The sequence below is a fragment of the Aythya ferina genome (assembly GCF_964211825.1).
Source record: "Aythya ferina genome assembly, chromosome: 17".
Lineage (NCBI taxonomy): Eukaryota > Metazoa > Chordata > Aves > Anseriformes > Anatidae > Aythya > Aythya ferina.
The window spans coordinates 10,326,466-10,457,989 of NC_140316.1; the positions used below are offsets into that span (position 1 = coordinate 10,326,466).

Sequence of the window (131,524 nt, forward strand, 5' to 3'; positions counted from 1 at the left end):
AAGGGGTTGGAGAAGGAAGGGGAGGGGGGGGAAAATCATGAACCCGCCGCGATTTTCTTCCCCGTCACCTACCATAAGGCCCCCGCCACTGCTTTCCGACGGGCGTTTTGGCAGATGGATGGTGGCCCCCCGGTAAAACAGCGTGGGAGAAGCGAGCAAACAGAGCAGCAGATGCACGGCGCCCCCAGCGCTCCATCATGGGGCTCAGCCGTCCCGGGGGGGCCCTGGCTGGAGACGAGCACCCCCGGCAGCACCCGGCACAGCCCGGCTGAGATTTATTCTCCTGCTTGCTCTACCCTTTACCCATCTCCCCGTGCTCCCCTCCCAGGTATTCACCGTGAATTATCGGCCCTAATCACAAGCCCCAGGTCAGCGGGATGTTGGTGAGGATGAGGAGGGTCTGGGGGGGGTGTTAGATGCGGTGTGTGTCCCCCCCGAGCACCAAAGGTGGGCACACGGGGCGCGCTGGTTTTCCAAGTGTTTTTTTTTATTGGCATAAATAATTCATACACTGTCACCTCACCAAACACTGCACGACAAACCACGGGAACGAAGGGCTAACCAGTTCTGCAGGTCACGGAGATTCGCACTCAGTCAGACAGCGGAAATTATAAATACTTTCTTAAAGTGTAGAAAACGTTATAAATGTTACTGTACAAATTTACATCGGGGAGATCCATCGTGCCTTTCTCAGCTTTTTTTTTTTTTTTTGTGTGTGTGTGTGTGTGTTTTTTTCTTTTTTATTTTTTTGCACCAGAAACAATTGTTCTTTTCCAGTGACGAGAGTCTTGCAACGACAACAACAAAATATATATATATATATTTATGTATATATTTATAAAAAGAAAACAGAAAGAGGAAAAACGGGAAATTAAAACCAGCTCATTCTGCAACGGTCAGAACTAACACGGAGAAAACAAAGCAGCCATCGAGTTCAGTTTGAAACTGTACAGGATTCAGAGCTTGTTATATATGTATATATCTATATACATACATATAGAGATATGTATATATATTTATATATACCTTATGTACAAGGAAATGTAACAGCGTACTTTACAGGGAACGGAAATCAAGAAGGCTGACAAAGCTTCCCGAGAAATCACTTATTTGCAAACCAAGTTAAATTAAAATAAATTAAAGGGAAGGGAGGCAAAGTGTGCCCGCTGCCCCGTCGGATCCCACCCTGCGCCACCCCACAGCATGGCATAGTTTGGGGGGCTGGTGGTCCCCGGGGGATGGGAGGTGCCCAGTGGGGTGGGGACACGTGTCCCACTGTCCCCAGACATCGAGACTGAGCTGTTTGCACCGAGCCTGCAGCAGCATCTGTCAAACCCAAAGGCTGAGCAGCTCCAAGCCACAGGCACCCGACCCAGCTCTAATTCAGCCACCCAAGAAGGGCGCTGAGTTTGGGGACGTCCCCTGGGTTTGGGGACGGTTCCCTACACATCGAGTTGTTGCTTAAAACACCACTGGAACCATCTTGGCTCCCACCCAGAGCATCCCCAAATAAATCCCTGCCTCCCCTCTGGCTCGTGCCGCTCGATGGAGCGGGCGGAGGAAGCTCCTCGCGCCGTCGGATGTCCTATTAGGGGGCATTGTGGAGAGCGGCTCCCACATCCCCTCCATGCTGAAGGGCTGGATATTTTTAAACCAGAGGAAAAATAAAAAAACCCACGCACAAAGCTGGAGTCAAAAAAAAAAAAAAAAACCAATAAATAAATAAATAAGATTTGCTTCTTTTTTTTTTTTTTTTTTAAATAATTAAGACTTTCAGAAATAAGAAGGCATGATGCAAATAACGCGGCTGCACAAACAGCCGCTGCTGCGCTGAATGGAAGGGAGGGAGCTGCTCTTCTGGGCTCGCTTATGGTAAGTAGAGGGCAGCTATTTTTTTTGTTGGTGCCACTGTGCGACAGCTCCCTCTGCTCGTGGCCTGGGGGAGATGCCCCCAGGAAGAAAAAATGGGGCAGAAAGAGCAGAGCTGGGTTGGGTGAGACCTGTTGGCTGCAGCATCCCTCAGCTCCCTTCAGACTCCCAAAGCACAGCAGGTCTTCAGAAAGTCTTTCAAGTGCCTCCACCACAAATCTGCACGGTGCCCACCAGGCCAGAGGACCTTGCTACCCCTGATGCTGAGCATCAGCCACGGCATCACCTCCTTGAGCTTTCCAACACGGAGACAAAGTGCCCGTGCTGTGGATTCCCCCTCGTGCCCATCCCAGGGCGCACAGAGCTGTGGGTGCTCAGCCTGCCAGCATGAGCAACAGGGACGGGACCGGTGGGGACAGGACGTGGGGACCAGTCCCCATCCCCAGAGCCCCACAGTCCCCGGGGCTGCTGCAAGCAAAGGCATTGGTGAGAACTCAGAGAGGCTCCGAGCTTTAGTGCAACACTTATGGCACGCGCACAGAGGATGGGGAGTGCAAGAGGAGGCTTTGGGAGGGGAGGGCAGGCAGCAGAGGACACCGTCGTGGTGGCTCAGGGTGAGATGAAGCTGGTTTGTATGAGTGAGGGAAGAGGAGGGACGTGGAGGAGGCAGAGAGCGAGCAGATGTTGAGCATCCTACATCAGCAGGACGGGGAGATGCTCACCAGCTGCACCAAGCTCTGCTGCATCGTGCAGAGGGACCACAAAGGGCCGGTGCTGCCGGGTGCAGGGGGAATTGGCACAGCCTGGTGTGCACCCTACGCTCACCTAGGCTCACCCCGTGCATGGCCAAACACAGACCTGGGCCCACTGCCTCCTCCTCGCTTTGTGCAAAGCAGCAGGGATGTGACAGCACGGCACAGGACGTGCCCCAGAAGCACCAGCCTGAGCCCCGTCCAGAACAGCCTTTTCCCAGGACCTTCTTAAGGAAGGAGCCTCCGGGACCTCTCCGTTCCCACGGCTCTTCCCACCTCCAGCGCTCAGCAGAGGCTTCTGATCCTCATCGATTTCAGCCACAGCAGCAGAAAACACCAGCAAGAGCCGGTCGGAGGAGCAGCAAACACCACAGGGCCGGTTAGTTTGCAGAGCTGTGTAACAGCTCCGAATTAAAACCAACTCACACCACGACTGAATTATTCAGGGCAGCTCCTGTCAAGCAATTACTCTTGGTTAGAGCCTGAGCACGCAATTTGCTCTCTGCTGTCACTTGACAGCTCATCTAATGGGCTCGGGGACCCAGCCGAGCCGGCAGGGAGAGGGAAACACCGGCACAAGACGGGGCACCGGCCCCAAGATTCTGCCCCAAGAGCAGCGAGCTCGGGGCTTTGGCTGATGGATGGTGGATGTCCGGGGTGCTGGGACAGCTATGGGGCCGGGAAGGGGATGCGAGCTCTGTACAACCAGAGCCTGCTCCCGCTGCTCTATAGACAAGCCCAAAAAAATAACCCACAAGCTTGCCCAGCCCTCGAGCATCCGAATAACAGCCCTTGGCACGGCGCAGCTATTTCTGGAGAGAGCCCGAAGCAAAGGGGAGAGGCGAGGCGGAGAGGTCGGCTGATTAGCTCCGCGCTGGGGCCAAGGGCTAATTTAGCGGGGCCGTGGAGCTGTGCCCTGCTGAGAGGGAGAGCCGGGGGGAGCCTAAGTGGGCACGGCCGGGAGCGGAGAAGCCACTTGTGAAAGGTCACCGCTGCCCACCACGGGGTGCCGAGGAGCGGGACGCTGCGGATGCATTTCTCGGCGGGGGGCAGCTAATAGCAGCGGCACGGAACTCGTGAATCAGCAGCGCTTCCCCCCTTATCCCCCCCCACCCCCCGATTATTATTTTTTTTTTTCATGAAAAAGAAAATTAAATAAAATCCCTAAGAACCAAAAAGCGAGCCGGCCCCGAAGGAGCGACGTGAGCACTGACCATGCTGATTGGGATCAGAGAAGCCCTGGTGTTAAATTGCAGCCGCCCAGCCCTGCTCGGCAGGGTGCTGGCCACGCAGCCACCGTGCACGCGGCCACTGTCACCCCCCTGTCGTGGCGGTGTCCCCACAGGTCCCTGGCCACCGGCCCCTCTCCGTCGGGGAGGAAGGCTGCGGGGAGCAGGCAGCGCTCCCATCCTGCAGCGCCCGCTGCTCTGCCACGGCGCCCGGAGGATAAGCGGTGAGGACGAGGAGAAGCGCAGGGGGAGGAAGGCACCGTCCCTCAGCTCCTCCGGTCACAGCCTGGAAAGGGGACAAAATGGCAGAGTCAGGGTGGTTTTGCAGAAACCTCCCCCAAAACCCTCCGCACCCATCCTGCTGACGTGTTACCAGTTAGGTTCCCAAGGGGAAAAGGGCTTGCAGCAACAGTAGGACCCCCCAGGGGCTTTTTGTCCCTTGTCCCCACAACCTTTGTGCAGGGATGCTCCTGCACCAGAGAGGTCCTAGGACCCATCTGTGGCCCCCAGCACCAGGCACTAGGGTGGGAGCCAGCTGTGAGCAGGTTATGGGGCCGGGAATGAAGGGGAAGCTGCCGGGCAGCCCGAGTGTGGCTCGGTGATTGCAAAACCTGCTCAGAGCTGACAGAGCAATTGCACAGCCTGCTGCTTTGGGGTTCATCAACCTTCAGCTTTCCTTGCCCAGCTGCCGGAGCCGTCCTGGTGCCTGCTCGGAGCATGGGCTGGCAATTAACTTCCATCCTGATTAATGGCTTAAAGTCTGGGTGATGTTGGGGCCGTCTGACTGCTGGCTTCGTGCTGCTCCCGGGAGCACCGAGCACACGGGGACACGCAGGTGGCACAGGGGACACTCAAGCCCCCAGCTTTGGGGCACAGGGAAGGAAGGGAGGTTTGGTTATCAGGGGCAGGAGGAAAAATCTGTGCCTCAGAGCCCTCGGTGGGGCACAAGCAGGACCTGCAGCAGCCAGAATTGCCCTCGCTGCTCTCCCTTAGCTCACCCTAGGGGACCCCCACACCTCTCCCCTAGGTCCTGGGGGGCGCGGGCAGGGACTTACTCCGCCGACTTCCAGAAGTGCCCCGGGTGGGAAAGGCGGCGGTTGCGCTTTGGCAGTTTCTCCAGCATGTCCATGAGCTTGGTGAAGGTGGGGCGCTCCTCCTGCTCGTAGGCCCAGCAGAAGAGCAGGATGTCCTGCAGCCACACGGGGCGAGCACGTGAACACCCGGAGCCATTCCCTCGCCCACCACCCACCCGTGCACCCCATATCCACCCCGCATCCCCTGCAAGGAGCCCCGTCCCCGTCCCCACATCCTTGTGCAGGGCTGAGGTGCAAGCTGGCACAGTGACAGCAGGACCAAACCTCACCCGAGGGACCCTTTGATTATTTTTTTCGCTTGCAGGTAGCACAGAGCATTTCCCGAAGCACATCCTCCCTCCGCGCACACATGCAGGGATCCGCCTGCCCCACGGCACGTACCGAGATCTCCTTGCCCATCCCGATCTGGCTGAGGTTGGGCTTCATCCCCCGTCCCACCTGCCATATGATCGCCTCCGCCGGCTGCGTCTTGAAGGGCCACTCCCGCGCGTGCAGCTCGTACCAGATGGTGCTGGTGGGAGACAGGAGGATCAGGGGCAGCAAGGAGCCACCCCGAGGGGGCACGGCTCAATATCCCACACCTGCAACCACCTCTCCCTGCCCCAAACCCATCCACAGCCTGTCCTTACAGCCAGAGATGCTCGGTGCTCGTCACAAAGACATCAGTGCTCCCCTCCATCCCTGCACGCAGGAGCACGAGCAGGGGAAAGGCAAACATCCCCACCCGGGGGAATCATCCCCAGACCCGAAACAGCTCCACCACATGGGATTCTCCAGCCACTTCCCCCTCACTTCGAAGCAGCATCAATCTCGTGCGGCGATGCTACAGGCAGGCAGCCCTGTCCGTGCCTATTGTTTTGCTCCACGTTTATAAAATTTGCTGCGAAGGGACTCAAGAGAGATAAAATATCTGCGTGTGCTGTGCTCGGCAGCACAAGGCAGGCAGCAGGGACAAGATGCTCGGTGGGCACAGGGAGAACCCACTGCAGGATTTTGGTGGTGCCTGGATGCATTAAATGCTGCAAAATTCAGGTTTCTATCTGGGAGCTTGAGCGCTGACTTTTCGCCTTCCCCAGAGTCTCTAAAAGCTCTTTCCCTGTTACTGTCCCCAAATCACAGGAGGGGAATTATCTCCAAGGGGAGCTGTGACAGTGACAGCCCACAGGGACCATCCGGCATCCTGCCCAGCTCGCAGGAGGGCACAGAAACATGAAAGAGTGAAATTAGGAGAAAATATTTAAAGGAAACTGCTGGCTCCTTTACTGAATTGCTCATTCTCGAATTAAAAAGACAAAGTAACCAGCTTTCACTTAGCCTGACCAGATCCCTTAATTACTTCTTTTTTCTCTTTCTTTTTTTTTTTTTTTTTCTTTGTGCTCAAGTTCTACCTTGGGGGGGAGGAGAGCTCCAAACCCTTTCAGCTTTAATTACGGCGGTTTTGATGGAAATATTGCCTCAGATAAGAGCTTCACGTAAAGTAACCGCCGTGGCCCGCAGTCTTCAAGGTGTGCACGAGAAAATTAATCCTCCAGATAAAACCTCCCGCCTATCTCGGGAAAGGTTTTATTGGGGCGTGATGGGGCTCCTGCCATAAAGGATGCTTTCTTCTAGACAAATAGCCGGAGCGATGAGCCGGTCGGCTGAACGCTCCCACTGAAGGAGACTCATCAATTCTCCTCTGCTCAGCCTCTTGGCATCTCCTCCCCCTGCGCGTTCAGCCCCCGCGGCAGCCCCCGCCGCTCAGACCAGCAGGCATCCAGCCGGGAGAATGGGGGGGGGTTGGTGGCTTTGGGATCTGTGGTCCCTTCCCACGGCATTCCCATCCCACCGCCTCATCCCACCACAACCCATCACATCCCCTTCCTGTGCCATCCTCATCCCACTTCATCCCCATCCCATTCCAGGAGCTTCCTCATCGGTACCCATACCAGGAAGAGGCAATTTCCCCAAGTCACCCTTGTCTACACGTGAAACAGGAGGACTTGGTGATCGAGGGGGTTGAACCCAAGCTCTCTGGAAGCAGGATGATGCCCTGAGCCCAGTGATGGTCTCAGACCACGCCGCAGGGACTCACCCCAGTGCAAAAACATCCGAGTGCTTGGAGAAGGGCAGCTTGTCCTCCTCGGTGTCGGGTGAGAGCTGGCGGATGATCTCGGGGGCGAGGTGGCACAACCACCCGTTCTGGATCCGCAGCTTGTTCTCCCTCCTGCCAAAACACGGAGACAAGACCATGGGTACCGCAGGGCAGGCATCGCCACCAGCAGCCCCCAGCCCCTGCTCCTTCTGCCCATTTATGCCTGGTTTTCCCCAGGGCATCCTTGCAAGGCTGGGCTTTAACCCCCCTGGGATCAATGCCAGCAGGCGTGGTGGCTTTGTGCCTGTCCCTGCCAGGTGGTGGAGCACAACTGGGGCTGGCACCTTGCTCTGTCATGGTCCTCACTGTGACCATTGTGCCAAAATGCCTTGGAAGAGCAGCGTAAAGCGTTATCTTGGGTAAACCCCAACAGCACGAACACCTGCGCTGGTCCTGCTTTGATCTGAGCAGGGGCTAGGGACCTCCAAGGGTCTCTTCCAACCCAAATCACCCTATAGCAGTCCAGAAATTAGTGTTTTCAGGTGTTTGACCCCAAAGAGCCCCTCCAGGCCATCATTTCCCTACCTCCTCAAGATTCCTCCCAGCCAGTACAGATACATTTGGCCAACAGCTGAGGATGATGCTGGTGGCTTCCTCCCACAGCACCTAGGATACACCAGAGGCACAACTCGTGCCTCTCTCTGCTTGCTCCTGCTCCTTCTGGAGCTGCTTCACCAAATTAATGCTTCTCCCCTGACAGCAGCAAGGAGGTGGCCACGGTGGGGACATGTTCCTGACCACGGTGGTGGGACACAGGAGGGCTGGAAAGGAGCCGGTGTCGCCTTGGCGCTACAGCGGGCAGGGAGCACAGAGCAGCCAGTGGGTGGTAAGATGTTAAGCAGCTTCACTGCATGTCAGTGAAGAATTTGGCAGCGTCATTCTTCAGGAGGTAACAGAACTGCCCCGTGAGAAGGAAGAGCTCGCTGTCTCCCATGGAGGAAGTTTTCCCAGTTTGTGCCTTGACGCCTTCCCAAGGATGTGTGGGGACGCACACAGAGCGCACGACCGCTGAAGGAGCCCTGGGACTCGATGGCTGCTCTCCTTGGTGCCCCACCATGCGGACAGTGCAATCCCAAATTTGGTGAAATTATGACAATTTAAGGTTTTGTAACAAAAGCTCGCCTGCCTTCATAACTGCCCTGCCCACTTTGACTACCAGAGGAGCACCACCAGCTGAGTGCCGAGCACCACTGCTAAACGGCAGAGCAAGAGTGAGAGCAGAAGAGCTCTTCAGCCTACTCCAAGCCACCCCACGCCTCTCCTAATTACAGAGCAGCCCTACCGAGCCCTGCGATGTTTAAATACAGGAAAAAATAAAGACAAGATAACCAGGATAAGATAGTTTCAATAGGCTTCTCACATCTAGCAGGGTGAGCGCCTCGCTGTGCCGGGTGCTCGCATGAACTCCAGGCAGCCTTGTGCTGGGTGGGTCAGGAGGAATTGGAAACCCCAGCAATTTTTAGCCCTTGGGAAAACAGGCCAGGCTGTAGCCCTCAGTCACATAAAGTGACATCCCCAACCTTCACCTGACCTGCAAACATTTGCTCACACACATGTGGGGAGCCTCCAGGGAACCCAGGTTGGGCTCGATTCCTGTTCCTCATCTGCCAGAGAGCGTAGCCAGCCGTAAGGAGCCACCCTGAGCAGGGAAACCAGACCTGCAGGCACTTTCTGCTTCAGAACCTGTGGTGAATGATGAGTGCAGATCCCAGCCTTCCCCTAGCTCTTCACCAGCAGAAGACACGTTGGGGGGCCAGCAGTCCAGGGCAGCCATCCCCAAAGCTCCTCCCGAAGGATTTCCATTTTCCTAGCAAAATGCTGCTTGTTCCTGTTAGACCTCGTATTTCTGCCCAGCCCCGTGTGCCTTCCTTCCTCTCCTGAGCAGTCTTCGTGGCTTCATCCCCCAATGTCATCCCGATCTTGGGCAGAGACAGCCGTGCATCACCCACAGCACCAGGTTCCCATTTCCCCAGTGCCTCACCTTGCTTTTTATCTCCAGAGCATTGCTGATGATAACAACGTGGAAATATCGTAGGCTCTGACCAACTGTGGGACACATCCACAACACATTCATTCCTGAAAAATCTTTGCCCCCTGGCAAAATCTGCCCATTTTTACCCAAAGCCTATTGCTGCTGCTGCAGTGAGCTGCAGCCTCATACAGGCAGGAGCAAAGTCCCCCCAGCCACAACCTCTCCAGCAGCACCATGTGCAGTGGGTGAGGCCAAAAGCAGCCCCAGAAGGCCAGCTGGGCACCACACAACCAGCAATGGTTTTTGTTCAGTATTACCCAAACCAGAAAATAAAACCTCTACTCTTTTTCCCCTCATTTCCTTTCCCCCACCCAGCTTTGCTTTTCTTCCTTTGAACGACTGCTGAAACTCTCTGCGCTGCCATGCATACAGCTTGCAAACCTTCCCAAACACTTTAAAAAATAAAAAAAATTAATAGAGGACATTTACGAAATATGCTTGACTTCAAACCGAAAGAGATAACGAAACGTTGTAATGCTGTAAATGTCCTGAGCTTGGCTCTCTGCTTGCTGTGCTCTGCTCCATGCCCTGGCTTGGTGCAGACACCACGGCCAGATGTCTGTAGCATCCAAAAGGTCACCAGCACGGCATCATTCAGCAGCCAAGGAGCAGGGAATGGAGCAGATGCCATCGGATTATAGCAATATCACTGGGGAAAGGACAAGGAATTAAGGCAGCTTTCCTGGCCCTGGTGAAATGGACACCCAAAGGCCCCCTTGTCCTGGTGCCCACCAAGGCTGCAGACCCAGGCAGCCACATGCAGATTAGCTTTTGGGGCCCCGCCCCATGTCCCCAGCTCAAAGGGGAGCTCCAGGACTGGGGACAAACCCAGGATTGCCATTGCGCCGTGTCCTACCTGCCTGCTTGGAGAACACCCGAGATGCTGAAGAGGCCGAAGTCCGTGATCACCACCTTCCCGTTGTCATAGAAAACATTTTTGGACTTGAGGTCCTTGTGAAGGATCCCCTTGGCATGCAGGTACCCCATCCCCTAGGGCAGAAGGGAGAGAGAAAAAAAAAAAAAAAAAAAAAAAAGAACTGAACAAGAAGCACAAACGAAGAGGATAACACCAGAAAAGGGGCAACCCCATGACTGCTCCCTGATTAATTGATTACACAGAGGAAGAAACGGCAAAGCAAAGCAGCATCCCTGAAATCCTCCGCTGGGAAATTGATGGTGATGTTTTCGCCTTCCTTCTCTTTTGGGGTTGGGAGCAGAGGGGGAACAAGGCAACGCTCTCCATCCCACTATCACATCCCCTGCCGGAGCCATTAGGGCTTCCCACGTGCGCACCGGCACGGTTAGACTTGGAACAAGAGCCTCGCAGGAGTCCTGCCTTAATTCCCTTCCCCTAGGAAAAACTACTTGCCGGTTAATTAAAATTATTGCTAATGAGGCAAAAAAAAAGGCCGCGGGTGGGAAATCCAAACTCGGCTGCACCGGGCTTGTTACGCGGCATCTGATGGAGCAGCCTGCGGGCGGACACGTAGCTCAACGGGACGGCGCTGGGGACATTTATCCTGGCTGCAAGGCTCGTGGTGCTGCCCCACTTTTCATCCTCCTAAGCAGACTGGGGAAACTTGTTCCAGATGGAAGGACCCAAGGATTAATGCCGAAGGGGCTACTGAACTGTTGCTTGAGAGCAATTATCAGTTCACCACTGGCACGGGAGGGTTGAAGTGGGTTTCCACAAGGCACCATCTGAGCTCTGATCATTTCATGTATGGCCATGGACCACGTGGGAACCCGCCCTGGGTAACTAGGGAGGCTGCAGATGCCCAAGGTGCCACAGCCGGAGCTGGATTTGTTAGGGATCTGCAAGTCCCAGCACATGGAGCAAGGATAAGGTTTAAAAATCTGCTCTAAGACACCACCAGTGCCTTTGTGCCTCGTGTTCTTCATGCGGTAGCTATACGGTGCTGCATCTACTGTGCAATTATTTCCTGGCATTTTGGGGCTGTTAATCACCCTGCAATCAGCTCGTGAATGCTGCCCATCCTGAGGCCAAGCACCACACCAAAATCCGGGTGCGCACCCAGACCCTGCACCCCGGGAAGAGGGTGCAGCCTCCACGACCTCCTGCTGAGGGTCTTGGGAAGAGACCGGGTTTGGGGGCTGAGTTTCAGAGCTGGGATGCAGTGGTTAGAATGGGGAAGGATGCTTCCTGAAGGGGCTGTGGGTGCCAAGGTCCAGGTTGGGGCACCCTCCAGCCGTGCCACCGAGCCTCCTGCGAGCTGATGACTGCCACGATGGCTCTGCTCCACGATGCATTTAGAGACCAGGGAGCACGGGAAAAACTTTGCTGCAGGCATTCCTGGAGGAGCAATCAGCCCCTCTGACGAAGCCGGTGACTCCGCGGGGGATACCACAGATCCCACAGCAAATTCCATCTGAGACAAGGCACGGCAGCGCCGTCATTTGCTCCGATGCCCCGCGTGAGCGAAAAGCCAGCTCCCTCTGCCGGCTTCGCTCCTTAAACAAATTAACTTTCGGCTCCCGAGGATCGCAGCGGAACAAGAGCCCTTGCACCCGGTAATCCAATAAGCTTAAAGGATCTCTTGTCTCATGCGGAGAATCAAAAGATAAAGTCACTCCAGTGCTGGGCTGGGCGGCGGAGCCAAAGCTCCCCGCGTCACCCGACCCGCACCTCCTCGGGGCGCTGCTCCCCAGCCCTGCCAAAGCCCACCCCGTGCAATTAGACCTCTGCTAATTGCAGCTCCACCACCTCCTCAGGGCAGAGCCAGCATCCCCTGCCCGGTGCGGGTTTCAGGGGGCACCCAACCGAGCCCTGTCATAGAGGAGAGGGTGCAGGAGTTTGCCATTGGGGATGAAGCTGGGTCGACGGCATTTTTGCTGATTTGCTTTGGCAGATGTCACGGGTGAATTTTTCACAGTGATGCTCCCTTCTCACGGGTCCAGCCCTGCTGAGATCTCCTGTGCTGGTGTTTCCCTGCAAAGCCATGAAGGGCTTCAGGTCCCCAACCCACGCCAAATACAGGGCAGCCGCAGGAGACAGCAGCCTCCCAGCCCGCTCCTTGAAACCCCAACCAGTAGGAGGAAACAACTGGCACAGAGAGAGGGGCCGGCCCGAGCCATCAACTCCTGCTGTGAGCATTTGGGAGGCAAGAACATATTTGATGCTTGAGATGTTTGCTCAGCAGGAAAAATCCTTCTTTTAAAAATAGAAAATACAGATCAGGAAAAAAAGAAAAAAAAAAAGGAAGAAGAAAAAAAGCGGACACCCCAACTTCAATCCAGAGCTTTGCAAGAAGGTGCCACCACCCAGGCTGGGGCACGCGTGGGGTGGATGGTGTAACCCAAGGGGCTGGGAGCACCCATGGGATGGGCATGGAGCCCCATGGGGTGGGCCAGGAGCACCCATGACCAGCCAGGTGCCCCAGCAAAGACACGGGGTTCACTTCTTGTTGCTTCTCTCCATCACCACGACACAGGGCTCAGCCACATCTGCCCAATGCCCCTTGCACCTCCCTGGCCTCTGCTCCCCGTTTCTCCCAGCCCCATGAACCCATGGCAACCTTCCCCCAACTATCTTTTTCGTGGTGCCAGGAGGAGAGGAATGCCCAACTGTGGAAGAGCTGGACCTAAAACTCCTTCACCTCTAAGGGGAAGAGGAGTTGGCACCAGGCTGGGCCAGCCGTGGTGCTCTTGGATCCCCTGGGAGCTGCAGGGATCTCTGCCAGCGCCGTGTTTTGGACCCAGAAGGTGCTGTGGGTGCTGGGCCAGCTCAGCTGGGTGCTGACATGCACACGGGGGGGTCCTGCCCTGGCCCAGCGGTGCCACCATCTCCCCCCAGCACGCCGTACCTTCACGATCTCTTGCGCTATCTGCCTCGTCTTGTTGACGTCCAGGACGATTTTGGCATCTCTCACCACCGAGTAGAGAGTCCGTCCTTTGCACAGGCTGGAAGGACAGGAGAAGGGAGAAGATAACAGCACGGCTGATAAATCCCCTGCCCAGCAACATCCCCCAGTGACAAGGGCAGGGGTGGCAGACAGCCACCGGGGGTGGCGCACCTTGGGGTGCACTGGGGGCTCAGCAGCAATACTGGGGGCACTGGGAGGGATGGAGCCAGCTCTGCCACCTCCAGTGCCATCCCTGGGGCTTATCCCCGTCTTGTCCCCATGTCCCGGCCAGCAGCAGCCCAGCTGGCCCTCTCACCAGCAAGCATCTTTTTTATTTATTTTTTATTTTTTTTTGGTGCAAAACTGTCCGCGTCTCCTCCCCGCCTCTTCCCCTGTGGGATACAATGCTCACAGATGTAACATGAGTCAAAAGAGGAAAGACAGGGAGAAAAAAAAAATAAAAAACACACAAAAAAACCCAATGCACTGTACAATGTCCTCCAATTTTCTTTCTCGTACCAATTACAGTAAAATCTATTTACAGAGCCTTAATTACCAAAGGCAGCTGTAGGGGGAGGGGGGGCATATAAACCAATTAAAAATATATTGACATTTGAATATCATAATGGAGTACGTGGGTGGATGCTGCCTCGACTCCCGCCCACAAAAAAGGGGCTTTTTTTTGCTTTTCTACATCCACCCACGCTCATTACAGGCAACTTTGGAAGGATGGGACTGGGTACCTGTGCCTGAGAAACAAAGCGCCAGGCAGGCGCGCGTCTCGTTAAAGAGGCTTCAGGAAGCGCAGACGTTAATTGATCTTGTCCTCGTTAACGAACACGAAGTTGCAGGATTTAACTCCTGTCCACGCTCCCCTCCTCCTGCCTGCTGCCATCCCCTGGGATGCAAAGCAAAGGCAGGTGTGGATGTCCCCAAATTTCCACCCAACTGCAGGGACTCACCTCCAGAAAGAAGGGGAATGCTGAGCTCCCGGCAGCACTTTTGGGGATTAAATCGGTTGGGTTGGGATAAATCATTGCTTGGTCCCCTCAAATGGGCTTGCAGCACCTCGTGCCCCAAAGCCCAAATCTCCATGTGTCTAATGAGCACCATTCCCAAATTGTACTAACGAGCACCATGCCCAGGTCGAGCAGCGAAGCAGGAACAAGAGCGAGACAAAATTTCACATCTTTTGGGAAGATGACAGCACCTTTCAAAGCACATTCCTGCAGATCATGTTGGGAATAGCCTTGCCCCATGCACTTGAGCCAGGAAGACACCGCAGGGCTCGGGGCACCCTCGCACCCCTTCATGCAGCTGCCTGCTCGCCCCTGCCCAACCGCCAGCACCTGCAGGAGCCACACTTGTGACCGCACGAGCTGCAGCATCCGCAGTCACAAACGTCAGCTTTCTCTAGCTAAACCAGCTGCTTTATCTGCTGGAATAGTTTGACTGCAGTCGGGGACAAATATGAGTTTTTCTGAAGATTAGGATGCCAGTGCTCTCAATATTGCTTGGGAATGAGTGATAAAGGCAATCCGTGCCCCTGGCTTTCTGCAGCTGGAATTGAAGGGGGCAGAATAATAACGGACACGAATTCTGTCTCCACCATGAAGTTTTCTGCATTGATTTGCTAAATAGACTTGTAGAGCTTAAGCCCCACGAGGCAACAGGTTAACAGCTTCAGCCCCAGCTCGCTGTCCCTGGCTGCACACACACACACACACATTATGCACACACACACACGTTATCACAACTCTCCCCAACCCCCAGCAAATGCTGATTTCCCTCTGGAGCAAACTGTTACCAGAAGTTGCTTATGGGCTGGATTAGTTATGAATCAACAGTACAAATTCAACTTAAGAGCTTAGCTTTGATTTCAGCCCCAAAGTGAGTTAACATCAGCTATTTTCCTGGAATAAAAAGGACTGGTTTAGGAGGAGAAAAGAAAAAAAAACAACCACCGATTGCTGCTTCTCCAAAGTGCAGTGATAAATCCTTTCCGATGAGATTCCCATCTCTGCTGCCTTCCCAGCCATGGGGGCTCCACGAAGGGAGGCAGCGGCCACAGGAGCCCCGATGCTTGGGGACATGCAGCCACTGCTGGTCTGTCCCCGGGGACGCAGCCCCGTGACTCGCTCCCTGCTGATGAATAGCTCCTCGGTGTGAATTCACCCAGCCGCACCGGGTGTTTGCTAGCGATTTGTCGCTGGATAAGGAGCTGCCAACGCAGCCACAAAGCCCTGTTTGCACCTATTATGCAGCACCTGAGTCTATTTAGCAAGCACCTGTGGAACCTTTTCATGGCAGCCCCCGGCAATTTGGGTCCCTCTCGCTCCTCGCCCGCTGTGAATAGTCCCCATCCGGGCGGGAGGAGCGGGCACGGAGCGCTCAAAGCGCACAAAGCGAGGTGCCGGGGGCGCACGCACGCATCCCTGCCTCGAGCGGTCGGTGCTGGGAGGTGGCACCCACCCCGCTTCGGATCACGCGGCGTGACACCTGAAACGAAGGCGAAATAAACCTCTCTGCACCCGGGCAAGGTGGTGACACGAGACCAAACCCAACCAAAGCAACAGGGAGATGCTCAAATCCCTCCAAAGCCGGGGTCCCCTGGTCCTCACATCGACCCCAAATGTTCCCTCGCCGCCTCCCCAGCCCCAGGACAGCCCCGGCCCCATCCCACTGCAGATGCTTGCTATTCAAGATGAGTTTTTGAAGTGTTCAGCCAAGCAAGCCAAATCCCAAATTGCTTTATAAACACTCTGCATTTCACCAGCGTGGGCTGGAGACATCAGCAACGGGAGCAAAGCCAAAGTGACTTGCAGAGGAACAATTCGGGAGGGATGAGTTAGGAAGAGCAGGAGCACTGCCTCTTGATATTTCTGCCATTTGATGGGGGGAGCAGCCTCGTCCTCGTTGCAGTACCGATGGCCACCACCTCGATAGGGTTTAAGACCTCAGCCTGGCTCCTGCTCACTCGTGCTGGAACAAATTCTGCACCCGATGGCACCTCGGCGGCCGTGCTCAGCTCGTGAGGCTGTCACTTCAGCAGGTTTTGTGCGCTTTTCTTCGCCCTGCCCAACCATCCATACAAATGTGACGGTGGGCCATTAAATAGGATCTAAATAGGATCGTTGTGAACACCCCAAAGTGATAAATGCCAGACTTCGGGCAGCTCATCGCTTGCTGCTGAATTGATGTATGGGGAACGGGCTCAGATGCCATGGTGATAGCCGGCATCATCCGCCCAGGGGAGAGACAGGAGGAGAGAGTGGGAATTACTAATAAGTGCTTTAATATAAAGCTACCCCTGCCAGCAGGTCACATCTGAGCTCGGGCAAAGCCGGAGCAAAGGAAGGGCTCTGCAGAGGCTGCTTGGATGCTTCCAGATCCACCATCAGTCTACTGCTTATTAGCATTATGCCAAAAAGGAGCGATTAGGGGGCAATATTAAGAAAGATGCCGTCACAGCAAGCAGAGGCACATCGCTGGGACTCGCTGTTTGGCAGGCAGGACCAGCACAGGCACAGCTGGCACATGTCGGGTGCCGTGCAGGAACCCAGAGCTGCATGATCCCCAGCTGGGATGCCAGCAGCACCCGCTGTGATCGGGGGCTGAGAAATCCCAGCCCTGCCAGGGCTGGTTTCAGCGGGATGCTCCACTGCTGAAATATCTGCATGAAGCCCAGCAGCTCTTCCCTTAGCCACCTAACACCCTGAGACCAAGTGGGGGAACATCCCAGCCCCGGGAACTTCAGCTTTAACTTCATTTTCCACCTCATCGCTACGCCCTCTGGCAGGCAGGGAGCTGCCTTCCCTCCTCACTCAGCGCTGGTGACAAGCGCCTCGTGGGGTTTCCTTCCTCCTGGGCACTGGGGGAACACAATCCTTCCTTGCTGGGCCACAAATACAAAAGCAACGAGTGCATCAGCCCAAGGCACTGCCGAGTAGCAGCAGCAGCAAGCCCGGACCTTCCTGGAGCATCCCTGGGGAGGTAAAACACTTCCCAGGACAAACTCCACCTCCCACCCGAAGCCAGGCTCTCCCTGGCTTTATCAAGCAGCAAACACTTGTTTCCATACAGAAATCTCCCAAAGCTCCAGCAGCAAGGGAAGGAGGGTGCTCAGCACCCTCCAGAAGCGAGCTGTTCAGTCCCAGAGCCTGCTGTGTGCTGAGCAAAACCAGCACGGGGCACAGGAGGCACAAAGACACGTTGCTGTGCTCAGCCCTCGCTTGCTGCCCCATGGAAACATCCTCAGACAGGAGGCAGGCAGCTGGATTTTCCTCCCTGATAGCACAGAGCCAGCAGGGCTGGGGAAGGAGGAGGAGGAGAAGGAGGAGGAGGAGGAGGAGGAGGAGGGCAATCAGTCCCCGCAAACAGCAGCCACAGCCCCGGCACGGCTTTGGAAGAAAATAGTTATTTGGAAAAAGCCAACTCTATGCATTTTTATTTCAAGGAGATAGTGGCGGAGGAGGCGAGCTCTTCTACGGCTGCTTTGAAAACAGCCACGAGACAGGTGAATGCAAAGCAGCCATGGTCCCCAGAGGCTTATCTAAAGCCCTGGTGGCAAACAAGTCGCCCCAGAATATTTGATACGTGGTGCCTTTGGAAAGGGTGCGCTCATAATCGGCTCGGGGAGGGCTGGCTGGGTGCACAGGGACATGCAAGGATGCTTTCACCCCTTCTGGTAGCCTAATGTGTTCCCTGCTCCCTGACCCCCTCTGCTACTCTCAACTTCAGGATGCCAAAGAAATAGAGAAACCCCTGCTTTTGAAGAAGCAGCAAGCCTTGTGATCGAGACGGCAGCTTCCCTCGAACCCGACTGTCCTCTGGAATAGCCATCGTAATAATTGTTAACAAAAAACAAAACAAAACAAAACAACACTTGTGTTCGCTCCCTTAATGTGCTGCCCACGGGGATGGATCAGATGCTGCCAGCCGGGACGTGGACTCCAGACTCAGCCCCAAGCTCTCTCTCGGGCACAAAGCACACCCCAAAGGACCGTGCTGATGCCTTTCCCCATCCCCAAACCTTCTCACCCCGAATATTTCGGTCTCCTCCCCTCCCGTCCCGCTCCTCCCGCTGCCATGAGCAGCGCTGTCTCCAGGCGGAAGATATATGCCCGCTTAATGTATATATTAATACACGTATTGACTTTCCCGTTGTCAGTCGTTATCAAGATTTATCCAGCCTGATGGCCTCCTATTGATTGGAAAGAAGTGTATTCCCACGGGTCAATCAATTCTGATCCAGCCCGTGGCAAGAAGTCAATACCTATTTATTATGTGATCTATGGGCTTCATTACTTTAAATGCTATGGAAGGAGAAGTGCAGCAGAAGCTGGAGGAGAAAAACAACCGAAAAGGTAGGAAAGGAGCCCGCTCCTTCAGCCCCAAAGCAGGTGCTGGAGGACTCCAGTGCACGAGGAGGTTCACGGGAGGCAAAACCCCGCTGATTCTGCTCTCCGACAAAGCACCCGAGGGAGAGAACCCCCTGTCCTTTGAATCCCATAAATATTCATCCCCCAGCTCCCTAAGCAATAAGGTCTACAAGCCCCAAATCCTGCGCAGCTGAGCTGGGACGCTGTAAATGTCAGGAGGAGAGGAGCTCCCCTAACTGCAGAAACAGGGGGCCAGAGCTCCCAGGCACTGCAGCGCCATCCCTTTACCCCAACAGCCTGCTGTTCGGGTCATTTAAACCTCAAAGTTTTGGGTGTTTTCCTCCTTCCACTCCTTTTCCAGTTTGACCACGGATGGAGTGAGAGGAGCACATCCCTGCAGCTTCCCCAACCCCAGGGGCTCACTGGGACAGGAGGTGATGCAGGGAACGCGGGGAGGACCAACAGCACCCACCCTGCATTTAAAAACACCGTGATAAAGCAGCTAAAAATGGGACCTTTGAGTTAGATGTCACCAAAAGGACACTTTTTGTCCTCGATGTCTGGCTCGCGAGCAGCCTCGCTGGGCGGTGCGGATGTCTTGCTATGCCAAGCCGGCTGCCAGCCCTCTGCCAAGTGGCTGCTTTGCACAGAGATGCCTTCAAATCTCACATCTCAAACGCCTTATTGCCCAGAGCAGAGGTGGGAATATTTTCCCTTGGTTTATGCTCATCACCAGCACTCAGCTCCCCCCCATCCATGGGCCGGCCGTGGGGAGCCGCTGGGAGCTGCTCCCTCTCCGGCACAAGAACCCAACGTTCCCCTGCTGAAAGGCACCTTCAGCAAATTAATCCTCCTTACGTGGACCTGGCCTTGTCAAGCTTAATTCTTTATGTTCTTCACCGTTCTCCTTGGTCTTCCTAGAGGGTTACACCGGGGACATCAATCAGAGCACTCCCGGCGGCTCCTCTGCCCAGGCAGGAGGCTCACAGCGATGGACCTGGCTCCTGGTTGCACCCCGGTAAATTTGGGGTCCCTCCAGCACTGCACCATGAGGAGCAAGAGCCCAAAACTCAGCCAGGAGCATCCCAGACTGCTGGGTGCACAGCCCCTGCTAAGCTTTCCCATCCTTTTTTCCTGCTTGCAAGCAACTTTCCCATCCCACAAGGGCCTTCCGCAAAAAGCCCCAAGCTGCTGAGCCCCTCTCCCAGACCTCAGAGTGCCAGAAAGGAAAGATAAGCACTAAAATTTGGGTCCTTTTTTTTTTTTTTTCCCCCAGGAAGGAGCACGTAGACTCCCAGAAACTTGCAGATTCTGCACCCCGGGGGTGGCTCAAGCCTTTTTGACAGCACTGTAAAACTCTGATACTCTGTCCTGGCCGAGTCCCCCCGGGTGGCCAAGGTGTCACCTCCCTCCTGGTGGCTGTGGATGGGGACGGCAGCAGCGTGAGCTCACCCGGACCCGGCTTCATCTCATTCATCGCCAGCAAAAGCCACTTCTGGCTCCCCCCCCCGTGCCGCACAAACCGCAATTTCTCACTCCCTCCTCTCCACCCGGCCGAGGACTTGGGAGCCGCTCCCCGCGCTGTCCATTAAGCACTACTCGCGGCACCACGGCTCCCACCCGCTCTTGCTCGAGACTAATTAAGATGAATGCTAACTGTCCCCACCGCTCATTACCCAGGAGAAAATCCATTAGCGACTCCGGCGGAGCCGCCACCGTGCAAACCACCGCTGCATTCCTACGAGCAGCTGAATTTCTCCCCCTTTTCCCGACTTGTGGGCTCATGCTGGGAGGAGACACCTCGGGATGCTCGGGCTGGAGCAATGGTTATCGCCCAAGAAGGCAAAAGGCAGCCCTGCCTCAGTTTCCCCTCGGCTGTGATGATGTTTCCACATCAGGAAGCTGCACGCGGGCTGCGGGGTTTGGAGGGGGAGATCGCTGCCTGCTGATGAGCGGCCTGGAATAACACGATTGAGCAGGAAGGAAGACGTGGGGATGTGAAAAAGCAAAAATAAACCCTCCTATAAATAACCCCTCCGGGCTGCACGGCGCGGTGAAGCCCCTTGCAGGCAGAGGCAGCTGCTTGGAGCTTGCCGCAGGAAGCCGGGGGGGCTGCAATAGCTGCCAGGGGTTTCGCTCCCCTCGGTGGGGAAAATTCTCCGTGTCCTTGCGTGGGCATCTCTGGGCACCCCCAAGGAGCAGGGCCCCTCCTGGGAGAGCCAGCAGCTCCTGTCTGTGCATCCTCAGCATCCCAGTGCCTTGGACCATCCCCAGACACCAGCTGCTGCCTGTGCCATGGCAGGAGGGGCTCCAAGATGTGGCAGGGACCCCAGGCACCGGGGAGCATCCCTGCACCCTGCCCAGGCAGCACCACGAGAGCCCCAGTGGTGCTGCTGAGGATGCAGCAGCAGAATAAAGCCCCCCAGAAAGCCCCAAAGGGAATAAAATGTGCCTGGAAATCACCTCGGGGCTAAGGGCTGTGCAGTCTGGGGCTTCCCAAAAATCCGCTGAGCCTGCTCTCTGCTTCTCCATCCACCACCCTCCTCCTCCTCAGCTCTCCAGCACCCTCGTAGCCAGCCCAGCACCAGCACCGGCCACGAGCAGATCGTGCAGAGAGCACAAGCACAGCAGGAGGAGGCTGAACAGCCCCCGGCTGAAACCGAAAAACTACAGCAATGCTGCTCCAGCCTTTGAAGAACAGGGATAAAAGTGAGTTCGCGGCTGTAGGCGAAGAGCACGCAACGCTCAGCGATGCTGTGAGTGCAGATTGTTTTTCCAGCAATCCCGTAATGCCGTATTTTGACCTTAAAAAGGACCGGGTGCAGCTGGGGAGGAAAAGAAAGCGGAGCGGCGTGCTTGGCAGCCCCATTAATGCATCAAGCGGCTGCGGTGCACGTATTTATTTTGTCAAAGCTGTCAAGAGCAGCACCTGAGCGGTTTTATATAAAGAGGCGTTAGAATAGGAAATACTTCAGAGCTAAATAAAATAAAATCAAATAAATTGCTCCGCTCCTGGGGTTGAATAGGACTGGAGAGGCGAGCAGACCCGCGCCGCAAAGGGCTCGTGGCTCTGCGTCCCGAAACGCTGCCGGGAGAGGGATGGAAATTCAGCCTCACCTCGGGGAAACTCGGCTGCACTCATCACCTGAAGGTGGGGGAGCAGCTGAATATTCAGGGATAGATGGATTTTACATGATGGCAGGTCAAGGCTCGGTGATCAGGGCAGACACGGGGGGATTCAACACGTCTCTGCAGCATGGTGCCTCCGCTTCTGTGCCCGGAGGCCACGTCTCCCTCCCCTGGCCCTGGCCCATGCACAATTTTGGGGGTACCACAGGGACAAATACTTTGGGAAAGGATAAGGAACGCTCCAGGAGACCGTGACTCATCTTGTAGGGTCTTGGGAGTGAGGAGCCCCCATGGACAAGCCCCTTGGAGCACCAGCCCTCCTTGAGCACACCCAGATTCCCACATCTCCGCTGCCCTTCTGGCTGTACCGAGGACAATTTGACACTGCACTCACGCCCTGCTAAGCCTGCAGACAGATGCCTGAGCCATTACCACACCACCAGGCCACTTGTGGGGCCTGCTGCCCCACTGCTTCACACCCTCCAGACCCCATCACTCATCCAAGCACTGAGGAAGGGACCACACAAAAACCCCTCTGGGCCAGAAGCTGCTGAGACAGCACCGTGCTGCGCTCCTCCTGGTTAAAACAAACCTTCAGGCTCTGCGTTTCCAGGAGATGAAACTGCCTGGCCCCACGTAGGAGGGTTTTGCTGTCCCACAGCATGTGTCAGAGGAGATGGAGGACATCCCTCCACTAGGGCAAGGAGGACTGGCCTCCTGGCACCTTATCAAGAGGTATCGTTGGCCTTCAGGAGGACTTTTTGGTGAGAAAACCACGCACGCGAGATGCCGGGCCCTACCTGGTGATGATGGCGAGGTGCGGGGGGCTCATGCAGGCCCCCATGAAGAGCACCACGTTCTCGTGCCGCGTCTGCCGGTAGGCCATCACCTCCCTCTTGAAGGCCTTCAGCTGGTCCTCGTTGTCCCGCTCGATGTCGATGAGGCGGATGGCCACCTCCCCGTGCCAGCGGCCGTGGAAGACCTGCCCGAAGCGGCCCTTGCCGATGAGCTCGCCGATCTCCAGCTGCTCGAAGGGGATGTCCCACTCCTGGAGGAAGATGCTGGTCTGGCTGGCCTTGCGGGGGAAGTTGCGGGCGGAGAGGAGCGAGAGGTTCATCTCCTCGAAGTCGTCCTCCGACTCCTGCGCCTCCTCGGCGCCTTCCTCGTTCTGCAGGAGAGGGGACGGGGAGGTGATCGTGTGTGGGTACCGGCACCCACCTGCCACCCTTGGGTGCTCAACGGGGCTGCGCCACGCAATGCGACACAGATTGGGGAACTGCTGCTGAGGGGATCCTCGCCCTGTGCCAAATTTTCTGTGCATCTCATCCAATTTCACTGTATATAAAGCTGAGGGCAGACACGAAGCTCATGAGGGACCCGCACAGAGCCAGCTGGGTTGGGAAGGTCCTCCAAAATCACCGAGTCCAGCCATCAACATGCCCAGCCCCATCACCAAACCACGTCCCTCAGTGCCTGGGCAGGATCAGGCCTGGCTGTTAACTCATTTATCTGCAGCTTTGCTGCAGAGATGCTGATCTCACCGGGTGCCTTGAAACACGCCTTGAAGTGTCCGTGACTTGGGTGCCCACAGAGCCCCACACTGACCCAGACAGTTCTGTGCAATCGTTTCTGGAGATGCACAGACAATGAAGGCATCAAACGCCCAAATCCCCAAACCCTGGCTTAACCAACTTCAGTTTGGGGACTTTCCCTTTCACCCCACAAACAAAACCCACAGCAGCTCACCTCTGACGTGGGCTCCACTTCAATTTGAAGTAATGGATTTCCTTCCAGGCTGTTTAAAAAAAAAAAAAAAAAAAAAAAAAACCACGGTGTGAAAACAATGCTAGGTACGTCACTCACCCAGGGGATGAGTGAGGAGAAGTGCTGGCTAATTAGCCTTGCTGCTAATTGGGGAGAGGCGCCCCTTCCCCACAAGTCGCAGCCACCCGAGGGGCTGAATGAGCACAGGAGGGGGATGGATGGGATCCATTGCTGAGGTCCCAGGAGGGGTTGGTGACAAGAAGCCCCTTGGGACCTCACAGCTTTGACCGTGTTACAAGTCTGGCCAGGTGCTCGTGGCACATTGAGGTGGTTTCTCAGGTTTGATTTGTTTCTGACATCAGGACCTGGGGGGTCAAATTGTCCCCATCTCAGAGCCAGGGCTGCATCAGCAGGAAGAAAATGATGTAAAAATATCTCCATCTACCTTCTTACAACTACTTTTGGTTCCCACATGCTGCTATAGCACATAAACCTCTCACTGCCACCAGCATCCCAAAAGGGCTTTTCCATAGGGCCCGGCACTCACATGGGGTTGGAGGTCACAGGGTGCAGGACCACCTGCGGGGCTCGGGTTGGCGTCTCGGGTACCACATCTGGGGAGGAGAGAGCACAGTGAGAGACAGTGGGGAGCCCCCGGGGAGCCCAGCCCTTCCTCCTGCCCCCAAAACCCTTGGATCAGAGCCGGGTGCAATTCTGGGGATAATTTGGGGCTGCCCAGCCCTGTAGTATCTTCATGGCACATGCGGTCCTAGAGCAATGTATGGGTTTAGGGGAACATATATGGGTTTGAGGGACCCAGCTCCACCTCCCTGCACGAATCCAGCCACTCATCCAACCCTAGAGGGACCCTGCCCCTCTCCAAGGGGTGCAGCTCAGCACCCGGCCTCGCAGGAGAGCCTTACCTGGGAAAATGAACTGCTGCTTGTACTTGTAGTAATGGGAGGCTGCAAAAGAGAGAGGGGGGTAAGTGCCAGCCAGGTAGGGTCCCCCCATGAAACTCCAGCCCCGAGCCTGGTCCCTGCCCCACATCCCAGGGAGGACCCGATCCATCACACACACGCTCCCTCCTTGGCTCCCTAAGCCCATTTGATGTGTGCAGAGGTATTTTCCCTCCCGTGCTTCCAGCATAGCCTCCGTACACACTTTTATTGTAAGCTCTATGTTGCTCGAGGGACAAGAGCCACCGCAGTTGGGTTGGCTGCACATCAGGCCTTAAAACTTCACTCCTCTTTTTGCTGGCATCAGCAACCCCTTCACACCCGTAATTAAAAATCGGGGAGTGCTGATGCTGCCTGTGGGGTTTGGATGCCCAGTCTGCAAGCAAAAGCCCGCGGGGTTTGAGCAGTGCGATCAGCCCGGCAGCACCAAGTGATGAATTTCCAGCTGCTTGCACCCGTTTTTGCCTGCTCCAGCCCATCAGCTCTGTAGCAGGACCCGAGCACACCTGAGCCGAGATCAAAGGAGACCCAAAGGTAATTCGGGGCGAAAAAAGGTCACCGTGCTGCAATCCCCGAGCTCAAATCCTAATCCCTGAGGTGACCATCTTGGTGAGGCCGCTCTGAACTTCCCACAAGGGAAGATGAAAGCGCTGTGAGCCCCGCTTTGTGCCCGACCAGATCCTCTTCTCCCCGGGGCATAGGGCAGGGGGTGAGCCCCTCTGAGCTCTGTGGGGCTGATCCTGCCCCGCTCCATCCCCGCCAGCTCGATGCGAGCCCCAGCTCCGGGTCAGGAGGTGCTGCTGCCAGCTGTGGGCTTCCTTCTGCAGTTTGCACTTCAAAGGACATGAAATAACAGCCTGGGGGGGGAGGTCTCTGTTCCAGAAATAAAGCGTGATGGGGGCACCAAATGTTCTGGGGGACCTCAAGACCCCCGCAGGGCCCAGGGCTCAGTCAGGGCTCGTTTGGGGCCACACTCCCCGGACATCGGGATGCTTCAGCCCTATAGGGTGGGAGCAGAGGTGGCTCTGCAGGTGACACACATCCTCCCCATCTTCCTCTGCTGTCTTCTTTGTCCCCCCCAGCACCCTGCCCAGCCCCTGGCGTGCTCCATCCAGAGGGACCCAACCTCCTGGCCACACACCCAAGAAGGGACATGGACCAAAAGGGGTCACCAGTGCCAGGCTGGCCACAAGTGTCTCAGCATCTCAGAGCTGGGTCACAGCTGGGAGTCCCCCTTGTCACCCCTTTTTGGGTACTGCTAGAGTGCATGGGAGGGGAAGGTCATGGCCCAGGACGGCTGAGCCCCTGCGTTTTGTGGGATTTAATGCATCTCCTGCATCCTGCAGCCAAAAGGGACCAGCACCCTGTGACCATATGTCCTTTTCCACCTTCCCTCTTGGTGGGATGAGCCATGTCAGATCCCCCCAGCACCAACAATTCCCCACGTGCACTCCAACCTCACCCTACAAACAGGAGATGCATTGCCCCAAAACATGGGGATGTCCCCCCCAGGGACCCCAGCAAAGGGACAAGACCTTGTTTCCCCACTGAGGCCACACACCAGGCACACGTTAAGGGATACCTGGAAAGGTTTTAGCAGCCTCAATCTCAGAGCTGCTCAGGACCAGCCTGGATAAAGCCCTGCGCTCTGCCCCTGTTTTGAGCAGCACCTTGGGCAAGAGACTCCCGAGGTCCCTCCTGAATTATCCAAAACTCATTTCTGCTTCCTTTTCCCCTTTCCCAGCCTGGAGCAGCCCCTCACCCCGAGGACACCTTCAGCAGACCCCCCCCGACACGTGCCTGGGGGCTTGACGTGGAGGTGCGGAGCGCGGCACGTACCCGGCAGGTTGAACTGCTTCTGCTGGCGCGGGCACTGCGGCGAGGGGTGCAGTGGGGACGGCGGCGTGGCGCTGGGTGGCAGCGGCGGGGCCGGCGAGGATGGCGTGGAGGAGGTGGTGGAGGACGGGTTGCTGCTGGAGTCCGGCTGGTAGGGCACTGGGATGTGGTCCTGCTCGACACAGAGGGGGGAAAAGGAGAGGGGAGATGGTGAGAGCGGTGCCGGGTGGTGCCACGGTGCCGTGCTGCAGCGCGGAGGATGCCAGGTGACAAGTGGCAGTGACACGAGTCACCCTATTCCCATGTTTTCAGGAGTCCTGGGGAACAACCAGAGCCCCAGCATGGCCAGGGGGGTGATTTCAGGCAGGATTAGAAGGACCAGACAAGGTTCCTGCGGTCCAGGCAGCACCCGAGCATCCCGGGACATCTCCCAGTGCTAGCTGACCTTGCCCTCCAATAATTGCTCCTAATCAAGGTAAGGACAAACGTGATGGGACACACTGGGATTGGTTATTTAGGGCCACCTGGGACAAAACATGGCTGAGGACCTGAAGGATTTGAGGGTCTGGAAAGGAAAACTGGGGACGGAGTTCCCCACGTTGCCCACACCCATGCTGCCCAGCTGGGAGACACGTTGCAGGGTCTGATTTCCCCACTGGATATGGGAGCTCCCCCTTGGCAAACCCCCAGAAATCTGCACCAGCCTCCCAATTTAGTCCCATTTAATGAGGTTTTAAATGAGCTGGGCTTTCCAGGAAACCCACGTGCACTTTGTACAGTCCACCCTGACACAGATGACAGCCTTGGCTGGGTAAAATATTTTTTAAACCAACACAGAGCGCCACGAACAATGAGATTTCTATGCTGTCCACAGGATATCTCTGAAGAAAAGCTTTTAGAAACACCAACAAAAGAAGGGGCCCTGATGGATAAAGCACGTTTATAGAGGACACTGTAATGGGAACAGGAGCACTCGGGTCACAGCCTGGGAGAAGCACGAGGACAATTTCCTAGCGGCTGCTGATCCAGCGGTCTCTATCAGTCCTCCTTAGAAAAGCCCCATTGCATCCTCAGAGCCGGGTACAGCTCAGTGATCTGCACTTGCACATATTAGGACATACAGATATATGTATCAGCACGGGCACGAGTTTCATTTGTAGCTTTCAAAGCATGAGGTAGGTCTACAAATATAGGGCGTGCGTTGTTACGCCCTGCTTAGGGGAAAGCTACGACAGGAGCGCGGTGGCAGGAGGAGACCGGTGCTGCTGCCCTTCCTGTCCCAGCCCGTACCAGCGGGCTGAATCACTTCCCCAGTGCCCTCTAATAAAATAAAGGAGCTTGGCGGCGACATGAAAAAAAATCACTGGAAGGACCCACGCTAGAAAGAAAAATGCATCTGGGTTTCTTTTCGCTTCCCGCGGCAGCTCCGCAGCCTCCCCAGGTGCCACCGAAGCCATTTGCACCACGCCATAACCGCAACAACAACAAGGCAGATAATTACTCTGAGGATCTCCTAAGAGCCTGGGGTGTAAAAACTCTAAATTTTCTCCAAAATAAACCCATGCTGTTTTATTGCAATTAATGTAGCGCAGAGAAAGCAGCCAGGTGCACTGCCCGCTCTGCCTCAACCGGCGGGGCCAGGGACACGAGCAGACTCCTCAGGGCTTGTCTGACTTGGAACAGTTTTCCTGAAGTTTCAGGCAGCAGCTCCAATCCCACATGATTTTTGAGCTATTTGAAAAAAATAAGCTTGGAGGACGCAGAATGCAAAGAGAAACCCCCCCGGTGGGTGTGCCTGGAAACCCAAGGAGCCACAAGAGCAGGAGATGCTCCATCCAGGGGAAAACCAACCTGTCCCCTCCTGCCCCAAGCATAGGGCACGTGGGAACAGGAATTTAATTAATTCTTGCCTTTAAAAATGACTTTCAAAGCTCCTACATAGCAGAGGGGTCTGATGCTCCAGGGGAGGACACAGACTGGAGCAAGTTGTGGCAGCAAGGGGATGGCTCTGGGATGGATCCAGACAAGGGGTGGCTGAAGACCCAGCAAAAGCCACCAAGATTTTGGAGATTCCCCTTTTGGGGTGTGCAGGAGGGATGTGGGGCATCGAGGCAGGAGCAGAACCTTGGTGGCTGCTGGGCAGGGGCCTGGGGACCACACCGCGCTGCTCACCTTGTTGAGCTTGTTGGTTTTGGGGAGTGTCTGGCTGACGTGCAGGTCCGAATACCTGGGGGGCTTCCGCAGGGGGTTGTTGATATCGCAGGGCACCGACTCTGTCCGGACTAACCTCGCTGCGGGGAGAGGGGACAGGGGGGACGGGGGTGGAGGGGGGGAAAGAGAGAAAGGGGGAGGCTGTAAAGGCGCACGTTGGAGAGCATCAGCAGCCACCAGGAGCCCCGGGATTCGGCCAGCATGAGCATTTTCCCACCCAGTGCCACCATCCTCTTCCTCGCAGCAGGCCAAGGAGCCGGCTCAGAGCCTCCCACTCGCAGCAGGGACCTTTTAGGAGCGTTTAGAGGGGGTTAAATCATTAATGCTGAACATCGGCTGCAGGGGCTGCCCCCAAGCCACATCACTCCTTGCTTCTGCCCTAAAACGTGCAGCAGGCAGCTCCGGCTCCAGCAATTTCTCAGCCCGCAGCTGTGACCCCAATTTCTGGGAGTCGCCCACCGCCGAGCCCTGGTGCCACCGGCGCAATGCGTTTCCCTGGGATGGAACTGCTGAGCAGGCTTTTGGTGATCGGGTGGTGTTTAGTGCTCACGGGCAGCCTTATTAGCTCAAAATTAAACTCAGAGCTGGAATTGGCTTTGAAAGCATTTCCCCTAAGTGATCTCAGCCCTTCGTCCTCCGCCGTCGGAGCACTCGGCCAAAAACTGGAAGAAAAGAGGTGGGAAGCGGCGCCCGTCTTCCAGCCGCAAAATCTCCCTTTCCAGGCTTGCAAAAGTGCCCAAATTTCCAAATTTCTCTGGATTTCCAATGGATTCTCAGGGCAGGCAGCTCCGGAAACACCAGGAGAGCATCCGGAGGGGCACGGCCGGGACCCGCATGCACCGAGAGCCGCGGTGGGTCCGGGTGCCACGCGTGCGCCCTGAGTTAGCGAAAGGCTAAAACCTTTTTGGCACTTACCCCGTGCGGTGGGGAATCTGAAAAGAAAAGGTGGCAGGGGGAGGGTGGGTGGAAGCGGTTTGCAATGCAAATCTGCCTCGCCCCGCACGGCTCGTCTCCCTACAAGCGGAAAAGACGGTCGGTAAAATTTTCACAGAGCGCCCAAAGCGGTTTCGGGAGCCTCGGGGGGGCGAGGGCTCGGGCTCCCGAAAGTCGCCCGGGGGCTTCTGAAAGTTTTACCTGGAGGCAGCATCCCGGGAGGCAGAAGCGGAAGAAAGGCCCTTACCTCCGCGGTGGATGATCAGCAGGTGGCACGGAGGGGCCTCTTTGGTGCATTTGTTGTGGCACTTGAGCCTAAAGGGGGGGGACACGGAGAAACCCGTAAGGAATGGGGATGGATGTGGCCCCGGCACATCGCCCTGCACCCGGGGCTCGTGGCCACATGATGGTCCCCTGGGGAAAGCCTCCTTCCCCACTCCTGCAGCCCCAAATTGTCATTTCTGACTTTTAACCAAAATAACAGCAGCGTTTGTGGGACTTTTGGTGAATATTCTGCAATATTCAGGGGGGATGGAGCCCACGGAGGGCTGCACCCCACGGACAGGCACGTAGGCATCAACAGGCTCCTGCCCCAAAATGTTACTAATTAGGGATGGGAAAGAGTCCAGAGCTTGTGGATGGGGAGAGCCAGGGGAAAAGGGAAAAAAAATAAAACACAGGAAAGAACTCAAAAACCAAGGGCAAAGGAGGAAAAAACGGCAGCAGCTACAAGTCAATGAGCTGGGTAATGAAAATTCAGGAGTCTTGCATGTTGGCTTTTATTACAAAGCCATTCCTAGAGGGAAAGGTAGAGATTAATTCAGTCGTTGAGGCTTGGGGGCTTTTTTGCTCTGTTTGTTTGGTTTACCTGCTTATTCCCTCCCCCTCTTTTGGGTAAGGGAACATAGCACGGGGCCAAGCAGCTCCGGCAAAGTCAGCAAACACAAACATTTTGTGTTCACCCCAACTTTTTAAAATGCTTGGGATTCATTTGCTCTTCTCTGAGCAAACGCAGGAAGCAGGAGTAGGACAGATCCTGGCCCTTTTTCAGCCCTTGCACACACGGGGAAAAGGGGGAAGAGCTCCCAAGGGAAGGGGTGATGCGTGCAGGAGGTGGCCTTCAACGCTCAAGCGAAAAATAAGCTGAAGAATCACCACTTAAAAAAAAAAAAAAAAAGGTTTTTTAGTATTATCGCTTCCAGAAAACCTCCACCACCACCCAGAACTGCACAATAGCTCTGCATTCCTCGCCCGGGTTTAAATCCCACTTTGCTAACTCATCAGCATTTAATCAACGGCCCCAGCGATCGTTATCGCTTGATAGCCCCGGCTAACTCAGTTACCAGCAGACAATCAGCAAATTCCCAGCACTGATCCCTAGCAGAGGCAATTGCGCCTCCAGAAGCAGTTTCACTAAGTGCTGATGCCTGCACGATACCGCGCAGGAGACGGGCGACCCTGGATTTTAAGTGGCATTAGCATCCTCCTCGCTGTCTTTTCCCAGCCTTGCCCAAAAAATGGAAATGGACCCTCCGCCGCCGTCCCTCTCCTTTGCAAAGCATCTTAATTGTGCTCGTGGGTGGGCTGGCTGCTTGCCGCCACGTGCCTGCCAGGAAATAGAAGCCCCTGCGACTTTTGCTGGGGAAGAAAAGGAAGGATTTGGGCCAAAGCTGGGCGCGAAGCCCCCGTGCTGCCTGCAGGTGCACAGCTCCGCACGGTGCCCTGCCAGGCAGCATCCTCCCCAGGGACCCTGCTCTGCTCCCTGCATGCAGACCTGACCGTGCCTCAGCCCCATTTCGGGGCTTTTTTCACCCAATCTCATGTCTCGTTAAGGCTTCCTACAAGGTTGTGGGGTGCTGGCTGCTTGCACCTTCCCTGAGCCCCTGCCTGGCTGTGCCACCGAAGCCCTCGCGATCCCCTGGGAGCCGCACGCGGAGCTCCGTACTTGCAGTTTTTGCACTTCAAGCCAAACAACATTCCTTTCCCGCAGACGGTGCAGGTCTGAGACATCCAGTACTTGGTGGAAAACCTGCGGGGAGAAAGGCAGAGGGTGGCTGGGGCCAGGCGCAGCCTCACTGCCCCGTCCCAGCACCCTCCTCCAGCACCAGCACCTCCGGGTGTCTGCTGAGCCGTGATTTATCCCTCCTGTGCTGCGCTCAGCACTGCTACAGATGGGGAGGCATCGCCCTAAGGATGCCAAAACACCCCTCTAAATCTCCCTCTGGTTTGTGCAGCCTGCTCCCAAGGAGGTCTGAGCAAGCCACCGAGGAGGACTCCTTGCAGCTCTCCAGTTTTACCCACCCAACATTGAGTCCAGGGCTCCAAAAATTCCCCCTTGCCCCAGGGCTCGGCTTCCCAGCCCGCACTGAAGAGCAGCCCCGAGGCAATTTCCTGTGTTTCGCCTTCCTGCCGCAGGTACAGAAGGGCAATAAACCAGAGATAGGAAATTTGCTGAAGGTTGGCGGGGTCGCGGGTAATACACGGCTTTTATTGATAGCGGCTGGAGCCTTATCTAACCCAAATCGGAGCTGAAATGGAATTTAAATGGGCTGCTAGGACAGTGCAGCCAAGCGTGGGAAACTGGGAATCCAACACAGAGCCCCCGTCCTGGACAAGAGGAGGAAAAGGAGATGCTCATCGCACCCCATGCGCTTTGCTGAGGCTGCTGCGTGTCCCCAGGGGGCACGAGGAGAGGCCAAGGATGGCTCCAGCGTCCCCATTGCTCGTTCCCATCCCACGCCAGGGTCAGCGTACCTGTGCTTTATGGAGTTTCCCAGGTCTCGTCGGGGGATCTGTGGGGACCAGCGAGGCACTGACAGCGTATCTGCAGGGGACGAGACAAGGAAACCATCGGGGTTAACACAGGCGAAAGCCAGAGGTGACATTTTCATGGGGGAAGGAGCAGAGGACGCACCCAAAAATGAGGTTTTGCCAAACTTTTCCCTTGGAGACACGCCGGTAGTTTGTCTTTTTCCAAAGGAAGACGCATCGAGCTTTGGGTCTGGGGGGCATCGGGGTGCCTCCAGCCGCCCCCAGCACCCATTTTGGGGCAGGAGGGGGGTGGGAGCCGCTGCACCCCCCTGTGCACACGTGGGTGTGTGAAAGCTGCTGGAGCCACTTAGCGGTTTCCAAACAAGAAAAGGGAAAACGAAGCATAAACGGCAGCGGCACCGTTTATTAATAAGACATCACGTCTTGGGGTTGCATTTCTGGCTGAACAAAAAGCTGAGCGTCAGCCGCTTGCAAGCCAATTTAACTCTTATTCAAGCTGCTGATTAAAAGGAGAAAGCAGCCTCCGTACACTTCTGCTGGGGGAAAAGGAAGGAGAAAGGGCAACGGGACCTTGGCTGGGTGAGGGAAACGAGATCTGGGGATTCGGAGGCTGGGCGATCAACGAGGGGCTCACCGGGGGGCCTGAATGAAGCGAGCCGGCCCCAGCTGCAGCGCCGGCCGTTTGCTCGGCGTGCCGGCAAATCCCTGGCTAAACACACTTCCAATATCCCCCCTCCGAGCAGGGAGAGCCGCTGTTTGCTTTAATATCCCATTTTAATAATTGCGCTCCGGCTGAAGGTTACATTTCCATGCCTGCGCCCATCGCCGCTGCGGCTGGAGCCCGAGCATCCCCCAAACCAGCCCAGCACCAGCAGCATCCCCAGCACGGCTTCTCCAGCCTCGACAGGCCCTAAAGCACAGTCAGCAATTAAGATGTTTGAGGACTACAAAGCCAATTAAGGTAATTGCTGCCCGTTTTATACCGGTGGCACTTGTGCTTCTCCTGCATCAGCACTCCCAACCCCAGCGCCTGCAGCAGCATCCCTCCTGCTGCCCCTACACCCACAACCTGCAGGGGACGGATAGATTTTGGGGCCCTCCCTCAAAGCCCAGGGTCGATGCGGGAAGCAGCCGGCCCGCTCTGCGCCCAGCCCTGCAGCACCAAGCCCTATTCTCCCCTAAATGCCATTTTCTCATCCGTAAATCACATTAAACAAATAAAATCCACCACCACCCCCCTCCACCAACTGGTCCTCGATGAACCAAACAGGCAAGAACAGCTCCTCTCCCCGAATTAAATTACAACCTCCGCTTCAGCATCCACAATTTATTTCCACTAACTTTCAGCTGGCCTCAATTAAATCCTGCCATCCCGGGGAGGGGGAGAGGGGCGAGGCAGAAAGCTGGCCGAGGCTTTTAATTACTTTCTAAATGCGCTCGCTGCAAAATTTATTAAAGTGTATCGGGAATTTTAACCTCTGAACAAAAATGAGACCGACGTGATTCACAGTTAATTATTTCCATTACGGGGGATGAGACACGCAAAGCAGAGGCCTCCAACAATAGGGCTGCTGTTTGCAGGGTTGGGACACGCTGAGCAGCATGCGGGAGGGCAGGGGGAGCACCCTGTTGCCACCCCAAGGATTTGGGGGGCTTTTCAAGTTAATTGGCAATTCCCCCTTTTAACCTGTGAGTTGAGTTATGCATCTAGGGGAAAGCTTTTTCTTTTTTTCCCATGGGTGATATTAATAGAGGCTTAACCCCAAAGGGAAGGTCCTGGGGATGCTTCCATGCAGGCAGCGGCATCCTCCCAGCACGGCACAAATAACCCCATCAAAACCCCAAAATCACCAGGATGAGGGGTAATTGCAAGACAAAGCCTCGTGGCCATGGGATGGGAGCAGCACATGACACTGCCACAAAGGGGATGAGCCGCTTTTGGGGTAGATCCCTGCCGGTTTGGCACTGCTCACACCCCTGTTGCAGTGGGCATCTCCAAGCATCCACACTGCGCCCCAGCTGCACCGGGGAAATTTTGTTTGCCTGGTGAGAAGAGAGGGCAGGGAAAACCCAGTTGCAGGGAGTCAAAGAGCCCGGCAGGGACCTCGCCGTGACCCCCTGCCCCTGCATTTTGGCAGCACGGAGCCTTGTCACCAAACCCAAACCACCCTGTGACCATTGGTGTCACCTCCCCTGCCCCGCCATCATTCATTGCTGCACCACCCGCAGCCTCACTCATGGCCTGAAAATCAGAGCTCTTTAACCATAATTCCCCTTGCACCAGTGTGTGAGGACAGTTTTATGGTGTTTTTTTTATCCCCCTCTCCTCCCAGGTGCACAGGGCCAATTTCAGAGGAGGACACATCAGGGACCCCCCGCAGCCCCCATCACCTGCTGGACTCGTTGCCCCCAGGACGCAAACCCCTCCTCATGGAACATCACCACCCCCCCAGCTGGGGGGTACCAGCGCTGTCCAACCCCAAAACCACCCCAAAACCTCTGCGCTTTCACCACCACCACCGCATCGCGCTCGCAAGCGGCTCCTCGCTCGGCACGGGGCGCTTTATCCCCGATCAACAGCCCACGTTTGACGGGGATCAAATGTGCCGAGAGACGTCAGGGGTGGGGGGGGGACAGTGACAGCCGCGTCCGGTGCAGCAGTGACAGCGGGGACAGGAGCGAGGAGCCCCTGTCACCTCGCGGCGGTGACAGGCGGCGGTGACAGGTCCCTGAGTGGCACCCGTGCGTGGCGCAGGTGACGGGGCCGGGATGCGGGTGACGGGGCCGTGACGCCCTCCTGGCCCCCGCCTGCTGTGGGAGGAGGGTGCCTGAGGGTTGTTTTGCATGGAAAAGGGTGGCCACATCCCCCCCAGGTCCTTTATTTGGGGTTTCCCCCCTCCCTGGGGGCAGGTGCCCTTCCCAAACGCGCCAGGAGCACGGTGCAGGGATGGGGTGCGCTGAGCTCAGCCACGGGTGGGAGTGTTTTGGCTCGCTGTCAGCCTTACCCATCTCCTGCCACCCCTCTGGGTGCCTGGAGAATTTGGGTGGATTTGCTGTCCATCACAGCAGCAGCAGGATAAACAAAGCCTCCCTCCTGGTATAGCAAACAACATGGGGCTGTTTTCATAACACGAACGGGAGGGATAAGATGGATGGAAGGGGACAAGGAAGGTGGCTTTGTTAGGGCTGAGACAGAGGTGGGAGGGATAAGGGAGTTCCTTCTTCCCCAGGGCACCGTGTGCCAAAAACGAGATGTTTCTCCCCACTTTGATGGGGGATGCTGGCAGAGGTCGCTGCCCGTGCAGAGCTGAGCCAAGCTCCCCAGCAAACTGCTCCATGGCAAAGGGTCTGAGCACACCTGTGCAAATCCCCTCTGCAAGGCACCCCTGCACCTTGTGCCAGTTGGTTTTGAGGCCAAAAGAGGATGCGAGACCTCCCCAAACAGCAAAGGAAGGTGCAGCGATGCTCAGAGCAGCATCCCCGGGAGCTTTCCCCACACACCATGAGCTCTGTGCAGAATTCAGGCTCAAAAGGGGTTTAGCCCCCCTCCTCCACTAGCGCACACAGGGTGCAAATGTGTCACCCTGGCCACACCTGGGAGCAGGCAGCAGGAACCCACGTCCCCAGGGGAGCACGCTGCGCCGTGCCACGGCGCGGGGACGTCCCCGCTGCAGCTGGAAGGATGCTCCACGATCCCGCGGGCCAAGACGAAACCTCGGCTCATCAAAAGCAGCCGAGGAGAACAAGGCAGAGCTATTTCCAGAGCGTCTCTGCTAGGAAAACAGAAGTCACTTCATCATAACGGCAGTTCCTCTTTGCGGCGTGACAATCCTATTTATACAGCCGGAACGTCGCCTTCAGTCACTTCGCTGGCTCAAATGCCTCCCTTGGGATTTTTCTCCCCATTCAGAGCCTACGGAGGATATTGAGAGGGTGGGAAATGCTTCAAGAGGAAGATTTTGAGGGGCTACTGCTCAAAGCTTCACGTGCCAGGGGATGCTCCGTGCTCCCAGGCTATAGGGAAGAGCCTCTGCCGTGCGCCGTGCATTCAGCAAGGTGCCTGCACGTGGAGGCATCGCAGGCAGCCTGGGCTTGCTGGGGTTTTCCCTCCTGGGACATGCAGGGTGTTGGGTCATGTTGGGTTGTACTGGGTTGCACTGGTTGTCCTGGGTGTTCCTTTTCTTCAGCAGATGAGGAAGGGCAGCAGTGAGGATGATCCCTGCACACCAAGAGCCACGTCCCCAGGTCCTCAGCGTCCCCCTGGCCACCAAACCCAGGTGTGGGAGGGTGCCTGGTCCCCATTTAGCTCCCACAGCATCTCCAGCGAGGGGCCACGCTCCCAGCAGTTCCCTGCCACTCCCTTCCCCTGCCCTCAGCACCACATCGGTGCCCTAAAGGCGCTGGAAATATGAAGAATAACTGCACCTGCAGGTGGCTTTTTCCAGGTCAGGACACCCAGCTAGCAGAGGATCTGCAGCCACCAGTCTTTACAACCAAAAGGAGATCCATCCTGATTTTTGGGTGCTCCCAGCAAAGCCACAGGGCGGTGACTCCTAAATCCCATCTCCCCATAGCGAGACAAACCTGGCTGCCGCTTATTTGTAGGGACACCCAGTGACAGCCCTGGGTGCAGCCAGACAGAGCATCTTTTACCCCTCAGCCACGTGTCTGGGCTCCTCCAGGGCCGAGCTGCAGTTCCAGGCCACCCCAAAAGCGATTCCTTCCTCCCTGCTGCTTCCCCTCCCAGTGAAAATCGATTCAAAGCAAAATTCCTGGGGGTCCTTTGCCCCTCCGTGGGGATGTGCTGGAGGAAAGGCTCCTCTGCAGCTCGGTGCCAGCCCTCTCCCTCACGCCCCAGCTGTGCAAACCCATCCCAATCAGGGCAAATCTGCTGATTAAAACTAAAAAAGCTTCAAACCCCACATCCAATTGGGAGCGGGGATGATTCAGACCGGAGCACGCTCCTGCCACGAGCAGCGAGAGGAGCTGGGTGGTGGGAAGAAATGGGGATCTGGGGGTGGGAAGAAAAGAGATGGGGAGATCTTCACCTTCAGCCTGAGAGAGGGGGGTCTCACAGGGCTGCTCTCCAGCCCCTCAACCCAACAAGACCAACACTGATTGTTTCAGTGCTTGGACAAGTAAATCTGCATCGACCCACACCAAACTGGGCAGGGAAGAGGTGTTTCTGCCAACCGTGCTCTGAGGGAAGGGAATATTGGGAAGAGCTTGGCCATGGAGCTTGGCTCAAGGGCAGGGATGGGGACTGGGCACTTCCTGGGGACCACGAGGTGCACGAGCATGAGGGAAAGGAAGCTCCTGCACCTCGGCATGGGGCGAGCTGCAGAGACATTCACTCCTCCCCAGAAATAAACGGGTCTCTGCGCCGCTCGCCGTAACTCATCTTCTCGCCGCGCCGTAACGAGCCCTGGCTTCAAGCTCCATTAAGCCCCAGAAAATTATCATCCCTCTGCAGAGCCAGCACCATGCCCAGCACCCGCTGGCCCGTGCAGGATGCTCCTGCTTCTTTTTCCTTTCATCGCGTTTCCCCGCAGCCTGCTCAGCGCCCAGGACCGAGGGCGGATGAGCGCACGGACGCTGCTCCTGCGAGGAGCTCGCTCTGTAGCTGATGCTAAAACCTCTCAACACGGATCATCCTCTCTCCACGGCTCACTTCCAGCTCCAGAAACAAACATTCACAGCAGCCAAGGAAGTCGGAGGGCTGAGGGGAGGGAAATGCGAGAGGACACCTCTCCAGTAGCGCTAGATGTTTGCTAGTCCATCACTTCTCATTGTCTTGCACTCCTGCTCTGCCACATTACATCAGGTCATCATGCCACGGGACGTAATCCCACGCTGATGCATGAGGAAGCCTAACGCAAGCAGACACATCAGCGGTCTGCTGAGAACGGGCTTTATTTCTTGGTTTCTGGTCCGCTACTCCCCGTCGGGCCGGGCTGCAAGTCGAAATCAGCCGGTGCTGCGGGGGGGGGAAAGCGATGCAAAAATACCCTCGCCCCAGGCCAATCTGCTGGCCATGCCAGCACGAGTCAGGTAGCCGGGCATCTCTCTGGAAATAGCAGAGCCTGCCCTCAGAGCTGCTGCCAGGTCCCATTGTCCCCAGAGCCCGAGAAGCAGGAGGTGCAGGATGCCAGGCGCAGCTCGGAGACTCTTCCGTGCTGCCAAACGGCAGCTGATGGGGATGTAAAAAGAAAGGAAGAAGTGGAACTAGGTGATCTTCCAGGCCCTTTCCAACTCAAATAGTTTGGTGACTCTGTGAAATGATGAGGTCTTTGCTGGCAGGGCACTGGGTGAAGCAGCAGCAAAGTGATAGTGGCTTAGGGCAAGGAGCGAACCCACAGGAGCTTTGGGGCTGAGCATCACACCTGGATCCTAAAAGCTTCAGGCCCTACAGAATGCACAGGGATGTGAGCATCAGGCTGCCCCTCCTGGCCAGCAACACGCTGGCTCAGCTCCTCAGACCAAACCCCAAAAAACAACCTCCAGGAACAAGGATGAGCAGCCCCGTGCAGCCCCAAAGGCAGGATCTGGGCCAGCTGCTGTGGTCCAGCACCGTGGGGCTTGCAGCAGGCTCAGCACCTTGCACAAAGGCAGAACCACGCTGCAACCACAAAGGATCCCTTGAGAAACACCCACCAGCAGTGCAAGGCAGCATCACTGACCCATCCAGCACGGGGAAAGCTCACGGATTTCCCACCTCCAAGCAGCCGAGCTCCCGCACCCGCTGCCGTACCATAAATCCGTTTGCACATCTCCGCATCCCTCACGGTGCTTTTGCACCTACCCAGACTGACGTCCTCCAGTCTGCAGGTTCTGCACGGCACACCCGTGTGCCTGCCGGCCGTGCCGTGCCGGGACTTACTTGCTGAGAAGGTGGCTTCGGTGTGGACGGGAGGCGTGGAGGGGAGGAAGGGCGGGTACCCCACGAAGAAGGACCGCAGGGAGCGCTCGGAGAGCAGCGGGGAGCGCTGCGAGGGGATGTTCTCACAGCTGCCCACGCTGTTGTGGATCTTGAGGTTCAAGGGCTTGTTCTTCTTCTTCACCCTGGGAGAGAAAGGAGAAGAGAGTGAGGGGCAAGGGACTGGGGGGGGGTTGCTCGCACGATGCTCACCCAGTGAGGCGCTGCACTGCCCTGTAAATTTAGTAATAATTATACCCACAGCCCTAAAAGTCTTAATCCCTCCCTGACATCCAAAAAACAAAGGTGATTTTCATAAAGTGTTAAGGAACACGCTGCACTGGAGAGCTCTGCCACCCACAAAGCCTGGCTGGGAAGGGTCAGCTGGTCCCAAAATGTCCCTGAAACCTTGCTGGCCCAGCAGCTCCCAACCCAGTCACATTGCAATAACAAAATGTGGAGAGCAGCACCAGCTGCTGTGCCCAAAGCTACTTCTGGGAAAGACAGCTCAGCCCTGGTGGAGGATTTGGGGCAGAAAGACCCTTTCTGAGCAACTGCCCTTGGTTATCACGGTCCAACTGTGGGCAAGGGCCCTCCTGTGCTCATCACAGCGCCGGTACCGATGGCACAGTTAGCATCGACGTGCAGCTGAATTTCATCCTCTTATTCAGTCTGCTGCCTTTGATTCCTGGCCACATCGTTATCATTTTAATTAGACTAAAACCAATGTGGGAGCAGAACGAACCGTGGCACCTCTGCAACAGCAACAGCTGGGCGCATCCAGCCGCAGCCCGGGAGGGAAACCCACAGCAGCTGGCCCCGGAGCTAAACCAGGCACCGTACAATGCCAAGAAATACTGTGCCATGCCAAGAAATGCTGTGCCACGCCACGCTGTGCCGTGCTATACCACTAAATGTTGTGCCGTGCCATGCCGTGCCATCCCACGCCACGCTGCGCAATGCTGCAAGCTCTGCTGCAGCAGAGGACAGGAGAGCATAACCCAGAGCACCGCTCTCTCCAGAAACTTTCCTCTTTGTGCCCATCATCTGCTGCCCTGCGAGCACCTGCACGCTCCTCCACGCGCCCCAGGCCCTGCTCTGCCCTTGCTCCAGCAGCGCTGACCGAAGCCGCCCCCCCGGCCGCGCATCCCCCTGCGCAGCACCGGGGCATCTGGCCCTGCCAATTGGTAGGAAATGACCACGCTGCGCTCGCCAGCCCGCGTTAGCATCTGAGAATTAACCCGCCCTCTAATAAGCTAATTGTTTCCTTGCACAGGAAAAGCTGCTGCTGCTTTTAGGGTCTCTCTAATGACTTCTTCGGGTGCACCGCGCGCACAACTGCTGCGGTGATGCGATGCACCAGCGGTCAGTGCTGGCCATGCCCTGCACTGATCCTGACCCTAAAACCCCGTCCCTTAAAGCAAACCCACAAAGCACCAAGGTCAGAGCTGGTCCGACCCCTGCACCTGATCCCACCCAACCTCCCCACGGGGACCCAGAGGTCCAAGCACCCCCGGTGCGGCTCCCCCCGAGCCCCCCTGCGCTCAGCCCAAAGAGCTTCCTGCAGCACGGTGATTAGCCACTAATCTCATTTTTTTTCCACCCATAAATCAGTTCCAGACCAAATATTTACCGAGAGCATCATTTCCTCGCCAAGCAGGGCTGGTGACAGCTCTCATTATTAGGAAGGATGAGTGATTTTGGACAGAGAGAGATTTTTTTCCTCTCTCCCTGCTTCTTCAGAAGAAAGAATAATAAAAACACGCAAAATCCCTGACCCCGCACGGAGACCCACAAGGGTCCTGCCCCACCAGATGGGCCACAGCCTCCGTCCCCTTCCCCATCCCAAAGAAGGGGGTCAGGGAGCAAAGTCAAGGAGAGGATCGGGGTGCTGCAGCAGGAGCATCCTCACAGGGATGTTCACAGGGACAAGTTTCCCCTGCAGGTGCTGCTGTGACCCCCTCAAGCACCCCACAACTGGGGACAGCATGATCCTGCCCATTAGGGACCCCCACAGTGCCCCTGGGTTCTGGGGGACGGGTTTGTAGGACGGAGCAGGAGGCAGCACGGTTCACGGCCACCCCATCCTCCTGGGAAAGCGGCGAGGAGGGCGGCACAAACCCCTGGCACCCCAAGAAGCAGCGTGGTTCCTCTGCTTCCCCACCACCTCCTCCTGGCCCCTCAGGGCTGGCCGAGCCGGGGAGCTGACAGCTTGACAGCCGCAGACAGACAGACAGACACAGACAGACCGACCTTTGCGGGTCAGCAGCGCCGTGCCGAGGATATGGAGTGGCTCCTTTCCGGCTGCGGCTTGTTTACCCTAAACACCCTTCCCTGCCAGGGAAGATGCTGAGATCCCACTCATCCTGATACCAGGCACAGGGTGAGGGTGACTGACCCCAAACCAACCCCACGGGAGGGGTAAGAGAGCCCTGAAGCCACCTCCACCCTCGTGGGGACGTGGCCCCCAGGTTCCTTTTGGGGCCGCTCGTGCCAAAAGGGAGCGCCCTCGCTGCCGGGGCACAGACCCCGATGCTAGTGCAAGGCGAGGTGTACGGCTCCTGGGATAAGAGCCCGGTGATTATAGGGCCGTGCTGCTGGAGGAGCAAACACGGCGTGACGGGAAGCGCGGCGGAGGCTATTTAGATGGCAGTGATAGCGCCCGGCCCGCAGCCGTCACACCACGAGGACACTTGTCCTCCGGTCACAGCTGGACAGCCTCCGAAATGAGACTCCAGCCGCACTCGGGGAGGTTGGAAAGGCACAGAGAAGGGGCTCAGGGAGCTTTCAGTATCCCCATTTGGGTTTGGGAGGGTGGCTTAAAGGCTTTGTAGGATACAAACAGGAGCACCAAGTGCTCCCCTCTTGGCTCAAATTCCCCAAAATCTGGGGAGAAATCCTGGGGTGACACCATGGCATCACCCAGGGACAGCCACCACCACGGGGACAACGGCTTCCTCCCCAAGCCACCCCAAAGCCAGGAGGAGAGCCCCAAATCTGAACACCAGAACTATTTCTTCTGCCAATTCAGGAGCTCCGTTACCTGTCCCCTCCCCATCACCGCCCCAGTTTGTCCCCAAACCCTCAGCTTCACCCTCGCAGGGAGGCGAACGCCAACCATCGGGGACATCATTCCCTGCAAGAATTTGCTAAACACGCTCTCGTTTTCCAAAAGGAAGAAAGGAGGCAGGCGGCGCTTGGTGCGCATCCCTCCAGGTGTCAGTCCCCACTGAATGGCGCGTCCCCGCCCGCCGCGCGCCATCCGTCAACCGCTCGTCACCGGCTGCGGGGAGAAAATAGAGGGTTTCAGCAGGCGGTGACAAACGGGAGCAGACACGCGGGACAAAAGGCCCGTCACGGCTTTCTGCAGGGTTTGACAGGTGCTCGGGGATGGGATCTATAGGGCCCCGACAAAGGGATGGGGCGAGGATGCGCGGAGCGAGGGCGCACGGTGGCACGGAGCAGCAGGTGCTGGGAAAGCTCCCAGGGCACCCTGAAAAGGGACAGGGATGAGGACAGGACCCCCCCTTCTCACGAGCAACACCCCCAGCTCCTCTCTGCCCCTCCTCCGAAATGAAAGAGAGAGAGAATAGCTGGGTAAATGCACTGGGTAAATAGGGTGGATAAATACCTGCTCCGTCAGCGTGCCGCCGTTATTATTTTAATACAAAGATTAAAAGAGGCGATTTAGCAGAAACAGGTGATTTGCCCCTGCAGCTGGCTGCGCCAGGCTGTGTTTTATTCACCGCTTTGCTCCTCTCCAGCACACTCCAATTTCAACAGGAGCGATGCTTTTAAAGGAAGGGAAATGGGGGGGGGGGAAAGAAAATCATCGGCATTTCGGTGAGCTCTCTGCAAAGGATTAAAGCTCGCTGCCGTCTGGGCTGAAGCGCACAGCCTCGGTCAGGATTCAGCCTGGAAGATTTATGGCCTTTTGACTGGCTTAATTGCACGATATTCTGTATTAAATCAGAGCGGGGAGCTCGGCAGGCACTGCCTGGGCATGCGGCCGCCTCCAACCCAGGCAGCAGCGTGGATGGGCAACAGCAAATAAATAAACAAATAAATAAAAAGGAGAGACCCTTTTTATTGCTCCTGCATTAAAAATTGCAAGAAGTGCTCCTTCTGCTCTGTCCCTGAGCCTTGCTGGCAAAAAGCAAGCCCCCTGAAAATGCAGGGATGAGGAGCAACCACAGCAGGACAGGCGATGGGGTTATTTGGACCTGTCTGGGCTGGCTGAGCAGAAGGATTTCTCCATCACACACCCAGAACCTAGCTAGCACTACGCAATAGTAGCTCAATATCACCAAAAAACGACTGTCTACCAGATGTTACATTTATCCTCCTCATTACTGTAAGAGGCAACAAAGATCTCCTCCTCTGGCCAGAGGAAAAGCCGGTTCCTCATATCAAAGCCCTGCCGGTTAAATATTTATCCGAGTGCCCGTCCCCACTTCCCCAGGACGGCTGGATTTTGAGGTTCAAGTCTTACTGATCTATTATTCTCTTTTTGGAGCACAAAGCAGAACTTTTTCGTGCAGCATAAAGCCGGGAAATTCTTTGAAGGGAGCTGGAGCCCAACGCGCCCCCCCGGGACTGGCGCTCAGCAGTGCGGGTGCTGGGGGAGCGGCACGGGGAGCTAATTGCCAAGCTCCTCGAGGAGCTCCTGCTGCTCGTTAAGCCCTTCTGGTTCCTTCATTTCCACCTTTAGGTTTCTCAGAGCATCACACGAGGACCACGGGCCATCAGCTGATGGACTCAGGCACACGGCCGGCGCTGGGTGGCTTCACCCCCGCCAGACAAGAGGGACCCATTTTGGGGGGCGATTCCCAAAAAAAGAAGCAGAGGAAGGGCAAAAATCTGAGCAGCCCTAGGTAGAGGCTCGTTACGCTAATTACAGAGCTGCAAACCTTTCATCTCAGATGAAGCTAGGGGCAGTTTTCCTCTGTGGGCTTCTCACAGGCTGCCTCAGGGTGTGGTGAGCCGGAGGACACTCGGGGCGCAGAGAGTTTGGGGAGCTCTGGTTCAAAAGGAGGAGTCAGAGCAGAGCTGATGGCATTTTGGGAAGCCTGCTCTCCTTCCCACCTCAGTCCCATCTCCTAACTTCCAAGGAAGCTACCAAAGCACTTGGGCAAAAAGCTACACGGGGTAGAGGCCAGGGAACCTCTTCATGCCCTCCCCACGGAGCCACATTTTGGAGATGGAGAGCACAGAGGAGCTTGAGCGTGGCCCCCAGGAGCCTCACAGCTGATGGTCGGCACATGTCCTGCTCACCACCCACAGCCTCCGGCTCTCTGTGTCCTCCACGAGGCCAGGAGGCTGTGTATCACATCACGGTGCCTGCAGCAGGAGCTCTGCTGCCTCCCCTCCACCCCCCAGGCGCTAATTCTTATCTAAATTCAGCATCACGCTCCTCGCTCCCGAAGTGGCGAAAGGAGGCTCAACTTCTCATTAAAGGACACGGTGAGAAGTTTCTCTCCCAAGCATGTTAACGCTCCTGCCCCTTTTGATGGAGCACCGCAGCAGTAATTAACATTAATGACATACCTGAGGAGCGCCACAGCCCAGAGCAGGGGGATAATTGCAGCAGAGCACCAGTTTGTTACGGAGGCTACCCGTCACTGTCAAGACGCGGTGTGCAAGCCATACTTCGAGAAGGCTGGAGACAATCCAGAACCCGTACACGGCTCCACAGCCCTGACTCATCAAAGGCACCGAGATTGATCAGAAAGATGATTTGGGAGCAGAGAGGTGCTGCTCGCTTTGCTCCCCCAGCGCAACGCTCTCCGTGTTGCGGGAGCAGCAGGCGGGTCCCTGTGTTTTGGGACAGCACAGCAGATGAGAAAAAACACCTAAAATACACAGAGGAATGGTTTGCATGGTTTGGCAGAGTCCCTGCTCTGTACGGAGGGGGTGGTGGGGAAGACCCTGGCCCTAAATTTCTGCAGGACCGGGATGAGTTGGGTCCTTCCTCTGTGCCCAAGGGGCCCAGGTGGGATCCGCTTCACCCCACACCCACAAAGAGCTGCAGCTGGGTCAGCGTGTAGCCAGGATGGGAGCAGAGGGTCCTTTTTCCAAGCAAAACGTGGCCAACGTGGGGACAGCCAAGGTGGTGCAGGTCCTGGGAGAGTTTGCAGGTGAAAGCCCTGGCCTTGTGCTCAGCCCCGGCATGGCAGTAATGGTGATGAGCACAGGAGAGCCTTTGGAGAAGCTTGTTCAGGGACAAGTGGCAAAGGAGATGCCCTGTTCAGGGGGATTTCTATGACATGGGATGGAGAAACCACCACGCACAGCCCAGGAGGTGCTGAGCTTGAGTGCTGGGTGGCACTAGATGCTACAGAAGGAAACGACAGGGCTAGAGCTGGAAATAACACAAGGGAGAGAGAAAATGGATGTGTGCTCTGTCACCAACTGTGAGGCAGATCTTCACCCACCCAGGTTATTAAAAACAGCCTTGAAACCAGCCTCAGCATCCACAGAGCTACCAGCAGTGAGCATCCAGACACCACAACACCAAACCCTACTCGAAGCCATGCCCTGAACGCAATCACAAAGACGGAGGACGAAGAGACCTCCCTGAATAAATACACCAACTCCTTACCCCGCATAAAGCTGCCCCGAGCTGTACCAGCCTCCTTCTGCCAGCCCAATCTCGGCATTGCACACCCCAAAAACCACACGTCCCCCCCATGCTGCCTTGCTCGAGGGCTCAGCATTTCCCCCAGGGCTCTGCTGCACCAGGCCACGCTGCTTTAATCCCCTACGGACACGTCTCCATCCTCCCCTCCTGCTGGAGGCCACTCCAGGAGGTTGCAGAGGCACCATGGCTGGGAAGCGGAGGCAGATTTGGGGTCACCTCCCCTTCCCAAGGATTTGGGGGCAGGCAGCCTTGGGGCAGGACACCCCAGGGAGGACACCCCGGGGCAGAGGCTGCCTCCAAAAACCTCCAAGGTTTGGCACAGGGGCTCTTCTGCTCTCCTTTAACCATATTGCCTCGTGCTCCCCAACTCATGGGTTTTTAAGACCTTCCACTCCGAGTTTGTTTGGTGTTGGGTGGTTTTTTTCCCCTTGACTCCTGGCTGATGAATAATCATTAACTATCCATGGAAGATTTAAATGGCCCGTGGAATTCATGGGGTATTAAATGGGCATTATATTATCAGCCACTCTAAATGTTTTGTTTCCGTTTCGAGCCCGTTCATGAGATGTTTATGGGTTGTGGATTTATGGAAGCCAGGGGATCTTTTTAGGAGTAATGTTCCGTACCCCAGCGTTACGGTCAACAGCTGGAGGCTCCGCGCAGGAAAATCTGAGGCTGTAAGCTCAGGAAGTTTAACCCCTGCTTCAGGAGGCTTCAGAATAAGAGAAGGATCGAGCCCTGGAAATAAGCTCTGAGACACAAAATGCAAGGAACCTCGCGAGGTTGCTTGCAACCTCACCCTGGGCACCCCAGGTGAGGAGATAACGACCCCAAGGGCACCAGCATCCCTCTCGGGGGGTTGGATGGGTCCCATCAGACAGCTGTCTGCAAAGAGTGCATTGCATGGACGCTGCCATAAGATAAAAATTGGCTGATAAGAGCCCAAAAAATAGCCACTTCTTGCCCTGGGTCAGTAAAACAGCATCCATTGCACCCGGGGTACAAAACGGCTCCAACTTCGGCGCTCCTCTGCTAGAGGAAAGGGTGAAAAAAGAAAGAAGCTGCCTCTTTAATGCGCTAATTGCTATCCTCAAACGCTAATGGGATTAGAAAGCAGGATTTACTGGTTGCATCCTGAAAATCATTAAGTGCCATTAGAGAAAATTAACCTCCCCAGCTCTCCGAGCAGCTTTGGGGAGCCCAGGTCCTTCCGCACCGACACGATGAGCCCCCCATCGGACACCAGCACTACAGAGCCCTATTAACACTTGGTCCCTTTCCTCTATTAATTGAGTTTAATAATCCCCCTGGGCTGCGGCTGGTGGCCAGGGGCTGGGAATTAAAGTCACATCACCGGGGTGGCAGCGGGCAGGGGACACAGAGAGGCCAGGCAGGGACCGATGAGGGCAGCAGGGACGGGGACATCACAGGGATGAGGACATCAAAACCCATGCAAAAAACATTTCTGATTTCCTTCCACCCATCGCCTGCTCTTCCCTCTTGGCTCACGCAAGGAAATCGAGGCATCCTGTGGGAAATGGGGGAGCAGCAGCAGCTGGAAGGTTTTTGGCCCGTACACGTGTCCAACCTCACCCCAAAGCCGTGTCACCGTGACCTGGGGCGTGCAATGACCACGCTGGAGATTAAGTGATTTGGGGGAACAGAGGCAGCCCCACTGCTCGCCCCGGTGCTGTGGGTCATGTCCTGGCCCTACTCACTGAGGACAGACCCCAGGTTAGAGGCTGAAATCCCACAACTAATATGGGCAACACGCTGCTCTCCAGAGCAGCTTCTTCTTGGGGAGAAGGCGCAGGGCTCCCCCTCCCAAAAAAAACGAGCAGCCCACGGTGCCCTTTATGGCACGGAGCAGTGGGGTTTGGGCACGGCCACCAGAAGTCCCCAAAGGGCCAGGGAGGGAGCACGGGGCCGGCCCCGTTCCCTGCACTGCAGCAGCCTCTGCAGGCACCGAGGCGCAGAGCAGGAGGGAGCCGGAGCTGGTGCTGCGACAGCGCCGGGCATGGAAACATGGAAAAGGCCCTGGGGAGGGTGATAGGAAGGGGTGTAGAAAGCGTGCACATCTCGGCCAAACGAGGATTTTTCCTATTTCTCTCTCGCAGCCATGAGCAGCTCTGACAGGACAGATCCCACACTGCAAAGCAGAACCCCACAGCACCCAGAGCCATCCAGTGGCACAGGGGAGCTTCACCCCTGCAGCCCCTGGGTGCTCCCCAGCTGCCCCACGAGAGCTGGCACACAGCACCCCGCTCAGCAAATCCATCCCCACCACGTGCTGTGTCCACAAAGCGTTCCCCAACCTCATGCTCCAAACCCTGCCTCGATGGGACGCCCAACCAGGAGCACCCCAAATCCCAACATTTTAAGACCCAGGCTGCTTTTTTGCACGCCACGGGGCCACCCCCCAGACCCGCTCCCCCGTGACACCCGCTTACTTGGGGGTGTGCGCCTCGTCCACGCGGTGCCCCAGCTGGAACTCGTGCGACTTGCTGCGGTGCAGGGCGGTGAAGCCGGGCAGGAGATGGATGAGCTTGCGCGACGCCGGCGGCGGCGTCCCGGGGGGCTTCAGCTTGTTCCTGCGCCGCAGGGGCGGCGTGCCGGGGGGCGTCATGGTGGTCACGATGTTGGGGGTGCGCGGCGGGGTGTGAGCCGCGTGCCGCTGGCGCGGGGAGGGCGGCAGGGAGCGGTGGCCGGATTCCACGGGCGGGCACAGCCCCGGGTGGCCCTCCACGGTCAGGCGGTCCACGTGGGTGTAGAGGGGGCCGTGGGACGAGCCGGCGTGGCAGTGGTGCTGCGCGCACTTGGGAGGGGGCTTGGGGCTCTGCGAGAGGTGCGTGCGGATCCACTGGACGGGCTCTGGTGGGCAGCCCGGCTGGTTCTCCTTCCCCGGCTCCGCCGTGGGCCACTGGATGGTCCAATCCTGCTTGGAGAGGCTGCCGCCTGCGACAGAGCACACACACGGCCATGCGGGGGATGCGCTGTGACACCCGGACCCCCCTCCCCATCCCGGTGGGACCCAATGCACCCCAAGTCCTTGGGGACAAGGGGGGATCTGGGTGCATCCCCCAAGCACCGAGCGCCACCACCCCAAAGCACCACTGGGGATGGGGGACCCATCGCAGCGCTACCACCCCTTCCCATTCACTCAATTTACAGAAAGGGGGGAAAAATACAAAAAAAAATATTAACTGTGGCTCCTCTCAGCTCCTAATTATTAGTCTGCACCGGTGCAGAGATGAGTAAAGACCTGTCGGCACCGACTTCAGAGCGCCAGCATGATGGAGCGGATGCAAGCTCCCCGCCCCGACTTCTTTTGATCGCCACCTCTAAGAAAACCAGCATAAAAAATGTAATCACTTTATTTTAAAAAGGCTCCTTCCCCCATCCCTTTTTCAGTTATTAATTGCCTGTCCTGTTATCTACCCGTGCCTTTTCAAGGGGTGGATGTTTTATTTCGAGCTCGTGAGGATGAAAAATAAAAGAGGAGCAGGCTTTTGAATGGAAAGCTTTGGGATTAGATTGATAAAGCTCCAGGGGAAAAGGGGCTGAGGAGGTTTGGTGTTTTGTTGTTTGGGTTTTTTTTTTGTTTTTTTGTTTTTTTTTTTTGAATTGTCCTCCTGAAGCAGAAAATAAAGCCAGCAAAAGTGGCAATCCTACGGGAAAGCCTCACCCTGCAGCCCCTCAGGATGGCGTGCACCAAAAGCCAGAGGAACTGCAAGATCCCTGGGGGTGCAACGCCTTGGAGTTAATCCTCCTGTGAGCTCCTGACCCCCCCGCCCCCATTAAACATCCTGCAACACGGTGATGTGCAAGCCTGCATGCATGTATGCAAATCAGGGAGCCCCCCATTGGCTGCTCCGCGTGCATAGATTTACATAACTCAGCGCTGCCCGGATGCTGCAGCCCTGCACCGCCACCTCCGACCCGCAGCAGCAATTAGCGGTAATTAAGGAAGGAGAAAGGAAGCCGACCTGGGGTCCTGCTCCCGCGTCCCCCCCGGCTCCGGCTGCCCTTTCTCTCGCTGGCTGCCCGTGTCGGAGCATGGCTGATGCTCCCGAGAGCAAAAATAGCCATTTTTTGGGTGCATCAGGGCTAAAAATACCACGGATCAGCTCAGGAAGGGTATTTTCAACAGTGGCTTCCACACACGCTGCAGGTACCAAGCACACTGCTCGACAGGATACAGCTCAACCGAGAGCGTGCTTCAGAGGCAAAAATACCAAAATCCCCGAGCCCTTATTCCTGCAGAGTGCGTGAAGCCCTCCTGGTTCCTCCGAGGAACCTTGCTTCCTCCGGGGGCTCCCTCGGGTGTTATCGCCACTCTGCCCGACGGGGGCTCCACGTGGGATATCAGCGAGCACAAAAATCACATTTTTCCTCCCCATATGTCCCCGCCAGTCTCCTCACCCCATGGCAAACAGCACCGAGATGTTTACCCAGACCCCGTAAGTGCAGCACCAGCCAGCAGCCGAGCATCCCCTTTGGGATGTTCTGGATGCACGAGCCCACCTAGCGAGGGGTTTTCTGTCCCCACCTTTGCCCCCATCACTCGATGCCGGGCATCCCAAGGAGGGCACGGGCTGCAGGTGAGCGGAGAGGCTCATGTGGGGCAGACACAGCCAGCCCCGTGCACGCTCACTGCACCCCACACCCTTGTGCTCTGCCCTCAGACCCCACAGGATCCTCCTGTGGCAATGCAAGACCCAGGGAATAATTCTTCCCAATGGACAGAGCTGTCCCCAAAGCCCTCACCCTGCCCCTTTCCCTCCCCCAAATCAGCAGTCCCACGACCAAATGGGAAGCCAAAACCCACAGAACTCTGCATCCCAGTGCCACCCCCGTGGTCCCACTGCAGGGACCAGCTCTGCACACCCACACCGATGGGTGCTGCAGCTTTCCAAGGGGGCAGCCCTTGGCTTTGCCCCAAAACAAGGATGCTCACCGCTTTCACACCCCCTTCTCCTCTCTGCACCTGATTTATTTCTTTTTACAAGTTGCACTCTTCAAGCCAAAGCTTCCCCCTCAAGCAGCAGGTTTCAGGCAGAATTTTGGACTGATCCCCACGGCCCCTTCCCCATCCCCATCCCCAATCTGTCCCTGCCTGACCCCGCTTCCCGAGGCCAGCAGGACCCACGGATGCCCAGCACGGGATCATTTTTCCCTGTAGGACCATCAATCACCTCCCTGCCACACACCACCAGCTCCTCGAGCCACGGGGGCACCGCTGGGCTCTTACTTAATATTAAATTAATCCTGCTCCGAGCCCAAGCGCGACGCCTCGGCTGCTAATAAAATCCTGCTGCTGGCGCGCGGCTTCGCAGCAGAGAAAAATCCAATACGGGCTTGTTAACATGATAAAGCCGGGGTTTAATATAGGGTTGCTGCTCGCTGTATTCAGTACAGTAACTCCTGTGGCCCGTGAGCTTTTCCAGGGGTTTTTCCAACACGTGTGGAGCTGCCCAAAGGGTCCCCGTTACCAAACCCCGTCGCGATTCCAGCATTCGGCCAGCGACCTGCTTCCTCCCTCCCTCCTTCCCCAGCCCCCATGCCCACAGAGAATTGGCCTGGGAAATTAGCTGTCTCTAATTAACAACTCAATAAATAGAGATTGATGGAAAAGGTTAATACCGTGCCTTATTCCTGCTTTATTAATACTAATCTCGGCTCCTCCAAATCGACCACCGGCGCACTCGCAAAGAAATTACATGATGTTTTAAAGAGGCAGCGACTTGCCTGCTAATTATATTTCCAGTCCCTGTCCCTGGCTTTGCTCAGAGCTAAGACAGACACAGGGAGCTGAGAGCTCGGCACCACTTTCACCCACGGGCCCCCAGCCCCTTGGCTACCAAGGGACCCGGTCCCAAAACCCCAAAGCGTGGGGCTTGATGCTGCTGAGCGCTCTGTTTCCCTCCCCGTTGGGTTTTACACCCGGACAGGGGTAAAACCCACAGCTTTTTGGTGGCAGCCCCATCCCTTCTTCCCTCTTTGAATGGGCTGGGGGACAAAAACGCTGCCTGGGGACAAAACCTGGGACCTGCCAAAAAATCAGGGCCATCGGACCTGGCTCGTGCCATCCACTGGATGATGCAGCAGGGGGTTCTGAAGGCTCACGCGCATTTCCCAGAGGGGAATTCCCTCAGCAGACAGGGATTATTGGAGAGATTATCGGAATATTGGAGAGATTTGGTGAAGATGCCAAAGGGAAGAGAGCAGGAGGAGAGGCAGGAGCCGGATTTGGGGAGCGCAGTGGGGGGGCTGTGCACACCGGGTTCATCCCCCCGGGATGCCTTACGAAATGATGAACCGGAGGGGTGGGAGCAGCTGCGGAGGGGGGCCTGGGGGGCTCCAAACCCCCCGGGACAGACGGATGGACGGACAGACACATCCCACCTGCACCCTGCCTGCAGCCGGCTGCCAGCCCCGAGGATGCTCAGCGCCTCCCGCGGAGCTCTGCTGCCACCGCCCGGGCACCCGCCGGCCTCGCACCCCGGCTGGCTCCTGCTGTTGGGAGGGGGGGCAGCGCTCAAACCCTCCCCAAACCCCTCCAAAAATTAAAAAAAATAATAAAATAAAATAACCCTGCTTGGAGCAGGGGCGCTGCGGGGAGCCTGGGGGGGTCTCAGCCTCCCTCTCCAGCAGCCCCCACGAGGATGCGGGTGATGCCCGCTGCTGGCGCACAGATTTGGGGGCACAAACGGGGGCTCCCGGCCCTATTTAGGATCACAAACCCGAGCGGTGCCCCCAGGACACGAGCACGGGGCGCGGAGCCGACTCACCGGACTTGTGGACGCTGCGCAGGCAGGACAGGGAGGCGTTGAGGCGGGCGCACTCCTCGCTGTTGGCCCCAAATTTCTCCACGGTCTCACAGACCTGGTCGTCGGTCATCTCCAGCAGCTCCTCCAGGCTCAGCTGCCCGGGGGCTATTTCCTGCCAGGAGTGAGGGAAAAAAAAAAAAAAAAAGGGAAAAAAAAAAAAACATCCTGGGGCATCTGTTGATAAGTCAGCGCCTTGGGGCGCACAGGGAAGAAGCCAGACACCTCCTGGGGATTTGGAGTTTCCCTCTGTCCTATATGCACAGGAAATGCTACAGCCTGAGCCTCAGGATGGTCTCAGGCATGTCCAGACCCCGCTCAGCACCAGGAACATTGGGGTTTGCCACCAAATTCTGCCCCATCACCCCCAGCTTCCTCTGAGCGCATCGGGGTGCCAGCCTCCAGCTGCACCCATAGCCTGCAGGGCCCCCGGGCATGGCCAAAACTTTTTTGGGGGGACCTGGTGGGTGCATCCTTCACGAGAAGCAGCAGGGAGATGTCCCCAGCTTCAAGGGACAGCCACGGGGAGACCCAGCCAGCACTTCCCTCGCAGCACCTTCCCATGCAGAGAAGGAATTTGGTCCCCCTGCCTCCCCACCCCGTTCTCTACCACCAACCCCAACCTGCTACAGGGGTCCCGTGGCCCAAAAAATATTGCTCCAAGACATTTTCCACCCTGGGAAACGCTGCCCTCTTGCCAAACTTCACTCGATGATCCCACAGCAAGACTCCCAGCCATGCACTCTGTGCCCATGCCTCACCTCCATCACCTCCTTGCGGATGTCGACGATGCGGAACCAGTGCAGGAGCTGGGGGAAGCCTTCCAGCTTGGCATTGCGCTCCTGCAACGCCACCTTCCTCTTGCAGGAGAGCTGCCGGCTGAAGTACTTGACCAGCTTGCTCTGGAAGAGGAGGGGAAAGCCCCATGGAAGCTTTTTTTCTCCCCAAGCTGGGTCTCCAAGGGGGCCGTTTCCCACCTTTCCCAGCTCCTTTTTCCCCAACCCTGCACGTCTCCGCTCTGCAGGCTGCCAGCCCTCACCCCTGGAGACCCCATTGCAGGGGGCGAGGGGACAGGAGGGACAGGGACGTCCCTTCTCCCACACTGCCCACCCACCACCCAAAGGATGCGCTCCCCTCCACCATACCCAACCCTGGCGCAGAGACCACCCAAAGCACCCCACATTTGGAGCATCGCTGGGTCTGAGCGTTCGCTCCCTGTTCCTACAAACACCCAGCCCCATCAGCCCCTTTCTCCCGCCCCATTGCACACCCCACAGCCACCGGGACCCCTTTGCCTGGCCGAGCATCCCCACAGCTCTCCCAGGACAGGGACGAAGCCACCGCCGTGTGTGCAAGCGCAGGCTGACAGCTCCCAAAATAAAGCCTCTGAGCAACTGGCCTGGTTTCTCGGAGATGTGGAGCAGAGCCCTGCTCGCTGGAAACCTGCTGGGATTTCCCCCTCCTGCTCTCCAGCTGGGAGATTCCCCGCCGCCGGCAGCGCTAGATGGTGCTGTGCCCCTGCCCAGCGCCCGCAAACGCGGCCTCGCCACCCCAAAAATAGATGAGCCGAGAGCAAAACATCGCAACGGCCTGGAACAGAGGGAGCCCCGGCCCTCAGGAGGGATTCACGGCAACAGCTGGGGGGAAAAAGCAAAATTCAGCCCCCTGGCAGGGACCCTGCAGGGACCCAGCCCCCTGTGCCAGGGGTTCCTCCCCTGGGCGCACCGAGTGCCAAAGCCCAAGGGGTCTGACAGCCCCAAAAACGAGGCTTCATCACCAAAAATTAACGTCTGAAGCAAAGCCACTGAAAGGTAACCAAGAGTCATAGGGAAAGCTGTACGGAGTCCTGCTGGGGCTCAGCATGGCCCTGAGGAGCTGGAGCCATCACCTTTGGGTCCCCCGGGGTGGCTTTTTAACAAAACTGCTCTCCTAGCAGGGAGCATGAAGGGTTTGGGGAGCACCCTGCCCCTTTTCCCCCCCCCTCAGTGGGGCTCAAGCAGCTTGGGGGCACAGAGGCACACCCCAAAGCTGCCCTGAGCCTACAGGAAGGCTCAAAGGCACACGGGGAAAGGCTGGGGTGAGGCTCCCACATAAAACAGCATAAAGCTACAGCCCTCCTGCAGGCACGCTTTTATTTCAAGCTCCGGGTAGGGGAAATTAGCACCACCTGCCCCTAGAGAGAGAGCAGAGGCACCTTCGTTAGCGCAAACGAGGGCACAGGTGGTACCCCATGCCCCAGGCACATGCAGATGCTGCAGGAGCATCCCATGGGGATTTCCACATGGGCAAACAAGCTCAGCACACCTCCGTGCCGCATCCCAGGTGTCCAAAAGCACTTCTCATGTTGGCGAGCTGGGATGGGAAGGGAAGTGGCTGGAAGGGACAGCACGCCACGCTCGCCTCTCGCTCCCGGTGCCACCAAGCCACAGCTCGGCCATCCCCGCGCCCTGCCAGGCAGGGAGGTGCTAAACGGATCCTGCCTTGCAATCCTGGTGCTGTGTGGCCCCCTCCAGCCTTCCTGTGCCTCGTTTTGCCCATCTGTGGAAGGGGAAGCTGGGCGAGGAGGGCATCCGGGGACAAGTGTTGGGGTACTGCTAGCTATGGGGTGCGAGCCCCAGGTGGTGCTTGCTGTTGGGGGACACCAGAGCCTGTAATGCCCCGTGAGCACCTGGTAGATGGGAAAATACGGGTGTATATACGGTGCTTGCATGTAGCTGTATCTATCCACGTGCATTTTATTTGTGTGCATTTTATATATATGTGCATACCTGCATGGGGGCTGTACGTGCCCGCTGGCCGCCTCTCCTGCTGCAGCAGGACCCAAAAGCATGGCTGGCAGCAGTGGTGTCCCCACTCATGTCACTCCCTTGGGACCCTGGGTGACAGCAGCCAGGCTGTGACCACCTCTGCTGCTTGCAGAGCCTCCCTGAGCTGCACTGGGGACTTCCAGCCCTTTTGGGGTTTCCCCTACAGCATCACCCCAAAACATGAGGAGCGAAGGCATCCAGCGGGTGCCAGCACCCAGAGGGAGGGCGGCTCAGCATCGGGGACAGAGGTGGCCCTGGCCCCGCCTGGGGGCTGGGAAAGGTGGCAGAAAATCCACCTGCGGGAGCACGAAGTCAATGTCGATCCCCTCCTTGTGGGGTCTGGCCGTGCCAAACATCACCATGCCCGTGGAGCGCACGCGTTTTGGACACACGCAGGGCTCAGCGGGGAAAATGCTTCCAAATTCAGAGGCTCTGGGACGAGGCAGCCCCAGCCCGATGGGAGAAGGCTCCCACGGGATAGGAACTGGGACCCTCGCTCTCCTGGTGCCTGGCAGCGGGGAGCAGACACTGTCCCAAACTGAATGGCTCCTCCCCGATTCCCCCGAGGGCTTGTTACTGCAGACGTGCCGGGGAACACCTTGCCACTGGGTGTTTGCCAAGAGCTTTCCCTCTCCAGGCTCTTTGGAGCCCTGCTAGGTTTGCACGCCACCTCGGGCTCTGCACCTCATTTATTTCCAGCACTGCTAAACGCTCCCTGGGGCTCTCCCATGAATAAACCCGAGCTGCCCCGAGTTCCCACCAACAAACCCCCAAGCAGTGCACGGAGCTGAGCCCTGCTCCAGCTCGGTGCACTGGGGTTTAATTAATGGCAAAAGGGGTCTTGGCATCTGCTCCGAGATGGGACACATCGGGCTTCAAATGCTCTGAGCACCGGCAGGATTTCTGCCCCCAGCACCCAGCCACTTTGTGGTCACTTGAGCAAAACTTCCCTGTGAAGCCAAACACTCGTTCTTCCTCTCCCCTGGTTTGTTTTTGCCCTCTCTCCTTTGCTCTCGGCCCAAATCGTTGAACACCCAAGTTTTGTCCACCCCACAACATCCCCTCTCCATGGGGACGATGCTCTCCCCCACTCAAACACCACGGCGGGGCATTAAACCCAAACACAACGATTTGCATCAATCAGCACCAGGGCCAGACCCTTTCAGACAGATCCCACGAGCTCCAGCTCACGCCATGGCCCTGCAGCACCCCAAAACCCAAATATAAGGGTGCAAAGCCAGAGTGCCAAGCTCAGGAAGGGGAACAGAGCCGCTCACTCCCAGCCAGCGCTCCCTGCTCTGATGCTGCTCGGACCCAGGTGTGCGCAGTGCAGCGTTGGGCAGCGTTTTGGTTGCAGCCACTGCCTTGGTTTTGGCTGGAGCCTGTCCCAGGGTGCAGGCAGGACCTAAAAACCTCCTGGCACCGAGCGCTGCCACCGAGCCAAGGCCACGGGCACCAGTACCATCCAGGAGGGACGCTGCATCCCGGGGAGTTACCAGCTCCCCGCGCAACCGCAGCGCAGGGAAGATGGGCACTCACGTGTACCCCAAAATTATTTAAAATAAATGAGTAGAAGCACCGATCTGAATGCTCCGAAACCAGGATTTGGCAAAAAATACGGCGGTGGCTTCACCCCTGCGTTGTTGCAGCTGTGTTGGAAGGGAAGCAGCGCCGAGCGGTGCCTCCGCACCTGCGTCACGTCCTTGGGACGCGGCGGTGGCGGCGGCTCAGGGCCACGCTCGGCTCCTGCTTACGCTGGTGGAAACCCAGGACAACGTGGCCGGGGTCCCTGGGGTCCCCAGAGCCAGGCTGGACCCACGCCAACGTGCCCAAACTGGGAACCTGGCCCCGGATCCATCCCTTGTCGCTGTCCTCCTGGAAATTGCCTGATTTCTGTGCAAGGGGTAGAAGAACCGAGCCCAGGACAGGGCGATGAAGGGAATGAGGTGCTGGGGTTCCTGGGGCTCCTGTCCCTCGGTGCAGGGTGGTGCTGGGCAGACACCTCCCTGCCAGTGCCCAGAATTTAGGGGGCAGCTCCCAGGGTTTTCCCCCGGCCATCTCCGAACCTGTGTTGTCCACGCACAGGAGGTGGGGACGCAGCATCCCTGCAGGGGATGGCTTCGCCACGCTCTTCATCTCCATCATCTTCATCCGTCCGGTCCGCAAGAGGCAGGTGGGAACTCGTGAGTGGTGCCAACCCACACGTGGAGCAGGAGGAACACTGGGTGCTCACCGGGCCTCCGAGCAGGACCACGTGGGTGCGACCATGCAGGATGAAATCCCGCTGTCCTGCATCATCCAAATCCTCCTGCACGCCCCAAAACTGCTGCTTGCTGTCCCCAGGAGGCAGCTGGGGACACTGCCTGGCTTGGAGAGGTCCGGGAGCGCAGCGCATCCCGCCCCATGGCGCACACATGGGACTTGGAGCCCACCGGGGAGGCACACAGGGGGGATCCCCCTGCTGCAGAGCACCCCAGGAAGCTGCAGCACCCCACGGGAGGAGGTGGCACCACAGCCCCGGCCACCGCGGTGCCTGGCCCCGCGCCCTCAGAGCTGCTCAGCGGCCGCGATATTTCGGTTCTGCACCGGCATGGAAAGCAACAGCCAAAAAAAAAAAAAAACAAGCGAAATCCCCCCGGCCGCAGCCTCCCTGCTTCCCCAGCTCTGAAAATCAGCAGCTGTAGTAAATAAATCCCCTCCTTTGCTCCCAGGGGCTGCACCTGCACAGGGGGAGGCCTTGGGGCTGCGCAGGATCCGTCCCCAAGGCCTGTGCGTGGGGTACAGAGAGCCGGGATGCTTCCAGCCTGCAGAAACCCCTTTCAAACCCCTCTCACCGCAGAGAGGGATGGGATCCCCCCGCCGCAGATTCTGGGACCCCTCTGCCCTGCAGGGCCACCGAAGCCGTGCAGGATTTCCCCCTGGGTGCCTCCGGGGGAGGCCGGAGGCTGCGGCAGAGGAGCCGGGGGCGAGGATGCTGGTGAGGATGGAGGATGCTGGAGAGGATGCTGGTGGGGATGGGGGATACTGGTGGGGATGCTGGCGGGGATGCTGGCCTCCCACAGCCGGGGGCAGGCTGCGGGTGAGCAGGGGGCTGCTGCTCGCCAGGATGGAGGCGGTTTTGGGGGAAAAAAGGGGATCTGGGGGGGGTGCCGAGGCCAGGCCGGGGGGGATGCGGGAGGCAGGGCTGCGGGCCGGGAGGCTGCGGGGCGCTGCGGCCGGGCCGGGGGCTGCTGGAAGGAGCTCGGAGGGGGCCGGGGGGGGCCGGGGGGATGCGGGGAGGGGGGATGCGGAGGCCGGGGGCCGCTCCCGGCGAGCAGCGCTCGGCTCCCACCGGTCCCACCTCGGGCCACCTGCAGAGCGCGCAGCCTCACTCGGCCGCTCCGCACCAAAAAAAAAAAAGGCTCCGCACCCAAAAGGCTCCGCACCCAAAAGGCTCCGCACCCAAAAGGCTCCGCACCCAAAAGGCTCCGCACCCAAAGGCTCCGCATCCCGCTCCGCACCGCAGCGCCGCGGGGGAGCCCCGCTGCGATGCCCGGGGGTGGTGGTGCGGGGAGGGAGGGGGGGGGACAGAGAACGGGGAGGAAAAACAGAGCAGGGGAAGGACCGGGGGCTTGGTGCTGCTGGTGCAGGGTGTGTGTGTGTGTGGGGGGGGATGCTCGCCGGGCCCCTACCTCCAGGGTGCGGATCTCCTTCTGCGTGAGGTCGTTGGAGGCGGCGCACTTGGTGCGGAGCCCCTCCAGGTTGGAGATGCTGATGTCGATCATGTTCTGGACGAGCTCGCACTGCTGCAGCGCCTTCTGCAAACTCAGCTGCTGCTGCTCCTCGCTCCTCGTCATGTTTTCCTCATCCATCGCTCGCCGCGCCCCCCACCCACCCCCCCCCCGACCCCACCCCACCCCTCCGCGCCGATGCTCGGCCCCCCCCCCCCGTCCCCCGTCCCCCTCCCTCTTCCCCGGCCCCCGCCCCCCCCACCCCCCCCCGCCCCACAGCTCAGCCCCGCTCCGCCGCCCGCAGCATCGCGGCCCCGCGGCGCGCACCCCCCCGCCCCCCCCCACCCCCACCCCCAAACCCCGAAGCCCTGAGCGCGGCCCCGCGGCGCGCCCCCCCCCCCCCCGAAGCCCCGAGCGCGGCCCCGCGGCGCCCACCGAGCCCTCAGCGCGCCGCCGCGGCCGCCTCCCCCCGGGCGCGGCGGGGCGGGGGCGGGGGCGGCGCGCTCCCGGCACCGCGGGGCCGCGCTCGCTGCGCGCCGCTCCGCGCGCGACCCCCCCCCCCCCCCCCGCAACCCCCCCCTCCCGCACCCACCCACCCCCCCTCTCCGCACACGCGCGCCCCCGCGCACGGATGCGCGCGGAGACGCGCGCACCGCACCGGCACCGCGGAGCTGCGGGGAAATTTGGGGAGGGGGCGCGCGGTGGGGGGAGTGGGGGGAAATGGGGGGGTAATGGGGGGGTAATGGGGGCTGTGGTGGAATGGGGGGGCGTGGGGAAATGGGGGGGAATGGGGGGAAATGGGGGCGAGATGGGGGGGAATGGGGGGAGAAATGGGGGCTGTGGTGGAATGGGGGGGCGTGGGGAAATGGGGGGGCAAAGGGGGTTGTGGTGCAATGGGGGGCACAGGGAAATGGGGGGGGCAATGGGGGGAAATGGGGGCTGTGATGCCATTGGGGTCATGGGGAAATGGGGTGGAAATGGGGGGAAATGGGGGGGCAATGGGGGCTGTGGTGGAATGGGGGGGCACGGGGAAATGGGGGGGAATGGGGGAGTAATGGTGCAATGGGGGGGCATGGGGAAATGGGGGGGCAATGGGGGGAAATGGGGGCTGTGGTGCAATGGGGGGCACAGGGAAATAGGGGGCAATGGGGGGGTAATGGTGCAATGGGGAGCATGGGGAAAAGGGGCATGGGGAAATGGGGGGGCAGTGGGAGAGGCAATGGGGGGCTATGGTGCAAGGGGGGGGCATGGGGTAATGGGAGAGCAAGGGGGGGCTGTGGTGTAAAGGGGGGGCATGGGGCAATGGGGGGCTATGGTGCAATGGGGAGCACGGGGCTGTGGGGGTATGGGGCAGTGGGGGGCTACAGGGGGTTATGGTGCAAAGGGGGGGCGTGGGGTAATGGGGGGACAAAGGGGGTTATGGTGGAATGGGGGGGCATGGTGCATTTGGAGGATGGAGTAATGGGGGGTACAGGGCAATGGGGGGGCAATGGGGGGGCACAGGGCAATGGGGGGGCAATGGGGGGCAATGGTGCAAAGGGGAGGGCATGGGGCAATGGGGTCTTGGTTCAATAGGGGGGCACGGGGCCATGGGGGGGCACAGGACACTGGGAGAGCACAGTGCAGTGGGGGGGGCAAGGTACAACGGGGGGCTACGGTGCAAGGAGGGGACCACCAGTGGGTGATATTGGTGGTAGGGGGGTGGGCGGACCCTTCTTGGAGGGCTTTTCCAACCTTAATGTTTATAGGATTCTGCGAAAGGGGGGGGGGGGGGGCATGGTGTAATGCAGGGGGCACAGTGCAACGGGGGCTGCAGTGCCATGGGGGGCCGTGGGGCAAGAGGGGGCTGTGTTACAAAGGGAGGGGGGGCATATTCTAAAGGAGGGGGTCATGGTGCAATTGGGGGGGCATAGCCTAAGGGTGGGCTGTAATTTAAAGGGGGGGGCACGGTCTAAAGGGGGGGCACAGCGCAATTGGGGGCTATGGTGCCATGGGGGCACAGGTGCACTGGGAGCTCCTCCCATACTGGGGGCCCTAATACAATGGGGGGGGTCCTACTGCAATGGGGGGGTCCTGCTGCAACAAGGGGGGAGATATTGCTGCAGTGGGGGCCCTGGCACAGCGGGGGGGTCCCGTTTCTGAAAGGGGGTCCCGTTTCAGAGTGCAGGGGATGCGCACCCCCAAAGGCCCAAGGAGATGGGTGCCACAGGGGGGCTGTGCTGCAGGATGGGGCAGGGGGAGAGGCACCCCAGGGCTCCTGCCCTCCTGGAGGGGAGGTGGGGGGGGGGTGTGGAGGGGATTTGGCCCAAATCTGAGCAGAATCAATTCAAAATAATTCACCTGCACAGGACTTTCACTTTCCGGGTACGTATTTCACTTTCTGGGGTACCCACACCTGATGTCTCCAGTCCGTGGGGAGCACAAAGCTAACCCCAAGGGGCTCTGTGAAGCAATTACACCTGCTGCCACCCCTAGCAGGAGTTAGGATGAAGGTTATGAGGTCTGAAATGGGCTGGTCGGCACTTTGTTCAAGGAGAAGCTTTAATTTAGACGCTCACCCAAGGAGCCCGTGCTGGGATGAGCACACACGTCCCCTTTCCTCCTCCTCATGGGCGAGCTGGTCCCTTGCAAGCAGCGATTCTGCCTTTAAGGGTGGCAATAAACGGGTCGGAGAGATTTTATGGGAACCTCGAGATGGGAGCGATGCAAACAGAACTCCCCAGCACCGCAGCTCGGACGTACGGGGCTGTCCAGGAGACCCTACAGGTGGGCACACATCCTATGGATCAGCTCTTTCACGAGCTGGGCGAGCACGCCAGAACCGCGGGCAGAGCTGCACCACCCCGGGGCAGATATTCTGGATATTTGGCACCACGAGGTGCCGGGATATCTCACCCAAAAGGGACGGAGCCGTTCCCTTCTCGCCAAAGCATTTGGGCCAAAGCAGGGCAAAGGAGAGCGATCTGCAAAGCGCCCCAAAGCCCATGCTGGGAGGAAAAGCCATCAGCTTCCCCAGACCCCCCCCTAATCCTGGCTCGGGGCAGCCTCCAGCAGCTCTGGAGGGTTTCCCTCTGGGAATAGGGGATCGTTCCCCCGGCTGCGGGCAGCCTCTGAAGGCAGCAACAGCCAGAGACGTAAATACCGCCCGAGCTCAAACTGCAGCACAATTCCTGGCATTTACGGGGCACGGGTTAAAAAAAAAATAAACCCCGCTGAAATTTTCTCTCCTGATGGCTTCTGTGGTTAGACACGCCTTTCGATAACCAAAACGGTTTGCAGCAGCAGATGTTTTTTTCCTAAAACACCCTGGCTAGCAGCTTGGCCATTTCTGTGCTCCCAGCACCAAGCACAAGGGAGGGGAGGACGGGAGGGTCCCATGGGGCTCTAAATGCCCCCCTGCACCCACTGCCCTTCCTTCCATCATCATTTTGGTGGCTTCCAGAGCAGGAAATTAACCACAGTCCTGGTAGATGTCCCTTAAAAAAATAAAATAAAATAATAAAGTGGAATAAAATAAGGAAGAATAAAGTAAGTAATAAAATAAAGAAGAAGAAGAGCGAAGAAGGAAAGAGCGAAGAAGGAAAGAAGAAAAGAAATAAGAAGAAAAAAATAGAAAAGAAGAAGAAAATACAATACAATACATAACAAAATAAGAATAAAATAGGAATAAAATAGAAATAAAATAGGAATGAAATAAAATGCAGGGAGGCAAAAAGGGAAGCAAGTGCCGAGCCGCCCCGGCACACCCCACACCAGGTTTCCCCAGGTAAAAGCAGGCCTGGGACCAGGGGTGAGGCGTGTTTTCCCATGGCACGGCCTCGGATAGCTTGAATTATTCATTTCCTTCTCGATCGGTGTCTGGATTTCGTAAACGGGCGAGATGTGAGCGTTGTTACTCGGCAACCCCAACCGCTTCATTTCTTAACCAGGAGTCGCTCCCAGCAGGACCCGCTCGTCCCGACGCACCTCGTGCTCACCTGTGCCCCCTTCTCCTGCCCCCCTGTGAGCCCGGACCCCATTGGCACCAGCTCCATCCCCGCTGCCCCCCCGGAATCCCCCTGGGACCCTCACCCCCTGGTCCCCTTCCCAAAGCAGCATCCTTGGGGAGCCAGGGGGGCAGCGGTCAATTGAAAAATAAATTGAAAAATATGAGTACGGATTGTGGATCTGATCCCGTCAGCCCGCAGCTGAGGTCACCCACGAGAAATATGGTGGGGAAATAGGGAAATACCACAGGGGGGCTGCAAGCTTTGCCCCCCGCAGCAAACTGTGCCTGCCTCCTCCAGGGCTCAGCCTGGGCTGCGGGTGTAGTGTTAGTAGGGCCGGGGGGGAGTGCCTGGAAAATTGGGGTTTGAAGGGCCAGAAGCCCCCCAGGTGAACACCAGCTCCACATTTCACACCCCGTGTCCAGCTGCCAACCCATGCGCGTTTGGGGTTTTCTATAGGATTAGACCTGGAGCTCTTCCACGGGGGACAAAAAAGATGTCCCTGGTATATTTTTGCCCCTCAATACACACCCCAGCGCTTCTGCGGGTGGGTTGCCTTCTTGAAACCCGGGCTCCCCCCACCAGAACATCTCCTTTTCCTCCCCCATCCACCCCAAAACACCACCCGAGCACCCCACCGGCTGCGTTAGGCTGTTCCCCGTGGCCCCCCACCCCACAGACATGGGGGCCAGGCAGCCCCAGGAGCTGAGGGGGACCCATCCTGGCACCCCCCACGGCCGATCCAGCCGGGTTTAAGCCCCCTGGACCCCAAACCACCCCCCAGTAGCCCCCACCCCACCCCACAGCCGGCCCCTGGCACCCATGGGTGCTGCCGACTGGGGGGGGGGGGGGTGAGGAGGGGCCTTCCCCAACCCCTCTAGATGCCCAGCAGCGGGGGGCAGCCCCCCAGCAGCGACCCCCGGGGCCATGTCCCTGTCCCCAGCCCTGTCCCTGTCCCTGTCACTGTCCCCGACCCCCCCGGCCCCATACGCGGCCCCCCCCAGGCCCCGCTCTCGCGAGGCGCCGCGGGGAAGATGGCGGCGGCGGGCGGGAGGAACCTGCCCTGGTGAGGGCGGGCGGCGGGCTTGGGGACGGGGTTTTTGGGGGGGTTTTGAGGGGTTTTGGGGGGACCGGGGTGTGTGTGGAGGGGATATGGGGGGGTCGGGGCACCGGGTTGATCCCCGCTGCCCCCCGCAGGGTGGAGAAGTACCGGCCGAGGGAGCTCTCCGAGTTGGTGTCGCACCGGGACATCCTCAGCACCAGTGAGTAGCGGGGGGACACCAGCACCCCCAGTACCCCCCCGGCCCCAACAGCACCCCCAGTACCCCCCAACCCCACCAGCACCCTCCCACCAGCACCCCCAGTACCCCTCCAACCCCCCCAGCACCCCCAGTACACCCCATCCCATCCCCACCAGCACCCTCCCACCAGCACCCCCAGTACCCCCCCATCCCCACCAGCACCCCCAGTACCCCTCCAACCCCGACAGCACCCTCCCACCAGTACCCCCAGCACCCCCAGCACCCCCCATTCCCCCCAGCACCCCCACAGCACCCCCCATTCCCCCCAGCACCCTCCTACCAGCACCCCCAACCCCTCCCAGCACCCCACCACCCCCAAGTAACCCCCCATTCCCCCTGTACCCCCTCATTCCCTCCAGCACCCTCCCACCACCCCCTCATCCCCCACCCACCTTCCCATTCCCCCCACCACCCCCACCATCCCCCCAGCACCCCCCCGTTCCCCCCACCACCCCCACCAGTACCCCCCCAGGGATGCTGTAATCGTGCTCAGGCCATCCCCAGAACCCCCCCCTCACCCACCCCCCTGCACCCCCTCCCCAGTCCAGCGGTTCATCAGCGAGGACCGGCTGCCCCACCTCCTCCTCTATGGCCCCCCCGGCACCGGCAAGACCTCCACCATCCTGGCGTGTGCCCGGCAGCTCTACCGGGATCGAGAGTTCAGCTCCATGGTGCTGGAGGTAAAGGGGGGGGGATCCTGGGGGGGGCACCCGGCCTTGGGGCGAGAGGGAGAGCCCTGCACCCCCGCTGCTACCTCTGTCCCTCCAGCTGAACGCCTCGGACGACCGGGGAATCGACATCGTCAGGGGGCCCATCCTGAGCTTCGCCAGCACCAGGACCATCTTCAAGTAGGCTTCCCCCACGCCTCGGGGGGTGGTTTTGGGGTGGGCGTTGGGGATTTGGGAGCTGGGAGCGTTCCTGGGGGCTGTGCTAAGAGGAGGCACCTCCAGCCCCAGTCTGGCAGCTCCTGAAAGGGGGGTTGGGACCAAATCCATCCCTTTCTGCCCCATCTCAGGAAAGGCTTCAAGCTCGTCATCCTGGACGAAGCCGATGCCATGACCCAGGACGCTCAGAACGCCCTGAGGCGAGGTGAGGGGCACCCGGGGGGGGCTTGGCAGCACCCTTTGAGCCTTCCCCGTTGTACAAGGCCGCTGGGACTCCATCCAGCTCCTCTCCTCCCTTGCAGTGATCGAGAAGTTCACCGAAAACACCCGCTTCTGCCTCATCTGCAACTACCTCTCCAAGATCATCCCCGCGCTGCAGTCCCGCTGCACCCGATTCCGCTTCGGGCCCCTCACCCCGGAGCTGATGGTGCCCCGGCTGCAGCACGTCATACAGGAGGAGGGGTGAGCCGGGGGGGCTCTGCCACACACCCCTTTTCCCCCTGCTCCTGCCGCAGGGGCTGGAGACCACGGGGGTGCTGAGCCGGTCCCACTGCAGCCCCCATCTCGCCCTGCAGGGTGGATGTGAGCGAGGACGGGATGAAGGCGCTGGTGACCCTCTCGAGCGGTGACATGCGCCGAGCCCTGAACATCCTGCAGGTACTGAGCGTGGCTGCGGGCGCTGGCGCCTCGTGTAAGCTGGCACCTCGGTGGGCCCTGCAAACTGGGAGCTCTTCGTCCCTCCTCCACCTCCTCTTCCTCAGAGCACCGCCATGGCCTTCGGGAAGGTGACGGAGGAGAACGTCTACACCTGCACGGGGCATCCCCTCAAGTCCGACATCGCCAACATCCTCGACTGGATGCTCAACCAGGACTTCTCCACCGCCTATCGCAGTATCCTTTTCCTTCTGCTGTGGGTTTAATCCCCGTTGCCATAAATCCTCCTTTTTTTTGGCCACGGGTTCCCACCCTCCTGCTCCGGCTGGGGTGGGGCTGGCTTCATGCCGCTCGCTGGGGAGGGTCCCGCTCCCATCGGGGTTGTTGCATCCTGCAGGGAATGTGTGTAAGGATCCCCTTCACTCACTGCCATCTCAGAAATCACCGAGCTGAAGACGCTGAAGGGCTTGGCCCTGCAGGACATCCTGACCGAGATCCACCTGTTTGTGCACAGAGGTAGAGGTCTGCGGGGCCGGCTCCTGGCTCGCCGCCCCAAAAAAACACCCGAACTCACACCACCTCCTTCTTCCCGCAGTCGATTTCCCACCCTCGGTCCGCATCCAGCTGCTGATCAAGATGGCAGACATCGAGTGAGTCTGCCTGCTCTTGGCTTGCTCCGTCGGGGCGCTGGTGCTGCTGCAAGCATTTCATCTCCCCCTGCCTCCTGCCGCAGGTACCGGCTGGCTGCAGGCACGAGCGAGAAGGTTCAGCTGAGCTCCCTCGTCGCGGCTTTCCAAGTCACCAGGGACCTGATTGTGGCCGAAGCCTGAGCCCAGCGGTGTGGCTGCGAGCGTCCTGGCCTGCAGGGTGTCCTGAGCAGAAAGCCGAGGCGCCCGTTGGCAGCTCCGTGCGGCTTCGTGGTTCCTCTTTGCACGCCCTGGGCCCCCACCTGGGGCGTGCCAGAGCAGCCTGTTTTTATACGCTTCACCGGGAAATGCAAACATCTCTAAAGCCAAGCAGGTTGTGTGGTTGTTTTCTTTTTTCTCCCCTACAGCCGCGGCTGAAGGGAGGTGATCGAGCCTCACCCCCTGCCTGCGTCCCATTGCAAAAGTCTCCGTGGCAGCTCCAGCTTCTCCGAGGCTTTGGTGCCTGCAGCCCTCAGCAGCACAGCTCTGATGTTCTTTGGCCGAGGGGAAGAGCTCAAAGCACAACCCTGCCGACCTTGGGGAGCTCAGCAGAGCTTAACTGCGCTGCCGCCGGCCCACGTAGCAGCCGTGGTGCACCCACACGAGCTGCTGGCACCTGCCTGCAGCACTCCTGGGGCCCTCCGTGCAGGGACGAGCTGCCCCAGCTGCTCACGGGCTGAGAAGGAGAGCCCTGGCAGTTTGGAGGTCACATTTTTCCTGGAAGTCTTTGGGAAACGACAGCTTTCGGGGTTTAGCTGCTCGCAAAGGAAAACACTGCAGGGAACTGCTTGGAGGAGATGTTCCCCGTCTTCTCCTCCACCAGCTGGGGTCAGCCCAGGGCTCCTGCACGCAGGAGGGCACCAAGCACGTGCTGTCCCTGCAGCCACCAGCTCAGCTGGAGCGAGAGGCGTCCACGAGACTGCTGCGTGCACGGCAAGGCTGCACACCAGGCACACGCTGCGGGCGAGCTGTTTGAGCGCCAAGTCCTAGGGGCTGGCGTGGGGGCGGAAAAAGCAAGCGAGGAGCGAAAGCAGGGGGCTAGGCGAAGCCACGTTCTGCTTTCACAGCTAACCACGAGGACTCATCCTCCCCGGCGCCCACCACTGACCATCTGCTCCTCTCCAGAGCCGAGCGAGCGGCTCTGACTTACCCAGAGCTGCAGCAGCAGGAGGGGCTGCTCCCCGGGCCCCCGCCTGGCAGCCCCAGTTCACCTCTACGAGCCACGAGGGAAGAAGAAGTGAGGAATCAACCATCTTTTATTCCGTCAGCGCTGTCACCCAGCCCGCAGAGACCGGCTCAGGTTCGTCCAGCTCGTGCCCAGACCACGGGAACGGCAGAGCCCGCGGCCCTCCGGCAGCTGAAGTACGGGCTGGGCCCGTCGGGGCCGGTGGGGGGGCTGGTTGTGGCCCCCGTTTCGCACCGCCAAGTGCTCTGCTCGGCCCGCAGCTGCTAATCCTCAACCCACAACATTGCACTTGGAAGCAAAAGCACCTGACCCAAAGCCTGCAGATAGCAGGGGGACAGGGGGACTCGCGTCCCCTGTGGGGTCACCAGAGCTGTCCCCACGTTGTACTGTGCCCCGTGCCCTCTGCATGCTTTTTTTTTTTTTTTTTTTTTTTTGCTGGGTTCTAGTATTATTACACCAAAAAAAAAAAAAAATATCTCCACGTTCACAGACAGCCCCAAAACGAGGGGAGTAACAATCCTTCCGCCCCACGGCTCACCAACCAGCACGACAAACCAGCGGTGCTCTGTGAGCCAGGCCAGCCCCGCCGCGAGGCAGGGGGCTCTCGCCTGCGTGCCTCTGGTCCCTCAGAAGGTCCGGTAGGTGAGGAACTCCTTCAGCTTCCTGGGAATGGGGAGTGCAAGGACCTGGTACGTCGTCAGGAAGGTGCGCAGGGCTTTGCGGCACAAGTGCTTGAGCGACGAGAGGACTCTTGGAGCCGTCCAGAACTGGACGTGGCCATCTCTGGTCCTGCAACGAGACCCGAAGAGGCCCTGAGCGAGCATCCACCGCCCCAGCACGGCGCAGAGAGAGAGTTATCCCCAAATATCCCGAGCAAATATCACATTCACTCCCCAAACTGGAAAACCAGCCTGAACCCTCAGGCTGGTTTGTCCTGGAGCTCCCCGCAGCAGATATACGCACCCTGTGGCAATGAAGCCACCGTGGGGAAAGTACATGCAGCACAGCCCGTTGGTCATGGGAGCAAACGCCACCGGGGATCGCAGCTCCAGCGCCCAGATCCTCAGGAGCCTAAGGAGAAAGGGAGGTGACACAACGTCAGGCGGAGCCTGCAGCTGAAACGAAGCCTCCGGGGCCACCTGAACGCACACAAGTTGGGAGCAGGGCTTTATCCCGTGGATTTAGAGCCTCCCAGAAGTGTTACAGCAGGGCAGGAGCACTGTGCCTTGCAGAGCTGAGCCAGATGGGGACAGAGCAGGTGACAGCACTGCGGAGCACTGCAAGGGGACACAGGCCCTGGTTCATTGCTCAGGGAGGTGACAGCGCCTTGACCTTGCCAACTCCTCGCACAACCAGGGCTCTGAACGCGTTGGTGTCTTTGCCACGCAAAGTCTGCACCCTGCTAGGACGCCCTGAACTTCTGAAACGTCCTCTTAGGACCCTCCTTCCCTCCGGAAAGACCCCGAGGAGGGGTATTAACTCACCTGTCGTCCGCCACCGTGGCCAGGTAGAGGCCCTCTGGGGAGAAGCAGACCGACCGCAGGGAGCTGGTGTGGACGTCGCTGCTGTAATCCAGCGCCGAGTGCAGGGGGACGTGGCTGCGGGGGGAAAAACACGCTCAGCCTGAGCCCCAGGCCTCGTTCAGCCCCACCAACCCCCCCCGACACCTCTCTACCCCGTTCCTGTGGCCCCCCCTCGCCCCCCCAGCTCCGTACCGCAGCGTCCTCAGCTGCTCCCCCGTGTAGGGGTCCCACATGATGACGCAGGTGTCGTAGGAGGCGGTGACGAGGAGCGCTGAGTCTGGTGAGAAGTCGCAGGACACCACGCTGCTCTGGTGCCCCTCCAGCCTCCGGATGAGCGTGTAGGACCGCATGCTCCACAGCAGCGCCTGCGGGGCACGGGGTTGGGGCTGAGGCTGAGGCTCCCTGTGCTGTCACACGGACCCAGGACAGCACGGAGAGCCCAGCAGAGGAGACGAAGCCAGCAAGGGTGGCTGAAACCGCTGTGATAACAGAAAGCACCCAAATACCTCCCCAACCACCTCTCCCCACCACACCCCAACGCCTCGGCGGTCAACAGCATTCCTGTGCCCACCCCGGATCCTCACCCAGCACGGTGTGGGGCACGTTGGTGCTGGGAAGTCCAAGGAACGAGGCTGGCTCTCACCTGCCCCTTCCCACACGGGGACTTCTCACATAAAGGGGGCAGAGGGAGCATGGCACTCCGTGGGACCGGCTCCCACCCTTGGGGACTCACCGACTTCTCTCCAGCAGCCGAGCAGAGCATGCTGCAGTCAGGAGAGATGGAGCAGCAATAAACCCACTGCATGTGGCCCGTCAGCACCTGGACCTGCCGCCCTGGGGACAACAGACACGGGAGTCATCAGAGACAGAGCTGAGTCACCGGGGACAGGCCCTGCCCCGCCTGCTGTCTCAGCCCCACTCCTAAGGAGGAAAACGCATGTGGGGTGGGGGAATTTCCTTGTGCCCATCCCAAGCTCTCTATCTGCAGCACCTTCCTGCAGTCCCCAGGTCCCAGCTGGGAGGGGATGGCTCTGCTCTGTCCCAGGACCCCCCCTTCTGCCTCAAACACCGTCCCCAGAGATCCCCTCCCACCTTCTCCCCTTCCAAGGTGTGCTCCTGCCCTCTCCTCGCCCACAGCAAAGCGCAGCCTGGGGAAGGACTAACCTAGCACCGGGGGCACCCCCGCTCGCTCCTACCATCTTTGCTGAGGTCCCAGACACGCAAGGTCCTGTCCCGTGACGCCGACACCAGGATGAGGCTTCCATTGGGAGCGAAGCTCAGGTCCCTGACGACGTCCTGGTGCCCCAGGAGGCTGAAGAGAAGGTGTCCTGCGGGGAGCAGCCGTATCAGCCCTGTCAGCGCCTGTCCCGTGCAGGAGCAGGCAGCAGCTCCCGCTCACCCTTGGGAAATATTTAGGGAAGGACAGAGCCGGGGAGCAGGAAGGGCAGAGAGAGCAGCCTGAACTCGTTGCTGCCACATCCCCGGTGCCACAGAGCACCGCTCACCTGTCTGCACCTCCCAGACTTTGATCTGCCCGTCGTTGAGCCCCGTGGCCAGCACCAGGCAGGACAACCCCGCGGCAGCGTCGGGGCCCCCCGCCGCCGGCCAGGCGCTGAAGGCCAGGCCCCAGACGATCTGGCCGCACTCCAGCGTCTTCTCCTTGGCTCCCCCTCGGCTCCGCGCCTCCGCCTTGCCGCCGCCGTGGCCCTTGCGCTCTGAGGCTCTGCAGCTGCGGGGAGGAGAAGGGAAAAGGGGGGCAGAGCGGGCTGGAACGGTGTCCTCCAAGGCGGTGTGTGCCCCCCACACCCTCTTACTCACAGCTCGGCCTCCTCCAGCGGCCAGGGGATCAGCTTGACCAGGCAGTGGCCCTGCGACCAGGCGAACCAGGCGCCGTCGGGGGAGAAGGCCACGCTCCACGTCTCGCAGCTCGACTTCCAGTCCGACTGCTGCGGCCGCCCCGGCTTCAGCTCGGCCAGCAGCACGGGCTCCTCTGGGCAACGGGGACGGCACCAGCGCCGTCAGAACCCGGTTCCCGGTTCCCTGCTCCCCTCCCTTCACCCTCAGCCCTCCCCCGAGCTCCAGGCTCCGGGCTCCATCCCCCGGGAGCCCCGAGCTCCCGTGCCCGGCCCTGCCCTCACCTGCGCTCGGCTTCATGGCGGCGGCGGCGGCGCCCGCCCCGGGGAGGCCCCGCAGGCCCCAACCGGGCTGGGCGCGGCCTCCCCGGCCTCTACGGAGGGAACCGGGCCGCTGGCAGCCCCCGGCCGGCCTCCTCCTCCCTCCGCACGGCTGCTGGAGGAGGGCCCGGACCGCCCCGTGCTGGGCGGGGGCTGCGGGGCAGGGCCGCGGCTGGAGGCCGGGCCCCGAGGCCTGCGCTTGGCGCTGAGGGGGGGGACGGGGACGGGGTTGGGGTCGGGGTTGGGGTTGGGGTTGGGGTTGGGGCCGGCCCTTCCTCCCTCCCGGAACGGGTCTGACGGTAAACACGGCCCCGGGACAGCGCCAAGCTAAACACGGCCCCGGCTGCTGGCACCGTGACAGGGCCAGGAAGAGGCAGCCAAGGGTGGTGGAACCCCCGGGGGCACAGCGTGTGACAAGGGGACAGCCCCTGGTAGTGGCACCCCGGGGACACAGCACCCACAAAGTGACAAGGTGACACCCCGATAGTGGCACCCCAGGTATACAGCACCCAGAAAGTGACACCCCAGGGACACAGCACCCACAAAATGACAAGGTGACACTGTCCATATGGGGACAACCCCTGGCAATGCCACCCTGGGGGCATAGCACCCACAGTGTGACAAGGGGACACCTCCTGGTAGTGGCACCCCAGGTATATAGCACCCAGAAAGTGACACCCCCTGGCAGTGCCACCCCGGGGACACAGCACCCACAAAGTGACACCCCCTGATAGTGGCACCTCAGGGACACAGCGCCCACAAAGTGACAAGGTGACACTGTCCATATGGGGACACCCCCCGGCAGTGCCACCCCAGGGGCATAGCACCCACAAAGTGACAAGGTGACACCCCAATAGTGGCACCCCAGGTATACAGTACCCAGAAAGTGCCACCCCAGGGACACAGCACCCACAAAGTGACAAGGTGACACTGTCCATATGGGGTCACCCCCTGGCGGGGACACCCCCCCACAAAGTGACACCCCCCAGTAGTGGCACCTCAGGGACACAGCACCCAGAAAATGACAAGGTGACCCCCCTGGCAGTGCCACCCTGGGGGCAGGGCACCCACAAAGCGACAAGGTGACACCCCCTGGTAGTGGCACACCAGGGACACAGCACCCACAAAGTGACACCCCCCAGCAGTGCCACCCTGGGGACACAGCACCCACAAAGTCACAAGGTGGCACCCCCAGCAGTGGCACCCCAGGGGCGCAGTGCCCACAAGGTGACACCCCCAGCAGTGCCATTCCAGGGACCCAGTGTCCATATGGGGACACCCCCTGGCAGTGAGTGCCACCCTGGGGACACAGCACCCACAAAGTGACCCCCCCTGACTCCTGGGCATGGCACGCAGCCCCCCCGGTGCCCCCCAGGGATCACCCCCCCACACCCAGCTGCTGCCTGGGAACACGAGGGGTGGGGGGACACCCACCACGTACGGGGACAGCCCCCCAAAAACCTGGGGACAGTCCCTGACGGCTCCCGGCTGTGACAGGACCGAAATTACCCCCCCTGAAGGGGGGGGGGCACCCGAAGGGTCCGGGTGGGGGTCACCGGGCGCAGGGGACGTGCCTCAGTTTCCCCGCTGCTAGGCGCGGGGCTTAGGATGGCTTTGGCCATGCGGGTGACACGGGTGGGTGGGCGTGGGGAGAAGGGGGGGGTCCCCGGTGAGCCCCCCCCACGCCCCCCCCCCGGGCTGTGCCGCCGTGTCCGTGGGCACGGGGCCAGCCCACCCGAGCTCGCCCGCGCGCTCCGGCTCGCTGCCTCCTGCTCGCTCCGGCACGGAGGAAAACAAACCGAGGAAGGACGCAGCGAGGAGGAGGAGGAGGAGGAGGAAGAAGAGGAGGAGGAGGAAGCAGGGCCTCGCTGCTCCCCCCCCCCCCAAACCTTGCAGCCCACCCCCCCCCCCGTGGACCCCTAGGTGCCATGCCAGCATGGCCAAGAGCACCTCGCTGCGCTGCCGGGTGCTGGAGGGGAAGGATCTGCCCGCCAAGGACGTGTGAGTGCCGCCGGGGGGGTCTCAGCCCCCCCACCCCATGGGGGACGTGGAATGGGGTGGGCTCTGCTCTCCCCCCGGTTTTGGGGCTCCCCGCTCGCCCCCCCGTGCTGCCAGGGATCCGTTTCCCTCATGGGGGGGTTTCCCTCAGCCCCCCACCCCTTTTGCTGCCCCCCCCCCAGCAAGGGGGGCTCGGGGTGCTCCCCCAGGGCTGTGGTAGCGCTCTTGGGGTGCGCAGCCCCCCCAGGGACCTTTTGGGGTGACCCCATCTCAGGGCATGCAACCAGGGGGTCCCCACCGGGACCGTCCCGTCTTTGGGGCTGGGGGCACCTCCTTTGGGGTCCGGCTCCTGGCTGAGCATTGCCCCGGGGTGGGGGGCTCGGGAGTGGAGGGTTCGGGAATTGGGGGGGCCCCAGCATTGCCCCACACCCCCAGCACCCAGCCGGGAGGGTGCGGGGCACCCACCGGGGAGGAAGAGGCAGGATCCGTCCCTCGTCCCCTGGTCCTGGGGCACGGGCGCTGCTTTTCCGCCCCGCTGGAAAAGGGTTAAGGCCGGGAGGGAACCTGGGCCAGGGAAAAGCAGGTGTCACCGTGTCACCGTGTCACCGTGTCACCCTGACACCGCCCCAGCCCCGAGCCCAGGTTGCTACAGAAACTCAGGGCTCGGTGCCACCACCGGCACCGACACCTGGGGACATGGGGACAAGCGGCTCGGGGTGGCCCCGGGGGCCCCAAAGCTCAGAGTGCCGACCCCGTGGAGGGTGCCAGCTGTGGGGTCCGGCTGAGGACAGCCCCCCCAGCAGCACCCTGGGGTGCTGACCCCCGTCCCCCGTCCCCTTCCCACCCCCAGCTCCGGCTCCAGCGATCCCTACTGCGTGGTCAAGGTGGACAACGAGGTGGTGGCCAGGTAGGGGAGCGTGCCCCGCTCGGAGAGGGGACACGGGGACTTTGTGGGGGGGGTGGGCGCACCCCCTCCTTCCCCTCCACGTGCCCACGGGGGTCCCGCGCCCCCAGGACGGCCACGGTGTGGAAGAGCCTGAACCCTTTTTGGGGTGAGGAGTACACCCTGCGCCTGCCCCGCGGCTTCCGCAGCCTCGCCATCTATGTGCTGGACGAAGACACCATCGGGTAGGGGGGCAACGGGGTCGTGGGGGGGGTCCAGGGGGTGGCATTGAGGCTCTGCCACCCGAGGGTGGCCGTCCCCATCGGTGTCCCCCTCGCAGGCACGACGATGTGATCGGCAAGGTGTCGCTCAGCCACCAGCAGATCTCGGCTGAGCCGCGGGGTGAGCCGGGGGGTTCGGGGATTTTTTTGGGGGGGCCCAGAGGGGCCGTCCCCGTGCTGCTGGTGCCCACCCCGTCCCCCTCGGCAGGCATCGACGGCTGGTTCAGCCTGGCGCCCGTGGACCCTGATGAAGAGGTGCAGGGCGAGATCCAGCTGGAGGTGCAGGTGCCCGAGCAGGGCCACCCGCGGGTGCTGCGCTGCCACCTCATCGGGGCCAGGTAGCGGCACTCAGGGGTGCTGGGGAGGGGGCTGCGCCCACACCGGGGTCTCATTTTGGGCTGGCGGGGGTTGGCGGAGCCGTGAACGTGGGTAGAGTGGTGAGGATGGTGGTGGCACATCCCGTGGGACAGGCAAGGGGACGCGCCGCGTCTCTCCCCGCTGGCTGCAAGCTGGGGGGAAACTGAGGCACACCCTGAAGGCTGCGGGTGGCGTCGGGGTGGGCTCAGACGGGGCTGCTGGGTTTGGGGTGGCAGTCTGCGTGTTCTCACATGCGTGTGTGTGTGTTCACACGTGTGTGTGTGCGTTCACACACGTGTGCACACGTGTGGCTGTGCGTGCCCGCGCGCCCGCAGGCAGCTGGCAGAGGCAGGAGCAGCATCCCGCTGCCATGGCTACCGAAGCGGCTACCAAGGCAACGGGATGGCCACGGGGACAGCCAGGAGGGACAGCAGCGTCCCCCGCTGGGCCACCTGCCCCCCCCTCACCCAGGGACAGGGTGCCAGCACCCCCCGTGGTGCCATCCTGCCACCTCACTGCACCCCCACCCTCCCGCAGGGACCTGGCCCCCCGGGACCCCTCGGGCACCTCGGACCCCTTCGCCCGGGTGTCGTGCTGCGGGCACACGCAGGAGACGGCCGTGAGTACGGGTGGCAGTGCGGTGACACCGTGGGGGGACGTCCCCAAAGGCTGGGGGGTCCCGTGGGGACCTCGTCCCCTGCCGCCACCGGCCCTGTCCCCGCAGGTGATTAAGAAAACCCGCTTCCCGCGCTGGGACGAGGTGCTGGAGTTCGAGCTGGCGGAGGGCGAGCTGGGGGACGCCGTGCTGAGCGTGGAGGTGTGGGACTGGGACATGGTGGGCAAGAACGACTTCCTGGGACGGGTGAGGGCCTCGGGGGGCGCGGGGGGCACCGGTGCCACAGTGTGCGCCCCCCCTTTGGCTCAGCTTTCCTCCCAAAAACCCAGGTGGAGCTCCCCGTGGGCACCCCGGGTGCCACCAAGGGCTGGTTCCAGCTCCTGCCCTTCGCCAGCAGTGCCGAGGAGCCGGGGTGAGCACGAGAGGCATGAGGGTGCCGGGGGGGGGTGTCAGGATCCGTCCCAGCCTCTCCCTTCGTGGTGTCGTTGCAGGGGGCGCCTGGGGTCCCTGCGGCTGGCGGTGCGGCTGGTGGAGGAGCAGGTGCTGCCCCCACACTGCTACCAGCCCCTCATCCAGCTCCTCGCAGAGCCCATCCGCTGCCCGGGCCAGGTGGGTGCCGCGGGGTGGGGACACGCTTGTGTCCCCCCAAGCCTTGTGGCGGCCCCCTGCCCACCCTGCCCTACCCACAGCCCCCGGCCGGCACGGCCCTGGCCGTCCTGGAGGAGGTGAGCTCGGGGGAGAGCCGGCAGGACGTGGCCACCAAGCTGGTGAAGATCTTCCTGGCGCAGGGGCTGGCCGTGCCCTTCCTGGACCACCTCATCGCCTGCGAGCTGGCCAGGACCAGTAAGTGCTGGGGGCTGGCTGCCCCCTCCCCAAAAACCCCCTTTGGGAGGCAGAGCGGGGCCACCAAGGAGGACACGGGACTGTCCTGCTGCCTCCCAGCGGACCCCAACACCCTGTTCCGCTCCAACTCGCTGGCCTCCAAGTCCGTGGAGATGTTCATGAAGGTGAGCAAGGGAGGGGGACGTCGGGACACGGGCACGGCGCCGGGGACAGCTCAGGGACGAGGAGGGTGGCTCGTGTCCCACCAGGTGGTGGGGCTGCCCTACCTGCACGAGGTCCTGAAGCCCGTGGTGAACCGCGTCTTCGAGGAGAAGAAGTACGTGGAGCTGGACCCCTGCAAGATGGAGCTGAGCCGCGGCAGGCGAGTGCGGGGACACGTCCCCGTCCTGGTGTCCCCCTGCAGGAGGGGGACCACCCCCTGCAGCGGGCGTCCCGGTGGCGAGCCGGCGGTGTCCCCGCAGGAGGATTTCCTTCAAGGGGTCCCTGTCGGAGGCGCAGGTGCGGGAGAGCAGCCTGGGGCTGCTGCAGGGCTACCTGGGGGACACGGTCGATGCCATCGTGGGCTCGGTGGAGAAGTGTCCCCCGCTCATGAGGGCGGCCTTCAAGCAGCTCCGCAGGCGGGTGGAGGAGCAGTTCCCCTCGGAGCAGCACGAGGTGGGGGCCACGGCGGGGCCAAGGGGGGGCCACAAAGTGCCAGAGGGTGGCTGAGCCCCGAGCTCTGTCCCCCTGCCCCGGCAGGAGGTGCGCTACTTCTCCATCAGCGGCTTCCTCTTCCTCCGCTTCTTCGCCCCCGCCGTCCTCACCCCCAAACTCTTCGGCCTGCGGGAGCAGCACGCCGACCCGCGCACCGGCCGCACGCTCCTGCTGCTCGCCAAGGTGCGGGGAGCCTGGGGATGGGGACATCCGGGAGGGACGGGGACACCCAGGAGGGACGGGGACACCCAGGAGGGATGGGGAGCCCAGAAGGGACAGGGACCCCAGAGGCATTGGGGATGCCACTGAGGGAAGAGGGACCCCAGAGAGGCAGGGAGACCCAGGGGAGGGAAAGGTTTCCCATAAGGGGACAGGGACCGCAGGGAGGGACAGGGACCGCAGGGAGGGCAGAGCCATTCCTGTCCCCATGCCACATGCCGTGACCCACCCCACTTGTCACCATGCACCAAGCACGGGGCAGCGCTGCCTGCTTGGGTCCCACCACCCCGTGCCGCCCCCCTTTCCCACTTTCCTCCCCCAATTCCCACTCCCACGGGGGACAGGACATAGTGGAGGGGACAAGCACCAGGTGTTGGGGACGGGACCCAGCAGCGTGAGCCCTTCCCGCGCGGGGCAGGCGCTGCAGAGCATCGGCAACCTGGGGCTGCAGCTGGGCAAGGAGCCCTGGATGGCCCCGCTGCACGCCGTGCTGCTGCCCAGCATCACCCGCGTCAAAGCCTTCCTGGACAGCCTGGTGGAGGTGGACGGCACCCACGGTGAGCATTTGGGGCACACCGGGCACCCCCTGCGTGGTACCGGGGGGTGAGGGTGGCACCAAACCCTACAAAAACCCCCAGGACCCCGGGGGGTGCTTCCCCATTTAAGGGAGGAATTCAGGCTCCGGTTTTGGGGCGTCCTCGGGTTGGGCGAGGCGGTGGCACCCCGAGGTGATGCCCCCACCTCAATGCCACGGCCGCAGCGGGCGAGGAGCCGGTGCTGGCGGCACTTCTGTGCCCCACGGCCACCATCAAGGAGGGCTTCCTGCACGTGCGCGAGGCCGAGGAGCCCTCCTCGCTGCTGCCCCGCTTCGCCTTCAAGAAGAGGTACTTCTGGCTCAGCGCCGAGGCTCTGTCCTACTCCAAGACCCCCGAGGGGCAGGTGGGTGCTGCTCACGACCATCCCCACAACCCCACCGGTGGGTGTCAGGGCCGTGGGCGCAGCGACCCGTCCCGTTTTAGGGTCCCCAGGCGCGTTGCCGCATCCCCGTGGCGCAGATGCGGGCGGTGGAGCGCGTGGACGAGGGCACCTTCCCGCAGCCCCACGTCATGCAGGTCGTGGCGCAGGACGGCGCCGGGCAGCTCCGCACCACCTACATCCAGTGCAAGGTGGGGGCACCCACCCCGCACCCTTGGGACACTGGGGACACCCCCCTCCAAGCCCAGCACCCCCGGGTGCCCCCGCCCAAGACACCAGCAAGCAGCCCAGGGGGAAGCGAGCAGTGCCTGAGGGTGGTGGGAATAGTCCCAGTCCCAAATGCAGCTCTACTGGTTGTACTGGGAACAGTGGGGTGCCAGCCTCGGTTGTATGGGAACACTGGGGTATCCTACACTGGTTGTAATGGGGTCACTGGGGTGCCTGCCCAACCTGTGCTGGGATCAGTAGGGTATCCAGCTGTATCCGTACTGGGGTCACTGGACTATCAGCTCTTATTGTACTGGGGTCACTGGGGTATCCAGCTATATCCCTACTGGGATCACTCCAGTTGTACTGGGGTCACTGGGGTACCCAGTGATATTTGTACTGGGGTCACTGGGATTCCACCTCTAACTATATTAGGGCCATGGGGATACCAGCCCTGTCTATACTGGGATCACTGTGGTACCAACCCTGTCTGTACTGGGTGTACTGGGGAACCATCCCTGTCCATACTGGGACCACTGGGGATCCATCCCCGCCCCCACAGTGCCACCTCCCCCCCATCTCCAACCCGGACCCCTCTGCCACCAAACCGCCACTTGCTGTCCCCGCGGTGCCACCCCTTTGGGGACGCTGCGGGGTGGAACCGTGACCTCTGGCACCTCGGGGGGGGACACCCGCTGGGTGCCACCCCCACCCCGTGTCCCCGCAGGGCGCGCAGGAGCTGTGGCAGTGGCTGTGGGCGCTGCGGCAGGCCAGCAGCACCAACCAGACCATGCTGCCCACTTGCCACCCCGGCGCCTTCCGTGCTGCCCGCTGGTCCTGCTGCCTTCAGCCTGCCCGCACCGGTAAGGCTGGGGACCTATGGGTGCGGTGTGTGGGTGTGGGGGGGGTCCCCAGCAGGACCCCCCCACCCACCCAGATCCTCCTGGGCAGCACCCGGCTGCAGCAGGACCCACGGTGCCGTGGCCCTGGGCGAGTGGAGCGACCCCCTGGACCCCGCGGCGGCGGCGCAGAGCCTCTACGGGCACCTCCGGGCAGCGGGGGCACGGCTGCGGTGAGGCGGGGAGGGGGGGGGCTGTGCGGGGTGCCCAGCACCCATGGGTGCCCCCCCAGCATGGCTCAGGGTCCTTGCCTTGCAGGGAGGCAGCGGAGGGGGGGCCCGAGGGCGGCGCGGCGATGGAGCCCCCCCAGGCGGGGCAGGGAGGTAGGGGCGCACGGGGGGCGCGCGTGGACCCCCACCCCAGCAAGGCGCGCGTAAATACGCACGGGCGCGCGTGCACACCCACGCGTGTGCGCACCCACGGGTGTCTCCTCCGCTAGGGGACAGCAAACACCCGCGGGCACACGCACGCGGGGCCGCGCCTGGCTGGGTGCGCGCTCGCAGCCCGCAGTCGGACGAGCGCACGGGTGGGTGCGTGGGTCGCGAGTGGGGGCCGGGGGTCGCGGGTGGGCGCTGACGCTGCCGGTGCCGCAGGAGGAGCCGCGTGGGGGCGGCTGCAGGAGGTGCTGCGGGACCTGGACATCGCCCACGAGGCTTTCGCTCGCCGCCACGGCGCCGCGAGCCCGCCCACGGACACGGACACGGACACGGACGCGGCCCCGCCGCCCGCCACTTAAAGGGTGGCGGCACCGCGGCGCCGGCTGGGACTACAGCCCCCAGCATGCCCTGCGCCGCCGGGGCCCGGCCGGCCCCGCCCTGCGCCGCAAGGCATGCTGGGAGTTGTAGTCCTCTCCGCCTTCCTCCGTTCCGCTGCCCCCGTGGACGCGGGGACAGCGCAGCGGGGGCGTCCCACGGACACGCAGGAGGCCGCGGGGTGCACGGCTGGGTGTGCAAGGGCTGCAGGGGCCACGCGTGGGCTGTGGTGCATGGGACACGAGTGGCAGTGCTGCTGTGATCTGGGGAGACGGGGGGGCGAGATCTCCACGGGGGTGCGGGCACGCGTGGAAGAGCGCGTGTGCACGTTTGCGTGGCTGTGAGCGCACGGGTGTGCACACACATGCAGCACACGTGTGCACGCACATGGCATGCACGAACACGAGCGTGCACACATGCATCACGCATGCACACATGCGCGCACACACATCACGCACCCACACGCGTGTGCACACACATGCAGATTCCCACCACAGCCCCGTGTCCCCACGGCACATCTCCAAACCTCACCCTCCGCGACACCCCCCGGGTGACAAACACCCCCCCGCGGCGGTGCCACCCAGCACCCCGTCCCCGGCACGGCACGGGCGCGAGGGCGCGCGGTGCGGGGACGCAGCGGGACACGGCGTGGCGTGTATTGAGTAACACCGAGACGTACACATGGCACCGGCTTGGACGCGGCTCCGTGGGGCGGCGGCGGGTGGCACAGGCGGCACGCGGCGGTGGCGGCTCACGCGCGAAGGGGCCACGGGTGGACGCGGCGCAAAGCACCAGCCCGCCGCGCTGGTGGCCAGCCGGGATGGGGACGGGGACGCGCGGCGGGTGGCACCGGAGGGGGGTGAGCCCACCCGGCAGGGCTGCGGCGTCGGCGGCGAAGCGGCGCGGGCGGCGGGGACGGCGGCGTGGGGCCGAGGGGGTGGCGGGGAGCCCCTCGCCCCGGCCTCAGTCCTTCAGGGTGGCCTCGGAGACGCCCTGGGCCAGCAGCTCGGCCAGGACGTTGTCCAGGTAGTTGGGGTCGGGGTAGCCGTGACCCGTCAGGTTGGAGCCGAACTCGGTCTTGTGGTGGATCTCGTTCCACACCACCGTGTCCGACTCGCCCGTGGTGTTGGAGGTGCCGATGGTGAAGATGAGCCGCCGGTCCCAGGCCACGATCAGCAGCTTCAGCACCTGCGGCACGGCCACCGCTGCGTCCCTCTCCTCCGGCACGGGCACCCCAAGGACGTGCGGAGCCGACCCCTGGGACCATACCCACGCAGGCACATCCCCACCCCGGCACCCACGCCACCCCCAGGGATTTGGGGACGCTCACCTTCCTGCCCTTCTCGTTGTCGGGCAGGTAGCAGTGCCGCGGGAAGCCGCGCGCCGTGAACTTCTTGCCGGGGTTGGGGTGCTCCGGACCCTGGTGGGACGGCAGAGGGGTGAGCAGGAGGCACGGGGACACCGGGATGGGGGTCCCAGGGGACGTGGGCAGCTCACCTGGATGCCGGTGGGGATGTCGTAGACGATCCGGATGGTTTTGGAGTCGGTGTAACCCGGGAGGGAATGGGGGATGAGGTGAAACTCCATCTTCCCGGGGGGCTGCGTGCCCGTCTTCTCCCCGTAGATGGCCTTGCAGGTGGGGCACTGCAAGCTGCCGTCCTGCGGGGGCGCACGGGGTGGGCATGGGGACCCATGGGTGCCCAGCACTGCGCCACCCACCCAGAGCGGGTGACACGGCCCCCACGGTGTCCCCAGGCGGGTCTCACCTTGTTGCCGTTGTTGTACATGGCCACGAGGCACAGCAGGTGGTACATGTGCCCGCACTTGCCCAGCTTGCCCACCAGCTCGGGCTTGATGCCGCGGTGGCTCAGGACGCCCTCGTAGCCCGAGGAGGTGATGAGACGCTCCATGCAGATGGTGCAGTCCTGGGATGGGGTGGGGGGGCACGGTTGTCACCCTCCCTACCCATCCCTTGCCCTCCCGACGTGCCAACCCGACCCTGCTCACCTCATCCGGGGGGGTCTTCACCTTCTGGATGTAGCGCCGCACCACGTCCTCCGGGTTCTTGCCTGCCATGGGTGGGGAGATGCCGGTCAGAGCCTGCCCACCTTGCCCCCTTTTCCCCGTTTAGGGGATCGCCGGCAGCTCCTTACTCTTTTTGAGGTGCTTCTTCTTGGTTTTCCTGCAGATGCCGCTGACCCCGGGCACGGGCTTGATGTCGCTCTTGCTGACGGGCGGCGGGTGCAGGATGGGTTTGGGCGCGCGGGTCAGGCAGACGGGCAGCCCGGCGGCGCACATCAGGATGCCCGTCATCCCTGCGAGGGGACAGGCAGCGCTGTCTGCACGGCCATGGCCCCCCCATCCCTGGCCCACCCCCCTGGAGCACCCTTGGGTGCTCGTGGCGGCATCCCCAACCCCCTGTTACCTGCCAGGGCGGGATGGACGGGGCCGGTGCCATTCAGGTTCTTGACCGGGAGGGCTGGCACCCTGCACAGAGAGGGGAGAGAAGGGGCTCAGCGGGGCTGGCGCTGTCCCCCCGGCACGTGGCACGTCCCCAGGGTGGGGTATGGGGCAGGGTGTCCCCTCGCCAGCCTCGCTGGCACCCTGGGGACACTGCTGTGGCACAAGGGGATGTGACCTGCTGCGGTGTGACCACCTCTGGGGACCCAACGGTGTGCGTCCTCCCTGCTGCCCCAGAGGGTGCCAGCCCCAAGGAGAGGACACCGGGCACTGCCCCCACTCCGGGCACCCTGCTGGCACCCAGCGGGGGCTGCGGGTGGGTGCTCCTCGTCCCCAACAGCTCCCACAGTGGCAGTGGTGGCCTCGGGGACTGCTGGAGAAGCCACAGGAACCCGTGAGCCCCATGGAGAGATGTCCCCTGGCCCTGCCCTCTCGGTGACACCATTGGGGTGACACGCACCTAAGGGAGAAAGGGGGGTGGCACACATGGCCATGGGGGTGCCGCTGTGCCCGCGTGCGCCCATGCGTGCATCCTCTGTGCGCATCCCCGTGCGCTCGGTGCGCCCTGGGGGCTCATGGCGGAGGTGGAGGCGGCTGTGCCCACGGGTGGGTGGGCGCTGTCCTGCCCCAGGGTGGCTGCTGGTGGCTGGGGGGGGCGTGGGGAGAGCCCCCCACACCGCAGCGGTGCTGTCAGTGCCCTCCCGGCCACCTCTCCCGCTCCCAAACGTGACCAGCTGGGTGTGATCCCCCCCTTGACCCCCATGTCCCCACATCCAACCCCGTGGCCACAACGCAGGCACAAGACCCCAGCCCCGGGCAGGATCTGTCCCCTCTCTGCCCCCCCCAGACACCCTGGGCCATCCTATAACCATGCCTGCCCCCACCTGCGGTGTCCCCGTCGTCCCCAAACCCACCCTCGGCCACACCGCGGCACAGCCAAGGCTACAGGGGCCAGCGGTGGCCTCGGCGCTCCTCGTCCCCTCCTACCTGTCCATGGGGCCGCGCAGGACGGGGGCTGCGTGCTGGCACGGGGACAGGGACGGGGACAGCTTGGCCCAGCACACGGAAGCGAAAGCAGCGCGTCAGCAGAGGAAGGAAACACGGCGGGGGCTCGGCGACCCTGCGTGTCCCCCCTGTCCCCAACCTCGCCGCCACGTCCCCTGCCCCAGCCGGCTGTGGGCTGCGGTCACGGGCAGCGGGGGACACACAGAGGGATGTCCCCACGCTGGGCAATGCCCCCCAGCTGCCCCACGGAGCCCCACAGTGCTTGTTCTGTACCCCAGTCCCAGGGGACAGGCACATCCGCGGGGCGGGGGCCAGCAGGTGTTCCCACGGCACGCGCCCCAGAGCGGAGGTGGCACCCGGCGCGCTGTCACCGTCACTGCACAGAGCTATCCCGCTTCACCTCCCAGCCCGTGGTGGCAGGAGGCGGGGAGGGATGGGACAGGATTTCCTTCCCCTTGTCCCCCCACCAGGGCTCAGTGCCAGCCCTGGGTGCTCGCTCCCCTCCTGGCAGCTCCCACCGAATAGCTGGGGTCTGGATCCGGGCTGGTTCCCGGCTCCCAGAATCCATCCACTGTCCCCTGCTGTCCCTTGGCTGGTGACAGCCCCGTGCCCAGAGCCCCGCAGGGACCCCTGGCCAACCCACAGAGGGATACGGCCACGGGGACTTGGCCATCGTGCTGCTGGCCTCGGTGACATTCCCTTGGCACAGGGGACACCAGGCTGCGGTGCCATAACCACGAGTCCCCCACAGCCCTGCTTGGTGGCACCGGGACACTCCGGGGTGACAGACACCACACTGGACAGTGGGGACGCAACCACCCTGGGAGCTGGCACCACATCTCCTCCAGCCAAAGTGGCACGGCACAGTGTGGCACAGAGTGGCACAGCATGGCATGGAGTGGCATGGAGGGGCACGGCACGGCACAGCACAGCACAAATCTCCACAGCCCTGGGCATGGGCACCGTGGAACAAGGATGTGCCACCACGTCCCCATGCCTGGCGGTGACACGGTGACCGAGCGGTGACAACTGGCGCTGTTCCACGAGGCAACAACACATCCCACGCCACCTCCCCTCCCCTCTGCCGTGCCGCCACCCTGTGCCACCCCGCCCAGCATCCACAGCCACACCATACACGTCCCCTTCCCGGGGCCACCCTCCCCATCCCCGGCTTACCCCGGGGGCACCGCGGCGCGGGCGCTGACGCCGGCCCCCCGCTGCGTGCCGGGCCGGTTGAGATTATTGAGGCCGGGCAGCTGCGCACCGCTGGGCGCGCTCTGGCTGCGCCCAAAAGCCCCGGCGGGCGCCCTCGGCGTCTCCCCCTTGGCCACGCCGCCCGCCGCCGTCCCCGTCCCCGCCGGCCACAGCGTGCCACCGGCGAAGGTGCTGCTCTGCCGCACGGGCAGCGTCCCCGCGCCGCCGGGGTAGAGCTTGCGGCGCTGCGAGGCCAGGATGGCGTTGGAGGCGGCGCGGGTGCTGTTGACCAGCAGGCACTGCTGGCACGAGCAGGGCTGCCCCGTGCTGGCGCCCACCGGCCACGACTGGGATTTGGGGATGGAGCCCATGGTGAGCGGGTAGGCCAGGTCCATGCGGCGCCGCAGGCGGCGCTTGCGCTGCGTCTGCCGGTTCATCTGCGACATGCTGCTGAAGTAGATGAGGTAGCAGAAGCCCAGGGAGGAGAGGTCCAGCCACGGGTGCTGCTTCTCGTAGGCGTTCTGGATGGTGATGCAGATGTCCATGTCGTAGGGCGTCCACGAGCTGTTGTCGTTCTCCCACTCCCACACGATGCCCTTCCCCGGCGCCGAGGACGGGTCGTAGAAGTTCCTGCGCACGGGGCGCATGGTGCCTGCAGGGACACGGGGCTCAGCGCCCGCCTGGGCTGCTCCCAGCCCACCAGCCACCCCCCCCGGGGGAAAGGGATTTTGGGCACGAAGCCCCGCAGGGTGCAGGACAACCACCCGCAGCCACCGGGCGCGATCGATAGCGGTGTCTGCAGCGCGCTGCTGCCTGCACAGCCCTCCCCGGGGACTCGTGGAGCGGTCACGGCGGTGTTTGCGCTCCCACACCACGTCCTGGCTGAGGGAAAGGTGATGCTGCTCGACCCCGAGCGCCTTTTTCCATCCCTTCAGCCCACACATCCCTGGCTGGGGACACATTTCCCGGTCAGGAGGGGTTTCCTGACAGCTGGGAACCAGGGCTTGCTGTCACGGCGTTGTCCTCGGCTCGGCCCCCGTGCAAAGCCAAGTTCTGCTCCCTCCCTATTTATTTGCAGCCAAAATGGTTTCAGCAGCAGCCTCAGAGCTCACACAGACCTACAGGGTGCACGTCGCAGCCCCCAGCCCCGTGCCCCTGCACCTTGGCCGTGCCGTGCCCTGCTCAGACAGCACGCTGCGCCTCCATCCCTGGCTGGCAGCGTTTGCCCAGCCCTATTAACGACTCTAATAAGGGTCATTAATCACCAGCCGGGCAGGCAGCAGCGCCTGGCCCCAGCTGCCGCCTGGTGCTGAGGCAGCGCTGCCCGTGGCCCCGTGGGGGGGTCCGTGCTGCCGCAGCCCCCCGAGAGCAGCCCGTACCCGCTCGGGTCCTCACCCCAAACCCTCTGCCTGCTCACACCGCACCCCACTCACAGCCGTGCCCTACATCCTGCTGCCCATTCATGTCCACGTCCCAAACCCCACTGCTGGCTCACGTCCACGTCCTGCTCACATCCGTGTCCCACATCCCACTGGTGTTTGCCCCCACCTCCCACATCCCACGGCCTCCCCGTATCCACGTCCTGCGGGTGCACGCCCCTGCTGCTCGGAACGGGGTCACCTCATTCCACACCCATGGCTTTGTCCCCGTGCCAAACTCCCCCCCGGTCCCCAGCCTCCCAGCCCACGCTGGAGTGGCACCAGCAGGACCTCCAGCATGGCCCCTCATGTCCCCAAGCACCACGGACTTGTCACCTCGGCAGGGGACAGCCTGCAGCACCTGCTCTGGTGGCACGCTGCACCCCAAACCCACCCCGGCACAGGCACGTGTCCCCGGGAGCACCCAGCACCAGGAAATGGGACATTTGGGGACCTTGCAGGCGAGCAGGGCGCACACCCACAAGGGTCCCAAACCACCCCCAGACCCCATCACTCGTCCCCAATGAGTCCCCCGGGGCACAGCCAGTATGTGCCGGTTTAGTGGGTCACGGTTAATGGGGTTTGGGCCGGGAGGCGGCGCGGGACGGGGCGTGATTTCCCCAAGGACGCCTGTCCTGGTTGTGTGGCCCAGCCGGGGGGGTGGCACGTGGCCACAGCTCCCCCCCAGCCCCCGAAGTGGGGCCTTTTCCAGGGGGGAAGGGAATGGGGAGTGAGGAGTGGGCCCAGGGGGAACAGGGGAGGATAGGAGGAATGGGACGGACAGATGGATGGGGAGGGGAAGGACAGATGGACAGGTGGGGCGGTGGGTGGGTGGGTGGGTGGGTGGATGGATGGATGGATGGATGGATGGATGGATGGATGGATGGATGGATGGATGGATGGATGGAGATGGAGATGGAGATGGAGATGATGGAGATGGATGGGTGGATGGATGGAGAACTGGATGGACGGACGGACGGACGGATGGCTGGACAGATGGTCAGTCAGGTGGACGGATGGAATGACAGACACACACCAGGACGGCTGGCTGGACAGACACACGAATGGAATGCTGGACAAATACGCCGTGCTACGCTGGGACGGGTGGGCACATGCATGGAACAACAGAAGGAAGGAGCGAATGAAGCAGCAAAGCGAGGACACGGACAGACGGACACACCCTGGGACAGACGGACCCATCCCCTGCCATCCGGCCCCGGCAGACCCCCGGCCGCCCATCCCAGCACTTCCCCTTACCCGTGTCCTGCCGGAACTGGTGCATGGACTGCAGGTCGATGACGTAGGGCGCCAGCTGGACGTCGACCTGGCCCAGCACCACGCTGCCGCGGGCGTCCTCCTTCAGCACGTTCTCGATGTGGTGGCAGACGGCGGCCGAGTAGGGCCGCCAGCGCCCGTGCTCGTTCAGCCACTCCCAGACCACCACGCGGGCCAGGTTTTGGGGGGGGAACCCCAAAGTGCCGGAGGCCAGCAGGGCCCCCGCTCCCTGCCGCGCCATGGCCGGGGCCGGCAGCTCAGCGCCGCGCCATGCTCCGCACGGGGACGCGCGTCTCGGCGGCGGGGGATGAGATGTCCTCGTCCCTGCTCGCTGCTCCCACCGGCTCCGGAGCTCAGCGGGAGAGGGAGGTGACACCCAGACCCCCGGGGCACCCGGTCCTGCTCCACCGGGGCCGCCGCCGCGCTGCGCCAGGGCGATCCATCAGCCGGCACCGGGCATCGGGCACCGTGGGCACGGCTCCGGCTCCGTGTCCCCCAGGCTCGGTGGGGACACTGGGGACAAGTGACACGGAGCACCCTCTCTTCCTCTTCCTCCTCCGGGCCCAGACAATGTCACCAGTCGCTCCACGGCTCCGAGGACGCCATGGGGGTGTCACCTGCAAAACAGGACCGTGGCACCGGTCAGCCGTGCCCCTGCCCTCGCCGGTGACAGCTTGGGGACTGTCCCCATCACCCCGCGGAGGCCCTGGCTGTGCCCGCAGCCGGGTGGCACGGGCTGTCTGCCAGCCCCCCGGCCGTGACAGCAGAGCAGGGGGACAGGGGACAGGGGGGGGACAGGCGGTGCGAGGACAATTGTTCCCAAGGCTCAGGGGGGCTCGGGGGGGGACAACCAAAAAGCCAGCGAGTTCCACGTCCCCACACAGGCAGCTGCGTGCCGGGGAGCCCGCGGCCCTCCAGCTCCAGCCAGCACTGATTTATGATCTGCACTGCAGGCATCGGGCTGGGGTTAGCCCGGACCGCATGTCCCGGCCCCCTCAGCCCCCCCAGCCGGCCCCAAACCCACCGCCACAGCCCCACAGCCCCCGTGCGAGGGATGGAACGGGATGGGGGGGGGCTGTTGCACGGACACACGCCGAGCCACAGACAGACAGACAGAGCGACACAGAGCCGCGCGCTGGCACCCGCTCCCGGTGACACAAACAGGCAGCGGGGACCCGCGCAGACAGACAGACAGACAGGCAGGCAGGCAGACAGGCAGACGCACGCCGGGGCCCACGGCAGCACGACAACAAACACCCACGGGGACACGCACACACGCACACACACACACACACACACGCGTGTGCACCCGCGCTCTCGCCCGGCACCCACCGGCACCCCGAGCACCGCAAGAACCGGAGGGGCCCAACAACGCCAACGACCCCCCCGGGCTCCGTGGGCCACGGGGGGCAAGGGGGAGAGGCCAGGCCTGGCCCCACGGTGCCCACGGTGCCCGGCAGCCCCCGTGCACGATAATCCCGGCGCACAATAATCCCAGTGCACGGCAACCCCCGTGCGCCCGGCACCCCCCGGCGCACCATAATCCCAGCGCACCGACCCCCCCCCGCCCGGTGCACAACGATCCCGGTGCGTGGTACCCCCGCTGCACAACCCCCCCGGTGCACGGCACCCCCCGGCGCACCATAATCCCGGCGCGCAGCCCCCCCGCTGCACGATAATCCCGGCGCGCAGCCCCCTCCCCCGGTGCGCTCTCCCCGCCGTGCGCTCTCCCCGCGGTGCGCGCTACCCCCGGTAACCCCCCGGCCGCCCCCGCCGCCGCTCCCCCCGGAGCCGCCCCCCCGGCCCCGCCATGGCCGCCGCCGTCGCCGCCCGGCCTCGCCCGCGCCCCCCCCGCCGCTACCTCCGGCAGCCGCAGCCGCTGCGGGACCCGCAAACCGCACCGGGAGCGAGCGGGGCCGGGCGGCGGCGGCAGCGCTCCGCCAGCGCCGGGCGGCCACGGGCACCGGCGGCGCGCACGGCCGCGCGGGCACCCGCGGCGGGGACACGCGCCGGGGAAGCGGGCACCCGCACCGGGGGCTGGGCGCTCTCGGCGGGGACCCCCCACCCGTGACGGTGGCGCACGCGTGGGTTAAAAGGGGGGGGTCCCCATCCCGGCAGGGGGTGATGGAGAGGGGGGAAACTGAGGCACGGTGGGGGGGGTGTAGGGCTCCGGGGGGGTTTGGGGGTAGGTTGGGGACAGCGCCGGTGGGTGTCCCCCCCCTCAGCTCTGTGTCCATCGCCCCACGGGGTCGTCGCCCCACGGCCGTGGGTTGGGCAGGGCCGGGCGCGGTGGCCTCGCAGTGCCACCTGGTGGCCTCGCGTGGGGGGGGACACGGGGCTCCACGCGGGACCGGGGGGCGCGGGAGGTTGGGGACAGCCGCGGGGCACGGTGGCACTGCAGCTCTGCTGGCTCCGCTCAGAGCCTGGGCTGTGGCATGGGGACATGGGGACATGGGGACATGGCATGGGGACATGGAGCCGGGCCAGGGAGTGGGGCTGCCCTGCTGTGGGGACAAGCTGGGGGTCCCCAGAGCCCGCAGTCCCCCAGCACCCGATCCCCATCCCTTCAGGGGATGATGGGGACATCCCAGACCCAGGGCCACGTGCCACCGCACGGTGTGTCACCTCCTGACCCTCCCGGGGATGTGCAGGACATCTGCCCCAGGTGTGTTTAGTCTGTGGATGAGTGAGGTGACCTTCCTCTGCTCTGCACACCGCTGGGGTAAACAGCACGGCCCCGTCCTGACAGCGGGGACACGGGGTCACAGGGACATGGGGTCACAGGGACACAGGGACACATGGACATGCCACATGGCCGGGGGGATGTGGGGACCCCTTGCTCCAAGCACAAATGTGGAGTTGGGCTCCCCTCTGCCTTCACGGGGACGTGGCCCCAAACAAACCTCAGGGCCTTGCACACATGTGTGAGTGCATGCACACACATGCAGACACACACGCATGCACACAATTGCATGCACACACACACACTTGCATGCACAAGCATGCACACACACTTGCATCCACACACACGGATGTGCACACCCATGAACGCACACCCATGCACACTCACATGCACGCACACATGTCCATGCACGAGGTTGCACACACACGTGCACATACATGCAGGCACACACTTGCATGCACACTTTTGCACACATCTGCACCCAAACACATGCACACACACATGCATGCGCGCACACACACATGCACACACATGCACACACATGCATGCACAAACCTTGCATGCACACACACACATGCACACACACATGCACACACACACACACACGTGCACACCCACCCACACACTGCCCATGCCCCCCCAAGCACACACGCACACCAACGCCCCTGGCAGGGACCACCCCTGCGCAGCCCCATCCAGCACGCCTGCTCCTTGCACACCCCCGGCACACGGACCACACACGTGCACACACGCACGGCAGCGGAAGCGCAGCCGGGGCGAGCCAGGCGCGCCGACGTACGCAGCCCCAGGCCAACATACACACGCTGCTACCTGTATACAAACACCCGCCGGACGCACAAACACACCTGCACGTGTGTGCGCACACACGGGGACCGAGGGCACGGGCACGCGGGGACACGGGGATGTGGAAATGCAGGCAAGCCGCCGGGAGCACACGTGCACGCAGGCACACACGTGCATACACGCATGTCTGCGTGCACAAAAAGCACATGGATGTGCACACATGTGCACGCACACACATGAACGCATGCACACATGTCCATACGTGCACACACTCACACACGCGTGCACGCCCCACGCCAAGCACCACGGGGCTGCTCCCACCTGCGGACAGCCCCGCTCACACTGCACGGGGCCATCTCTGACCCCCCCCATCCACAAACCCCAAATCCACAACCCCCCACCCACGAACCCCCATATCCATGACCTCCCCACATCCATAAACCCTCATCCACGAACCCCCCACGCCCATGAAACCCCCACCCGCGACCCCCCACCCACGACCCCCCCTCCATGACTCCCCATCCCTAACCACCCCATCCATGAACCCCCATCCATGACCCCATACCCATGACCCCCCCCATATCCACCCCCCCCACACACGCCTCCCCTCCCACCCCCATATCCACCCCCCCCCAAAACCTCTCCCCCCCCTCCGGACCCCCCACCTCGCGCCCCCCCACATCGCGCCCCCCCATGTCCGGCGGGGCGGAAGGCAGCGGCTGTGGGGGGGGTCCCTTCCTTCCCCCCCCCTTCCTCCCCCTTCCTCCTCCTCCTCCTCCTCCTCCTCTCGCTCCTCCCCGCGCCCCCGGTGCCCGGGCAGCGCCGCCCCCTCGGAGCGGGCCGGAGCGGGACGCAGCGGATCGGCGATGGGGGGGCTCGCCGGGGGGCTCGGGCACCGCTGCCCGCCCCTGCCCCTGGCGCTGGGGCTCTGCTGCCTGCTGCTGCCCCCCGCCGCCGCCTCCTGGAGCCCCCAGCCCCGCAGGTACCGGGCACCGGGGAGGGGGGCACCGGGGGGAACCGGGGGAGAACCGGGGGGGAACCGGGGACCGGGCAGAGCAGCGCTTGGGGGGGGGGTCCGGGCATGGGGGTGTTGGCACCAAGGAGGGTCCAGAGGGAGAAGGGGCTGCTTGGGGCTGGGGTGCTGCAGACTGGGGGTTACTGGGGTGTACTGGGGGGTACTGGGGCTGGCAGGGCGCCTGCTGGGGGTGCTGGGGGGTGCTGAGGCTGGTAGGGCTTACTGGGGGTGCTGGGGGGTACTGGGGCTTCCAGGGCTTATTAGGGGTGATGGGGGGGTACTGGGGCTGGCGGGGCTTACTGGAAATGCTGGGGGGTACTGGGGCTTACTGGGGCTGGCAGGGCTTACTGGGAGTGCTGGGGAGTACTGGGGCTTACTGGGGCTGGCATTGCTGCTGGGGTTACCAGAACCACCAGGGTGCAAAGGTGCTTGGACACGCTGGGCTTGCTGGGGCTTACTGGGGGTAGCTGGCTTTACTGGGGGCAAATGGGCTTACTGGGGGTGACTGGACTTACTGGAGGAGACTGGGCTTACTGGGGGTGACTGGGCTTGCTGGGGGTGCTCAGGGCTGGGGCTGGCGCAGGGCGAGTGGCCCCATCCCTGAGGCCCTGCCCGTGCCAGGGGAGCGGAGGGGGTCGGGGCACCCCAATGCCTGGGAGACGTGGGGGGGCTCCAGTCCCTGTCCCTGCAGTCCCTGTCCCGGGGGGGGTGCAGCGGGGGGGTTGTTTACAGGAAATCTTTGGCGCTGGCCGTGTCTCCGGCACCGGATTGCCGGGACCTCCCGGTTCCGCTCGGCTCGGCGCGGTGACGGGCAGAAGCCACCTCATTTCCCCTTCCCTCCCAGCCAAGGCCAGGAGCCCCCCAGCACCCCAAAACCACCCCGGCGGGACCCCTCAAATCCTCCCCCACCACCCCACAGAGCCAGAGCCCCACACACCCAGGCGCAGGGCGTGGAACGCACGAGGCCGTGGGGTGCCGGCTCGGGCGCACCGCCGGGAGCAGAGCCCGGGTGCGCTCAGCGCACGAGTGGCAGCCCCGCAGCGGGTGGCCCGGGTCAGCCCAGGCCATGCGAGCCCTCGCACGCCCGGCCCGGCCTCGCCGCCGGCTCCTGCCCCGCTCCCGGGGGGTTTCATCCCGCGCTGGCACCCGCCCCGCTCTCCGTGCCAGCCAAAACGGGCCGGGGCGCGTCCCCGTCCCCGCGGCGCAGCCGGGGCTGGCAGCGTCCCCAAACCGTGCCGTGCCCGCACAGACGGACACCCCCTCGGGGGTGATCGGGTTGGGAGCCATCCCGTGTCCCCCCCCTGCCCCCTACCCCGCTGGCATTTGTCACCCCGGCGCTGTCACCGCGCGGCTTTGGCCACCGAGGCTCTCGGTGCCGCCGTGGCCCTGGCGCGGCGCCCGGCTGGGACGCTGCCCGGCCGGAAAGCCCTGTGCCACCCCGCTGTGTCCCCCCCCCTCCCCGGCACGTCCCAGACAATTGTCTGTCCCCCCCCCCTCCCCGCCACCACCAGCCACAGCCGCCTCCTTCCCCGCAGGCCCCCGAAAAGCTCAGTTTTCCACCCAAAATCGTGGTGCCCGCGGGGAGGGCGGCAGCCACCTCCGGGCTGGGGGTTGCCAAGGGCCACCCGGTGTCGTTGTGGCACTCGTGTGTGTCCCCACCACTCGTGTGTCCCCCCCACCACTTGTGTGTGTCCCCCCCAGCCAGCGTGGGGACACCGGGGACCCAAAGAAAGGCGCCTTTGTGTGGGGTGGGTGGGGGGCACAGAGGGGGCCCTGCTCCAGGCAAGACGGTGCCAGCATGGGGTGGGTGGGAACGCGGCAGGAATGCGGGGCCCCCGCGTGCCCCATGGCCACCGAGGGTCCCCTCCGTGCCCCGTGGAGGCTGGGGGGGGACAATAGGGGACACTCCGCAAGCTGGGGTGGCATCACCAGGAGGGCGCAGGGAGGTTGGGGGTCACCGTGCAGGGAAAACGTCCCACCGGTGGCACACGGGGGTGCTTTTGGGGCCAGCAAGGAGCACGGGGAGGGGGACACCGGCTCCCGTCACCCCCGTGGTGGCACCGGCGGTGGCACCGGTGGCTTTTTCTTGCAGCAACTGGTGCTCCTACGCCGTGACGAGGACGGTGTCGTGCCTGGTGCAGAACGGCACCTTCCTGCAGCGCGTCTTCCAGGGCTGCCGCTGGCCGCTGCCCTGCAGCGGGGGCAGGTGAGGGGACCCCCCAGGGACCCCCCTGTCCCCTCCCCGGGGGTGTCGGTGGCCACCCGCGGGGGTGACGGCGGCACCCGCTCTGTGCCGCAGCTACCGCGCCGTGGTGCGGCCGGCGTACAGGGTGGCCCTGAGGACGGTGACGGCGCTGGAGTGGAGGTGCTGCCCCGGGCACGGCGGGGCCGCCTGCGAGGAAGGTGGGAGAGGGAACGGGGTGGTCCCGGGAAGCCCCCACGGCATGGTTAAGGGGGTGGGGGGGTGGGTACTGGGGGGTAGGGGGTGAGGTGGGTGGTGCTGGGGGGTGGGGGGGTGGGTGGAGGGATGGATGGAGGGATGGATGGACAGACGGACGGACAGACGGACAGATGGACACATAGATAGACAGGTGGATGGATGGACAGATGGACGCATGGACGGACAGATGGATGGATGGATGGATGGATAGACGGATAGATGGATGGATGGACAGATGGACACATAGATAGACAGGTGGATGGACGGACAGATGGACGCATGGACGCATGGGTGGATGGATGGATGGATGGACGGACAGACGGACGGATGGACGGATGGATGGATGGATGGATGGATGGATGGATGGATGGATGGATGGATGGATGGATGTTCCTTGGGGTGGGTGGGTAGATGGACGGACAGACAGATGGATGAATGGATGGGTAGGTGGTTGGATGGACAGATGGATGGATGGATGGACGGACGGATGGACAGACAGATGGAAGGTTGGTTGGATGGATGGACGGACAGATGGACGGATGGATGGACAGACAGGCGGACGGACAGACAGAAGGAAGGTTAGATGGATGCTCCTCTGGGTGGGTGGGTGGAAAGATGGATGGAAGGATGGACAGAAGGACAGACCCGTGAATGGATGGATGGACACAGGGATGCTCCTCTGGATGGACAGACGGATGGATGGATGGGTGGGTGGAAGCACGGATGGGTGGATGGATGGACGGACGGACAGACGGACGGATGGAAGGACACACAAATGCTCCTCTGGGCGGGCAGAGAGATGGAAGGATTGAGGCATGGACGGACAGACGGATGGTCCTCTGGGTGGATGGATGGACGGACGGATGGATGGAAGGACAGACAGACAGATGGAAGTTCCCGTGTGCGGATGAAGGGCTGGGGAGCTGGACAGACGGACGGGAGGATGGATGGTGGGGGGGGGGGGGGGGGGCGGACAGACAGACAGACGGACGGACAGATGGTTGGGTGGCCGTGCCCACGGACGGGGAAATGGAAAGGTAGGTGGGGGGAGAGAGCCGGGGGGGGGGGCACAGGCTGGGGGGCGGAGGTTGCTGCGTGTGGGCACGGGGAGGGGGGCTGCCTGCGGTGTGCCACGAGGGGACCCCTGTCTGTCTGTCCGTCCGTCTGTCTGTCTGTCCCTCTGTGCGGGTGGCCATGTCTGCGGGGCGGCGAATGAATGGGTGCCAGCCCGTGCCATGGGTGGGCCTGCAGCTGCCGGGGGGGACACACACACAGAGGGGGGGGGACACACAAAGGGGACACACACAGAGGGGACACACACACACACACACGGCCCCAGCCCCAAAGCTGGGTGGCACGGGGAGGGGATGGGGACACCCGGGGGGGCCCGGAGCCAGCTGGGTGGCAGCAGCGGGGTGGGGGGGGTGATGGGGGGGGCTCCTCCTCCTCCTCCTCCTCCTCCTCTTCCTCCCCCCCAGCCGCTGGCCGGGTGCCCCACATCTGGGCCCACTTAGGGTGGCGCTGCCTGTCCCCTGCAGCCCTGGGGGTGGCCGTGCCTGGGTGTGGTGGCAGCCGGGGGAGGGGACACGGGGGGGTCGGTCCTGCTCCAGAGCCCCCTCCCTTGCTGCGCCAGGCAGCCCCCAGCCGTGTCCCCAAGTCCCCCCTCCCTCCAGGTTGGGACCCCACCTTGGGTTTGGATTGTGCGTGGTGCCCCCCCCTCCTCTCCAAACCCAGCCCCAATGGGGTTTGGGGGGGGGGCTCAATGTTGGGGGGGGTGGATTTGGGGTACTTGGGGGGGCTGGGGGGGGCTGCAATGTGTCCGGGGGGGGTTGAGGGGTCTGGTTCGGGTATGGGGGGGGATTTGGGAGGGTCCTGGGCAAGGGTCGTGGCTGGGTTTGGGGGAAAAGCAGCGGCAGCCCCTGCAGCCCCCTCCCCAATTTGGGGTGACGCACAGCAGACTTCCCCAGCCCCCCCCACGGCCACGGGGTGTCTGTGCCTGTTTGGGGGGGGGTCGATGCCCACGGGGGGGGGTCCCTGACACCCCCTCCCCCCTCAGCAGACCCCCACACCTTCCTCGCGCTGCGCGACACCGCGCGCCCCAGCGCCGCGCCCCAGCGCCGGACCCCCCTGCGCCCCACGGCTTTCTCAGGTGGGTCCTCGGTGCCCCCCCCCTTTCTACACCCCCCCATCCACCCCAGGTTTGTGGGGGGGGGTCCTGGGCACCCCCCCACGAGCCCTGCACCCCGCTTTCTCCTCCTTAGGGTGCCTGAACTGCAGCCGCGTCGGGGAGCTGACGGCACGCCTGGCCACCCTGGAGGCGCAGGTGACCCCCCCGGTGCCACCCTAGGGTGCCACCACCTCGCCCCCCCCATGGGTGTGGGAGCCCGGGGGGGGTCACCTCGCTGTCCCCATCTCCTTCGCAGGTGGCCCGGCTGTCGGTGGCCGAAGCCTCCCCGTCCCCAGCACCCAAGGGTGCGGACGCCGGGCGGCTCTGGGGGTCCCCGGCTGCCCAGGGGAGCCCCGGGGATGAAGGTAGGGGATGGAATTAGGGGGTGGGGGGCACCAAGAGGGGGGGTCCCGTGGCACTGATGCTGTGTCCCCCCCCCACCCCACAATACCCCAGGGGTCCCGTGGGGCGGCGAGACGCAGCGGGGAGCCACCGCGGGGCGCGACGGTGAGTGGGGAGCGGGTAAGGGGGGGGGGACACACAAATGCACACCCCCGCGAGGAAACGGGGCGCAGGGTCCCCGGGGTGCTCCCCTGAGGGTGCTGCTCCCCCCCCCATATCCCCCCCCCGCAGGCAGACCCAGCTCACAGGGCCCCCCCGGCCCCAAGGGAGACGCAGGAGGACGGGGAGCCTCGGGGCCCCCAGGTAAGGGGGGACCCCCCCCAGGTAAGGGGGCGTCCCCCAGCCTCCTGCTGCGTACATCTGAGGGGGGTCAGCCCCCCCAATAAGAAAAAATAATCTTCATCCTCCTCTTCCTCCCCGCAGGTCCCCCCGGCCCCCCGGGCCCCCCCGGGCGCGATGGTGCCAGGGGGCTCCCCGGGGAGAGGGGCCCCCCCGGGCCCCCCGGGCCCCCCGCCCCCGTGGGGCCGGCCATCCCCCGGCTCGCTGACCCAAGTAAGGATGGTTTTTTTTTGGGGGGGGGATTAGGGGGGCCCTGAGGGATGCTCCAGCCCCCCCAAAACGCCTGCTGTGGCTTCTCCGCTGTCTTGTATCGGGGTTGTGCTCCGCCTGTCGCTGCTCTCAGGGGGTTTGGAGAGGGGGGGGGTCCCTCTTCTTCTGGCCCACGGGGGTGGGGGGCACCCCCCTGGTGTGGGGTGCCTTGGCTGGGGGTGTCACCGCCTGCCCCCCCCCCCCATTTCTCTCCCGCAGGGGACCCTCTGCTCTCCAACACCTTCACCGAAGCAGCCGGGGGCATCGTGGGCCCTGTGGGCCCCCCCGGCCCCATGGGGCCGATGGGTGAGTTCCCCCCCCCCCTCCCTGCACCCTCACCTTTTTTTTTTTGGGGGGTGTCACCGCGTTGAGACCAGGCTGAGCCGTGCGCCCCCCTCCCTCCATCTCCTCGCAGGACCCCCCGGCCCCCCAGGACCCATGGGGCTGCCCGGCCCTCCAGGCCCCGATGTAAGTGCCAGGAGGATTTTGGGGTGGGGGGGGGGCACGGCTGGCCTTTGGGGTGCCCCCCCGGGCTGATGGCACCACCGCTGTCATTGCGCAGGGCAGAACCGGGGCGCCCGGAGCCGCAGGACCCCGTGGGGACAAAGGTGACAGGGTGAGTGCCGGGAGCTGGGGGGGGGGCTCAGCTGGCACCCATGGGTGCCCCCCCCCGGCTCTGACCGGCTCTGTCCCCTGTGTCCCCCCCATTCCACACAGGGTCCCCAGGGACACCCGGGCAGCCGCGGCCAGGACGGGGCGCAGGTACGTGGCCCCCCCCCGGGGGTAGGGGGCTGTGCTGGGGCGCGGGGGGGCCCCCCCTGCCCGCCCCCCCTCTGCCAGTCCCTTCTCCTTTCTGTGTTGCAGGGCGAGCCGGGCCCCAAGGGCGAGCCGGGCGACAAGGGCACATGGGTGAGTGCGGGGTACCCGGGGGGGGGGGGCACTGATGTGCTTTGGGTTTGTGTAGGGACCCCAATAATGGTGGGGGGGGCCCCAAATGTGCCCTATGCTTGCATCACGTCTCTGGGACCCCAATAAAAAGCACGGGGGGCCCCAAATGTGTCCCATGTTTGTGTCATGTCCCCAGGACCCCAATAATGGCATGGGGGTCCCCAAATGTGCCCTGGGTTTGTGTCATATCCTTGGGACCCCAATAATGGCACGGGGGCCCCCAAATGTGCCCCATGTTTGTGCTGTGACCCTGGGACCCCAATAATGTCAGCGGGGTCCCCAAACGTACCCCGGGTTTGTGTCATATCCTTGGGACCCCAATAATGGCACAGGGGTCCCAAAATGTGCCCCATGCTCACATTGTGTCTTGGGGACCCCAATAATGGCACGGGGGTCCCCAAATGTGTCCCATGTTTGTGTCATGTCCCTGGGACCCTAATAATGGCACAGGGGTCCCCAGCTGTGCCCCGTGTTTGTGCTGTGACCCTGGGACCCCAATAATGTCAGGGGGGTCCCCAAATGTGCCCTGGGTTTGTGTCATATCCTTGGGACCCCAATAATGTCAGGGGAGCCCCCAAATGTGCCCCATGCTCACATTGTGTCTTGGGGACCCCAATAATGGCACGGGGCTCCCCAAATGTGCCCCGTGCTCATTCGGCACCCCCTTTTCCTCCCCCTACACACCCCCATAGGGGTTCTGCCCCCCCCCATACAGCAGCGAGTTTGGGGGTGCCCCCCAGCCCCTCTTCCCTTACCCCCCCCTTCTTTTTCTCCGCAGGGGGAGGGTTTACACCAGCTCCGCGAGGCTTTGAAGATTTTAGCCGAGCGGGTTTTAATCTTGGAAACAATGATTGGGCTCTATGGTGAGTAGAGGGGGGGGGGCGCAGGAGCCAGGCAGGGCTTGGGGACCCCCCCACCATGGATCCCCCCACCCGTGGGGAGCCGGGCACCACGGGGTCTTGTGTGTGTCCCCCCCACCACCCCAGTGGGGTCTCCGTTTTTGGGGCACGGCGCACACGGGACCCCCCCGGGAGGCTGCGTGCCCCCCCGGCAAGGCCCCCCCCACACCCACCCAAAGGACCCAGCACCCACCCCCCTGGACCCACGGGGACGGGGGGCACCCCCCGCATCCCCATGGGGCCACGGGACCCCCCCCACCATACACACACCCCCCCCGGGAGATTTTGGCACCCCGAAGGCCACGCACCGCTGTGTCCCCCCCCCCTCCTTGCTCTGCTCTCTTCCCCCCCCCAGGCCCGTAGCTTCCAGAGCCTCCTGCGGCAGCAGGCCCGGCTGGAGGTCCTGGCCAGGAGGGTCACCTTGCTGGAAGCCATCATCTGGCCAGGTAATGTCCCCCCCCCCCCACCATGATGTCCCCCCCATGGCCTCCTCCTCCCCTCCTCGCATGGGCCGGGGGCGCCGCGTCCCCCCCTGGAGTGGGACTGGAGCAAGGGGATGGGGAAGGGATGGCCCCCAAGAGGGGTCTTTGGGGTGGGGGAGGTCTCCGAGGATCATGGGGGGGGGGCCCAGGGGGTGAGGGAGGCCATGGAGCTCCTCTGGAGCCGAGGGGGACCGTGGGGACCCTCTTGGGTTGAGGTCTTGAGGCTCCATGGACCAGGGGGGACCTTGGGGCTCCCCATGGGTCAAGGGAGACCCCTGAGGAGCAAAAGAGCCCCTGGAGAGCCCCAGAGGTCCTGGAGCCTCCCTCAAGCCAAGGGGGACCATGGAGGACCTCTTGGGTTGAGGTCTTGTGGCTCCTTGAGGCCCCGGAGCTCCTCTCAAGCCAAAGGGGACCATGGAGACCCTCTTGGGTTGAGGTCTTCTGGCTCCGTGGACCAAGGGAGGAGACCTTGGGGCTCCTCATGGGCCAAGGGAGACCCTTGAGGAGCAAAAGAGCCCCTGGAGCCTCTCTCAAACCAAGGGAAACCATGGACGGCCTCTTGGGCTGAGAGAAACCTTGTAGCTCCTCTCAGACCAAGGGGACCATGGACGGCCTCTTGGGTTGAGAGAGCCCCTGGAAACCCTCTTGGACCCAGAGAGACCATGGAGACCCTCTTGGGTTGAGGCCTTGTGGCTCCATGGACCAAGGGAGGAGACCTTGGAGCTCCTCTTGGAGCACAGCAACCCCTGAAGCCCCTCAAACCAAGGGGGACCACTGAGACCCTCTTGGGTTGAGACCCTGTTGCTCCCTGAAGCCCAAGGGAGGCCTCAGAGCTCCTTCATCCGGAGCCCATGGAGACCTCCTGGGCCCACGGGCGGCCTCGTTGCTCCCCATGGACCGAGGGAGACCCTCGAGGAGAAAAAGCCCCCCAGAGCCCCCCTCAAACCAAGGGGGACCCTCGTGGGTGGAGGCCTTGGAGCTCCCCCCAGGGCCAGGCTGCGCCCCCCCTTCCCCTCCCCTCCCTTTCCACTGCGCTTTGCTGGGGGGGGGCTGCCGGGGGTGCCAGCGGGGGGGTCCCAATGTAGGGATGGGGACACCACGGGGTGGCACTTGGGGACAAAGCAGTGCCACAATCTGGGGGGGGGGCAAGGAACCGTTATGGGGTCAGAGCCCACCTTGTGTGCCATGGGGGCACCCGGTGACCCTGCCAGCACCGGGGGGGGTCCCTGGGGGACATCTGGGGACATTTGGGGACATTTGGGGACAGGGAGGGGTCTCCACCACCCCGCAGCCCCCCAGCCTCACCCCCCCCCCTTTTCTCTCCTTTCCTCCCCACAGAACCCGAGCCCGGTTCGGGCAGCGGGGGTCCGGCGGTGCCCGGCCCCCACCGCAGCAGGCGCAGCCGCTCGCCCCCCACCCGGGGTGCAGCCCCCAGCCAGGACCCCCCCGGCGGGCCCTGATGGAGCAGGGGGGGCCTGGTGGCAACCCCCCCACGGCCACCGCTGTCCCCCCACCATGTCCCCACACCCCCCCGGGGGGGGTCTTGGTGCTAACCGGTGGCACCACACCGGCCTGACCCCCCCCCGGCACCCCCCATCCCTTTTGTGTCCCCCCCAGCTTTGGTCCCCGCTGCTTGCACCCCGCTGGGGGGGGGCACGGGGTACCCACCCTGGTGCTGGGGAAGGGGCGTGGGTGTCCCCACGCCCCCCCCCCCCCCGCGCTCCGTCCTGGCTGCTTTGGGCGCTGCGAGGTCATTAAAGGTGTCCGCAGAAGTGTCACCCGTGTCACCCCCCTGTGTCACCCCACCCGTGTCACATCCTTGGGGGGTGGGGGGCTGGCACCCTCCGCACGGGTGGGGGCTGGTGGTGGGGACACGCGTGGGTGGGGGGCGCGGCAGGGGGCTCGCCCTATGGGAAGGGGGTGGCACAGTGAGGGGGGGCACCCAGGGGACCCTCACCCACCCAGGGGACCCCCACTCACCCACCCACCCCTGGGACCCCCACCTATGCGACACCCACCCAGGGGACCCCCACCCACCCGTGGGACCCCCACCCATCCACAGGACCCCCACCCAGGGGACCCTCACCCAGGGGACCCACACACACTTGTGGGACCCCCAGCCGGGGGACACCCACCCAGGGGACCCCCACCCACAGCACCCTCACCCAAGGGACCCCCACCCACCCGTGGGACCCCCACCCATGACACCTTCACCCAGGGGACCCCCACCTGTCTGTGGGACCCCCACCCGTGGGACCTGCACCCAGGGGACCCCCACCCATCCATGAGACCCCCACTCATGACACCCTCACCCAGGGGACACCCACCCACCCGTGGGACCCTCACCCAGGGGACCCCCACCCACGGCTCCCTCACCCAACGGACCCCCACCCAGGAGACCCCCACCCACCTGTGGACCCCCACCCACGACACCCTCACCCAGCGGACCCCCACCCGTGGGACCTGCACCCAGGGGACCCCCACCTCCCTTTGGGACCCCCCCACACCCCCCTAGAAGACCCCCATCCCCCACAACCCCCCCCATACCCCCCCCATACCCCCCCCATAGCCCCCCCGTAGCCCCCCATGACGTCAGGCGGGACTCCCCTCCCTCCGCGTGACGTCAGCACCCCCCTCCCTCCCCTCCCTCCCCTCCCTCCCCTCCCTCCCCTCCCTCCCCTCCCTCCCCTCCCTCCCCTCCCCGGACCGTACCATCCCCCCCTCTCCCCCCCTCCCCCCCTTTCCCCTCCGCGGTTGGTACGTGCGGGCGGGCAGGGCGGCGCATGCGCAGCGCGGGGGCGGCGGCGGCGGCCGGACGTTGGGAGCGCGGAGGGAGGAAGGCGACAAAATGGCGTCCACGGGTGAGGGCGGCCCGGCCGCGCCGGGGGGGGACGGCACCGGCCGGGACGGGGCTGGAGGGCCCGGGGAGGGCTCCTCGGGGCCGGGGGAGAGCAGAGAGAGCTGGGGAGATCGGGGGGGAATCGGGGAGAGCGGCTGCGGGCTGTGGGGGCCTCGGGGGGGGAGGTAACGGCCTGTGAGGGGGGGGGGAGGGTTCGCTGAGGGGGCTGTGAGGGCCCGGGTGGGCCTCAGGGCGCTGTGGGGCTGGGGATTGGCAGGGTTTGGTCCTTTTTATAATATTAGCGTGTTATAGTATGGCTGCTTTATTATATTATCCCTTTATAGTGTTTGTTTTATAACGTTAAGGCGTTAGGGCTGCGGGAGCGGGGCTGAAGCGTTTTAACGCGGGCTCGTTGTGGTGTGTGGAGCCTGGCAGGGCCCCGGGGGCCTGCCCCGACGCCTTCCCCGTGTGTCCTGCCCGTTGCTGCTCCCCGGGAGGCGATTTCCCTCTGACAGACATCCCCGCTGGTCGTAGCAGCTCCTCCAGTGTCACCCTGAGCCCTGCCAGCCGTGCAGGGAAGGGGAGCAGCCCGCCCCATAAGCTCGTATCTCCGTACGTTGGGATTGCACACAGGCAGATCCACGGCCTCAGAGCTGCTGCTGGGTGCAAACGGCGGTTCCAGAGCGGTTCCTGGAGCCCCCAGCAGCTCGGTGGGAAGCAGAGTGGTGAAAGTTACACCCTAAGGGTGGCTGAGGGCTGTAGGAAGGCTTCAGGCGGGTTCTGTAAATTCGTAAAGCTCGCTTTTTTAATAGAGAGCGGCTTGTCCCAAGGTGCAATCACAGCAGAGACACCAGAATGTTTCCCTGCGAGGGTCTGAGCAGAGCTCTGCTCCCGTTCAGCCTCTGAGTGCGGCTCAGTTGGATGCTGAAGCCCAGGCAGCAAACAGGAGCGAACTCTGAGCCCGTTCCTGATCCTCGGGACCTTTCAGGTCCTGGGAGGGCTGGAGAAGCGCTCTGGCTGGAGAGGTTCTGTCAAAGCCATGGGTTTGCTCTAGAGCCTTGGATGGGAGCTGGAAGTGGTGACTTGGAGGGAAAACGTGCACGCAGGAGCTGTAAACGTTCAAATACAGCCTTGTAGTTGCCGCGTGGATGCGTTTCCCAGCCCTAGCAGCCAGCCGGGCCAGCGCAGGCTTTTTCTGCTGGGGTTTTGGGGATTTCAGTTCTTTAAACCAGAGCGTTGGCACGGGCTGGGGATTTGGGGAAGGAATCGCTGCCAGCTGCCTGTTTTGAACCCTGATAGGGACAAGTGTTAGAACTTTCCAGCGATTTGTTTGTGTCCTTGAAAGTTAAATAGAAAGCGAAGTGTTGTCATTCCGACGGCCCCGGAGCTTGCAACCTGGCCCTTTGAAACCAGGGGTTTTGTGAGTGTCAGCCCCGCAGTTTCTTTTGTTCCTAAACAAAACACCCCGCTGCCAGTCCCCTTGGGTGTTAGCCAAGGTGGCAGTTAAATTAAAGTAGGGTCATTTGAGATCAAAGTTGTGGCTGCGGGAGCAGCAGGAGCCATAAAGGGAAGAGGGGTTTTGTTTCCTTTAAAAAGGCTGAGAAAGTGCATTTACCTTACTCTTTGGAGGCTGGATTTCCAGCGGTTTATAGCGGTCCTTTGGAGTTGCAGGAGGAAATTCCAGCTGCTGCCTTCTTACGCTGTTAATTTTGTTAAGCCTTTGTTAACTTTTTTTTTTTAATTTTCCTTTTTCTCTTGCAGATTACAGTACCTACAGCCAAGCTGCAGCTCAGCAGGGGTAAGTTGCATCATGCTCTTATCCCACCCCACAAAAAGGTGTGATGTGTGCGCAGTAACTGTGCTGTAGCCTCAGCTCGGCCGTGTGTGCACATCCCAAAGGCTTTCCCCTTTTGCCTTGCCGTGGGATTTCATCAGGAGCCACCTGAATATGTCCCAAGTCGTCTCGTGATGCATGCGCTGCATGAGCCGGGAGTACGGGGGCACATTGTAAATCTCTTCAACTTCCTTTTGCAGCTACAGCGCGTACGCACCTCAGCCAGCTCAAGGATACGCACAGACCACCCAGGTAACGCACGGGGGGGTTGGGGAAGCAGTTGCATGCCCCCCAGTAAAGCACACAGCGCTCTGCCAGCCCCAAAACACAGCATCAAAACCTGTCCCTAGAAGTTGTCTTGTAGCTCCCCTCCCAGCCTGCGCTGCTTGCTTCGAGTGAGAACTGCCTGACAGCAAGGAGCTTCAGCTTTCCCATTCCTTGGCATTAGATCTTTTTTTTTTTTTTTTAGATTAGATTTTTTTTTTTTTTCTTAGGGTTGGAGATCTTTTCCAACCCTAAGGATTTTCTGATTCTGTATCCGAACCTGTTGCTGAGGGGACTGTAGAAGCCCGATTCCTGGGGCACATTTGACATTGAGGTGTCAGTGGGTGTTTAGTTAGTGGTGTAGTGGGGAGAGACTGATAAAAAAGAGGAGAGATAGGGGAAATTATCGTGTCACAAACAACACAGTTGGAGAAATCAGGAGGAGGGGATAGACTTTTAATGGAGGTATTGTAGCTGAAACTATTAATTTTGTCAGTTGGCTAGACTGCAGACTGCTGGCGATCTTTAAGAGATGAATTAAATGATGCCTTTCTCATCCTTAGAATCCAAGCTCCTAAAACCACAGCTGTGTACGCTCTACAAGTGTGTTTTCGGAGCAGTCTGGGTTAATTTTTCCCTAGTATCTCCAAAGAGTGCTTTCTGAAAGGAGATCCCCAGCACTGAAAAACACACATCTATATTCTGGAGTAAAAACCAACCGCCCTGCATGTTGGAGTGTTACCGAGCAGCTTCAAACGGGTTAACCCAGCGGGGCTGTGTTCCTGCTGCCCACACCAGCCAGTTTGCAGCAGGCTGGTAAAAAAAAAACTTTATAAAAACCTTTGGTGCTGCGATACCTTTGCAAAAACACAACCTTTACAGGGGGAGCACAGGCTCACTGCTGGCATTTGGGTCAGCCAAAGGGAAAATGACAACACCTCGTGTTGTGAATAAATACATGGAGAGAGGACAAGGTGAGAGCTGCTGCCAGAGTACGGGTTGCACGGAAGGTGTGAGGAGGCTTCGATGTCCTTCAGGGCGAGGCTGCACAACCCGCTCCTCCCTCTCAGCTGTAGGCAGATTGCCATGGGGGGCTCGCGGGGTTTCCTGCCTCTTGTTGGGGTGAGCTTCCACTGGTGCTGGAAATCCCAGGCTGGTTGGAGTTTTGTTGAGATCTGTGGCTTGGCGAGGATCTGCCCTGCTCGTGAGCCAGGGAGACGAGCTCATAGGTAACGCAGGCTTAGGTCCCAAAACGCATTTAATTGCCAAACTCCCCCAGAAACCAGCAAGTACCTCTGAAAATCCAGCTGTTAAGGCTTGTGTTTGTGCTGCTTCTTGAGCTGTAACCACAGTTTCACCCAAAACACAGCGGCTGACCACGCAGAGCTGTTAGAAGCTGCCTGGTGCCTGAGGTCTGGGCCGTTGCACGGGGCTGAGAGCTGCTGGCAAAACAGCAGCACTGGCAGCTCTGCACTGAGCCAGCCACCCCGATCAAGCTGCTCTGAGTGGTCTCCTCGGGACCGAGCGAGGCAGCAGCAGTTCTTTAGTCTGGGTTTGAGCCCGAACTTGGGGTAAAATGTGAGCTGAGAGCTGATCTCTCGCCGACTGTGAGGGTGCTGGGGCAGGAGCAGCTGTAACCGCAGCAGTGGGGTGACCACGAGCCCAATAATCTCCTATTTTTAAAACTGTCGACTAGTGGGCATGAAGAACATTCAAAACAACTTAGTGAAATCTTAAATAGGTTTCTTCTAGTGAGTGCTGAAGGAGCTGACGTTGTTTCACCTCATGCAGCTCTGTCCTCTGGGTGGCCCCGCTCCCAGCAGTGCAGGTTAGCCCTCGGGAGGTCCCTGCGAATGTTCCCATGTGCCTGGGCGATGACAGGGAGCTGGGTGCTCTCCTGCTCTGCTTTACGTAGAGCAAAAGTGTGGTGTGAATACACAGGAGGCTCCCCCTGCCTCTGATCCTGGCTTTGAAAAGCTGCGTTTGTAAGGTCACTGTAGATCTGCGCTGAAACTTGCGGTAGCGCCCAGTCTTTGAGTAGCCTTGGCTTGGCTCAGGTTGCTTCCAGCAGGGCCCGCGTGCATCCGTGCAACGCGTGCGAGTGCCTTCTGTTTGGGAATTAAATTCGTGTCATTTTTGGGGCAGACGTACGGGCAGCAGAGCTACGGAACGTACGGCCAGCCCGCTGACGCCAGCTACACGCAGCCGCAGACGACCGCCACGTACGGGCAGACCGCGTACGCCACGTCCTACGGGCAGCCCCCCACCGGTAAGAGCCGCGGGGCCTCGCGCGGGCTGGGGAAGGAGCTGGGCTGTGCTCCGTGGCTGCAGAGTGTGCTGTGCTTAACGGGAGCACGGCAGCACTCGTGGGAGGCTGCACTCTGCCTGCTCCTGAGCCCACACGGCGAGTCGGTGTCCTGAGCGCTCCCTGAAAACCAAATCCTGAAGGTGCTGCGTGCCCGTTCTGATAGCGTGCGCTCCACTTCTTGCCTTGTGCTTCCCACAAGGGACCAGCACAGGTCTGACTCCCGCTCGCTCCTGCATGCAAAGTGCCGGCTCATCCTGGTGAAGCTTGCGGTGTTAACCCTCCGGGTGTCACTTCCAGCACCAAAACCACCCAGCAGCGCAGCGCGCACAAGGACAGGGAGGATTGGCTGGGGTGCAGTGGTTTGCAACCTCCACGCCTCTGTAACGAGTAGCTCTGAGAGGTGTGAGAGGTTTGGTTTGTGGATAAACTTCCTAAACACTGCAGACAGCCGTGCCCAGATGCTTCAGGTGAACACAACCTTACCGTTCCCTGAAGGACCTGGGCTCTTTGAGCTGGAGTCCTGTACATGCAAGCGTCTTGATGTATGAAAGAAACCATTGAGACCTCATTTAATTGTTATATTTGGGCTGAATATTCAGGAGACTTCGAAAAAGAAAAGAGTTTTTCCTCCAAACAGTGCCTTGGGTACCCTTTTCTACAGATTCACTCTTGGCTATGTGAATTGCTGTTGCAGTGGGAGCTTTCTTTGGTGTTTCCCAAAGCATGGGAATGCTGGGACAGGCAGGAGATGTTCCTGGGGGGCACCTGGCCACAAAAACCACTGAGGAACCTCGCGAGGAGGAGGCAGAGAGAAAATAACATCTCGTAGAGTAGATGTGTTGGACATCTTTGGTCTGGATGAGGAAAATCTGCCTGGCAGGCAGCACGTGTCCCGCAGGACGAGAAGCAGTGCCCTCTAGCCAGTGGCACCACTGGTTATTTGCAGGTTTTCTCCTTGCCTTTACCAGGCTGTGGGTGTAAACAGGCAGCAAAATTGATTTGGAGACTTCTCGGATTTTTCTTGGAAATGTTTGAGTCCCTTGGTCCGTACTGCTGACTCCGCTCCTGCAAGGGTTGTGCTTGTGCTTGTTCCTCAAGAGCAAATTTGCTGGAGTAATAATAATATCGGGTGTCTTTTCTGCAGGGCTTCTTGTGGAGGCAAAATGCTGCTTTTATTTTTTTTCATCCAGAATAAAAGAAAGCTCAGGAAGTGGCCCAATGAGAGGTTGTATCAGGCCTTCACGTGCGATTTGCCTCAACCCGTGCAGCATGTCTGTGGCAGAGCTGGTGGCGTTGCTCTCGAGGCAGAGTGCCAGCTTGGATTTATTCTTCCTGTACCTGCCTCTCCTTCAGGAGCTGGGCAAAATGAGGCTGGTGGTGCTCAGAGCCTGTCACTGCCTCTGCCGAGTGCTCGTTCTGGCTTTCTGTACCACGCAGAGCCCACGGTGCGGCCCGGGGCGTGTATCCTCGTGTCCTGAGAGACCTGCAAGTTTCGCAGTTGAATTTCAGTTTCTTTTTCCTTGGCATCACCTTTTTGTAGCAGACAACTCACCGCGATTCTGCACTAACTTAAAAACCAAGTGACTTTTTTTTTTGTCTCAGTGTCTTTTTTTTTGTAAGGTGCCGTTGTTGCAGGGAAATTCGGATCCCGTGCAGATGTATGTGCCCTCTAGGGACTGTGTGCCTCAGTCTGGGGCTGTTCTAAGGTGCCTGGGGACATCTCGGGTGGAGCAGCCTGCCTCCAGCCTCTTTGCTCCCGTGGCTACAGGAGAAGGTGACTTGGTGGCCTCTGGTCCAGCCCCCGGGGTCAGGAGCCCACGGGCTCCTCTGCAGCTCTACCGGCAGCAAGTGGATTAGGGGATTAATCAGCACCAGCGTGCCTGCGGTCATGGTTTGCTCTTTAATCACTGCAGGATGTAAGCCTGAATTACAGGAGTAAATAAACAGCTGCAGCTGGGATGGTTATTGGCTTTCTAACAACGTCGGCCAGGGCCAAATGCAGCATTGCAAATCTCGAAGCATGGATCTGCTCTGCGTAGTCCAGCAGGAGCTCCTCGTGAAAGATAACCAGCTCCCACTTCTCTCTCCACCTGTGAAATTGCAGGCTGGATGTGTAGAGTTCCTCGTGTGTTCCGAATTGGGAAGTAGGCGCGCCCTGAGCTATGCCGGCTGCCCCAGTACCCTGTGATTACCTACCAGAATAAAGCAGGGAAAGGGCAGCTCCTGCTTCCCCTTCTCTGGAGCCTCGCTGGGAGGAGCGTGTGCCCAGCAGGAGCCGGCTTTTTTTGGGCTCGTGGACCCGTGGGGAGCTTCTGGTGCTGCTGGAATTGGAGAGAAGCCTCCGAAAACGCTGCTGGCTGACACGAAGCCTGCTTGTTTCAGAATAAACCTCTTTGACCACAGTTCTTAGCTCGATGCTCTCTGAGGACCAAAACCTGCGAGCTTGCCCTCTCCGCGTGAAGATTTCCTAGACTTCAATGAGGGTTTTGCTCGCAGGCATGAGTGCTTGGAGAGGAAACTGAGCCACGTCACTGGACTTCTTAAAGCAGGCTGTCAAAGTGCTGCTGTTCCCCTTTCCTTGCAGTGTTTGCTCTGCAGATCTGCCACTTGTCTCGTTAACTGGCGAGGGGAGGAGGGAGAAGCGACGCTGTGTAAACGGCCCCTTCAAAAACACAGCTCCTGAGGGTTTTCTGAGTCTTTAAACTGCTCTTGCTGAAACCAACACGTGGAGCAGCGGGATGTTAAATCGCTGCTTGTTCTTTTTTTGGTGCAGACGCTTCCCGCTGAGTGCACCTGCTGAAGCGAAACGCTCCTTCTAGAGCCAGGGCAGGAAAGCTCGGGATGATTTTCCCCCCGTGCAGAGCCAGGTACCAGCAAGCCCGCTCCATGCGGGAGGCCAGTGCTTCCCGAACCACGAGGGTCCCAGTTTGGGAAGATTTCGGCTGTGGCCCTGGGACCGCTGCTCCCCGGGGCACAGCTGTGCCCAGGGGCTGTGGTTTCAGCGGCACGCACGTCACACTGCACTTACGCAAGCAGCAGGTTTTTTTAATAAGCGCTCAGGCCTCAGCCAGTTCAAGTAAGAATTCCTTCAGCTTCTGGTGTCGGCTCTCTGGGGGCTCACACTGAAGAGTTTGGGCTGTTTAAATTCTTCTGAGGCACCAAAACCCGTTCAGCATCGTTTCGCTCCCCCTTTTCAGTAACGCTCAGAACAGGACTTGGCTTTTCAGTGAGCCTCTCAGCACCAAGGAGCAGCTGAATGAGCAGAAGTGATTTGCTGGTGGCTCCTGCCATTATCCCCTGGTGGGAGGGGAGCTTGCTCGCCTGCCTCGGTGTTTCCAGCCAGCTTTGGTGTTTCCAGCTTGGCAGCAGCGTGCAGTGGAAGCCAGCCCGTGGCATTCAGGAGGAGGGCAGCAGCGCGATAAGCCTGTGAGCACAGGAGGCACCGGGCTGGTGGGAGCAGGCAAGGGCTTTTAGGCCGGCTGTTGCAGGTGGAAAAAGGGGAAAGGCTTCTGCCTGCTCGGAGCCCCTTTGTCAGCATCTTGGGACTAACTGGAGAGCCTGAGAGTAACGGCAGGATGGGAAGCTGCAGCTTGTTTTTTCAGGTCTGCTTGCGGACTTCTCACTTCTTCTTTTGCTTCTCTTGCTCTGTACTCGCGGGCTGGAGAGGCCTGGTTTTGTAGCAAAGCACAGTGAGGTTGGAAGTGCTGCTGTGCCTCGGGAGGGTGCGCTGGATGAGGGGAAGGAACTGCAGCCATACTTTGTGTTCTGCTGGAAGTGCTTTCATCTGGGAAACGAGGGAGTCGCAATAAAGAGCTGGGCGCAATGTGCCTGAAACGCTTTGTAATTAGAAGAGTATGTCACAAGTGTCCCCTGTTTAATCAAAATATTAAGTGATGGAGAAGCTGTTACCTTAATTGATGCAATTAAGATCACCTCAGTAAGACTGAGGCCAGTTGGCTGCTTTCTGGCAATCGTTTTGTGTTTTTAGGAAGTGAGCTTTTGCTAAGAAAATCTGTAATTGATGGCTTTCTGGGTAAATCTTTTTTTCATAATTTGAAAATGTGCTTGCAAGGTTCTTAATGATAAAAAAGCCACCGTGGCAGTACCTGGTTTATGGTTCTCTGCTGACAAGCCAAGTGGTCAGCTGCATTGCCTAGCGACAGCTGCTGGTACGGCTAATCTGAACGGAGCTGCTTTGGGGTCTTGGATATTCTCGTAAAATTGTTCAGAAATAAATGTGTGTGAGCCCTGAGCTTTTTATCTTAAGCAAGCTGAACTTCTAAGAGGAACAAAGGCACATAAAACATCAAAAAACAGACACGTAAAGTAGCTTCTGACCTTTCTGTCACATTAAAGCAAATGTGATGTGCTCCCCTTTAGTTTCTAGGATTGCTGATTTAACACAATACTGCCTAAATGGCTCAGAAAGACCTCTCGTGTCAGCCTTGTGCCACTTGGTGCTTCTGTTTCTCCAAAAAGCTGCCAGGATGGGGCAGAGCTGGGGGAGGTTGGGGTTTCCCAGGGCAGGGCTCTCTCGGAGGGAGGTGACAGGGTGCTGTGGGTCGGTCTGCGGAGGTTTGTGAGGTCTGGCACACAACGAGCGGGAGTGAAGCAGTCAGAAAGGTCCCTAATCTGACCCGGCTGTCCTCTGTTGTAGGTTACACGACCCCGACCGCCCCCCCGGCCTATAGCCAGCCCGTGCAGGGGTACGGCACGGCCGCCTACGATACCAGCACCGCTACGGTTACCACCACCCAGGCTTCCTACGCAGCTCCGTCCGCTTACGGCACCCAGCCTGCCTACCCTGCCTACGGGCAGCAGCCAGCAGCGTCCGCTCCCGCAAGGTAACGGGGATTTCCATCGTCCTCCTCTGCTCTGCTGGTGGGGAGAGCCCCCCCAGGACGCTGCCTGCTGAGCTGGGGCCCGCAGGTTTTGCTTCCACCTTTCCTCTGCCTGTTGCACTCGAGCTTTGCTGCAGCTGCAGCTGATCCCACCGCCTCTCCAGAGCTGGGGGAAGCAGTGTAGGTAGCTTCTGCTCCGGCACAGTGAGTCAGCGCCGTTACTGGGAGATGGGGAGAGCAACCAAGCAGCAAAAATGGGCTCTTGACTCATGATCTAGACCAGAAAATGGATGAGTCTGATGTGATCCTGAGTCACGGGGTTGCTAGGATGATGTTATGCCCTCTCAGTTCTTGAGTGGGCGCACATGCTGAAGACAATTTCCTTTTTAAATCTCTTGTGTCTGGACACTGTCGATAGCCTGTTCAGCCTAATTGTTCACTCAGGATAGGAAAGGTTTAGGATACGGAATGGAAACTTACTTAGTAATGAGCAAAAACAGCTTTATGCGTCTGCCTGATGTTTGCTGTAACTGTTCCTGTAAGGAAAGCCAGAGCTTGACAGCCCTGTCTGTATCTATCAGATTACATTTAAGTATGAATCCTGATGCCATTTTAAGTAATTTTACCCAGCTTGTAGTTCAACTCTTTTTAGCTCTGATAAACGCTTTGAAATTCGAAGCAGCGTGGGACAATTGTAAAGGAAGAGGACATGCAAATCGCATGCAAAGAGCTATCTTTATTTTCAGGCCTTGAGAGTTAATAACAAACATCCTTTCCCTTTCACCAGCAATATCTGCCTGCAGTGGTTTTGCCAAACAATAGTGCCTGTAACTGGCAGCATTTCTGTCTCCTTTTGAGCTGATCGTTTAGGAGCATTGTGCAAAAACAACTAGAGCAGAGGGGCGATGCTGCTGACCGCCTTTCCTGGCCAGTTCACATCCTCTGCTCCTCCCAGAGCCAAAGCCTAAGCCCCTCGCTGTAGGTTTCATGATGCAGCTGGTAAACAGATGCTGTAGTTCTCTTTTATGCTCTCAGCTCAGGATGTTGTCTGGGCCTTTTCTGGTAGCAGGGGAGTGTGCAAATATCCAGTCAGCAGCTGGTAAAACGTTTAGGGCTCAGTGTGCCTCTGTGAGCTAGCACCAATGTGGTGCCAGCTTGTAACGCCTCCCGAAGAAAGCGTGCTGGGGTGGGATCCAAGGTGGGGCTTTGTACCAGGCTCCCATTAATTGTTCACTGCTGCTTTTCAGACCCCAGGATGGCAGCAAACCAGCAGAGACCAGCCAGCCGCAGTCCAGTACGACAGGCTACAGCCAGCCCAGCCTAGGCTATGGACAGAGCAACTACAGCTACCCTCAGGTGCCTGCCAGCTACCCGATGCAACCGGTCACTGCTCCTCCCTCCTATCCTCCTACCAGGTAATTCTTTCAGAAAGTGAAGCCTCGTGCGGCTAGCCTGAGAATTTTGGGGTTCACTTGGGCAAAAGGATTTTTTTTCCTCAAGGGATTTCAAATGAACAAGCGTAGAAGGAGGTTTGGTGTCCTGGAAGGAGGGAGGCCTGTTTCTGGTTGGGTGGTACTTGTCCTAGGGAAGATGAGGCTAGAATCGGGTACAGAAACATCTCTGCCTGCACACCTGAAGTGGCAAGCCAAAACAGTGAAAAATGTTTTTTAAGAAATTCCTCAGCTGTAGTGTATGAAAGTGAGCTTTTACTGCCTCATTACGCGTGGTTTTGAGAAGGAGCTCACCCCTTTCCCAGAGGTGTCTTTGATGTTTTGATGCTGACTGCTAGAGCGTGTGTTTTGAAGTGTTCAAAGCCTGAAGTGCACGAGGGGACAAGTTTTACTATCCATCATCTGAAAGTATTTCAGCACTGAAGCGGAAGGGGAGGCTGTTAGCTGTCTTGCCTCTGACTTCTGCCCTTGCACTTCAGCCTCTTTCTAGAGGTAAACAGTGAACAGTCACGTTGGTTCTGTTTGTAGCAGTCTACCAGGTTTATTCTTCCTCTTGCCATCAGGCCAGGCTCCGTAGGATGACTTCACCTTTTTAAGTGGTTTGCGATGGTGCATATGGCTTCTAATTGCCTTACTGCCCGGCGTGAGCCAATTCTGCAGCCTAATGCACACGTGGCGGTGCGTTGGCTTATCTTCCCGTCTTCTTAATGCCTTTGTCTTCCAGCTACTCCTCCACGCAGCCAAGCAGTTACGATCAGAGCACTTACTCCCAGCAGAGCACCTACGGGCAACAGAGCACCTACGGCCAGCAGACTAGCTATGGCCAGCAGAGCAGCTACGGGCAGCAGCCGCCCCCAACGAGTTACCCGCCCCAGACGGGATCCTACAGCCAGGCCCCAAGCCAGTACAGCCAGCAGAGCAGCAGTTACGGCCAGCAGAGTGAGTGTGCTTAGCAGAGCTGCGGGATTGGTGAGGAAAGGGTCGGTCTCCATCACCCTTGCAGGGTGAGCTGTCTCTGAGGGAGGCTTTGAGTGGCTTTATTTGGGTTTGAAGGATCTGAGCTTGAGGCTGTGCTGAAGGGAGCACACTGTAGCTGGTTTTTGCCCTCGCTCACTGACAGACAGCTTGCCTAGCTCATTAGACAATTATGATGCTCCCCTCAGCGTGGGGAAGGTGGGCAGATGGTTGGAAAACACAGAAATGAGAAATACAACTCGATACAAACAACTTGGTGACCGTTCTGCAGAGGGCAGACTGGTAGGGCCTGCCTTAAAATCCGATTCCCCAAGTGGCACGTTGCTCCTTAAGTGCTGTAGCAAACACCTTTCACGTGATACTGTCCCTTCTGGTGCTGAAGGTATGGAGAAAGGCTTTGAAAGGGGACAGGACCCACTCTTGTCTGCAGCTCTCTGATGTTTTTGTTACAAACTTCCTCAGGCTCGTTCCGTCAGGACCATCCTAGCAGCATGAACGTATACGGACAGGAATCCGGAGGCTTTTCAGGCCCAGGAGAGAACCGGAATATGAGCGGCCCTGATAACCGGGGCAGGGGAAGAGGGGGATATGATCGTGGAGGCATGAGCAGAGGTGGGCGGGGAGGAGGACGCGGTGGAATGGGGTAAGAGCAAATCTTTTCTCCTTTTATCTAATTCTGTTTCACCCCTAGGATTTGAAATGGAAAGAAGGGACTGAAAGGTTGACGTTCCCAGCTGTGCTTCCATGGAGAGCATCTCTGTAGCAGCGTTGCTTTATTCCATGGAAATATTATCTGAGGGGGAATAGGAGCAGGATATATGTTGTTTTTTTTCTGTCCTGCAGCTGGTTGGGCTCGGGGGAACTAGGGGTATTGCTAAACCTGCAACTTTCAGCTCCCTTCGTGGTCGTGCAGAGGTGAAATCCTCTGTGGGGTTTAACAGTAACTTTGGGTTGAACACACACAAACCTCCCGCCAGGTCCAGGAGTCAATTCCTGTGCCTCACTCGCTAGTGGGGACTTTGAGAGTTCAGGTATGTACAAGGCAGAAGCCTGGTGTCAGCCTCTTCGCCTTAGCGGTAGCATGCCGAGCTGCGTCTGTACGTGTATGTGTGGGGCTGATTGCTGCTGGTGAAGCCGTGACTCCGAGTGGCCAGAACGCTTGGAGCTTGGCTGGAGCGTGAAGAAAAAAAACCCCGAGGCCGTATAAAGCTCTGGCTTGACTTCCAGGACTGCTCCCCGTTGGAGCTTTCAGGTGCTCTAAATCAGTTTGGCCATTTTAACTGATGGCAAAACCTGGTTTGGTAAACCTGTGTCTGCAGGTCAGCAGGTCGTCTCCCTGCCCGTGCTGTTTGTTTGGATAGAGGCGAGGAAGGAGGACTGGTCCCAAAGGCGAGGAAGAGGAGGAAGATGTAGCTTTGTGTGTGTTCCATCCCTTCGCACCTTAGGTCAGAGCTATGCAGAGCGTCCGTAGATGCTCGCCGGAGATGTGGCACGGGATGCAAAGCGCTGGCCCTCGTATTTTGGCAGGGCAGGTGGAACTGCAGCTCCTCGCTGGTAGGCAACCTCTTGAGCTGCTTGAGTGCCTGGTGGCAACCGGAGCTCGGCAAGCTACAGTCCCACTCTGCATAGCTCTGTCGAAGTGAATTGAAGTGGCGTGAAATCTTTATCAGAGAAATGCAACCACCAACGCGTGGAAACAGAAGAAAAAAGCCTTGCTCGTGTTGGGACACATCTGGCTTGAATTGGCTCGAGTGGAGTAGAGTTCCACGGTTCTGCATAAAGATTTCACCCATGATGTATTTATTTCTCTAATGGTTTAAAGTAGATGTAGACACTTGAAATGTCTGTCATCACATCTTAAAATTTCTAGCCCCTCTGGAGTTTCTCGTGCCAAAGATGTATCATTTATCTCTAATTCCACGCCGTAATCCCAGCATAAATTACGTATTTAGCGATTTCCACCTGACTAGACCATAAAAGAGGGCCCCCTGCTCTATGGACGTAGACTTTCTGCTGTCCATGGAAAAGGTGGCCTTCCTATGAGCACCCAGGGGCAGGTAGGGGAACTCGGCCCTTCTTATTATGCTGTGGTGATGGATTTCAGTGTCTCCAGCAGGTAAGGAGCTCGATGTTATTAACGTGCCCTTTTTCATTGACTCGATTATTTTATATTTTCATTGGCTGTTAAACATGGAAACTTTTTAACATGCTTTGTCGCATTTATATGCTACAGGTTACAAAGTGAGAGCCTTGTATACACTTCAATACTTAAAAAGTACCCGTACTCAGTACTCAGCCGGCAGCATAATGAAAAGTGGGACTAGACACGGTGTCCATATGGAGAGGAAAAATATACATAGAATATTTTTAACCAAATGTATTCATTGTATAAATGGAATCCTTCTGTAACTTTGGTAACTGAATACTTGTTGTTTGGTAATAAAACCAGAGGAGGTATACTACTTAAGAATTGTGTAACGTTAAAAAAAAAAAAAAAGTGTAAACGTATATGTTTAAAAAGAGAGACATTACGTAAATGGTGTGTACTTTAACAAAAGGAGGCAAAGCTGCATGCAACAGCTTGAAACTGTGTATTGACAACTTTTTTTTTCCAGTATTAGAGGTGCAATACTTGCTAGAAAATAGTGGTGCTCTCCCTCCTCTGCTCGTCTCCTTCAAAACAGCTTTTGTCTTGCCAAAAAGAGAAAGAAATGACAAAAATCCTTTTCAGGTGGCATTTTCCTAATTAACCAGCACTTGAAAGCAGTCCTAAAGCGAAAGCTTCAGCCAAAGCTTTCGATGAAAGCTGCGGCCGTGAGTTTGCATTGGCGCGTGCCAAAATCTTCGGTCCGGGTCTGTGTCCACAAAGCTGCACCCCAGGCCTTCGAGCCCTCGCTGTATTCTGTAAGTTCTCCTTCCACAGAGACTTGTTAAATTCAGTAGCGACCTGAATGTATGGCTTTATACCGAGGTTTTAGCGGAAATGTCATCTGAACTGTGTTGTAGGCATCGCGTATGGTTGTCTCCTACCTTTTAACTGTTAATGTCAGGGACCTGCGGGCTCGTTTCGCGCTCGTGCTGCGAGAGGCTGAGGGTGCACCTTTATGTACACACAGAGGGGAGGGAGTTGACCAGCGAATGACCCAGTGATTTTTTTTTTTTTGGAATAAAAGCACAATTTGTAACGCCCGAAAACATTTTTTGCCAAGTATTGCACTGATAATACCAATACTACAAGTAAATGGAAGGGTACCGACAGCAAAGTGGTGTCTAAAACCAGACAAGCGAGGTTGTGTATGTAAAGGAAATTTGAGCAAGCTGCCCTGAAGAAAGGCATAGTGACAAGATGAGAGAGAGAGAGACAGATGCATTGTTTGGAGATGTTTAGCCAGTGCCCTTCTTCCCAGTGAGCCGCAGAGGCTCAGAGCGGTACTGGCTTTGTAAAGGGAAAGGCCTTCATTTCTTCGTTTATCCCCCCAGCAGCGCTGGAGAGCGAGGTGGCTTCAATAAGCCTGGTGGTAAGTTTTTGAGCATTACAATGGATAGTGTTAAAAAAAAAAAAAAAATTGCAGTCAGTTTTTAGAAAAAGTGTAATTTTTATTAGTTTAAGTGGTTAAAATGACATGTGCAACAAGACTGTAATGGGTACTGCCGGCAATGCCTAGGGGTATGCGGTTACAGGACACAGGGTAACTCGGAAGAATTGAGAAACCACTTCTGTAATTTGGGGAAAATAAATGGTTTGGATTTGATAAATTTTTTTCTTTAAAAGTAACTTTTTATTAATGAACTTAAAACCGATTGGCCTGGTAAAGCATTTAAAAAAAAAAAAAAAGCGTAATAGTGGTTAATGGTTTGAAAGGCTGCTAAAACTAGCGAACCGATCGCCAAGTAAAGGTGCATTGCTGACGTTTTTGCAATGCGGGTCAATTCGAGTTTAACCAACGCCATCGAATGGTGGTTATAAGTAGATAGTATTGTGTGTGTCGGTCCTTCAGCCCGCAAGGCGTGCACTAACACAGCTTCTTATGATTCTCTCCTGACTGGCAGGACACATGGAAGAAGGACCGGACCTTGACTTAGGTAATTGCAAATAACTGCTCGCAGTCCCTCCCAGGCTCGTGAAATTGCAATTTCTGTGCTCGTCCTCTGCTCAGGATGAGGGCTGGAGCCGTGGAAGATGTTACCTTGTGTCTGACCCTTCTGTAGAAGGAGCACGAGGATGCTCTGCACTTGCAGTCCCTTTGTGGCCAGTTCATTCATTCCTTTATTCCTGACTCATGAGAACATGGACTGGTGGAAAACCACAGGTGTTTGTGAGAGGCTTATGCTTCTCCGTGGGAACCAGGGGCTGTTTGAGGAGCTGCTCTCTGCAGCAGAAAGCACAATTCAGCCTGGGGCTTGTAGGTGCTTATCCAGTAGTCCCATTCCTCCTCGTGCCACGCTGGCCTGCAGCCCTGTAGCTCTTTCCTTCCTCCTGCACAGGCACGTGGCAGTTCAGTGTCAGCCTGCCAGGAGCAGCACCTTGCTCTGACCACTGAGAAAAGCGGGGATTAGTGCAGCAAAGAGAGGGCGAGCATCCCTCTGCAGGAGCATGAAGGATGCGAAGGCGTGTTGTGCCTTTGGCTCTTCCTCGTGTCTCCCCTCAGAGGTCTCCCGTTACGCCCAAGTGGCCTAACCGTGCCGTTTGCTTTGCGCTGGGAGGGTCTGGGTGTCTGTGTCTGTCCCTCTGCAGGGAGCAGAGGAGGCAGCCAGCACCTTCAGAGCAGAGCTGCCTCTCTGCCCTTAGCAGCTGGTGCAGGGTCACCGCTCTCAGTGCCTGCATTTGGGGTAAATGCACCAGTGCCATCTCTCAGTGCCATCATTTGGGGTAAATTCACCCCTTAAAAGAGGAGCCACAGCTGGCTGAGGGGCTGATGTGACCCGAGGGCTTCATGCTGCCGAACCGCTGCCTCTGCTCGCCCAGTGACGCTGTGAATTGTCTCCTAGGCCCCCCTATGGACCCAGACGAGGACTCAGACAACAGCTCGGTGTATGTGCAGGGACTCAATGATAATGTGACCCTGGAGGATCTGGCAGACTTCTTCAAACAGTGCGGGGTCGTCAAGGTGAGAGGAACCCGTGTGCGCAGTTCAGCTCCTGCCCACCTCCAGCGGGGAGAGCACAGGGAAAGGGACTGGGTTTGCCCACCTCCCTGCCCAGCGTGTCACTTGTCCCCACCAGCAGCTGGCCACATCTGCCTGGGCAGTAAGCCCACCACGTTCTGGGTCTGCCGTGTAGCTCCAGCTTTCCCAAAGAGCCTCAGCAGGATTTGTCCCTCGGCATCTCCACGAGATGTGTGCAAGCAGCAGCGCTTCCAGTCCTGCGGGAAGGAAGCGTGGCTGTGGATCTGCTGGTGGGATGTGACAGCTTGAGGGATCGGGGTGGGGGAGGATGTGGAGAGGCTGCAGCTCAGTCCTTGCAGCAGCAGGTGCTTGCAGGAGAGGCTGCTGGGCCAGGCAGTGCTGTCTGGGGCCGGTTCCTCATTTGTTTGCCTATCTGGGGAGGAGCTGTCACACGCAGTAAGCCGGAGGGCCCTTTTTTCTGCCATGGGGATGCCTAAGAGAGGCTCACCTAGGAAGCCCGTTGTCTCAAATGGAGGCGGAACAGAGAAGAGAATCCCCGCTCAGCACACAGGGCTGTGTGACTGGCGGTGACGTTTTGGTGTCCTGCTAGATGAACAAGAGGACCGGGCAGCCTATGATACACCTCTACATCGACAAAGAAACCGGCAAGCCAAAAGGAGATGCCACGGTGTCGTACGATGACCCATCTACTGCCAAAACAGCTGTCGAATGGTTTGATGGTGAGTACGTGGGCTGCGTTTTGGGATAAGTTTGCATCGTGACTGAATGTGTGTCTGACAGAAGTCAGCAGTTCTGTCCTCTGCATGGAGGCCAGTAGTGATTGAAGGCTGGCTCCAGGCAGTCAGGCTCTTGCCTAAAAAAACCTAAAAAGTTCCTATTTTTAACTGGACCAGGTAAGCTTGGTACGACGGGCGATGTTTTCCATGTGGTCAGGGACTCTGCGATGCGTGTGATGCCAGGGTCTGGCCGACAGTGGACACCCCGGCTCGCAGTGAGGCTCTTGCCCTTGTGTTCCTCCTAGGGAAGGATTTCCAGGGCAGCAAGCTGAAGGTTTCCCTCACGCGGAAGAAGGGCCCGATGAACAGCATGAGGGGCGGGATGCCGCCCCGTGAGCAGCGGGGAATGCCTCCCCCTCTCCGCGGAGGTAACAGCAGCTCCCCCAGCCCCAGAGGGGCCGCGTCCTCCAGTTTGGCTCGTTCCTGTCCCTGACGCTGCCTTCCTTACAGGGCCGGGGGGGCCTGGAGGCCCGGGGGGGCCCGGCGGCCCGAGCGGCCCCATGGGCAGGATGGGAGGCCGAGGAGGAGACAGGGGCGGCTTCTCCTCCCGAGGACCCAGAGGATCCAGGGGAAACCCCTCCGGGGGCAGCGTCCAGCACCGCGCCGGCGACTGGCAGTGCCCCAACCCGTGAGTACCCCACAGAGACCCCTCCCCAGGCAGCTACCCACACCGTGTCACCGCGTGTCACCTCATGTCACCTCGTGTCACCACGTCACACGAGGACCTGGCACCTGCGTAACCACCCCAGGGGCAGGGAGAGAACCTCGGGCTGTTAGAGCACCGCAAGGAGCCTTTTGTTTGAGGTGCTGGACACAAATAGGCCCTTCTCAAAAGCAAAGGAAGTTCCTTCCACCGTGCTGTGGGCTTGCTCCGGGACTTGCTCCAGGTCCCGCTGACCAGCCTTTGTGTTTCCTGCGCCCAGACGTGGTGTTGTTAGGTGGCCGTGGTGTTGTTAGGTGGCCACGCAACGCTTCTGAGCCTTACCTAACCAGGAATGCACTCCCGGTCTTTGCTGACTGTTTGTTTTTTTTAACCTAGGGGATGTGGAAACCAGAACTTTGCCTGGAGAACAGAGTGCAATCAGTGCAAGGCTCCTAAGCCAGAAGGGTTTCTGCCGCCTCCGTTTCCCCCTCCAGGTACGTGTGTGACAGAGTTCAGGGCTGGGCCGGGCCGATGGCACAGAGGTTTCCAGGAGTGCCACGAGGGCAGTCAGCTGCCCCGGGCACTGTTCTGGGGATGTTTTAGGGAGTGGCTGCTCCCTGCCCCGAGAGCTGCTGGGGAATTATCCCTTTTCTGAGCTGTGAGGCAGAGGTTGGGACTGCTCTGACCTCAGCCTCTCCCACACTTCCCTGAGCTGCCAAGTCTCTTCCGTGGGGCTGTCGCTGACGCTCCAGTTCCCCGCAGCGCCGCTTTGACCTCGTTACTCCCAGGCAGTGCCCTCTTAACGAGCCCCCCATCCCTCCTGGCTCTCGAGGAGGCTTCCTTGCCACGATCCATCAGCCACTGGGCCCCCTCCAGCCCAGCCAGCTCTTTGCTGCGTTTGGTTCTGCACCCCTGGGTGTAACAACAGCTGTGTGCAGGCAGCACCTCCAGTCCCCAACTTCATTTACCCCCCAGCTCCTGCTCCTCGCCCCGTTTCAGTGCCCTGGGACATCCCTGGTTGAGGAGGGGACGGGTTGGAAGGGCTGGAGCAGCGTCTGGCCCCAGCAGGCTCTGGCTCTGGTTGCTCCGAGCTTTTTTTTTTTCCTTCCCTCCAGGAGGAGACCGCGGCAGAGGCGGCCCCGGGGGGATGCGAGGAGGAAGAGGAGGAGGGGGCCTCATGGACCGCGGGGGACCCGGTGGCATGTTCAGAGGCGGCCGCGGCGGAGACAGAGGTGGCTTCAGAGGTGGCCGGGGCATGGATCGAGGTGGCTACGGAGGAGGAGGCCGGCGAGGAGGAGGACCCGGAGGCCCCCCTGGCCCCCTGATGGACCAGATGGGAGGCGGAGGCAGAGGTGGCAGGCGTGGAGGACCAGGAAAGATGGACAAGTGCGTGGGGCAGCGGGCTGGGGGCCGGGAGGGCACTGCTCTGAGAAGAACAGGGAGGGAGGGAGGTGCGAGGGCACGGGGAGACCCCAAATGGTGGAAATCAACACGAGGGGGGGCAGCCGGGGTGATCCTGGAGCCCCCACCTGGGGGGGACACCCCGTTATCACCCCTGACCCAGGCTCTTTCCTTGCAGGAGTGAGCACCGCCAGGAGCGCCGAGACCGGCCCTACTAGAGGCAGACCCCGCAGAGCTGCATTTACTACCAGATTTATTTTTTAAACCAGAAAATGTTTTAAATTTATAATTCCATATTTATAATGTTGGCCGCAACATTATGATTATTCCTCGTCTGTACTTTAGTATTTTTCACCGTTTGTGGAGAAACATTAAAACCAAGTTCAACGGTAGCGTGCCGAGTTATTTTTCCTCCCCCTTTCCCCCCCCCCACCCCTTTTAAAAAAAAATGGTTGTTTAACTCCGACTAAACCGCTGCGCCCCCCCTGTTGTGAGCATGCTCGTATCACCGTGTGCCACCCCCGGAGGTGGCGACTAACTGTAACGATGTTAATGGTTGTGATGGTTTTTTTTTTTATTATTAAAAAAAATAATAAAATAAAACTCCCGATGTTTATAAACGTACCACTTCTGGCTTCTCTTCGGAACGTCACCCCGGTGGGTGCAGCAGCCTGGAGGAGCCCCTTTAGTCCCTTCTGTGCCTTTGGGGGGCGGTGGGCCCGTGTCCCCCTTGATCCAGGACCCCAAAAGCCAGCAGAGCTTTCCCCTGGGTCTGCTGAGCCCCTGTGGGGTCCAGCTTGTGCTGACCCCGCGGGAAGGGGATTTGGGATTTCCCCTGCTCTGCCCTCCTTGGGGTGGGGGGCAAGCACCCCAGGGACCTCTTTTGGACCCCGCTGCTTGGGGTGACAGCAGCAACCACTGCCCTGGGGGTCCCGGAGCCGCCCTCCTGCCTCAGTTTCCCCCTCTTGGTGGGGTTGGGGCCAAATCCTGCTCCTGCACTGAGCCCCCCCATGTGTCTCCCCCAGGGCCGCCCTGGGGTGCAGGGGCTGGATGCTGGCTGTGTTCCCACGTCCCCTTCCTGTCCCCATGGCTGTGCCCCCCATGTCCACATCCCCCCTGGCTGTACCCCTGCGTCCCCCCCCCATATCCCTGGAGCTGTCCCCCGGGGCTGGCATGTCCCTGTAGCCAACCCCCCCGGTGTCCCTGTCCCCCTGTGGCCACATCCCCATCATCCCACACCCCCCGTGGCCCTATCACCCCGTGTTTGTGCCCCCCCGTGTCCCTGTCCCCCCTGTGGCCACATCCCTGCCATCCCACCCCCCCATGTCCCCATTTCCCTGTCCCCCCATATCCCTCCCCACCCCCCCACGTCCCCACAGATCCCCCCACGTGTCCCTGCAGCCATACAGCCATACCCCCCCCATCTCCATATCCCCATCCCCCTGTCACCCCCCACCCCATCTCCCCTCCCAAATCCCCCCCCCATGCCCCATAGATACCCCCCCACGTCCCCATATCCCCCCCTATCCCCCCCAAACCCCCCCAAACCCCCCAATCCCCCCCAATCCCCCCCAATCCCCCCCCATACCCACCCCCATCCCTCCCCATCTCCCCCCACCCCCCCCATCCCCCCCTTTTCCCCCCCCCCCCCCCCCGTTTGGTGCCCCCGCCCCCTCCGCTCCCCTCCCTGCCCTTTCTGGGCCGTTTCCAACTTCCCGGCCGGGCGAGGCGGCGGCGGCGGCGGCGGGGCTCCGAGGTGGGGGGGGGGGGGGGGCGGCTGGGGTGGGCTCTCGGCCCCCGCTTCGCTCCCGTTTCAGCCCCGGTTCGGCCCCGGGGGCCACCGGCGGATGGCGGCGGGGGCGGGGGAGGCGGCGGGGCCCCCCCCCGCTGCTCACAGCCCGGCCCGGCCCGGCCCGGAGGCAGCGGCTCGGGGACGGTGAGTGCGGGGGGTTTTGGTGGGGGGGGGGGGGGGTGTACGGGGTTTTTGGGGGGGTGGGCACCGAGTTGAGGCTGCGTCCGTGGGTCCCCGGGAGCCCCCCCCCCTACAAATCACCCCCCTCCAGTCGGCATCTGCCGCGCAGGTGCTGCCCCTCCCCCCCGAAACCCCCCCCCCTCCCTCGGCAAAGAGACCCCCCCCCCCCAAAATTGGACCCCCCCTCATGTGGGAGCTCGCCCCTCCCCCTCTTAACCTCCCCCCCCTCCTCCCAGCACGGTGCCCCCCCCCCCAGCAGACACCACCCCCAGACCCCCCCCCCGTACCCCTGCAGGGCCCCCCCTGTCACAGCCACCCCCCCCCGCGGCAGGCACCACCCCAACCCCCCCCCCATCACCCCCCGGGCACTGCCCCCCCCGGACACCCCCTTATCAGGTCACCTTATCACAACACCCCCTTATCTGTGCCCCCCCCCCCAGCAGGGACCCCCAGGGTGAGGGGTTGGGGTGAGGGGGCTCCCTTCAGGGGTGGGGGCTCGCTGGCTCTTGTGCCCCCCCCCCCAAATATCCCACCCCCCAGTGCAGCCCCCCCAGCCCCACATTACACCCCCATGGGGTTTCCTGGGGGGGAGGGAGGGGGTCTCCCTGAACCTCCCCCCCACCCCCCCAGGGTGGCACCCAGGGTGCTGGCAGCGGGTGGGTGCCACCCACGATGACTGGGCAGCTTTGGGAGGGGGTGGGGGGGGCACTGGGGACATCAACCCCATCTTGGGGGGGGGGGCACACAGCACAGCGGGGTGGGGGGGACACGGTGGGGGTCCTGCAGGTGGTGGTGACATCCCTGTGCCCATGGGGGGACACCGGGTGGGGGGGGACACTGGGTAGGGGGACACCGGGTGGGGTGGGCACTGGGTGAGGTGGGTACTGGGTGGGGTGGGCACCAGGTGAGTGGGGGCTTCTGGGGGGGGTGTTGCAGGGTCTGAGCCCCCCCCAGGTCCCATATAACACCCGTTGCCCCCCCCCAGCTCGCCATGGCCGACCAGAGCAACATCCAGTCGGCCGCCTCCAAGAGCATCCGGCCGTTCCGCTCCAGCGAGGAGTACCTGGAGGCCATGAAGGAGGACCTGGCCGAGTGGTTCAACACCCTGTACGAGCTGGATGTGCAGCCCGACACCTTCCTGGAGAGCCTGGAGACGGGCTGCGCCCTCTGCCAGCACGCCAACAACGTCACCCGCAGCGCCGGCGACTTCCAGCGCCGGCACCCGGCCGCCGCCGCCCGCATGCGGGTCCCCCGGCGCGAGGTGGTCTTCCAGGCCCGCAACGTGGCCCCCGGCTCCTTCGTGGCCCGCGACAACGTCTCCAACTTCATCCAGTGGTGCCGCCAGGACCTGGGCATCCAGGACGTGCTGATGTTCGAGACCAACGACCTGGTGCTGAAGAAGAACGAGAAGAACTTTGTCCTCTGCCTGCTGGAGGTGGCCAGGCGGGGCGCCAAGTTCGGCATGCTGGCCCCCATGCTGATCCAGATGGAGGAGGAGATCGAGGAGGAGATGCGGGACCCCACGGCGCAGGGCGCGCTGGGCGCGCACCGCGAGGGCCGGGCCCCGAGGAACAGGGCCCTGGGCTCGGCCGGCGGCGGGCAGCGCCTGGCCCTGTGCGACCTCAGGAACCTGGACGAGCTGGTGAGCGCGGCACGGGGCCTCCAGCCTCCGGCGGGGAGGTCTGGACCGGGGGGGGCTCTCTAGGCAGCCAGCGGGAGCTCTATGGCCTCTCTATCCACCCAACATGATCTCTATGGTCCATGGGAGGTCCTCTCTAGGCACCCAGCTGGGATCTCTATGGCCTGTAAGATGGCCTCTCTAGCCTCCCAACTGGGATCTCTGTGGTCCATGGGAGGTTCCCTCCATCCACCCAACTGGGATCTCTATGGTCCATAGGAGGTCCTCTCTATCCACCCAAGAAGGAACTCTATGACCTATGGGAGGTCCTTTCTAGCCACCCAACTGGGATCTCTATGACCTGTAGGAGTTCCTCTCTGTCTACCCAAGAAGGAACTCTATGGCCCTTAGGAGGTCCTCCATCCACCCAAAGGGATCTCTATGACCCATGGGAGGTCCTGTCTAGCCACCCAACAGGAACTCTATGGCCCGTAGGAGGTCCTCTCTAGCCACCCAAGAAGGAACTCTATGGCCTGTGGGAGGTCTTCTCTATCCACCCAACAGTAACTCTATGGCCCATAGTATGGCCTCTCTATCCACCCACGGGATCTCTATGGTCCATGGGAGGTCCTCTCTATCCATCCAATGTGATCTCTATGACCTGTAAGAGGTCCTCCCTGTCCACCCAGGAGGAACTCTATGGCTCATAGGTGGTCTTCTCTAGCCACCCAAACAGAAACTCTATGACCCATGGGATGTCCTCTCTACCCACCCACCATGATCTCTATGACCCTTGGGAGGTCCCCTCCATGCCCCCAACGGGACCTCCATGGCCCCCCGGCGCCCTCCCCGTGCACCCCCGGGCTCCCCACAGCCCCCACAGCCCTCGGTGCCCCCCCAGGACCTCCGTGGGCCATGGGAGGTCCCCCCCGTGCACCCAAGGGGGCTGTCCGTGCCTGGGGGAGGTCCTCCACGCACCCAACCATGCTCCATCCAGCCCATGGGGTGTCCTCTCCACCCTCCCACCCAGGCCACCCACGGGTGTGGGGCTGTCACCCCGTAGCGGTGACATCCCCGGGGACATTGGGAGGGGTGCCATGGGGTGAGGGGACACGGGGCACCACGTGCGGCTCGGCCAGGATTAGCAGTGCGCAGGGTGGATTAACGCAGCCCTGCCCTCCCCTGACCCCCCCATCCCCTAATCCCAAAGCCGTTTTTTAATCGAAACCCCGATTCTGCGCTAAATCCCGCAGCCTGACGCAGCTCCCGGGGGGATCGGGGGATTGGGGGGGGACATTGGGGTGCTGCTGACCGCCCCCCCCCAGGGTACCCCAACCTGCCCCGGCCCCCCTGCGGGGCGCTGCCAGCCCCGAGGGAATTTTTCCGGGCTGCGTAATGCCTCGCCATGGGCTTTTATGGGCAGCGATGGAGCCGGGGAGGAGCCTGCATCCGGCCTGGCCCAGCCACCGCACCGGGGGACGGGTCCCCAAGGGGGTCCCCTGCTCGTCCCCACGTCCCCAGGGCTCGGGGTCAGGCCCCCGGGGCTCCCTGCAGCTCCCCTCCCCATGCCTCAGTTTCCCCATAGATGAGAGGATCGGGGGGGGGGCCGCACGCTGGCCTGGCTGGAGGAGAGCGGTGGGCAGGAAGGAGGAATTACACAAAAATAAGAATTAAAAAAAAAGGGGGGGGAATTGCTAAAAAAAGCAAGGAAACAGGGTTGGTGAAGCCAGAGGGGTGCTGGGGGCACCCACCCCTCGGGCCAGGTCCGTGCTGATGCCAAACCCCAGACACAACAGTGATGTCCCTGGGGGTCCCTGTCCCCAAATCCCCCAAATCCCCCCCGCCTGAGCCCCCTCTGCCCCCCCAGGCTGTGTCCCTGTGCCACGCCGCTCCTCCAGCCGGGGCAGGATGCGGCCATGTCCCCACGTCCCCCGGCATGGACCCGTGCCTAATCCCTGACGTCAGCCCCGCAGCTTCCCGGCCCCACAGACACGGGCGGACGGGGCCGGGGGGCAGCGGGGGGTCCAAAAACCCCCTTTGGGGACCCCCCAGATACGGGGCGCAGCCTCTCCACCTCCCCAAAAAACTTGCTTGTTTTGAGCCGTGCCAAGAACTGACGCTTTCCCGAGTGGAAAAACCCACCCCGGGGACACGCCTGGGAGCGGCGGGAGGATTCTGGGGCTTTTTTTAATTCTCCTTTTTTTCTAAAAAAAAAAAAAAAAAAAAAAAAAAAAAAAAAAGCAAACAAAAAAACCCGCTGCTTTCGGTGCCCGGCTGTGGGAAGTCCCCGGGGCCCCTCTCTCGGGGAGGCTCCCTGGGGGCTGCGGCCCCTCGTGGGTGCCCCCCAATTTGGGGGGGCGCAGGGGATGGGAGCTGCTCGGCTCCCCCCCTGGTTGTGCAGCCAGGTTTTGGGGTGGGGGGCGCTGACCGGGGGTGGGGGGGTCTCATCTTTTTCCCCTCAGGTGCGGGAGATCCTGGGCTGCTGCACGTGCCCGTCCCAGTTCCCCATGGTCAAAGTCTCCGAGGGTAAATACAAAGTGGGAGACTCCAACGCCCTCATCTTCGTGCGAGTAAGAACAGCACCCCCACCTCCTTTTTGGGGCTGGGAGGGGGCCCTGGGGACGCGTCCTGCATGGTTCTGGGGGGGCCCTTCCATGGGGGAACCCCAAAAGGGTCGGGGTTTGGCACCCCGGGTCTCAGTGCCCCCAGCCCCAAGTGGGGACGGGATTTATCCTTCCCCTCACCCCCACTTCTCCACCTCCTTTTGGGGTCTGGCGGGGCTCCCCTCACACCCTGGGGTCCATGCTGCCTTTTTTGGGGGTTTGGGGGGTTTTGGGGGGTTTTGGGGCTGACGGCACACCCCTTCCCCTGCCCAGGTGCTGAGGAGCCACGTGATGGTGCGCGTCGGGGGTGGCTGGGACACGCTGGAGCATTACCTGGACAAGCACGACCCGTGCCGCTGCGCTTCCCTCTGTGAGTGCCCCCCCGACCCCAAACCGCCCCCACTTGCCCCTATTTGGGTTTTTTTCCCCTCTCCTTTCTCCTTGTGGGGCCGTTTTCCTGCAGGGTGGGCTGCTCGGGGAACTGATCCGGCTGGAACGGGGCAAAAACCAGAAAAGTTTGTTCCCACTTTGGGCCAAATTCACCCCCGGTGAAGGTCCCGGTGCTGTGCGAGGGGTCGGGTGGGATGGGGCGAGCACCCCCTGACCCCCCCCGTGTCCCCTTTTCCCTTGCAGCCCACCGCCTGCCCCCCGCCCGCCCCCCGGCCTTCTCCCCACAGAAAGCAGCCGCCAGCCCCAGCACCCCGCGCCGTGCCGAGCCCGCCTGCCCCGGGGACCGGGACCACAACCGGGACCGGGACAGGGACAGGGACAGGGATAGGGACCGGGACCGGCGTGTCCCCGTTCCCGGGGGCTGCCCCCCACCCAGCGGCATCCCGAAGCCGTCGGCCGGTGCCGTGCTGCCCCCGCGGGGCCCCGCGCACGGCTCCGCCAGCCCCTCCAGGAGCCCCGGTGGAGCCCTCAGGTAGGGTCAGCACCCCTGGGTGCTGCTCGGGGGGTGGCTGCTGTCCCCGTGCTGTCCCCTGTGCCCTCACTGTCCCCATCCCCTCGCTGTCCCCTTATTGTCCCCATGCTGTCCCCATTCCCCTCACCATCCCGTCCCCTCGCTATCCCCTGTCCCCTCACTGTCCCCATGCTGTCCCTTGTCCCCCCCCTCACTGTCCCCTCCTTGTCCCCATGTTGTCCCCCCGCAATGGGGGTAATGGGGGGGTAATGGGGTGTAATGGGGTTTAATAGGGTGCAATGGGGGTAATGGGGTGCAATGGGGGATGCAGTGGGGGGTAAGGGGGGGTAAGGGGGTGCAATGGGGATAATGAGGGGGTAATGGGGGGCTAATGGGGGTGTAATGGGGTCCATGGGGTGTAATGGGGTGTAATAGGGTGTAATGGGGGGTAATGGGGTGCAATGGGGGGGGTAATGGGGTGTAATGGGTGTAATGGGGGGTGCAATGGGGGTGTAATGGGGGTATTTGGGGTGTAATGGGGGGGTAATGGGGGTGTAATGGGGTTTAATAGTGTGCAATGGGGGTAATGGGGTGCAATGGGGGGTGCAATGGGGGGGTAAGGGGGTGCAATGGGGGTACTGGGCTGTAATGGGGGGGTAATGGGGGTGTCCCCCCGCTGTCCCCTCCCCGTTGCCATGGTGACCGCGGCCCGGCGGGGAGGGGGGGGGCAGGAAGCCGGGTGGGGGGGGGCGGGGCGGGAAGCGCGGCGGGGCCCGGCCCCACGGGGAGGGAGCGGCCCCGCGCTGCCCCCCCCAGCACACACTGCGCAGGCGCGGGGCGGGAGGGGCGGGGCTTCGCGGGGACACGCCCACTGCTGGGATGGGGGGGAATGGGGGAATGGGGGGGTAATGGGGTTAATGGGGGGTAATGGGGTGCAATGGGGTTCATAGGGTGTAATAGGGGGTGTAATGGGGGTACTGGGGGTGTAATAGGGGGCAATAGGGTGCAATGGGGGGTGAAAGGGAGGGTAAGGGGGTGCAATGGGGGTAATGGGGGGTAATGGGGAGGTAATGGGGGTTAATAGGGTGCAATGGGGGGTGAAATGGGGGGGTGAAATGGGGGGGTAAGGGGGGATAAGGGGATGCAATGGGGGAGTAATGGGATGTAATGGGGGGTAATGGGGTTCATAGGGTGTAATGGGGGGTAATGGGGCGTAATAGAGTGCAATGGGGGTGTAATTGGGGTAATGGGGGTGTAATAAGGGGTAATGGGGTGCAATGGGGGTGAAATGGGGGGAGTAATGGGGGTAAGGAGGTGTAATGGGGGTAACGGGGCTAACGGGGGGTAATGGGATGTAATGAGGGGATAACTAGGGTGTAATGGGGGTTAATAGGGCTGTATTGGGGGTAATGGGGTGCAATGGGATGTAATGGGGGGGTAACGGGGTGCAATGGGGTTCAAGGGAGGAGGTGCAACGTAGGGTGCTGGGGTGCACTGGGGGCTGCAGCGGGGGTCTGGCCCCCTCACCCTCCTCTTCCTCTCCCCCCTCCCCAGGCCCCGCGACCCCGCTCCCGCCCGCAGCCGCCGCCCGTCGGGGGACAGCGACTCGTCCTCGGTGTCCTCGGTGTCCTCGGCGGGACCCCCGCGCCCCCACCGCCCCACGGCCCCCACGACCCCCTCACCTCGCCGCCAGCCCCCCGGCCGCAGCCGCTCGGGCGACCGCAGCCCCCTGCCCCTCCGCAAACCCCCGGGGGGGTTGGGGGACGAGCGGGGCCGCCCGCGTGTCCCCAACGGGCCGGGTTCGGGGCCACCGCGTGCCCGGAGCCAAGGGCGCCCCGTGGCCACCGAGCCCGTGCTGCTGATCCGCCGAGGGCGCGACGGGCAGCACTCGTGGGCACGGACCCCCGCCAAAACCCCCCAGACCCCCCGGCGCTGCTCCTTGCCCGGGAACGGGGACAGGGACGGGGATAGGGATCGGGACGGGGACGGGGACGCCTTCCAGGAGGAGCTGGAGGAGCTGGTGAGGAGGCTGCGGGCCCCTCTGCGCTTGGAGCCCGGGCAGGAGCAGCAGCTTTTGGGGAGGCTGGAGGAGGAATTTTTGGCCAACACGCGGCTGATGGAGCTGCAGGACCCCCCCCCGGCACAGGGGACCCCCGAAGCGGGCGGCGGGGCGGCCGCCGACTCGGCTTATTGCTCTTCCTCTCCTCCTCATCCTCC

The 131,524-nt window shown here is 60.8% G+C and overlaps 8 protein-coding genes across 18 annotated transcripts; 5 read left to right on the plus strand and 3 right to left on the minus strand.

The window, feature by feature from the left end:
* Window positions 1–466: 466 nt before the first annotated feature.
* KSR2 (kinase suppressor of ras 2) lies at window positions 467–59,002 on the minus strand (the record flags this gene model as incomplete). Of its 5 annotated transcripts, none has more annotated exons than XM_084539104.1 (21): window positions 58,820–59,002; window positions 53,103–53,243; window positions 52,306–52,456; window positions 47,965–48,469; window positions 38,839–39,020; window positions 31,941–32,010; window positions 31,132–31,215; window positions 29,434–29,501; window positions 29,169–29,267; window positions 28,215–28,333; window positions 26,046–26,214; window positions 24,171–24,212; window positions 23,795–23,861; window positions 23,230–23,278; window positions 22,284–22,651; window positions 12,935–13,031; window positions 9,967–10,100; window positions 7,019–7,150; window positions 5,326–5,455; window positions 4,906–5,039; window positions 467–4,136 (listed from the first exon to the last, which is right to left on the minus strand). In XM_084539104.1, the coding sequence occupies exons 1-21, from the start codon at window positions 58,997–58,999 to the stop codon at window positions 4,130–4,132; spliced, it is 2,928 nt and encodes a 975-aa protein (XP_084395230.1). In that variant the 5' UTR covers window positions 59,000–59,002. The 5 variants fall into 5 exon arrangements, with proteins under 5 accessions (XP_084395230.1, XP_084395229.1, XP_084395232.1 ...); XM_084539103.1 differs by having other exon boundaries at window positions 26,007–26,214; XM_084539106.1 differs by lacking the exon at window positions 29,169–29,267 and having other exon boundaries at window positions 26,007–26,214.
* Window positions 59,003–63,710: 4,708 nt separating this feature from the next.
* RFC5 (replication factor C subunit 5) lies at window positions 63,711–66,699 on the plus strand. Its single transcript, XM_084539108.1, has 11 exons — window positions 63,711–63,910; window positions 64,042–64,106; window positions 64,689–64,825; window positions 64,914–64,993; window positions 65,161–65,234; window positions 65,332–65,491; window positions 65,605–65,686; window positions 65,791–65,920; window positions 66,122–66,199; window positions 66,279–66,333; window positions 66,417–66,699. Exons 1-11 carry the CDS (start codon window positions 63,726–63,728, stop codon window positions 66,511–66,513), a joined length of 1,143 nt encoding a protein of 380 aa, XP_084395234.1. The 5' UTR covers window positions 63,711–63,725; the 3' UTR covers window positions 66,514–66,699.
* Window positions 66,700–67,607: 908 nt separating this feature from the next.
* Window positions 67,608–71,400, minus strand: WSB2 (WD repeat and SOCS box containing 2). Its single transcript, XM_084539109.1, has 9 exons — window positions 71,217–71,400; window positions 70,897–71,068; window positions 70,584–70,807; window positions 70,275–70,406; window positions 69,812–69,912; window positions 69,271–69,443; window positions 69,040–69,153; window positions 68,519–68,626; window positions 67,608–68,344 (listed from the first exon to the last, which is right to left on the minus strand). Exons 1-9 carry the CDS (start codon window positions 71,230–71,232, stop codon window positions 68,182–68,184), a joined length of 1,203 nt encoding a protein of 400 aa, XP_084395235.1. The 5' UTR covers window positions 71,233–71,400; the 3' UTR covers window positions 67,608–68,181.
* Window positions 71,401–73,010: 1,610 nt separating this feature from the next.
* RASAL1 (RAS protein activator like 1) lies at window positions 73,011–80,076 on the plus strand. Of its 2 annotated transcripts, XM_084539111.1 has the most exons (20): window positions 73,011–73,253; window positions 74,101–74,157; window positions 74,265–74,378; window positions 74,474–74,535; window positions 74,623–74,752; window positions 75,309–75,633; window positions 75,717–75,799; window positions 75,879–75,996; window positions 76,077–76,230; window positions 76,330–76,394; window positions 76,479–76,591; window positions 76,692–76,884; window positions 76,969–77,106; window positions 77,561–77,699; window positions 77,903–78,081; window positions 78,162–78,308; window positions 79,052–79,187; window positions 79,276–79,396; window positions 79,482–79,546; window positions 79,817–80,076. In XM_084539111.1, the coding sequence occupies exons 1-20, from the start codon at window positions 73,189–73,191 to the stop codon at window positions 79,957–79,959; spliced, it is 2,547 nt and encodes an 848-aa protein (XP_084395237.1). In that variant the 5' UTR covers window positions 73,011–73,188; the 3' UTR covers window positions 79,960–80,076. The 2 variants fall into 2 exon arrangements, with proteins under 2 accessions (XP_084395237.1, XP_084395236.1); XM_084539110.1 differs by lacking the exon at window positions 79,817–80,076 and having other exon boundaries at window positions 76,077–76,394; window positions 77,903–78,308; window positions 79,276–79,677.
* Window positions 80,077–80,615: 539 nt separating this feature from the next.
* DTX1 (deltex E3 ubiquitin ligase 1) lies at window positions 80,616–89,298 on the minus strand. The gene is made up of 10 exons (XM_084539115.1): window positions 89,189–89,298; window positions 87,310–87,944; window positions 84,617–85,286; window positions 82,401–82,462; window positions 82,129–82,290; window positions 81,983–82,044; window positions 81,742–81,900; window positions 81,473–81,634; window positions 81,306–81,395; window positions 80,616–81,163 (listed from the first exon to the last, which is right to left on the minus strand). The coding sequence occupies exons 2-10, from the start codon at window positions 87,566–87,568 to the stop codon at window positions 80,939–80,941; spliced, it is 1,851 nt and encodes a 616-aa protein (XP_084395241.1). The 5' UTR covers window positions 87,569–87,944; window positions 89,189–89,298; the 3' UTR covers window positions 80,616–80,938.
* A 2,363-nt stretch (window positions 89,299–91,661) lies between these two features.
* Window positions 91,662–101,344, plus strand: EMID1 (EMI domain containing 1). 5 transcript variants are annotated; one of them, XR_014698805.1, is made up of 17 exons: window positions 91,662–91,796; window positions 93,922–94,035; window positions 94,129–94,232; window positions 96,326–96,418; window positions 96,531–96,592; window positions 96,693–96,801; window positions 96,893–96,943; window positions 97,070–97,162; window positions 97,262–97,390; window positions 97,646–97,732; window positions 97,842–97,894; window positions 97,989–98,042; window positions 98,144–98,188; window positions 98,291–98,335; window positions 99,153–99,237; window positions 99,629–99,719; window positions 101,094–101,151. XR_014698805.1 is itself a non-coding variant. In XM_084539116.1 (16 exons), the coding sequence occupies exons 1-16, from the start codon at window positions 91,681–91,683 to the stop codon at window positions 101,213–101,215; spliced, it is 1,362 nt and encodes a 453-aa protein (XP_084395242.1). In that variant the 5' UTR covers window positions 91,662–91,680; the 3' UTR covers window positions 101,216–101,344. The 5 variants fall into 5 exon arrangements, 4 of the variants coding, with proteins under 4 accessions (XP_084395242.1, XP_084395244.1, XP_084395243.1 ...); XM_084539116.1 differs by lacking the exon at window positions 99,629–99,719 and having other exon boundaries at window positions 101,094–101,344; XM_084539118.1 differs by lacking the exon at window positions 99,629–99,719 and having other exon boundaries at window positions 97,070–97,141; window positions 101,094–101,344.
* Window positions 101,345–102,510: 1,166 nt separating this feature from the next.
* Window positions 102,511–122,605, plus strand: EWSR1 (EWS RNA binding protein 1). Of its 2 annotated transcripts, none has more exons than XM_084539113.1 (17): window positions 102,511–102,616; window positions 104,356–104,392; window positions 104,629–104,680; window positions 106,838–106,961; window positions 111,658–111,844; window positions 113,089–113,256; window positions 114,017–114,231; window positions 114,730–114,910; window positions 117,748–117,785; window positions 118,318–118,350; window positions 119,257–119,375; window positions 119,983–120,112; window positions 120,415–120,537; window positions 120,620–120,797; window positions 121,209–121,306; window positions 121,928–122,198; window positions 122,392–122,605. In XM_084539113.1, the coding sequence occupies exons 1-17, from the start codon at window positions 102,604–102,606 to the stop codon at window positions 122,429–122,431; spliced, it is 2,007 nt and encodes a 668-aa protein (XP_084395239.1). In that variant the 5' UTR covers window positions 102,511–102,603; the 3' UTR covers window positions 122,432–122,605. The 2 variants fall into 2 exon arrangements, with proteins under 2 accessions (XP_084395239.1, XP_084395240.1); XM_084539114.1 differs by having other exon boundaries at window positions 117,751–117,785.
* A 1,391-nt stretch (window positions 122,606–123,996) lies between these two features.
* Window positions 123,997–131,519, plus strand: GAS2L1 (growth arrest specific 2 like 1; the record flags this gene model as incomplete). Its single annotated transcript, XM_084539236.1, has 6 exons — window positions 123,997–124,149; window positions 125,171–125,827; window positions 128,266–128,373; window positions 128,680–128,776; window positions 129,040–129,328; window positions 130,862–131,519. Coding segments are annotated over exons 2-6 (1,803 nt in total), but the record flags the coding sequence as incomplete, so codon positions are not given.
* Between the last annotated feature and the right edge of the window lie 5 nt (window positions 131,520–131,524).

What these genes read in the sequence shown, in the direction of transcription:
- RFC5 (XM_084539108.1), top strand. Translation starts at nt 63,726, where the DNA reads ATGCCCAGCAGCGGGGGGCAGCCCCCCAGCAGCGACCCCCGGGGCCAT. An exon ending in GAGCCCTGAACATCCTGCAG is followed by an intron (nt 65,687 to 65,790) that starts GTACTGAGCGTG and finishes CCTCTTCCTCAG; the next exon opens with AGCACCGCCATGGCCTTCGG. An exon ending in ATCAAGATGGCAGACATCGA is followed by an intron (nt 66,334 to 66,416) that starts GTGAGTCTGCCT and finishes CTCCTGCCGCAG; the next exon opens with GTACCGGCTGGCTGCAGGCA.
- WSB2 (XM_084539109.1), bottom strand. An exon ending in CCGCTGGAGGAGGCCGAGCT is followed by an intron (nt 70,808 to 70,896) that starts GTGAGTAAGAGG and finishes TCCTCCCCGCAG; the next exon opens with CTGCAGAGCCTCAGAGCGCA. An exon ending in GGTGGCTTCATTGCCACAGG is followed by an intron (nt 68,345 to 68,518) that starts GTGCGTATATCT and finishes GTCTCGTTGCAG; the next exon opens with GACCAGAGATGGCCACGTCC.
- RASAL1 (XM_084539110.1), top strand. Translation starts at nt 73,189, where the DNA reads ATGGCCAAGAGCACCTCGCTGCGCTGCCGGGTGCTGGAGGGGAAGGAT. An exon ending in CCATCCGCTGCCCGGGCCAG is followed by an intron (nt 75,997 to 76,076) that starts GTGGGTGCCGCG and finishes CCCTACCCACAG; the next exon opens with CCCCCGGCCGGCACGGCCCT. An exon ending in CCTTCAGCCTGCCCGCACCG is followed by an intron (nt 79,188 to 79,275) that starts GTAAGGCTGGGG and finishes CCTCCTGGGCAG; the next exon opens with CACCCGGCTGCAGCAGGACC.
- DTX1 (XM_084539115.1), bottom strand. Translation starts at nt 87,568, where the DNA reads ATGGCGCGGCAGGGAGCGGGGGCCCTGCTGGCCTCCGGCACTTTGGGG. An exon ending in TGAAGACCCCCCCGGATGAG is followed by an intron (nt 81,901 to 81,982) that starts GTGAGCAGGGTC and finishes ACCCCATCCCAG; the next exon opens with GACTGCACCATCTGCATGGA. An exon ending in TGTACAACAACGGCAACAAG is followed by an intron (nt 81,635 to 81,741) that starts GTGAGACCCGCC and finishes GCGCCCCCGCAG; the next exon opens with GACGGCAGCTTGCAGTGCCC.
- EMID1 (XM_084539116.1), top strand. Translation starts at nt 91,681, where the DNA reads ATGGGGGGGCTCGCCGGGGGGCTCGGGCACCGCTGCCCGCCCCTGCCC. An exon ending in CTGCCCTGCAGCGGGGGCAG is followed by an intron (nt 94,036 to 94,128) that starts GTGAGGGGACCC and finishes TCTGTGCCGCAG; the next exon opens with CTACCGCGCCGTGGTGCGGC. An exon ending in AACAATGATTGGGCTCTATG is followed by an intron (nt 99,238 to 101,093) that starts GTGAGTAGAGGG and finishes TCCTCCCCACAG; the next exon opens with AACCCGAGCCCGGTTCGGGC.
- EWSR1 (XM_084539113.1), top strand. An exon ending in CCCTCCTATCCTCCTACCAG is followed by an intron (nt 113,257 to 114,016) that starts GTAATTCTTTCA and finishes TTTGTCTTCCAG; the next exon opens with CTACTCCTCCACGCAGCCAA. An exon ending in TGGCTTCAATAAGCCTGGTG is followed by an intron (nt 117,786 to 118,317) that starts GTAAGTTTTTGA and finishes CCTGACTGGCAG; the next exon opens with GACACATGGAAGAAGGACCG.